We start from the raw sequence: 144,179 nt of genomic DNA on the forward strand, positions 1-144,179 counted from the left end.
CAATGTAATAGCTTGATAGCTAAGCTATAGACTTGCCAACTTACAAAAGCTATGTTGCAATCTGCCTCAAATACCTTGACCACCGTAGTGTTCTTGTAGGAACACTGGCTACCAACTTTCCTACAAGAACATAAGCGAATGAAACGTTAGACCATGATGCAGTAAATTAACTTACCTCTCCATTTGTGATGTTGATGGCCAGATATATGTCACCGAAAGATCCCGATCCAATTTTTCTGACAAGCTTGTATTTTCCACCGACTATGAATTCGGCTTTGGAGCCACTGCTGCTCGCCATAATATCCACCAAATGACAATCTCCGCCCGATTCACTTTAGGAAATTCTGTGTGGCAGTCTAGCCCAGTTGTCAGCAGAACACAAGAGTCCTGTATGTCCAGTTGGTGTTGATGAGGGTAACGTTAAGTATGGACTATCTGTTACTCCAAACAATATTATCGAACTAACGTAACAAGCAAGTTAGAAAATAGATTTCTCCTGGTGTTATTCGCTTTATTCATATGCTACCGGCTACAGTGGATCTTTGTTAAAATAAAACCTCCTCACGGAATACCGTGTCTGTATAGAAGTATATACATCAAAAACTAAATCCGAAAAAGCTTACGGCCTTCAACAAACACCTAGCTACCTCGAAGTAGCAGCTAAGTTAGTGAAATCTAACGTTGGCTAACGTTAGCATCGAGCTAACGCTGTCGCAAGAACCGCCGCGGAAAAAAAAAAATGCCCGGACGTCCTCCGTGCTGATGGGCAGAAACTGCCTTTTTAATTACACTTCCGATGGTATTGTTGCTTTTTCACTCAGTCCTTTAAGAGCGTTTTCGGTAAACTTCAAGGGTCGCAGCCGTCTGTACAAAGCGCAACCCACTCACTCCGCCATCTTGTCTTCTCTACCCTTTCTCTCAGCTGGTTTCCGTTGGAGGCGATTAGCTAAGGTTAGATATCTCATGACCCCTTCAGGTACTATCGGAAATAATGGAATCAAGACTCCTGACACATTTGAACGCCGCAACAAAATGATACATAATTGTGACTAGAAGGGAAGTCTTCTCTCTATGATGCCCACAGTGGACCCAATCAATTATGGAGGATTAAAGCTGCAATTATGATAAATAGATAAAACTGAAAAAAAATAGGAAAAAACTGTAGTAAAATATATGTGCATGTTAATTTGAAAATAAATAAATAGTCACAAAATAAAAGAATAAATAAATAATATGTATTTATTCGACAAACAATTTTGTATTCTTTTATTTTCATATTTACTTATTTCCCAAAGTACTCCCTTCTGTTTACATTTATTTCTGTTTTTTATTTATTTCCCTATTTACGTATTTGTTTCTGCTTTTATTGATATCTGTATTTCTTCACCCATATGTTAATGAGAGGGTGTTCCTTGATGGTGTGCTTAACACACACATTGGTTAATCTATGTGAGAGTTCACAGACTATTCTTCTCTTGCTCCCTACTACTAGCTAATGCACAGCCTTCCGGAAATGACAAGGAGAAGCTATATGCAACTATATGCAACTAGCAATGGATGTACAATGGCGATTACTTGCAAGAGATCTAAGAGTTTTGGGTGACATGGCTGAAAATGCTTGTCCAGACTGCTATTTTGAGTGGAGGCAAAGTCGAAAAAACCTTCACGGTTCCCAAAGTGCTTCACAGCTAAGTCTCATTCACCAATTCACTCACACACCGATGGCAACTGAGCTGCTGGTCTCCATCGGGAGCAACTTTTTAGGGTTCAGTGTCTTGCTCAAGGACACTTCGACATGACGAGGGGATTGAACCCCCAACCCGCTCCACCCTGCTCTACCACCTCTGCAACAGTGCTAACCACTGCCCCACCATGCCAGGGGTGCGCCACCATGCCGCTCTGAAACTGCAAACCGGGAGATCGACCCTATAGTTTCCGGAAACTTGAATGAAGTGTGAATCTTGAACTTGTACAAAGTTCCCATAACAGTGGAGCAGTACCCATGGGTACCACGAAGTACCCATGGATAATTATGTGTTAGCAGGCTTGACTGTCCACGACATAGCTCATCTGCTTGGAGTTGGCAAAATAATGGTCTATCGTAGAATAGGGTTAAATGTGATAGTTTGCATTTGGGGGCAAACTAAAGCTGCATCCTCTTGGTTTACCAGCGTTGGTTGTTACAACTCGAAACTACGCAAGCAAGCTTCCAGCCTGTTCACCATGAAATCTTACCCCTACGGGTGTCTGACTTGATAAATGCCACTGGCAATGACGAATTGGAGACAATGTTACTGTGAGATCCTCATCGCCATCCAAATACAGGCTACAAGATGATGCATACAGGTTCAAAGTAAACGAATATCATCATTGGTGATCTCTACCGCTACAAACGTTTTCCAGTAGTTTCAGTTTCAACCTAACCACTTCAACTGTTTGTCAAGAATGCATGCATTGTGTAGATCCACGGGGGGGGGGTTCAAGTGTGCAAACTGCAGTCTGTGAGGTGCAGAGGATATTCTGTGCCAGCTGCTCCTCCAGCAGTCTATGGCATATAGCTGGCAACCACAATCTTATAAGGAAGCTATGCAATTAATACAATACTTTAGATTACATGCAAATCAGCCCCCCTTCCTATGCCTTATTGGAGTACATGCACATCAAAATAGTGATAACATAAAGTAGAACTTTATTTATTCAGAGGGAAATTGTTTTTCAGCAGTTAATACAAAGTAGGAAAGACTGCAAATACAATAAGATTATCAAGAAGGTGCAAACCAAATGCACCCAATGCCAGCACACGTTAACGGTAAGTGTCTATAAATATAGACTAGTCGGTGGTAAGCTGCAAAACAAAATATATACACATCGCCAAAATATAAACGAGTTTATATAGTGGTCATGAATGAAATTGTATGTAATTGTCCCATTATTGCACAATTATGTCCCACGCTGAACGTCAGAAAGTTGTAAGATTGTGATCAAAGAGTGCAGACTTTGCCTTGCTTTTAGTTTGTTAGAAATTAGTGTGGACAGTGTTCACTGTGTTTTGCAGTGTTTTGACAGATGAATTGTGGTCCATGGTGGAATTGCTGGCTTTAGCCGTCTAATCGTCCACCTTTTGTGCTGCCACCAATGTTGTGCATCAGCAGTGATGGCTACCTGCAGGCAGTCCACTCCCATGGAATACCATCTTCAATCTTCAGTCCAATAAAGGAGACAGAAACGTTGCAGTAAACCGTAGGGAGAAGTACACGCAACCAGATATATTATCATTTCTTCTACAGCAAATGACAGACGATTTCCAACCCTTAAACTCCCTTGTCAGCTGCTTGGAAGAAATCAACGATTGGATGGCAACCAACTTCCTTCAGCGGAATGGGGAGAAAACTGAGATTTTGGCTGTGGGTGCTAAAGCCCAGAAACAGCTGGTCTGTGAGTACCTGGAGTCCAGAAGTCGGCGTCTCCAGCTTTCCTTCATCGACAGTCCAACAAAGACTCCTTAAAAAAACGTTGTTGAGCAATGATTGTGGGGCGGCACCGGGAGGAGTACTGGGAGGACACTCAGGTCAAACTGAGAAGACGGCCTACAGGTGTGCGACACACGGTTTTATAGATCTGAATATTTTCTTGCTTAAGTGGATTCTGAGGTCTGTGAGTATGCAATGTTTTAGGACGGATCCTATGCACTGTTTTATAAATGAGGCCCCAGGTCTCTTAAAAACAAGTGAGCAGATTAAAAACCCGGGAGTAACATGGATGGTGAACTCAGCTTTAAGGATCATATCAGGCGGCATCGCCAACGTTGCCTTTTTCCAACACACAGAAACATTTCTGGGAATCAGAGGCGACCTTACTAAAAACGGACTCGGAAACTCACGCACGGGTTTGATATGAAGGATACGAAGAGGCTAGATTATCAAGTGGGTTATTAAGATTATTATCAAGTCATCTTTTTATGGGTCTTCCAAACAAAACAATCCGTAGATTACAACTTATCCACAACTCAGCTGCGCAAAGCTCCAACCAGTACAAAAAGATCAGACCATATAACCCCAGTCCTCCAAAAACCTTCACTGGTTGCCTGCTTTTTCCAGAATACATTTCAAAATCCTCCCTTTGGTTTACAGAGCACTTGCTGGTCTGACTCCGCAGTACATCTCACACATGCTCTCAGTTTATAACCCCAGCAGAGCTCAAGAGGTGCCTGGGGCATTTAAAACTAAAGACCTTCCTTCGTTAGAGCATTCTCTTAACACGCCGTATTTGTGCAGTACGTTTGCGTGTTGGAGAAATGTATGATAATGTTTAAATCTTGTGGATGTTCCAGACTCCCATGATAATATTGGCTGAGAAACAACACTGGCCGAGAGTTACACACATTGTTGTGGCCGTGATTCCGTGTGAGCTAGGACTTACTGTACAAAGCTGAGCGGCTGTGCTGTTACTTTAAGCTTTCGGGCATCTGGCTGTGTCCATGCCGACATGCTGTACCAAAGACTTCTCTGATCAGATTGTTGTGTTAAACTTATCTAATCAAGGAAAGTGCCATTGTCGACAGGATTCCAACAGAGACGGACACTAAAAGTAAAAGAGTTATTTTCTTTTCCTTTGTCTTACCTCTTGACGGAGTAGTAGAACAGTAAGAAAATAGAAAATCTTACTAAAACTACCAATTTGTGTAAAAGGTAAACTGACAAATGTGTTTAAAACTTTGGTGAACTGCTAAGACTGTTTTGTAAGTGGTTTCGGGCACCGACAGTGACAGAGCTCTGAGAGAAAACTTCCCCTGTTTCACCTGCATTAAGGCTCAAATGCAGGAAGAGTATGCGTGTGCGATGAGGATCACCACAGTCTCAATTCAACGCTCACTAAAGCCTCTGGTTGCGCTGAATATATGGTTTGACGTGTGTGTGTGTGTGTGTGTGTGTGTGCATGTGTTGTCTTTTGTCGTTGATGCTGCCTTAATCTAACATGGTTTCAGGGGCCTAAGAAACCTGGACTACAAGCGTTGCATCTGCTCGGCGTTTTGTATTCCAATAGCCATCCATTGCGACAGATCTGTAAGTAATGAACCTCATGGGCGGCGTCCTTGAAGACAAGACACTGAACCCTAAGTTGCTCCCGATGGGAGACCAGCACCTCGCACGGCAGCTCGGTCGCCGTCGGCGTGTGCGAATGTGTGAGTGAAGCGCTTTTGGGAACCGTGAAAGTGAGACCATTTCCCCGTTCATTTTTCAACAAAATGTAACATAAGGAACAGATGCTAATTCCTGCTGGAACAGTCACCAGATTGCAACTGTGGGTATTTGTGTTGTCTTTTCTTGTTTTCTATTTTTTGTGAGGTACATTTTACAAAATAAGGGCGGGTCATTCAAACTCGCATTAACTGCATTTGGTTCCACGAGGCTTCTCTGTGTGTACGCCCGTAAGAAGTCGTCGCTGTCCTTCACTGCGCAGATTCTTTTCCTCTGTAAAAATGACACTACTCTGCCACTCTCACTCTCACAAATCATTGCTGGGTGACTGGGTGTTGATCTTAGAGGTGCACTTATTGATAATTGCTGATTAGTTTGAGGACATATATCAGCCGTCTGGATAGGCCACCCCGCACGGTTCTCTCCACCCACTGTCTCCTGCAGCTGTTTAACAGGGAGGTATTAGCCTACACATACTAAATGTAATGGGAAGGAAAAACCTAAGAACAGCGATTCGGTAATTGTATAGTATAGCACATTGCATTCAGTTCAGTTCAACACAACTTTATTAAGCATTGCAAGGGCATTGTAAGCAGCAGCTTCCCGGGCGAGCAATACATGCACAATAAGAAATAAGAAAAACAATCACAATTGCACAGTACATAACAGTGTATAGTACAGTATAATAAAGTATGGTATGTATGGTACACTAGTATAGTATTAGTATAGGGATAAAAAAGAGTATTAGAATATTTGATAAAAGTAGAAGCAGGTACATCCGACAGTGAGTGCACCATGAAGTCCTCCACGATCGGCCTCTCGGTTCAGTCTCTCTCTGCTCGTTTATTTTCATAACCCACTCAAACTCTCTTCTCACCATGCAGCTCCACAAACACTTCCTCAAACATCTTCAGCTGAATGTGCACTTTTCAAATTAACAGCCGAAAACAGCAAAAAAAAAAAAAGAAGTTGTGCACATTGTGAAGTGTAGTGATCAGTGCTCAGCCTGTAGGGGGCACTGTGAAATGACTTACCTGCTTTACTGACCCATAACACAGTAGAAGAAGTATTCAGTGAACGGTCAAGCCCACACAGTCCTTGCCCCTGCAATGTTGAATAAAGTTCCACCATGAGCATTTCAGCTAGACCTGGCGTGCACCTGCTGGTCACGCCACATTGTGTTTGATTTGGGTCACTCGCCGGATGGTGCACTAAATCACCGATTATTATTATTATTAAGGTACATTTCCTAAGCCGCCTGTTGTTGAGGAGCACTTCAACAGCAACTCAACAACAAGCCCATTTACGGTTTTATAAGTCATCAGAAGCACCTTAAACTCTGATCTGACTTGGATAGGGAGCTAAGGAGGGGGGAGATACGATAGGCCAGAGATGCCAAATTGATTTTTGGTATCAAAAGCTGCGCTGAGGTACAGTAATAAAAGCACTAAGGTGGAATCTGAATCCATGGTAAGCAGCAGATCATTTACCACTTTTGTCGGGGTAGTTTCAGTGGAGTGACAGGCCCTGGAAGCAGACTGAAAAGGTTCAAAAAGATAACTGTTAATATGCGGGTGCAAAAGTTGCTGAAACACAACTTCGTCTAGTACTTTTGAAAAGAAAGGAAAGTGAGAGACTGGAGTTTAGAGACCCTGAATCAAGGTTTCTTAGGTAGAGGTTTAACCACAGCAGTCTTAAAGCTTCGTGCTGGTCATAAGTGACAAATAAACAATATTCAGCATTGTAGGTCCCAAAACAGGGCCAGAGACCTTTAAAAGGTTTAGCTGGTAGGGGGTCAAGGAGGCAGGTGGTTGGTTTAGAGAGTAACACTAGTTTATAGAGAGATTTGTAAGAGCAGAGACTGACTGGGATTCAACATATGAATGTTGCACAGCCAATTTTACAGAAGTAGCTGACAGACATTTTTGAGTATGTTTGGCTACAGTGTCAAGAACACATATGGGATTGTTACTGATTAAGCGAGAGAAACAGGCTGCTTTGGCTGTGGATTTTTTTAAACACTCGTGCCACAAGAGATAGAAAACTTCCAGTTTTGATTTATGCCATTTATGCTCCAATCTCCTGCAGGCCTCTCTGACCGTCTCGTGTTGGTTGAAAGAGGTGCAACTGAATCCAGGAGAAGAGAAATGAGTAGGTTCATGTACAAACTGACTGAAGCCGAAAGTATCAAGGAGAGCAAAAAGGTTTTACTTAGAGGGTCCAAGGCAACAATCAGAATCTCATCAGAACGGGTAACAAGGTCTGAGATATATTCAACCAATTCTTCTAAAAAATTGGCAAATAAAGCCCAGGTGGTCTACAGAGAAGCACAAGGTGGAATCCATTTCCCCTGGACACAGCAATTCATCGCTGATGGAGATGGTTTTAATACTATATTCTCGAATGAATTAAATTGAATATCACTCTTGGAGTTTAGGTTGAAAACAGACCTATAGATGAACACCTCCATCTTGTTTAGTAGCCCGAGCAAAATGGGCATCGGTATAATCAGGCGGGGAAGTTTTATTTAACCCATGTTTCAGACTATGCTGAAGATGCCTATTCCACCTGCTCTCAGCAGGTCGGGGTGGCCCCAGAACAAAGGTCCAGTTATCAGCAAAACCAAATCCCCGCTCAGTACAGTAACGAGCCAGCCAGCTGTTCAGTGAAGTAAGCCTACTGTACATCTCAGGGGCCAGAGACAATGAATTGATTGAGCTCCAACTCCCTGGATAGGCTTTCTTTTGCGATCCCTGGCTGCTCCTGACAACTCCAAATTTTGTCAGTCGATTCAGATTTGACTGGTCAATACGAATATGTGATTATTCGTTCCTTTTCTTTTTTTCTCACATAGATTATCAAGCTATGCTTTATTGAACTGCCAGATTTTTGAACAGGGTTCAGCGGTGACAGCCCCGCTCAGTAATAGTAGTAAACAAGCCAAGTTAGCCCTCCGAGCTAAATACACCAACAGCATTTTTTTTTGCGGACGCTAGATATCAAAGAAATGCCAGAGACCATATCGTATTAAGTTGCTGTGACCTGCAGCAGCTGCCAAACCATTGTAAGTAGCTGTGGGTGCTAAGCTAATAGGCTGGGCGAGGCTTTGAGCTAAGCTAACCTGGCATTACAGCTGTCCAACACACATGTTATTGCCAGGTGTAAACAGGACCTAACTCACACACACTTAGTATAATTTAGCATAGTGCAACTAGGCTTTATATGGTCATAATTTTCTAATTCAATCTTTTGCAGTACATCATTTCTATGTAGCTCTACACTGTAAAAACTGTCTTACTACTTGCTTGCGGACCCCTTTTGCAAAATGACAGGAGTCCAGGGGCCGGTTGATGCTCAAATATTAATAGGCCTCAGGCCTTTCTGCCAGACAGCCTTCCTAACATGTGGTTAATGTTGTGAAACGGTCGCAGTTTGGTTTAGGCACCAAAACGACTTGGTTAGTTTGAGGAAAAGAGCATGGTTTGGGTTTGAATAACAGGAGCGTTGACTTTTGGCTTCACATGAGACGCAAACAGTGGTCTCCTGGATGAAAGTAAGCTGAGTGTCACCAGTGTAGGCCACGTGCTCATGCTAAAACTTAAGTTTTCTCCCCAACATTCTGCTCACTGTATTCCTAACCTGCAGCTGGAACTGGATATTTGTTTTTCCAGGCCGTTATTCGTTTGATCCAATCTTGCGGGCCAGACGATCTGGTGAGTATCACCTGGACTTTACGACGCAGCCAGTCAGAGGACAGCTACAGCCATCTCGCCAGGTTGTGTATAAAAGGAAAACACAGTGTGTGAAGCAAACACCTGTTGCCCACAGGGACACGTACGTACGCGCGTCGGAAGTCATGAAGCTGACCGTGCTGCTCTGTTCTGTTCTGCTGCTCTCTGGCTCTGGTGAGTTCATAAGCTGCATAAGGTAATGATCTTAACAAGTCATTTAGTCTCACTCGCTTAGCTTGAAGTGTAAGAATGTTCCCCTTGTTCCTGGTGTAATTTTCTGAGATGAGACACAGCATACCAAAAACCAGCCAGAATAAAGCAAGAAAATTTGTCAGTGTATTGTTCAGAGACTGTAATGTAAACGAATGATTACAACCAGTAATCACAGTGAAATGAAGGTTAACCTGCTTTTTTATGTAAAAATGCTGAACAGAATTATAAAAATATATAATAATATACCGCACATTTTCATGATCTGTCAGAGCAAACTGGTGTCATTTATGTGAGCGGAAGGGTTTCATTTGATTTTTGATTTTTGATTTTTTTTTTTATCATTTAAAAAAGACATAAAAACCGGACATTACCTTGTAAGTCCAACCATAGATACTGATAGACAATAGTGTCAGTGTCTGGTCAAGTTCTGCATTTCCCACAAAGGTTTGTCCCCTGGAGTTTTAATAGAAGAGGTTAAGTGAAGAAGTCAATACTATAAATAATATATTTTTTACAAAACGAGGACTTTTTGTTCAGTCCTCACCTCTTCAAAGGGCTGTTTAAGGGTTCAGACTAGATTTTAAGTTTCAGGTCAGAATTAAGTTTAGGGTAAGTTTAGGTTAAGAGAGGATTGGACTACACCCTCAGGAAGGAGAGTGTTTAGGGATCAGGGTAAGGGGCTGGGGAATGTTTTAAGTCAATGACGGCTCTCATAAGTGTGTGTGTGTGTGTGTGTGTGTGTGTGTGTGTGTGTAGACCTGTCCCTGGAGGATGAGACCGTGGCTCAGATTCCAGACAGCGATGACACCATGATGTCCGGGGCGCCTGAACAAGAAGCTCCGAGTGAACCCCGAAAGGTAAGACTGGGGGTGATCTGATCCTGTGTTTTTATTTCACCTGCTGATTTACAGATTGAAACAAGATAAAAAGGGTTGTTTTTCCACGATCTCTGCAAACTTTTATCACTGCTGCAGAATTTTACAGTGCCACGTCTTCAGTTCAGGAGGGTATTTACGGGAGGTCATGGCCAAACTAAACCGGTTTGACTGGAAAACTCATCTTCAACCGCTTTGTCTTCAAAGCTACGCTGGTGTTTTCACACATCCGACTATGCATTTTGAAAACGCTAGTCTGGGGTTGTAATGTGGACGAGGAAACAAAGCTTTACGAAGCTGTATGTATACCAACACGGTTATGGTCTGTTCTGTTGCCTATCAATCAGAATCAGAATCAGAAATACTTTATGGATCCCCGGGGAGAAATTATACTGTTAAAAAATATGGAGTTATGATAAAGGAATAAAGGAGAATAGTAGTAGCAATGGTAGCAGAATAGTAGTAGTAGTAGTAATAGTATAATGGGGGGGGGGGGGGGGGGGGGGGGGGGCTGCATGAAGGGCCAGTATAAGATGAATAAGGACTTATTTGAAAATGAGCATAATAGCTCCCCTTTAAACGACACTATTTACCACAGTGTGATTCCATTCATTACTGCAGACCGCTATCACACTCACCACCGTGAGTTGTATGAAAAGGTCAGAGGTCACCGCTTACATCTAGACGGCACCAGCATACCTGTGTACCTAAGTTGAAGCCGAGATGTTGAACATCCTTTATTGAGTTCAGGGCTAATAACCATGACACCAGGTCACAGGATTGGCCTACAGGTTGTTCCTTCCATAGTAACTCTGTCACTTTTCAGTCACAACAACAGTAATCAACACGAAATGCCCGTTCAACACGGACTAATGCACGAGTGCAAAATGCATTGATTCAAATCTCACTGTAAAGCTGACCTCAGTGCCTCAGTGTCTAATCAATAAGAATCACGTGACTGCCTGTGTTTGCGTCCAGCCGGACTGTGAGGAGTACGGAGAGGGAGCCTGCACCAAGCAGTATGATCCGGTATGTGGCAGTGATCGAATAACCTACAGCACGGAGTGTGTCCTCTGCCAGCAGAACAGGTATGTGACGCGCACCCGCACACACACACACACACACACACACACTGCATGTACACTTCATATGTGTGCGGAGAGTTGTGAGAGTGTGTACAAGAACTACGGAGCTGTATCGACGACAAAAGATTCGAGAGTACACATTTTCGGATTCTATACATTTAGGGATGAGTGTACACGTTCATAAATCTGAGTTCCCTCATACTTATCGAGATGCAGTTTAACAACTTTCCACACACATTTGCAAATAATATTGCCACAATAATACTGCATACGCACACACACACACACACACACACACACACACACACACACACAAGCCATTCCACAGTGCTGTAATTCCATGTACTGTTCTTTTCCTACAGACAACTGAAGAAGAATGTGAAAGTGGCGAGCAAAGGGCCGTGTCCTCTTTGAGTGACACACACACACACACACACACACACACACTTGGCTGTGTGACAGGCAGGTTGTATCCATTCCCTGCGTCTTGCCTTCTCAATAAAGTACATACTGCAACATGTCTCCTGTGTTATGTTGTATTCAGCTCGTGAAACATGATATGAATTCTGGTAAATGCACAAAGTTAATCTACACCCTGACCCTCCGTGGGTGATCTTAAATCCACTTTCATCCTTTGGCATGTAGTATTGCATGCCTATAAAGTAAAGCAGCATTGGAGAGACACCTTATTTAAACCTAAGTTATTAAACGGTTATTAGTGAGACAATTATGAAAACTGAAGCAATCGAACGATCCTCAAGATTAAATGCCAGTCAGGTAGAATATTAGCACAAGGGAATGAGATTAATAAAAGGTTTTATGAATTTTATAAATCCCTTTAGCACTCTCAAATAAACTGACCCCAGGATGTACATTCCCGACTAAGTAGTGCAATCTCCCCAGGCCAGATCCTGAAGACCAGAAGGTCTTAAACCAGAATTCTATATGAATATGTCAGTATAGTACAAAAATAAGGCACATTAGTTCATCCAGACCAGACAGGGTTGATTTTCACTTTTTTTAAAAAAATTTATGCCGTTTGTCCAGTTGTCAAGAGGGAAAACTGGAATTCTGACAGGACTATAACAATTAGATGCAGGAAAAAGCGTTCGATCGGGTAGAATGGAAATATAAATTCAACCTGATAAAACAAATCAGTCATTGATTGATTCATTTGTTATATGCAGTCCCGCTGCACTCAGACTATTAACACCACCTGGGAGAAAGAATCAAGGGGCAAGTGGCCTGGGGGCAGGAAACCTAAGGCAGATGGCCTGTGGGCAGGACAGATGGGTGAAGCCACTCTGGAGGACAGGCAGAGCCGCTCTGGAGGTTGGCAAGGTAGGTGGTAGGTAGACAGGACTGATCCGGAGGCCGCTCAGTGGGTCTGCGACGTGGACGGGACCGCTGTAGGGGCAGCCCAGAGGCTTAGGACAGCAAACTTGAGGCCAGGTGCATTGGGGGAGCAGCTCAGGAGGGCGGTCAGGGGGCTTGAGGTCAGGAGAGGCAGCTGGCAACTGATGATCTGGCTGTAGGTCAGAGCAGGGTGCAGGACAGGCAGACTGCTGCAGGACAGAGGCCAGCTGCAGGAGGTCAGGCTGGGGGTGGGCATGGATGGCTGACTGGGTTTCCGAGGAGCTGGGCAGCTGAGCGAGGCACTGATGTCGAGAGCTGTGGAGACCACGCCATCTCCTGGTGACTCCACGACACTGCCTCCTTCTTCTCTAAACTGGACGTGTTTACGCAATAGTTCTGAAGGCGGTGTATGGCAAGAGCAGTGACACCGTGAATGGAACTGGGCTGGGACATGAGCTAAGAGGCTGATGAAGGAGTGAGACGCAGGCGAGGAGCTGGGCGGGTCATCAGTGTGTCTACAATGGTAAAATAGTCGTCCCTTAAGAAAATGGTTGGGAACCTCTGTTCTACAGGATTGGGGTGGGAGTGGTTGGGTACTCGGGTTGCTTTTGTCATTGTTTTTGTGTTTTTTGTTAATTGGAATGGCAAAAATCAGAAAAAATCTAAGCAGCAGTGGCTGAAATAGTTTTAGTCCCTATTATGGGCGAAGCTCCAGTTTCCCATAATGCCACTTAATTCTGTTTTTCATTAAATGCCCTAACTTTTCAAACCCCCGGTTTATAACGGGAGACTCCTCACCGACTGCTGCAACCTGCAGCTGAGGGCCACATGACAGACAGCAATGCCAGTTTCCTGTAACCTTCCTAGCTTGTCTACATGTACTGGAGAAAAAGGTAAAAACGGTGAAGAAGCATAATACAACTGTCCATAAAAAAACTAAACTAAAACTTCCTACAGCAAAGAGAAAAATGCAGCCCAAGAGAAGCTGGCCTGTTTCTTTATTCTTTGACCTCTATTAAGTTTCAACAAATTGATTTGAACAATATAAAAACTATGTCATGAGAGAAACAGACTCCCTTCAACAGAAGTTTCTCTGAAATCTTTGGAAATATTAGCCCTGTTTAGGACTCCCACGCAGTGAGTTACGCCTAGGTCCCTTTTTGTCTTTCAATTTTTCCTTTCAGAAATGGCTATTAAAAAAAAGCAAGAAGGAAACTTTGCTTTTTAAGGGAAATAAATGTTGTTTTTGAGACTTTTTCAGATTTGTGGATTTCTGACTTCACCTTGCGCTGAAACGTGGCGGCAGCTCACGGGAGGGAGCAGCGTTTGTGACAGATATTAACCTTTACTGTCCGGTTCACCAGTGTTGACAGGCAGCCTGTAGCCTGCATAACAATCATACAGGCTGCAGTAGGCGGAGCATTGCAATGATAATGAGATAACCTAGCTTTGTGTTAAAACAGTTACGCATCACTTTGTATGTGTGTGTGTCTGCTGCCTCGCTTGTATTGCACCTCTCAAAACCAATGTTAAAAAGTGAAAAATGTGCAGTATATAAAACATAACAATATGTCAAGTATAAATAAGACATAAAGACTGATAAATGGAAGTGATATAAATGAAGGATGATGATTTACTGAGCCTGAGCCTCTCAGATCATTCCAGAGGTGGGGTGCCCTGACAGCAAAGCCTAAAACAAATGGATAATCAATGACGCTAAAGGAAGGGTGACATGTTCTCTTTTCCTGGTTTTAGTCAAAGGTCTAGCAGCTGTGTTATGTCCTAGATGGAGCCTGTTGACTTGATAAAAGGCTGCTGCAGGAGTCCAGCCAAGAGGATACAAAGGCATGTACAAAAACTTCTGCATCTTTAAAACTCAAAACTGGTCAAATCGTGGATACATATATTTTTTGATGATAAAAAAAAAACAGGACTAGACGAGTTTGCGCATATGATTGTTCAGTTTTTTCCACCACAAGCTTGGTGTTGCAACAATGCCTCCAGGATACAGCCTGATCTGTGATCAGAAGTTTCTCTGGGCCAACCATGAAAACCTGTTTTTGCAGCATTTAATTGAAGGAAATGTGCAGGTGTTCAATCTTTCACATCTGCCGGACAGAATTTTCAGTGTTCACAGCCAAGTGCACAGGATCAAAGTACTGACAGTAGTCTTCAAATGACTACGCCACATAACTGCCCCTCATAACTGACTGAAGTGGTAAAGCAGGCTCCCCCACCAGCCCATAATGGTCACACATGGTCGACAGCATTCATGCAGAATGCATTTTCCCGGTGAAATAAAGTACAGTAAACCTTCCGTAAATGTAAGCGTATTTTTAAGTCAGAGGAAGAATGTTGATAGCCTTTATTCTTCTGTTTGTGGTTTTCACTTTTAACTCTCACGGAAGCCAAAAATGTGCATTTGAAATGATGACGTACTTTATCCAGACGTGCACATCATCCATGTTCTAATCCACACTACATCGTTTTCTCAGCTCCGTCACCGCCACGCCACTGCAGACGTTGAAGGCACCTCTGATACATCAAGGTGACATCGCCTGTATTCTCATCAACGAAATCAAAATTGAAGAATATTTTCACCAGGCGCTGGCGAATGTAAACAAGTCAGTCCTCCTGTCAGTTAGCTAAGTAATCCAGTATATTATTAAAACACTCCATACATTTGCATTGCTATGCGGACGATACCCAGTTATATCTATCGATCAAGCCAGAAGAACCTCATCAGCTAGCTAAGTTCCGAGCATGCCTTAAGGACACAAAGACCTGGGTAACCTGCAATCATCTGATGTTGAACTCGGACAGAAGTTATTGTTCTTGGCCCTGAACACCTCAGAAACACAGTATCTAAAGATATTGTTACCCTAGATGGCATTGCCCTGGCCTCCAGCGCCACCGTGAGGGATCTCAGAGTTGTCTTTGATCAGGACATGTCCTTTAACTCTCACGTAAAACAAACTTCAAGGACTGCTGGGGGACTTCCCATGATGCACTGAGCTTTCCTCCTCTCCCTCTCCATCTTTACACATTCATGTCCCTCCAATGCATGTTACTATCTTCCCTGGAATTTCTCCGTGCTTTCTCGTCTCGCAGGTTCCTGTGGATCGTGGTCCTGGTACGCCTGGCTGCTGCTGCCGCCATGGGTCCACTTGACTCTCATCACTACCATCATATCATTCTACAACGACGAGACTGATTGAAGCACGAAAGCATTGTACTTGAGTGATATCACCGTAGAGTGCATTGTAACCCTCACAATACTCACACATTCCCATTCCCTTTATGTCTTATTATAAATAGCAGACTCTCAAGTTGTAGAAATATATATTAGCTAAGCTCCAGCACGTATTTTCATATATATGTCCACCCTGTCATGGACATATACATTACTGTTAAATATGTTTTCACTGCAATATATAAAATGAGAATTACAATTTCTAAAAGGTATGATGTCCCTTTCCTAAACAGGGCTATTTGTTTGCTTTCAAATTACGAATCAATAATAATAGTTTATGTAAACCATCTGTTTTTAAAGAAGCATGTGTAATGAGTTTGAGTGAGAGTGAATGAGTGGGTAAGTGAGTAAGTGTGAGTTAGTGTTTGTGTGTGTGAGTGTGTAACTGAGTTACTGAGTGAGTGAGTGAGTGAGTGAGTGAGTCAGCGTTTGAGTGAGTGCATGAATGGGTGGACGTGTGAATGACTGGGTTAGTTAGTGTGTGTGAGTGAATTTGCCTTTGAGTTAGTGAGTAAGTGTGTGAATGAGTGAGTGAGTGAGTGAGTGAATGAGGGGATAGTTGGTGTGTGTGAGTGACTAAAAGGGTGAATGTTTTTCTGAGTGACTGAGTGTTTCACTGAGTGAATGTGTGACTGAGTTAGTCTTTGAGTGACTGAGTTATTTAGGTCATGTGTGAGTTCGTGAAAGAGTGAGTGAGTGAGTTTCTGTGAGTTGTCTTACTCAGTTCGGCAGCACAGCAACATTCTTAATGGCTCCTTGAGCTGGTTAGTTTAATTAAATCCAATGTTGTTCATATATCAGAATCAGAATCAGAAATACTTTATTGATCCCTGGGGGGGAAATTGTACAGTACCGGCGCTCCCATTCAAGAGTAGAAAGTAGCATACATTTAGAACTAAAAGTATGTACAAAATATAAAAATAAGAAATAGAGAATAGAAATATACACATTTACAATATGTAAGTGAAAAAGTAAAAAATATATATTACAGCAATGTAAATGTATGTCCTTATATATATGTATTGCACTGTCATTTAAGAATAAGTAATAGTGAGGTAGTATATGTAGAAGATTTCCAGTCTGTTTCTTCTGAGTGTCTGACCCTCAGAGGGAGGAGTTGAACAGTCTGATGGCCACAGGCAGGAATGATTTCCTGTGTCGCTCTGTTGGACATTTGGGAGCAATGAGTCTGAAGGTGCTCTTGTGTCCGACCAGTACGTCATGGAGAGGATGTGAGACATTGTCCAAGATGCCCCACAGCTTGAACAGCATCCTCCTCTCTGACACCACCGTCAGAGAGTCCAGCTCCAGCTTAGTTAGTCTTGCTTTATATTTAGTTGTAGTTGGTGTCCATATTGTTTACCCCTTGCGTTTTCCTTGGTTTGGCTGAGCCACTATATATGTTCCGTTGTGGGTCATTGTGGCAGGTCAGGTTGTTCAGTTAACACCTTGTTATACTGAGTACAGTTATGTTGCGTTGACCTCTTTTATAGGCCTAATTATCAACACCTTGGTTTATAATGTGTTTGCATTTTTTGGGTAAATAAAAACCCAGTTTTTCCAACTCCTGTTTCCTTGTTGCCTTAATGCTTGGTCCCTGACACACTCACTCATTCACACACTCACTCACTGACTCAGTTACACACTCACGCACAAACACTAACTCACACACCCGTAAGAAAAAGGTTTATTAAGAATGTTGCTATGCTGCTAGACTGGTGCCCCCAGCTCCCAGCCCTCCACCCCTATCCCAGAGCTGGGCAAAGCACCCGCTGGTGTAGGACTCCAGGAGACCTCAGTATCTGATGATAGCAAAGATCATGATCCTCATCAATTTGGACACCTCAGGTGCATCTGTGGGGTACGCAGGAAGTGGGCCCGGCACTGAACTCCATATTTCATCAGTAGTTGAAAAAAACTGTTTATTTATTAGTAATAAAAGTAATACTAGAGTAAGTCTTACTATATTACTATACTATAGTAAGCAGTAATTAATGTAATAGTTTTGAATTGTTTTAATGATAGTAGTATTAATAGTTTAATAGTTTTAATAATAGTAGTATGACTCCTGTGTACACACACATTTTAATCTTTTCTAATCCGTTTCCCTCAACTTTGCAAAATGCAAAATAAAAATGTAAAGACAGATAATGATAATAGTACGTGTTTACTTTCATCTGTCTAATGGTAGATATGTTATGAACAAAATTACTTTAAAAAAATGTATTTAGAGCAAAGCACTTTATTCAGTATATGAGGCCAACTGAAAGAAACCTCTAATGGCAATATGGTTATGTATTATAGACCACATGCTGTAAATGTATTTTACAGTATGTTGTTAAGGGGATCAAAAAATGACAACACTTTAAACACTTTTTTGAATATATATTAATGTCACCCCATATTAGTGTTGTTATATTAGTATAACTCCATCAACAAGCAAGCAAGATTACTGACCAGGCAAAGAGGGCACTTGCCTCGGGGGCCCCAGACCCTCAGGGTCCCCCAAAAGTCCCAGGTTCACTGTGTGACAGTTTGTGGTAAAAATTAATAGTAACTTTGTTTGGGAGTATGGGACTATGGTACAAAAGCACAATATCACTTGATATGATAAAGACTGAAGGAGGGTTCTGCTTTATTGGGGCCCCCGTTTTGAAGAGGGACGTGGTGTTAAATCTAGCTTTAAGACCTTAATTACTGATAATGAGCTTACACCTAAATTCATTTCTGGTGAATCATATTCCAGCATAGTAATACACAATTCACAGAGACAGGGTTTTGTTTTTTTGTTTTTTTTGGAATAGATAGAAAAACGTATGTGGCCTATTCAGAAAACATAGATTGATTTAAGTATTTTGCAGTGATATTGTAAAGATATGTAAGAGACAGAGAAAAAATGAAAAAAAAACAAAACAAGGAAAAACATAAAAAAGAATAAATTAAATGAATTATTTTATAACAAATCATTGGTATCGAAGGCAACAAAAAGAAAAACAATACGTTTAAACTGATTGTTCGGGTATGTCGCATTTAGACAAATCTCTCATGCATTTTATAGCTTCTTTTGTTCCCTGATTTTTTTTTTTAATGGAGGTGAATCCATAAGAAAAAAAAAATCTCAATATTGAATTGAAGATTGGAATTGGTCAGAGAGCAGTAAAATAACAGTTTATAGCGACAGTGATATTTTATGTTTCGTTTTGTCCACACTTTCTCAGTATGTAGATAATTGATAAATTAGTATTCATAGCAGTTTCTAAAGACACATTCCTTTCTGATCTGATGTCAGTATTACTAGCCTACCCGAAAAGTACTTTGTCACAGGGGTCCCATCAGTGCTGAACAGTGAAAAAAACCCTTAGTAGTGTGTTGTTGCGGCGTTGTAAATCTTAATTTGAAAATTTGGCCGGAAGATAGTGACTTCGGTCTTGTTCGCGCTGCCTTGACGTAGCTCCGCAGCGATGCCTGCCATCACTGTACCTGGATAACACAGTCCTGCATCCAGCTGTGTTCCCGAACACCGCACCGCACCGCACCGGAGCGTGCCCAAGCGCGAGACAGGACAGTATTCACCGGCGGCTGGAGAGTTCTTGTCTCCCCGTTAACCGTGAAGGCTGGGAAAAAAAAATATACAGGTGTCCCACGAGACCCGGCTGCTGCCTACCGACGAGAGAGGGGAGGGGGGTGGGGTGGGGGGGGGCTCGCCGCATCTGTTGCCTGGGTGAATTCATTAACACGTTAGCACCCTGCTAGCTAGCTAGCTAGCTAGCTAGCGTTATATTCCTCTGTACCTAACGTAACAGGGAGGTTTAAGTTACACCGAAAATCACGAATGTCATCTCTCGTTTCGGGTGGACAGCGCTCGGCATGAGTCTTCTGTAAATACTGGGTTCGGTGACAGGGCGATATATTACGTCCGGAGGAGAAACGAACCTTAAAGGTGTCGGGATGGGTTTCATGTAAGGCTAGGGAGCTAACGGGAGCTAGCAGGCTAGCTTCATGGAAACACAGTTGTAGGCTATGCGGCTGCTGCAGAGCGTAGCTTGTAGCTACACTCCCTGCTAGTTAACATGGGCTGTTTGTTTCCCGTGAAGTCTGACGGCGTCTCAGATAGGTAAATACAATGACAATATTGCATTCGATAGTCAGCTAGAAGGCCGACGCGACAATGGAGTCTTTCCTGCAGATAGCTCCCCATTCCCTGGCTATAGTACTGTCCAGGGTCGGGGCTGTGGAGGCGGTGGGGGCGGTCGGGGTGTCAGAAAGCGACGAGCTACCGAGACACCACACCGGCTATGAGATTTTTGCCGACTTCAAAGCAGAAAACACCCAGCAACATGTGTGGAATCAGCGGATTACCGAGGCTGTGTCTGAGACCTTCTTTCTGGGGTGGATAGACGAGCATGTGCTGTTGATACAGGGGAAGGAGGACCATCTGGAGGTGCTGAGGGAGGGATGGATGCGGAGGTCCCTCAATCCGCCACGGGGATTCACCATCAAATACCTGGGTAAGGCCTTTACACCCACCCCTGTCTGCTTAGGTTTAGGCCGACTACTTTACGTGTGCTTGCTGAGTGTGTTCCCATTGACGCTGTATGACACGACTACCGAGACATCGATGCCGACCATCATCAGCATAGCCTGTTGAACTGTTCCTCTGTTGCATTCAGGCTCAATTCTAAAACTGCCGGTGTGTAGTCAGAAACTCCATTGGCATGTGCCACATTAAAGCAATTGCATAACTGAACGCGTCCATTGCCTTAAAATCATTGAGGTGGATGGGGAAAATGTAATTGCAGTGTTGTGCCGTCTGTAATTTGTACCTGATCATTAGGTTTAGTTACTGCTGTCCTGCATTTTATTTGTGCACCTTTTTTGTGCCTGCACATGTTCAGAAGGAGACTACTTGGAGGCATTAAATCAACTAATGCAAAAGTCCAAATTCATCGAACTAAATAGTAACTCAGTTGGCGGTGTTACACCAACATGCCAATGATGTAGGAGGAGGTGGTGAAAGTAGGCCTGAGATCAACTTTCTTTGCCTTTAATTTCATAAAACAGGGTTACAGACCTAACTTTGATTGCTAGGTTGAGGGGATATAATTACCACGAGCTGTACCCGCTACGAACAGGCTACGACCTACACTGAATTCTTTGATTGTCAGCAACTCGAAAAGATGCTGGCCTTAGCTGCACCCCAGTGTGCTTTGCTCAGTTCCTGTGGTCGCTCCACTCCTTCCCCTGCAGCGTTGCCGTCTTGTGTTGCCAACTGTGCATTGGCAACACAAGTCGACGTTGGTTTCAGTTCATTTAAATTAACCAATGGACAGAAACTAAACGGAAATACTTCAGGGATGAGGGTTATCAATCAATTGTCCATCAAGTCTCAACAAAAAATTGCTCTGTTGATTCATCTGCAGCATGCCACTCTCAAGCATCCATGTGGTCTCTCTCCTGTTTTGGTTGTATGCCCTCTGACAGGCTCATGTTAACACCCGCCCTCTGGCAAGCTTGGCAACCTATCAAAAATAAAAAATGACAACCTCGGACTGTCACAGTGCTAATATTGCTGATGATAAGATTTACAAGGCATCTAAAGATGAGTGCAGACAGAAAGTGAAAAAACTAATTTATTTGCGCTACAACTGGACTGGATTTGTGTGACAGCTTTGCCCCTGACTGAACTAAAATTTGACTTGTGCCAAGGGTGAAATCCTCACATCCTAGACTTTTGGGGGGGGGGGACCAAACTGAGTGACTGAGTGATGGAGGGCTGCGGGTGAGGATAATGTATCCGCTTGTGTATGGATGCAAATCATTGCCATAATAACTGGAAGTAGATTAGCAACTGGATACCACATTTTTACATTTGATTCCTAGTGAATACTTTATGTTGAAATTTAAATACCATAATATTTGCTTCCATAGTTGTGTATTAGCAGCGCTTCCAAAATTGTTGCCACAATTCCTGTGAAATGATGTTCAAAAATCCTGTGGTGGTAAATCAACCTTTGTACATCTGAGTACAGATTCAAAGCAGAAAACTGTGAAGCTCCCACTGAAGTTACAGACTTTTAGTTGTTAAAGTAAGTCCAAAATCATGCTTCTAACACGTGTAATATGTAGCATGTGTAATTTCAGTGTCACCAATAGTGTAAGACATTTGAGGCTCGGATTTGTCTCACAGTTTTTGACTTTGAATCTTAACTCATATGTTCACTTAACATCCTTTTTTCCCCCTCAATATTTAACCTCACCATTCATATATATTGTGCAAAACTATTGTAAATTATTGACAAACAGTGTGGAATGAGAGGCAGGAAGCAACTCTTAACAGTGTCAATCCTTTTATTGACGTGCAATACAGGGGGTACAAACACAGAAGTAAAACCCATCTAACTTATGGTTAATGGTCATAACCACCATACACAAAATGGGCAATTATCAACATAAACCACGATGTTCTGAACCGACACATTACAAATAATGGCATTACAAATGGCATTTCATTCATGTGACAACAGGTTGTCATTGTTTCCCTCGTGTTTTATTTAGCGATATTCGAACATATTTGGACACAGTTGTAGATGTTGAATTACGTTGAATAAAATGCTTAGTTTAGCTAATCAAATCACAACAGAAAACACAGTAACATTACGTAACGTTATGGCAAACTCCTTGCTTTCAGTGAGTGTGAGTTGACACTTAGAATTAGAGTTTAGTGGTCCCTAAGATATCTGATCCTTTTGATATGCATATACATCTTTTTGACTATGCAGTTAGCTCAAGGGTGTAACATTATTTTGAAAAGTGTGGGGGAAACAATAAAGTGGGGGTCTTAGTACAATTTCCCCCCGAGGATCAATAAAGTATTTCTGATTCTGATTCCCCCAGAAAAAAAAGAATTTGATTTTCTGTATTTCTACATGCTACATGCTTTACTGAACGAGAGTCTTTTGCGAAGGCGCGGCTTTCACTTCGTTCTTCGACTCAAGGGGTGTGTGCAGAACGAACAAGTTAACTCCGAGAGAATCGGCTAGCCGGCTAGCTAATGCTTCTATCGTATTCCCAGGTGCTTAAAAGCAACACATTATGATTAAGATGGCTGTCAATTTTAGTTTAATCATCAGCCAGAAAAGTGGTAAATATACATGAGAAAAATGGTAAACGGACTTCACTTATATAGCGCTTTTCAACCGTAACGGTTCTCAAAGCGCTTTCCAGATCAGGTCTCATTCACCCATTCACACACGGATGGCGACCACGCTGCCATGCACGGTGCCGGCCTCCATTGCGAGCAACTTAGAATGTTGAGAGATGTTGAATGTTCACATTACAAGTTACAGAATTTATGTCACAGAATATGAATGTTAATTAGTCACAGCTGATACGACCTGCCGATGTCATTTTAACTGGTGAAAGCGACGGTCAGCGTGGGCTGTGAATGAGGAGCTGCTAGCTGAACGTTCTGTACACTGCTCTTTGGTAATGAGAAGACAGAAATTGGGCGCTATTTTAATCATGCAAGCACACCAGCTAATTTGGTTAATGTGTCTGCAGCAGTGCAAAAGGATTGGTGACGTGGGATATAGATCGGAGGGTGTGGCGATTATGAACTACACCGTCAGCCAGTCATATCACGGGTCTCATCACTCTGAAGCAGCTGAGCCAATCACAGGGAAGCACGACAGCAGCTCAACAAATAGAAAGACGCTTCTTATGGAAATCATATTGTCGCCTGAAAGGTGAAGACTGGCATGACGGGAACACAGCACCACAAACCTGTCAAACAGAGGCAGATGGCGTGGATTTTATTTGATTAGTACAGTAATGATCGAGATAAATAATAAAAAATGTTGATGAAGCCGTTTATGTGACCACACTAACCTGATGCTATTTCAGTCAGAATTCCGCTGTACCTCACATCATCATCGTAAAATGCGACACAGCAGTGTTTGCACCGTGATGAATTTCAAAGTCTATATTTTGATGCATGTTTAAAACTTCATCTACTGGCTGGAGAGTGTTTTGGTTAAAATGGTTTACTGTCTGTCAGACAGAGCTGCACTCACTGTGTCAGGGATCTGTGGAAGAGCCAGAGGTGACACAGTGACACAGAACTGTGCAATACAAAGAGCAGAGGACATTCTTGGCAAGAGTTAAATCCGTAGCCAAAATATATTGACTTTTTATGTGGTCATCTGAAGACTTGTGATGGCGTGAAAGGCATAGAAAAGTGTATTTTTTGTGTGTGTGTCATTTAAGCCTTCTCTGTCTTTGCATCAAGCTTCTTGATGGATTCAGAGAATTGTGAAGTCCTGGCTGACGGTGGAACTGATTGATGCCTGGGTGACTCGTGGATGAAGGAGCATGCACTTTGTACTGTTGTATTGATAGCTGAGGGAGATGCTCGTCTCCTTTCTGTAGTGAAACCCTTGTTCCTTAGCCTGCAGTGATAGTGCTGTGTGTGTGTGTGAATGTGCAGGTTTTCTGCTCTGATTAAAGAAAAGAAAGGCAGGACTTCCATGAATAAAGGCCCTGTTCTCCCCACCACCACAGGCATGCACACACACACACACACACACACACACACACACACACACACACACACACACACATGCGCACGGCTAAAGGCTATCTCTGCCCAAAGCATTTTTGTATCTGGAGCTTTTTAGATGGTCATAACTCATCCAACTCAAGGTACAGGTATGCCTCTGTTTCTACTCATGTATTGTTCCACACCAACTTAATTTGGAACCCCCCCCCCCCCCCCCCCCACAGACACACACATATATTTATGCCAAAAGTCTATTTCAGAAATCAGAAATCAGAAACTGTTTATTGCCAAGTAACATACATTACAAGGAATTTGCTGTGGTCTGAAGGTGCTATTGTTTTGATAACAAATAAGTAGAATATAAAAGCTAAAATAAGAATGAGAATAAAAATAGAAAATAAGATAAGATAAATAACAACAGTGCAGTGACCAGAATAAAGTAAAGTGTCCAGATAAAGTGTCCAGTAGGGGGTGGGTGCGTTAATGTAACGCAGTGGGGACAGGGGTGATGTACGTTAATATAACGTATAGCTTGTGTTTGTGTTCTGGGGGGGGGGCGGGGTCAGTGAGAGTTTGTCAGGTTGACTGCAGAGGGGAAGAAACTGTTTTTGTGGCGGGAGGTTTTGGTCCTGATGGACCGCAGCCTCCTGCCAGAGGGGAGGGGGTCGAACAGATGGTGTCCGGGGTGGGAGGGGTCGGCAGCGATCTTCCCTGCTCTCCTCAGGGTCCTGGAGGAGTACAGGTCCTGAAGAGATGGGAGGTTGCAGCCGATCACCCTCTCTGCAGAGCGAATGATACGCTGCAGTCTGCGTCTGTCCTTGGTGGAGGCAGCAGCGTACCAGACGGTGATGGAGGAGGTGAGGATGGACTCTATGATGGCGGTGTAGAAGTGAACCAGCATTGTTTGTGGCAGGTTAAACTTCCTCAGCTGCCTCAGGAAGTACATCCTCTGTTGGGCTTTCTTGATGAGGGAGCTGATGTTCAGCTCCCACCGGAGGTCCTGGCTGATGATGGAGCCCAGGAAACGGAAGGACTCCACAGTGTCCACTGGAGAGTCACACAGGGTGATGGGGGCGGGTGGGGCTGCGCTCTTCCTAAAGTCAACAACCATCTCCACTGTCTTTGAAGCGTTAAGCTCCAGGTTGTTGCTGTTGCACCAGGTGGTCAATCTCCCACCTGTAGGCAGACTCATCCTCACCAGAGATGAGTCCGATGAGGGTGGTGTCGTCCGCGAACTTCAGGAGCTTGACGGACTGGTGACTGGAGGTGCAGCTGTTGGTGTACAGGGAGAAGAGTAGAGGAGAAAGAACGCAGCCTTGAGGGGAGCCGGTGCTGATCGTCCGCGAGTCTGAGGCGTGTTTCCCCAGCTTCACGTGCTGCTTCCTGTCAGACAGGAAATCTGTGATCCACCTGCAGGTGGGGTCAGGCACGTTGAGCTGGGAGAGCTTGTCCTGAAGAAGAGCCGGGACGATCGTGTTGAAGGCAGAGCTGAAGTCCACAAACAGGATCCTGGCATAGGATCCTGCGGAGTCCAGGTGCTGGAGGATGTAGTGTAGAGCCAGGTTGACGGCGTCGTCTACAGACCTGTTGGCTCTGTAGGTGAACTGCAGGGGGTCCAGCAGAGAGTCTGTGATGGATTTGAGGTGGGACAAAACCAGGCGTTCAAATGATTTCATGACCACAGAGGTCAGGGCGACGGGTCTGTAGTCATTTAATCCTGTGGGGATGGTGTCAGGACTGTCCCATTGTCTTTCAAAGCGACAGTAGAAGTTGTTGAGGCTGTTGGCGAGGTGTTGGTCGTTAGCGGAGTTGGGGGCTCTTGGCTTGTAGTTGGTGATCTGCCTGAGCCCCCTCCACACAGAAGCAGAGTCGTTGGAGGAGAACTGGTCTTGTAGTCTCTCTGAGTACAGTCATTTAGCTTCCCTCACCGCCTTGCTAAACTTGTACTTGGCTTCCTTAAACTCTGCTCTGTTGCCACTCTTAAACGCCTCTTCCTTTTCCAACCTCAGCTGTCGCAGTCTTGCTGTGAACCAGGGTTTGTCGTTGTTGTAACTCACCCTGGTCCGAGTTGGTACGCAGCAGTCCTCACAGAAGCTGATATATGAAGTCACAGCCTCTGTGTACTCATCCAGACTGTTGGTAGCAGTCCTGAAAACATCCCAGTCAGTACAGTCCAAACACACCTTCAGGTCCTCTGCAGCTTCACTGGTCCACTTCTTCGAAGTTCTCACAACAGGCTTAGAAAGTTTTAATTTCTGCCTGTATGTGGGAATCAGGTGGACCATGTCGTGGTCGGAGTGTCCCAGTGCAGCGCGGGTCACGGCGTGAAAAGCGTTACTGACTGTGGTGTAACAGTGATCCAGAGTGTTCCCCTCCCTGGTGGGGCATTTAATAAACTGTTTGTATTTTGGGAGTTCGTGTCTGAGATTACCTTTGTTAAAGTCACCGAGGACAAAAACTAAGGAGTCCGGGTTGGTCCGCTCCGTTTCCAGTATCTGGTCGGCGAGTGTGCGTCCTGCACGTTGGCCTCCGGTGGAATGTAAACACCGACCAGAATGAATGAAGCGAACTCACGGGGGGAGTAGTAGGGTTTACAGTTTATGAAAAAAGTTTCCAGGGAAGGAGAGCAATGCCGTCGCATCACTGTCACGTCGTTACACCAGCTGCTGTTGATGTAGAAAGAAATACCTCCACCCTTTGTTTTGCCGGAGAGGTGCGCGTCGCGGTCCGCTCGGAGTAGCTGGAATCCGTCCAGCTGCAGCGCCGCGTCGGGAGTTCTTTCCCCCAGCCATGTCTCCGTGAAGCACAAAACAGCAGATGAATAAAAGTCCTTGTTTCTCCTCATCAGCAGCTGGAGTTCGTCCATCTTATTCCCCAGTGAGCGCACGTTAGAGAGAAATATTCCGGGTAGCGGTGTGCGTTGTCCTCGCCGGCGAAGACGCACGAGCGCACCGGCACGTTTCCCTCTACGTCGACGTTGAGCTGCAAAGGTGAGAGCACCTTTGACCAGAATGTCCCATAAAGCAGTTAAAGGTGCAGGAAATTCGGGAAACAAATCCACTGGAGATGTTCCCCTGATGTTCATGAGCTCTTCTCTGGTGAAAGAGCTCCGTGAACCAAAACAAAAAACACTGTTTACAAACAAAACAAGGCAAAACAATGCGCTCCAACAGACCGAGGCAGCCATCCGCGGCGCCATCTTGGACACACCGCCATCTTGGACACACAGATATTTCATATCTCTTGCACACAGTCCCCATAGTCAGCCATTCAAATAACACAAATCTCTGACATTATTGTGAACTGGGGAACTAGATCTACAACAATCCATGATTGATAACCTTGACTTTAATCCTTCTTTGTTATTGGCTGTGTTCAAAAGTTTGGTGCCAATACACTAATCTGCAGGCTGTGTTCTTTTGCCTTTCTGTACAGTGATGCTGGAAGTAGTTTTACTTACAGCGAAAGCATGGAAATCTCCTGCTCTGACAGATGAAGGTAGCCTAGTGAACGTGGAAGTGATTTAGTCTTAAAGGATAAGGTTGGCAGTATTCTATTTTTTAATCTTCTAAACTGTATGTTATTGTCACCAATTCCCATGAAAAGGCCAAAACCAACAGTCTGTCTCTCAACACTTCCCTACCCGGTTTGTGGCACTCAGCCTCGAGTCCATTGGCTTCTACTGTAAATCTTTAAAAACAAACGGCTCAGTCTAATCTCAAGCCGCTCACTAGTTTTTAACAAACTTTACTCAAACAGGAAGAAATTGTGCATTTTTGGGGACTATTTTTAGCCGCGGATTAATTCACATTTGGTGCTCTGGTGAATATTTGGGGCAACAGGACGGTGTATGTGGGAGTCCGTGTGTTAATGCTGATGAAGGAAGATGTCACCCAGTGCAACAGCGAGGCTCATTTATGTGTTTTTAATAGTTTTTGGAATTAGACATATCAGGCTTTGGCTTTGCACATGACACATTGTTGACTTGTCACTCACTTTCTCCACTCCTCTCTCTGCGTGTCTGCCGCCCTGCCCTGTGCAACCTCTCTCTGGCAGGATTAATAAGAGCCTGATGTCTGTTTGGGTGTCTGTGTTTGGCTCAGGGGCACTAAAACAGCTGTGCTACAGTGAACAGTGGAGCTGCCATTAGTCAGAAGATCAAGTTACAACAACTATGTGGCTACTACACACCTTTTTTTGTGTCTGTGTCTCTGGAGACACACACTCAAATGCACACACACACGCACACGGTCGTGTACAGACAGATGAAGTGAATTTTGAAAGTAATTGAGCTGAGCCTTTCATCAGGAGGAAAATTACTTTTACCACTCACAGATCTGTGTGTAGTGTGTAGCGTGTGTGTGTGTGTGTGTGTGTGTGTGTGTGGATATAATAGGGCTGTATGTGTGTTGGGGTGCCAGCTGTGTGTGCCTGCAGGCATGGAGTTTCCTGCCCCTCTACCCTTCTCTCTCCTCTTTTGTTTGTCTGACTCTTTTTGTATAAAATGTACTGAGGAAACACTACTGTTTTAAAATGTTTAAAGAGGGGAGTAAAGAAAAGTAAAGAAAAGTCTTACACGATGATGATATACGATACTACTGTTAAATTGAAGAACACCTACAAACTAAATTGAATGAAATGTCAACATATATACATCAAACCACCGAGCCCTGATGTCCAAACCAACAATAAATACCATTTCTATAGATCTAGGATATTTGTAGCCTGTGCAAAACAACTGGTTGTCAATTATAAATATGGAAGCACCTTCCTCAGTGTAGCCTCACTGGAATTAACAACAATCCAGACAATTAAGCAAAAATCAACATCAATTAAAGAAAAAGAGCTGAGGACACCGCGGTGGGTGCAACAAGCATTAAGCCACTGATGCTATGCGCTCAGCTGTGATTTCAAAGCTAAGTTTATCATATAGGCTGCACATATTGCCTAGCTACAAGCTACCTGGTAAAACACACCTGATGTGCCTACTTGGTTGGAAATGTGTTTCCCAAGATACGGCTTTCCTTTCCGAGGTCTCGGGACAAGCGCAAACTTGTATTGTACATTTCTGAGAATTCCGACACACTCAATACAAGCTTTTCCTCCATTTATTTCCGTTCCGTGCCCGGCTGGCTGGCTGGCTGGCTGGCTGGCTGGCTGGTTGCTATTGGCCACGCGGGTATTCGTCGCAGCATGTCGAAAAGCCGCCGTGGCGCTGCGTATGCCAATGGAAATAATAGGTTTCAGGGCGCAGTGGTGCCTTGACACTTCTTGTAGGATCAGCAGCAGAATAAAACATCGCCAAAGCAGAGATACACAGCGATGCAGTGTACAAACAACACACGCATATTAAAGCAAAGGAGAGACTGCATAGTTTTTACACACCGTGTAGAGCACGCGCACACACACACACACACACACAACGCTTTATATTTTGGCAACACAGTGGTTGCTCTCTCATCTGTACAGCGAGTTGGTTATTGCACTCACCTGTCTGAACGTCATTCTGCCAGTCCTGTGCACCTGAAGTCTTCCACAGTCTGCACTAGGCTCAACGTCTCCATATAACCAGTCCACTCAGCCTTTCTGTCCCACTATAACCGGTCCTCTCGGCCTCTCTGTCCCACTATTACCAGTCCAGGTATTACTTCTACCCCTGTTTTCTGTCATAAAGATAAAACAGGCCTATCTCATAGTAGGGATACCTTTGTGTCTGTAGCACTTGCTAGTACATAGTAACTGTGTTAGTAACTAACCCTAACCCTCTTTTCACATCAGTAGGGGTGGTTACAAATGTTGGGATCTCCATTCTTGTGTAAATTGTATGTGGTTGACCATTTAGGCCTGGTTGTGTTTTTGGCAAGCTCCTACTGAATAATTTTCTATATATTTTTAATGAGCGCCTGAAGATGGCACCCTTTAAATCTTGTTTAATGCTGTAACCCTATTAGTCCACTAGAGGACAGCAGTACATAGTAAAAACGTGAACCACTGTACTTCCTCACTCGTGGATTCTGGTTCAGTCAAAAGCCGCTCTCTGTCAGCAATGATGAAATGATCAGATAGAATTACGTAAAAGTTATTTATACATATCTGTAAAACAATAATTAATCCAGCGGTTGAGTGTTGCATTGTGACATCGTGACTATTGTTTAAATAGAAGTACTCTCAACCAACAGAGTAATGTTTAGCTTGGAGGTCCAACCAACATATTGAATGCATTTCCCTACTCATGTGCCAAGGCATTTTTATTTTCTTAAATATTTTGAAACCTGTAATTATTACATCCACGTTAGCTTCGGTCTTCTTCTTGTCTGCCTTTTGCTGGCGCTTTGAAAAGGCACCGGCTACAGAAGCGTTATTCTAAATATGATTTCACAGTTAATGCGGTGGTGTATGTCACAACTCCATATAGCACCCTTTAAAAAAAACATTTTTGGCTGCAAAAGCCCAAATTTGGTGGCCTCTGGCACATTCTAATGCCACTATTCCATGATATATACTGATACTTGATCATATATATATTAGTGCAGGAAGTTTAATTACATCATATTTTATTTTTAAAACATGATTTGGACCATCTGACATTAGTTTGCATAATTGATAAATGGCCCAAAATACAAAAGCGTTCTCTACATTTTCCTCATATGACATAGGCCCGTTACTTTGGCAGCATTGCCTGTTTTAGTGTGTGTTTTCCAATGTGCCTTAGAGATGGCTTTGAAGCACAAGGTAAATAAAGACAATGAATTTGTTTATTCATTAAGCCCATAAACGTCTGTGTGGCATGGAGTGCCTTCACTGGACTTTTTAATGCCTACTGCGCAATTGTCAAGTTGATGCCACCAGTGTTTTCCGAAGTAGCCTAATGTGTACATATATGCACAGCACCTTAAATGAGTAAGACACAGTAAAATAAAACCAATACATGTCAGTATTCTGTATGTTCTGAAGATCATATAGGAGGACAGGTTTGGGGGCCGAGCCACTAGGGGGGGCGCTGCCGCGGACTCGGCTGAAGAAAGTAGATGTGGCATGATAAGATGTGGTCTGTTAGAGTTTATGTTTCCACTATGATATATGTGTGTGCGTCCATAGAAATGTAAGTAGTAATGTTCACTTACCGTATACATTGTTCTAGCTCTGTTGATTTTTAATGATGATTAGTAATTGTATGACGTGAAAGGTGTCATTTAACGACGTAACTGTACCGAACGACTTTCGTTTATGTTACCTCTGACAGTTTACTGTTGGTAACGTACGTCATTGATGTATATAGTCTAATTTATTATTTCAGTATTTGTCAACTCTTAAATTAAATAGCCCACTGTGACTGTGTTAGTTTCAAGTGAGTTGTTAGATTGTGTGTTGTAGCCATATATGTGTAAATATTTTACATGCTGTTAAGTATTTGCAGCTATTGACTGCTATTGCATGTATTTAGTATTCTGTCATTAATGGCTACTGTGTATTGTTATCTTTCAGAACCACACACACACACACACACACACACACGTGCATTAAAGTGCAGTAAAGTGAGGAGGAGGTGTCAGGGAGGGAGTGCAGTCTGAGTAGCCAGCTTGTAATAATAGAGCAATGGTTATAGCAAGCAAAATAGTAAACTTAAGTTAACACATGTTGGTTTCTTATCTCTGGAAAAGGAGCGGGTATGCAGAAGACGTGGGCTGCACCCTGGGGGAAAGTGAGATTTGGCATTTTAACCTACATTTTCTTCCATTACAAGCTATGATCAGTTCACTACCTAAATGCACGTTCACATTTTCTGTTTCATTAGCTAAATAAACCCTGACCACACTTCCCATCTTTATCTTATGTGATTAGTGGACATGTGTAACCAATTCTTAGTTCAGTTAGTTCGTTCAACTTTTATTGTACCAGCATTGAAACATGTTGTCCCAAGCTTCACATTCCTCCTAAAGGGGAAGTTAAACATCACACATGAATTAGTGTACATTAGATTTTGCATTACAGTGTCAGTTTCTTTGTTGTTGTACGAGTTCTTGATGAACTGAGTCTGCCCAAGTCCAGGAATGTCGGAGCTTTGGCAGTTTTCAGGTTGGTCCTGTCGTAAATTGTCACTTAACTTCCATTAGTGGCCTTTCTGAGGTCTGTTTTATGACCTAGATGCCATCTGAGGACAGGGTGTTTGGGGAAAGTTCATCTTTGAGTCACAACAGATCTTTTTTCGTGACCCGGAGGTGGACAACACTGCAGGGAAGGTTCATTGCTTCTCAATGAAAGATGTAGAATTATTCATCATGACCATCCTTACCGCGCTCCAATGTGTATCAACGACTTAAATTCATGAATACATTTGATTGAGAAAATTTCAGTCCCTCTCCCCAGCAATGTTTTCCACCTCCTCCTGGGGGAAGAGTTCCCAGGCCAGATGGCCTCCTACTAGTTGGACATGCTCAGAAAACCTCCAAAAGAAGGCACCCAGGAGGCATCCTGATCAGATGCCTGAACCTCCTTAACCCTATCTTTAAGGCTAAGCCCAGCTACTCTGTGGAGGACACTCAATTCGGCTGCTTGTATCCACAATCTCATTCTTTTGGTCACCACCCAAAGCTCGTGACCATAGGTGAGGGTTGGAATGCAGAACGAGGTAAAGCTTTGCTTTACGGCTCAGCTTCCTCATCACCAGGACAGTTCGATCCAACGCCTGCATTACAGAACTTCCTTGAGGAAAACTGAAAGTCCTCCTCCATAGCCTTCCTGAATGCCTGTGAAGAGGTTCTTAGATGTTACAACCGATACCCCCACCCAACGCGGATATCACATTGAGTGACGGCTGTTCTACGACCTAATCTTTAGGTTTTCGAATGGACTCCCAAAATCTACACGCAAGACCGCTTTAGCCTGCTTAGGGAGTCTGGTTACGTTCCCGGAATATCATAACACTAGGGCCTATATAGTTTACTATGTGCCAACGACCGGATATTAGCAGGAATATCTGTGTGTGATAGGTGTTTGAAGATTGGTGGTACCCCAGTAAGACCCTGAAGTAAAAGATCAATACTGGGGGAGGTCCACACTGAAGGGTGGCGGACACTCGCCTGGTTTCACACTGGGCCGCCTCAAATGCCCAAATCCCTAATTCACAATTTAGAGATAAATTTAGGAAATCCCTCCCTGTGTCCCAACTATTTAGAAACTTCAGCAGTAACCTCCAAACAATCCACAGCAGCAGCAGCAAAACATCAGACAACTGAGTTGAACCTATTCAACATGTCCCTCCATGTTAAACATCATAATATGTACATAGCAGCTTTCTTAGAATTCATCAATCAAAGCCAAATGATTATCTACTGTCAGCCTATCTCAAGGAGAGGAGTCTTCTTACCTGAGGGGGGGCTACTTAGATGATCTCGGAGAGGAGCAACACAGGACTTTGGTTGGAGTGTACAAAGTACAACCCAATTTTATTGGAGTTTTACCAAAAAGAGTAAATGGATACAAAATGTCCAAAAAGAAGAAAATAAAACAATCAAGTAACAAAGTCTCACAAACAACTAAGGCAAAAGCCCGAGCAGTCAGTCAGTCAGAGGTGGCAGGTCTTCTCAGCTCGCACACACAGCGCGCTCATGTCTTCTTCTGCATTCCCTTTTATATCTCCCCCCCCCCTCCAAGGGGTTAGGGGTTCAAAAAGGTTATTTTCTAAGAAACACATCGTTACATCACAATAAGACCATAAACCACATTTTCCAAATACCTCATCTTCCTTGCTTTGCTAAAACACTTCCTGTCCTTATCTGCTGAAGTTTGAACTTATTAACTGAGTTTGAATTGTTACTTAGAAGAGAGAGGGGGGGTGAGGGTATGACTCGGACACAACACAGGTGGAACACCCTCTCTTGGCCGAGGCAGAGCCTAAGCCCCGTCTGGCGGGAAGCGGCGGGTCAGGGTAAAAGACATAGCAGGCAGAACTTGCCCTCTCCACCACGGAGTCGTGCGAACTCATCACACCATCCCGCCTGGTCCTCCGACTGGCGGTCCCATCACAGCTACCACCGGCGTGATCGCAGTCACGGATCAAAGTACATTCAGAGAGTCGAGTCACCCCAATCCCAAAGAGCCCCTTATCAACTTAGGTAACAGCAATTAGAATTTTAAAGTGTGGGTAAAGCTTGTTTTATGCAGCTGACATCGCCCCATTTGCAGGATATCAAAATAAAAGAGAGGATCAACCTCAAAATTCACAATCAATTAAATGTATAAGAATACAAAAAGTACCAAAACTTACTAAAACAAGAATAAAAACATTGTATATTTTTATAGCACTGTTTTTCCTTATTAATTTTTTTTTTCACATGTCAAAACACAAAACCTTTAAATGAAGAATGAAATTTCAAAATATAAAAACTCTTTCCCAAGAGTAGATGCCAAGAGGTTCCGAACCTCAAAATCAACGCACCAACAATAAGCCAGGTGAAATTGCATAAAAACAACTATCAAAACAGTGATGACTTAATAGGGTAAAAAGCAATGATTAAATGGAAACCCTGAAAATATAAAACTTAAATTCAAAAATTCAATGATTGAAAAACATGAATTGATGTAAAAAAGGATGAAATGATAAAAACATCAAGTAATCAACAATCAAGGTAAAAATATGAATTGAAGTAAAAACTTAAAACTTTTAAGAACATTTTTGAGTCAAAACCAGGATAAATGTAAAATAGCAAGTCAAAAATCATAATAGCATAAAACTTTAAACAGTTAAACCTTCAAAAACCTCAATCAAGAAAGAAATACATCAGGATCAACATTCAACCATCCAGATCGGCAAGTCAGAGTTCAGTTGTCACAGCCCTGGGGAACAGCGTCAACCACTTGGGCAGGCTGACTGGAAGAGAAGGGTGCATCCGGGGGTTGACTGAATCCATCACCCCGGACCAGCTGAAGTGCAGGAGGCCTGTCGTTTCTTGGGGATAGGTTATAGAAAATTATACCGTCATCAGAAGTGAACCAACATGGGGTCAAGCTCCCACTGCCAACATACCAGTATGAGAGCCCCGCACGGACTCCAGGCAGCAGGTCAGCACTCACTTCTGTCAGCCTCCAACCATCCAGTCATGTCCTCAGTCAGAGGGCATCCCTCGTCCCAGTTGTCTTCAGGATTCACCGTGTGAACAGTTGTAGCATAGTCCATTATAACATTGTCATTTTCCAATCTGGCATGTTGAACATCACAACGTCCCACCTGCAGCAGCAGCAGCAGCGAGAGGTGGCTCCTCTGTCTTGCGGTGGCCAAACACCAAATATCAGCCTCGGCTGATGTTCCAAACAACAGTCTCTACACAGCAGCACTCTTCCCCCTTCTCTGCCCCATACCATGTTGTCTTGAGGAAGATGCATGCTGGGTCCATCAGGAAGGCGTGCAGGCTTACTACGGCGAGGGCCGTGCCACCTCACTATAGCACACGCAGTGCGACAAAGCACACAGTCACCAGGTGTATAAGACGTCCAAATTAATGGTTCCTGTTGCTCTTCTCTGAGATAGCCCTGCTTAGCCATACCCTCCCCTGACATAGCTTTCCCCACCATGTGAGACGATATGTCCTCTCCTTGAGCCAGGACCACCAATCCACAGAATGTATGAGCACGTGCAGTTAGAGGCAGGGCCATGTTTGTTCACTTTACTATTCTAATTTGCCTGAAATGAACTGGACTGAATTTCTCAAGTACAGCTATGTTGTTTTTAGTTACCTCTAAGATGGTGTCTTCCCCCTCAGTTTTGGATTTTAGGGCTTCTTTGTTAGGGTTAACCTTCCTCCTGCTCACCCAGACTTTATCACCCACCTGAAAAGGAAGAGTACTCGGGTTAGGTCGAGACTCGGTGTCCTTTTTCCTAAGTTTCGGAGCCTGAATGTGCTCGTGCATCAAAACCAAATTTTCAGGGGTATCCCAATTGTTTGGTACGTTCTTTATGATCCAATCCTTTGCAGCTCTGACAGCTCTTTCAGCAACACCATTGGTTGCAGGCATGTAAGGCACAGACCAGATCTGTCGTACACCTCTTGACTCTAAGAGTTTTGTAACAGTAGCGTTTTTAAAATGTGTACCATTAGCCATTCTCATGGATTGGATTGAGGGATATTGAATCAACAGCTCTGCTAGTTTTGTTGCCACTGTTCTGCCTGTGGCTGCTTTTAGAGGGAAGACACGCTTTTCACTTGAACCATTGTCTGCACAAATGAGGAAGTATTTATTTCCTAAAATAGAACTGGTGTGTAAAGGCCCTGCCACATCCGCACTGAAGTGTGTGTGTGGTGTGTCTGTGATGATGTGCCGCGGGTGTGTTTCCGTTTTCTTGAAACCTCCAGCTCGCGCACATTGGGGACAGCTTTTCCTTAAACTGATCACCTCCCCCTTAGCTCCAGGTATATCCACCCCTTCACTCTTTAGCCATTTCACCACTCTGTCTGCCCCGACGTGACCCAACCCCTCGTGTACCGTCTTTAACACATCTCGGCGGTTGGATTGTGGTACTTTGACTAGACTGCTCTTTCCATCTTTCCATTCGTTAGGCATGATCAATCGCAAAGAACCCAGGCCTCTAGGTCGCTGTTGAGCTAATTGATCTACCTCCCTGTTTCCGCGCGACAGGTAGTCAGTGGCTTCAGTGTGACTTTCAACTTTGATCCATTTTACTTTTAGTTTTCTTTTAGCATGAACTATTATGCTCCATTGCTCTGCATGAGTTAGAGGCTTTCCCTTCGTGGCTTCAAAGTCTCTTTGTTCCCACAGCTCTAACTCTTCTCGCCCTGCTTTAAAACAGTAGTCAGAATCAGTAACAATAGCAAGCATTTTTACATTTTTCTTTTTACAAAACAACAAAGCCTCAAGGATGGCCGTGACTTCAGCTAACTGAGCTGACCCTTGTATTCTCCCTCTTTTGCTCCACACTGTACGTTCACCCTTTTTGATTACATAAGCCCATTGAGACATCTCACCATCAGTATTTTGTTTGCTACCATCAGTGAACACATGCCATTCGGTTTCAAATTCTTTTACTGGCTTTGGATTTGCCAGTCTGGGCACAACCTGACCATCTTGTTTAAAGCTGAATTGCTTGTCAGTCAACATCAGATCCCATTTTGCCCATCTTGAGTTCAATGCTCTCGCATCCACAAGTTTAGCTTTTGAGGCCGTGCTGAGCGAGGGGAAAGATGAAAGAATGCAAACAGGTGCTTCCTGTGCAAGGTCTCTGAGTGCGTTGTAAAACCTGTAAGTTCCTGTCAGTGTCTTTTCCTGTTCTGTGTATTTCTGCTCAGCAGGTTTAAATGTGTAAGAAAACATTATACACGGAACCTCTGACCCTTGATTTTTACAGATTAATGATATTCCTTCTTGCTCAAGATGCGTATTTACAATTAGACTTTTTGACCGATCTCTTTGCTCAAGGTCGATTGCGTTTAAAATAGCCACTTTAAGTTTGCTCCAAGCCGTAACACGTTGTGCTGTGAGCTTTCGTGCCTGTATTATGGCCTGTTTTTGATCATACGGGAGTTTAGACCACTCTTCGTCAGTGTAGCGTTTTAGCTGTCCCTCCTTGGTGCTTGTTTGCTGTCCCTGTGGTGTTTCGGTTGTCCCAAATGATCTTGGCCGAGCTTTATACGTTTGGGAATTATTCTGCCTCTCAGGATAGGCTGGTCGTGAGGGATTTTGTCCTCCGCGGTCCACGTTTTGGAATCCTTCCCTGTTTGATGTCATTACATTTCTCTCCCTGAGGTTGTAATTTTGAGTTGATCGGGGACGGTCTATGTTTTGCAGTTTTGCACGCGGCATTTGGGCTCTCTCTTTTTCTTTTCTCTCATCCAGAATAGCTTTATGAGCATCATAAGTTTGAGCTTCTTGAGCTAGTTCACTGGGGCTTAAAACAGCTACTTTAGAGGCTAATTGGCTCCCCCCTGCTATGGATTTGCAAATTCTCTCTAACATGGTAGTTTGGTTTGAAAGGTTAACCTGTTCGCAGACCTGGATGAAAGCCAAATTCAAAGTTGTGGAGCCAGTTTGAAGATCATTAATGAGGCGTTTTTCTAATTGTGAGTTTGGATCTGCGGCTTGCAGAATTGTCATGCCTGAAGGGAGTGTGATTCCATGATTCGTACTCAAGTGCAAAGCGGCGTATGGGGTGTCCAAAACGTAGATTGGAACGCGCTCGAGATACTGCTGTACCGGTTCATCTCTCTCCCTGGCAGGACAGAGTCTTGCCATCATATCTAACACTTCCCTGAGTTCAACCTGTGCTTTGCTGTGAAAACCCCCCAGTTAAACTCATGTCTACCAAAGGGCCTGGTGATGTCTCTACCACAAGGTTAGACTGCAGCAGCGAGGGCCTCTGTCACCTGGCTGTGTGTGTGTGTAAGTGTTCTGCTGGCTCCATGAATCGGAAGCTGTGGGCGGTGCAGTGTCTGCGAGAGCCGCAGCCACAGCAGGGCTCGGCTGTGGCCGGGGGTCACGTGCCTGTTGTGTGTGGTGGATGTGTGTGTCAGCCATCTGCCTGGAAATAGTCTCAAGGTTACTTTTCATACAATCATAACCTGCATCAATATATCCATCCTTCCAAGTCCCTGCTAACCCTGGTGTCTGTCTGACCTGAGTACTGTAAGGGGCCTGACAATAGACATTAGCATCACCCCAGCTGAGTGTATAATTACTCTGGATAGATGAGTCTAAACCTCTCCCTTGTGGAACGTTCAGCGGTGGACCGGTGGAGATTGATTGGGTTGGGACGGCTAGGGGGGCGCCGCTGGGGGCGTATAACACTCTGTTTGTTCCCGCAAGCGGGAAGCAACTCGGATCGCAATGTTTAGTTTGGCAGGGTCTATCTCTCGGACAACGCGCTCTAGCTGTTGGGAGCGGGGGAGGAAAAGTCACTCTTTTAACAGGGAGTCTTTTTTGCGCAGGTGCTTTCTGTGGTTTCGGCTCATGTACGTGAGAGACGTAAGCCGGCGGAGGAGTTGACGGTCTAGTCGCGCTGCCTCCGTGTAGGGCGGTTAAAGGGGTGCTGTGATGCACCGGGTGTGGGGGTTGTATTATCTCTAGCTGCGGTGGAAACTCACATTGCTCCATCAAATCATCAGCTTGAAAAAGTGATTCAATTTCATCATCATTCTGTCCCTCAACATTTACGTATTCGCCGCTTGTTTGTCGTGTGGATGCAGAAATTAATTCCTCTTGTGAGGTGTCTACCAGAATGTTTATTATCTCACCGAATTGTACAGGCAATGTAGACACAGCCAACGAGACCGCTCTGGCAACCGGGAAAGTGGGAGCACTGTTGTATGCGCTGTTTTGAATGACGACAGTTATTTCGTTTAAGTTTGGTTGAGTATTTTCGCGTCTCGCCCGTAACACGGCTTCCTGGACTTCACGAGCCCAGACACGCGCAGGGTACTTATGAGATGGGATTCTGTGCGGGGGGGTAAAATCAATCTGCACCACATTAGTAAAGCGGTCTTCCAAATCACAATTTTGGTGAGAAAACGCTGATCCACTGGGAGCAGAACTTGAGAGATGAGATGACGCTCACCTCTCAAAATATTCAACTCTTCAACCGCTTCTGGCATAAGATCGTCGTCTCGGACTTCACTGTCTGGATTATTAGGTTTAGCAGGAATTATCAGCACTCCGCCAATTTTGTCTGGCGTAAACTGCTCTACTCTTTGCCTGCTGACTCTGAGTATGTGCTTTTGCTCGCCCGCTGGCCTGAAAAAAGATTCTGGCTCTCGTTCGCAAGCGTCGGGATTTTGTGCGGCATGCGCCTGCTAATGATGATGATTTACCATTTCTCCTGAACGTGGGGGAATAGGGGGAGAACTAATCTCCCTGTTACAATTTTCAGTTATAGGTCGGTAAATAGGTGGTGTCTCATTGTAAGGGGATGTGGGTAAAAAAGGTGAAATCAAGCGCTCATACAGGGGATTCATTTTCTCATAATATGGTTCTGTTTCCAATATTGTATCAACACTACATCTGTCCTCCTCATCTCCTACCTTTGAAGCCATGACTACCTCACCGCTATAGACTAACCCTTTAAGTCTATCTTTACCTTTAGGAAAAGCTAGTTCCTTTAAGCTATTTCCCTATTCCCAGCTATGGACCTTTCTCTTAACCTGCCCTTCCTTAGCCGTTGCCGTGCCACAGCGCGCTTTGTGACCGGCGTCTAGGGTGATGTAGGATTTTCTGACGGATGCTTTAGCCTGCTTAGGGAGTCTGGTTACGTTCCCGGAATATCATAACACTAGGGCCTATATAGTTTACTATGTGCCAACGACCGGATGTTAGCAGGAATATCTGTGTGTGATAGGTGTTTGAAGATTGGTGGTACCCCAGTAAGACCCTGAAGTAAAAGATCAATACTGGGGGAGGTCCACACTGAAGGGTGGCGGACACTCGCCTGGTTTCACACTGGGCCGCCTCAAATGCCCAAATCCCTAATTCACAATTTAGAGATAAATTCAGGAAATCCCTCCCTGTGTCCCAACTATTTAGAAACTTCAGCAGTAACCTCCAAACAATCCACAGCAGCAGCAGCAAAACATCAGACAACTGAGTTGAACCTATTCAACATGTCCTTCCATGTTAAACATCATAATATGTACATAGCAGCTTTCTTAGAATTCATCAATCAAAGCCAAATGATTATCTACTGTCAGCCTATCTCAAGGAGAGGAGTCTTCTTACCTGAGGGGGGGCTACTTAGATGATCTCGGAGAGGAGCAACACAGGACTTTGGTTGGAGTGTACAAAGTACAACCCAATTTTATCAAAAAGAGTAAATGGATACAAAAATGTCCAAAAAGAATTAAATAAAACAAGTAACAAAGTCTCACAAACAACTAAGGCAAAAGCCCGAGCAGTCAGTCAGTCAGAGGTGGCAGGTCTTCTCAGCTCGCACACACAGCGCGCTCATGTCTTCTTCTGCATTCCCTTTTATATCTCCCCCCCCCCCCTCCAAGGGGTTAGGGGTTCAAAAAGGTTATTTTCTAAGAAACACATCACAATAAGACCATAAACCACATTTTCTGAATACCTCATCTTCCTTGCTTAGCAAGTGTGTGGTTTCTCACCTCGTAGGGTGTCAGGCAGATGCAAAAACAAAGCTTGTATCTGTGCCTACCAGGCTCCAATTTAGCAGAATTTATAGAGGCAGGATGTCCGGAGACAGGACGTCTGGTCCAATTTCGGAGAACAGGTCGGCTCAAACACTTCCTGTCCTTATCTGCTGAACTTAGTTTGAACTTATTAACTGAGTTTGAATTGTTGCTTAGAAGAGAGGGGGGGGATGAGGGTATGACTCGGACACAACACAGGTGGAACACTCAACACCTGCCACTCCTGGGTTTTTGCTTCCGCGGCCACCAAAGATGCAGCCCTCCTGGGCTCCTGGTACCTGTTTGCCACTTCAGGAGACAGCTAGGCTAACCAAGCCTGAAAGGCCGCCCCTTGAGCCTGACGGCTTCCTTCACCACTGGTGTCCAACAGCGGGTTCTTAGGTTGCCGCCGCGGCTGTTCCTCCTGTCCCAATTTTACATACCTAACTATTCACATAGACTAGAAATAAGACAAGAATGACTGGATAAATTAAACAACAGTATCAAACTTAGAAAAGTATACTTACCTCCACTGGATGAATTCCACTTCTGGGTCCAGCCTAAGATCCTGTACAAAAATATTGACCATCTCTGTAGGGTTCATAAACTTCTGAGCAGCCCTGTATCTATACATATACAAATATTATGTTGTGTTCTATAGTATGGCTATTGCTCATACTATGGACAGTTGCTGATTACATTACATTAGAATCCCTGTTTTGATGTAAGGCTATTTATCCAACTTGGTGTCTTGATTATGGATTAAGGGAATAATGTGGTACATATAATTAAATTAATTAAGGATAGCGTTGCCTTATTGTGTGTTTTCTTATTTACAATGCTTACCATATATTTTGAGTATCGTTGTACTTACAGCACTTATTACCTTTTGCGTAAATAGTGTATAGTGTGGTGTGAATCCCTTTGTTTTTTTGCAAGCATGTTATTTATAGTGATGTTTCTTCTTATTTGGCCATGTTCTCCCTAAACGGCTTAGTTGCACCTCTAGTGGATCCTACACCTAGCCATATTATTTCATTATTATTTCATTCAATTGTAACCCTTTCACGGTATGCCTCAAGCCTAATGGACAATCTTGCCTAGTGATCTATCCCCAAACCATAACTACTACTCACACATGCCTAACGTTACCAATACATCACTTTCTTTTCCCATTGATTCCCTTCTGCCTACCTGGGTGATTTTTTTTACTAATATCCGGCTTCCCTTCTTTATGAACCAGCCTGTGCCTTTGTCTCTCTGGACCCAGCCATTGTTGCCTGAACTACCCGCCTCTACAATGACCTCTTGAGCTGGAAGTTTTTTGAAAAAGAAATTACAATTACAGTTGGATAAAAATGAGAAAATCTTCAACAGGATGTCACCTATGTTGTGTTTTAATTCTATTCTAAGGTACTTACCAGGGTGAAACACGTTTTATATGCCTTATTACGTACCTATTTGTTTATTTTGTATTTCCTACTTAGCGACTCTGGGGTCCTCCTTTCTCTATTTGATGCTCTAGGTGGGCTGTTAATCTATGGGTGATGCTGAAAACACTTTTTAACACCACCCACTGTCACTAGAGGGAGCCAAATGACATATAATTTTGGTTGACTTTCCTCTTTACTTCCCTCACTTTTATTACAGATTTTTATGGTTTTATGGTATTTGATTTTGGTATTTTCAATTGTACACTTCTCCCTAAATTTGCTTCATATGGTAGCAAACTTACAATAAGAAGATAGCCTGAGCGAGACCTGACATTATTTTGCGTGGCAGCTCGGCCGCTATCAATGTGTGAATGTGTGTGTGAATGGGTGAATGTGATCAAGCTGTAAAGTCCATTTGCTGTAGAGGTAGTTGGTAGTCCTACATCTGCAAGGCAAGGCAGCTTTATTTACATAGCACATTTCAAACACAGGCAACTCTAGGTTTACGTAGGAAAAGAAGAAAAGCATTAGACATACAAAACAATAAGCAATAACAAACAGAATCAAATCAACTAAATGAAATAAAAAGAAATACATCAAGTGAAATAAAATGCAGTTACAGTGCAGTAATAGGTTGTAAGTTGCCACAAAGGAAATAAAAGTGCAGTAGAAAACCAATCAATCAAAGGCACAGGAGACTTTGTACTTTAGAGTTGCAAGTGGCGAAAGTTTGGGCGCATTTGAGATCATCAGGAAGTTGGTTCAATCTGTGTGCAGAATAGTAGCTAAAAGCAGCCTTACCCTGTTTGGTTCTGACTTGAGGCACAACCAGCTGACTGCTTCCTAGGGCTGTACAATTAATTGAATATTATACTCGATCACGACTGCTCCGCTCAGTGGCTGAAAGCTCTGCTGCATATCAAATCAAGGGCTTCCTTACCTAACAGCCAGCCAGCCAGCCACCAGGGGGTGATCGATGTTTTGGCCTCGCTTTTGGGGTAGTCTCGCATAACCAAACCTTTCTCCACACTTCGTTTTAGCGCTGTACGTTTTGGCAAAGCCATGTAAAGAGAGTCTCTTCAAGCTTTCTTCATACTTTCCGCGTCCGTGTGTCTGTGAGGGTCCGTGAGAATCCCAAGAGCCCTATGCGGTCGTCCACGTGCAGCCCAGTATTTGTGCTCTGCAACTCGGCTAACTTGTTCAACCACCTGAAAAAACGCCACAAACTGTAGTACAATCACTGCATGAAGGCCAAAAAGAATAACGTTGCTAATGTTACCTCACTGAATCCCTTGTACTACATTTTGGTACAATTTTGTTTATATTGTGAATAAGGACTAGTCTTATTTTGATGCAAAGATTTGTACATCAGCAGGAATGTAGGACAACGTGAAAAATATAAAATAATCGTGCTTATCAATATGGCCATAGCTGTGCAGCCCTGCTGCTTTCTAAAGGTCTAAGAGCCAGACTGGGTTTATATTCTTCAGGGACATCAGAAGTGTATTTTGGCCCCAGATTATTGAGTGATTTATAAACTAGCAGCAGTACTTTAAAATCGATTTTTAAGCAACTGAAAGCCACTGTAAAGATTTAAGAATAGGAGTAGTAGATAGATAGATAAAATGCTGAACTAGTTATTGCCTTGATGTGGCTGCTGAAGCTCAGATCTGAGTCTATTAAAACACCAACAAGATTTTTAACTTGGGTTTTCATCTTTATACCACTGGAAGAAAGCTGAGCAATAACTGTAATTTGTTCCTCCTTGTTGCCAAATGCAATGATTTCTGTTTGGTCTTTATTTAAGTGAAGGAAATTGAATTGCATCCAGCTACTCTAAGCATTGATAGAGTGAGTCTAAGTGACCATAGTCGCTTCTAAATCTGTAAATCTGAGTGTCATCTGCGTAGCTGTGATAAGCAACATTATTGTCATGTATGATTTGACCAAGAGGGAGCATGTACAGGTTGAATAACAGCAGCCCAAGAATCGAAGTCTGGGGGGCTCCACATGTCATGGCGGCCTGCTCAGATTTATGATCACCAAGTGGCGACAACATAGCCTCTGCCTTCGAGATATGATCTGAACCAACTGAGGACAGTGACAGATAATCCCACCCACTTGTCCAGTCTATCAAGAAGTATTTTATGGTCCACAGTATCAAAGGCTGCACTAAGATCAAGCGGCACTAAAGCTGATGTTCTACCTGAGTCAGTATTCAGAAAAATATGATTTAACACCCTTATCAGTGCAGTCTCAGTGCTGTGATGTGGTCTGAAGCCAGACTCAAATCTGTCCAAAAGGCCATTTACATTTATAAAAAAACAAAATGGCTCTCTCAATATTTTTTTTTTTCAATAAATGGAAGATGAGAGATGGGTCCGTAATTATTCAGTATTGAAGGATCCAGGTTGTCTTTCTTTAGAAGTGGCTTAACAACTGCAGTTTTCAGTGATTTTGGAAAAATGCCTGAAAGGAGTGAACCATTGACTATTCAGCATACCTATTTTCAAGCAACTGAAAACATTTTTGAAAAAGGTGGTTGGCAGGGTGTCAAAACAGCAGGTGGATGAATTAAGATGCTTCACCATATCCACCAGAGTTCTAGTATTAATAGCACTGAATGTTGACATTCTGGCCAAAAAATGGCCACTCTAATAATTTAGATTTTTCACTAAAAAAAATATTCAAACTCATTACACTTATTGAGAGATAGAAAATTGGGGGCTAACCGTCTTGGGGGATTAGTTAGCTTCTCAGCAACACCTGGACAGACCAGGAATGGGTGACACATTTCAGAATGTGAAGTGGCAATTGTAATCTACTGTGTGACACTCTGTCTGGTACCCAGAAGCACACACCCACTTCACGAGAAATCAATAACCAGTCCATACCTCGCCAATGCGTTACAGCGCAATACATCATATGCACACAGATGGCCCAGACGCATTACAGTACCTGATATTCACCATGAGGGAATGAAACTGAAAACAAAATAAAATCTACTGCTGTGGGAAGTAGAGACGATGGGAACCCACTGCACCAGTCCAGCAGAGAGCAGAGTAGGAGAGGAGAGGGAGAGCGCACACAGTTAAAGCACCGCAAATAACAGCCACTCTGACAAAACACTCAATACAGAACAACTCATCAAAAAATGAGAGACATCCCACAGATAGAAACCAGTGAAAGAGCAGGGGGAGTTAATAGATCATTTAGAATTGTTATAGTTACAATTGGAATCAGTTCATTTTCAAATCAAACATCTTGAGATACGAGTGGAAAGTTTTGTTTTTGCAACTGCATTTTTTAAAATGATTTGACTCAAACATAGCTTAACCATGTAATGTGATAGAACAAGTATTGCTGGGACCACTACAGAAAATTGCAGACTATTTGATATGCAGGAATTCACATTATAGACACTACCACTACTACTATCTGTGTTACAGAGTGTAGCACATTGACCATACACGGTCCCAGGGGAGTGGCCATGGATTTTTGGGCCCCATGAAAAGACAATCCTGCACAATTGCTGTAACCATACCTCCAGGACCAAATCAGCCCCCACCTCCTCTTCCACTTCCCTGACAAAACTGTATCACTTCAAACTGTCCAGCATCCAACACAGACTATAGGCTGTTAGTTGTGTTTCATATGATGATCAATGTGTGGAAAAATAATGAGTGTTTGAATTATTATCATGGAAAAGGATTTGATCATTTTTGTTTCTTCATAATATTTCCTACAGATCCCCTGCAATTATGCCAACTGACATGTCATTCAACACAATGCTTCTCACCTCACCTTCTTCAGTGGGGAGTAGGGCTGGCAAAAGTAGCCTATTTCATTATGGACTTAGCTAACAGGTTTCCACCACCTTCTTTTCTTTTCATTTTTGGACGCCAGATTTTTCTTTAAGAAGCTGAGACATGATGAACCATTTCATGTAAAAACAGGGGGGTTAAGTGCTGACACTGAGGTTGGCAAAATACACAAATTTGCTAAACTACAGCGCTAATTATCGTTAGCAATGGACACAACATTCAAGTAGCAGCTTCTCATTTTCAGCCAGCACTGACCGCCACTTTTGGTAGTCACAGCACAAATGTCACTGGTGGTAGGTCGAATCAGCTGTCACTACTTAATGTCAGTTCTATGAGTAACTTGATGACGGACCAAAATAAACTTTTCTCTTGACGGGTTTTAGTTGCTCTCTGCCAGCTGGTGCCTGTACTCAGCCCAAAGGTTGTTTGTGTGGGAGGAACCTCCGCTCTATAACACCACTGTACAATCAGAGGACAGAGTGTTCCCACAACATCATTAGGGTGATACACTCTTTCCTTTAGCTGATACCTCTCGGTTAAACTTTCATTCGCATGATGTCAGTACTTTAAGCTTATAAATGTAACATCAGCACCACTTGATAAAGGTAACACCAAAAACATGTCAACGATAACGAACAAGCCTCAGAAGCTGCACCACAATTATGGAGCGTTAACACATTAATTAGTACAAAAGATGAAGTAGGGTGATTGCACTCAACTTCGGGTTATCAGAAATAATCAATATTTACACTAAATAATAAAATGTATCTTGTATTAAATTCACCTCGGGGCACCTCCCTGTACAACGGGAAATATAGCCAGTTAATTAATTCAGTCTCAATTCTGGTTTTTGACGCTACCTAATAAACACAAACCATGTAAGGATTTTTTTTGATTTCTTGGAGAAGCTTTCTCTCATGCATCAAAATCAGCACGTTAAATCAAAAGATCATAACTTTCCATATTGCTCATCACACATAGCATGTTAATTAATGTACACTAGACTTTGCATTACAAAGTCCGGTCCTTCCTTCCTTTGTCCCCTGTATGAGTTCTTCATGGCGTCCAGGAATCACCCTGAGCCTGAGATACTTGCCCTTTTAAAGGGTCAGTGCTAAGACAGCGCCATGCACAATTTTGGTCAACAATTAATCAGTTGTCACTTAACTTTCCATTAGTGTCAACCTTGAGTCCCCGCAGGGCCTGTCTCGTGACCCAGAGGTCATGTGAACAGCAAAATCAGGACAGGTTCATTCATTTCTCAATGAAAGAGGTAGGGTTGGAGTCACCATATTTGCTACATGAACTATAAGCTTATAAAAAAGATTTTTGAACCAGGTACCCAATATCAAAGGACTTGGGATAAAGGCAAAAAAAAACTTGATTTGGATTCCCTATCTAGTAGTGGGTTTTGTGTAATTTTCAAATGTCTGGGAGGAAACTGATGTGCTGATCATTAACCATCTGTTAATGGTGTTGGATGTGGGTGTGCTACATTATGGCAGGCTCTTCACTGCTTGTGCTGGAGAGTGGACTCTGGTGGTAGGCTATCTGTTGTCAGGCTGGGTGATGTAACAGCGTCTATTCTGAAACTTTTGCCTGGGTTGCTTTGTGCGTTTTAAAGAGAGGCTAATTTAGCTTGGCTAAGGTTGCTTCTGTTGCCGTGTGTGTTGCAGCATTTGGCCAGTTACAGCTCTGAACAAAGTGCAAAAGGTGAGAAAATGTTACATAAGGCTAGATATTTAAAGTATGAGTTCAGACTTGATTTGGCTGACTGCGACTGCTGACGTGGAAGGGATCACTTCACAGCCAGTATGGGCAGGAGGGAGGATTACAGCCACCATGAACTCTTTCAGTGTACAAATTAGGGCTCGCCCCAAATGCTTTAAAGCTTCTACCTTTGCCATGTAATCAACGTCCAAATATTACAAGTATTCAAATGCTGCGGTTTTTTTTTTATATTATTATATATGCATTACCCCAAAAATCCCAAATAGCTCATGAAATAGGAAATAGTAAGTTTGGCTGTTCGAAAGTTGGGGGGAAAAGGCTGAAAAAAGTTCACTGCTGCTGTTGTAAAAAGTTGCCTATGTTTCTAATTGATTTAGTCTGATTCAGACATCTATGTGATCTGTTTTTTATGTGACAATGATTGCATTAGCAAGGGGATCCACGGAATCAAACAAACACTCTTAATATTTTCGTAAGCTGCATCAACAATTGCCACCAATCGCTCACAGGAAATTGAAAATGTCCTGCAAAAAAGTACAGATTCCATCTCCTTGAAATGATAAAAATAGTCTTCATATTGCAAAGACTAAGATACAATAAATTTGAACTCGGACTCGCAAACTTATCTCAAGAAAAAGCACTGACATCAGACAGACCATTTTTATCTGCTGAATTTCAACACATATTCAAGTGTTGAATAAAATGCCTAATAATAAGGACTTGATGGATTCCCCCCACAGTTCTAGAAAGAGCTTTGGTGCCCTTCCCCATTATTTGTTGGAATGACAGAAGAAATTGTGTAACCCCCCCCCCCTTCCGGGGATCAATAAAGTATTTCAGATTCCGATTCTTTTCTTTATCATATATCATATCAAACTGAATGTCTGAATGTGAAATTATAATGGACATTTTATAAGGGTTGCAATATTCCCAGAATGAATCCCAGGTGGACACAGGAATTTATGGGAATTAACGGGAAATAACGGGCCTAAAATAGAAATATAGAATTAGATAGGTTATATGTGTATCCCCCCCCCCCCCCCAAATGAGTTCACTTTTCAAAGGTACGACTTTTATATTATTTAGAGTAACCAATTTATTAATCATTGGAAAACATTATACATATATATATATATATATATATATATATATATATATATATACTGTATTTAGTCCTCCAGTTTTTACCTCCACACCCACAGCATGGACAGGGCGACATCAGTTTGGTCACTGGCTATGTGTTGACATGAACATGTTTGGTGGCCGAGCTCACGTTGTGTAACCGTGTGTAAGGAGGTAATATTACTGAAGCTTGTTTTTTGGTGATGTTGAGCTGGTGGCTGACAGCACTCGGCAGTGCGTTAGTGTTGTTGACACTAAGCGACAGCATATTGCTAACTATAAACACTGTCTATTGCCTGTGCGTTGCAGCATTTGGTCAGTGTGTTCCTAACTAAATCAACCTCAGAGCCTCGTGCTGATTGGCTGGCTCATAGACCTCTTCTTCTATCCAACTAGAAGCACGCACACACACACAAGTCTTAACATTTCCCCGAACAGTTCCTTTCAGATACACAAATGGGCTCACTAAGTAGCATTCGGGGGGGCGGGCGGGGGGGAGGGGGGGGGGGGGGGGCGGTGTTGACTGACACGATTCCTTCCTCTCCCTCCTCTCCCTCAACTACAGAGCGAGCGACAGAGTGAGTGCAGACAGGCGAGCAGCAGGCAGAAAGTGAGAGGCAAACGGAAGAAAGAGAAGACAAAGGAGAAGCCGAGGCAGCGCTCGCTCCGCTCTGGATTAACCCTTTCTCCTGGCTAAATGTTGCTTTTTGAGGATTTCTCCCTTTGACACGTCTTTCATCATTCTTTTGCTCAGGCGCGGTACGCCGTCTCTCTCACGCACACGCGCCCTCTTTTCCCAGAGGATCAACAATTGGTGTGTGTGTGTGTGTGAACGGAGTCCTGGAGGAATAATCATGGATGGATGGAGGCAGAAGGGAGGACTGTGTCTGCTTTTCCCATGGAGATTGTGTCGTTCTTTCTCCTCCCTCTGCTGGCCGAGCAGCCTCTTTCCTCTCGCTTTCTTTTGTATTAGCGCACCCTCCCTTACTCCCTCCTTCCTTTCTTCCCTCCCTTCACTGCACAGGCTTTTGTCTATCTGACAGAGATCCAGGCTTGTCTTTTTACCGCTCTCCCCACCCAGCGACCCCCTTTGACCAGCTCAAATAGTACCGTCTCCTCATCCCTCATGCTTCTGCTAAAGCTAAGACCAGACAAATCTGACGCCGAGCAAAGGCACCAGGCTAGGCTAACAGCTAGCCACTGGAGCGGTGTAGACACCCCAGCTTGACACCGCTAAGCTTGTTTTGTGTGTGTGTGTGTGTGTGTGTGTGTGTGTGTGAGAGAGAGAGAGAGTGTATGAATTCAGACATCACAGCAGAAGCATGAGCTGAAAGATGACTAGTAGTTTCATCGTGGATTTGGTGTGACCTCAGAAGGAAGGAAGGCAACAGGAGGAAGGAGAGGTGTGTATGCAGAGTTGGGTTTAACACCCCCAACACTCTCTGCTCAATGTGCTCTCCTGAATCAATTCTGTGGACTTTTTGGTCATGTCAACAGTGACATGACCATGAGAACGTCTGGCCAATCCGGGACTGGAATTCTGTATTTCACAACATGGAGGTGGTTTGATTTTCATCAATGAATTAATTACCGCTAACGCCACAGAATGGAAATTACGTGAGGAGCTGGGAACTTGCAGCCTTGGGGTCAACCATTTGGCCCAAATATTCAGAAGTTTACTTGTGGAAAGAACAAATTTGACTCAGTCTTGTAGATAGATGAACTACCTGTCTGCTGTCTGCCACTCGGTGTGGTGAGGATGAAGAAGACAAGCAGCAGCACGCTGAGGCGGGCATGGCCCAGCTCTGACCTGATAGAGCGCCTATTGCCACCAGCAGCCTCTGTGGAGCCTCACAGGAGCCGACGCTCTTGCAGTGAAAAGGACTACAGAATCCACAAACACAGCAAGAGGAGCCGCTACCCTCCACAGTATCTGTGTCAGAGTCCACCTGCTTACATACACACAGGTACCGTACACCCGCACAGAAAGAAGCACTGCTCGGGGTTTACCGCAGGTTGTAAATGGGTTTACAGTGGTTAGACTGAGATGTGCAGTGGGAAGCTGTTCGCGTGCTGCCTGTGAGCTCTGACACTCATTGGCATTGTTTTCACAAATCCACGCTGTATTAGAGACGTCACTTTACCATTTTATATACAATATTTACATTTGAATGCACTAGAAATGCATCAGTAGAATTTGTTAAAGCACAGTACAGTGTGTGAAACAAATAAATGAAGGGTCCTCCAGTGATGTGTGTCATACTTCCATAAAGTTGGGGGACTCGCAACAGACAGATTCTTTAGAAAATGGTCACAATCTCTGCAGCAGTGTCTGAAATACTAACTTTGAGTTCCTAATATGAGTCATTGCCCCCTTTAATTTGCTTTTGATGTCAAATATGATTTATTACTATTTGCATCAGTACCATAGATTAAAAAAAAAAAATATAGCTCAGAAGTGTCCTACTTCCGTGTTCACTGCCACCTACTTAGCCAGGGGACCTGATGATGGTTGTTGCCATGGATACCATTCAGTATCCATGGCAACTCTTAACCACCACCAATTGTGGCAGTTCATTACTGATTCTGGTTACCTTGGCTGGAACGAAGGTGGTGTGTGTGGTGTGTCTTTACATTTGCTGTTAAATGAAAACAATGAGCAGGCAGCTACAAGTGTGTGTACCGTTGCATTAGCATTATGTTCCCATGTGTTATATATTGAGTAGCTCTTGGAGCATAGGGACCTGTATAATGTGCACAAAAATTAGAACTTAACATGTAGGGATGTCCCGGTCCCTTTTTTTGGCCCCAATCCTGATTGGATTCGTTTAACATGGGGTATCTGCCATGTCCAATCGGATCAATATTGACCTAAATGATTTAAATATTTACAACATAACATACCAGCTGCAGACTATTACATTTGACACAACTTATTTCCCTGCGGCCATGGCGGTAGCCCACTCTGTCGCTTGGGTTGCTCTGGCAAACCAGTCATTGCTGGTTGATGTAAAACGCATCACTACTGGCACACCAGCACGGGAATGTCACCGCAGACACCAGATTTAAAAAAAAAACTCTGTATGCTGAGAAATACGGAGAGATTTACCTGGCGGCGACGTGAGGGGTTAACCAGCATTGTGTGAAGTCGTTTGGCAGCGGCTTGAATGTAACAGACATTCATTTGTATGTAAAAGTCCTGCACTCCAGCCTTAAACGGTGAGAAGTGACGGATGGTTAACTCTACACACAGTAGAGTTCAGTAAAGAAACAGTAGAATCAAGTCAGGAAACGTAGTAGAGTACACTGGTAAACTGGTACCAAAGTGGTCAATAGTACAAAACTATATTGACCAACATAAGATATTCATATTTACAGATGGCTCAAAAGAACCAGAGGCTGGGGTGCTTCTTCATCCGTCATTGTGAGATGGCAGTAAAAAAGAGAGTATCAGACCATCTTTCAGTGCACAGCTGAATTACTTGGAATGTTGTTAGCATTACAGTGGGTGGAAGGAAATAACCAACCCAGTCGCTTCTGATAGCTTATCAGCGCTGGACATTTGTCATGCAAACAGGGTATCATGTATAAAATTCATATGCTACTCAGACTACATGATAGGGGATTGGATATCTCCTTCCTTTGGTGTTCCTGCTCACGTAGGGGTGGAAGGAAATGAGGAGGTTGACATATTGGCCAAACAATCTTTAAAACGACAGTTAATTGACATACAAGTACCGTTAAGTAAAGCAGAGGATAAAACTATCAGAAGGGATTGTGTACGTAAAACCTGGCAGGAACACTGGGACTTAAGTGACACAGGAAGACACCTGTACAGCATTGGGGGAATACGAAGCGGGGGCTCCAAAGGAAGAGATGGTCATTACCCGCCTGAGAATAGAACATACAGCTTTAATCGAATCCACTGTCTTTTCTAGCCCTGCCTCCAAAGTCTCAAAAGTCAACGAGCGGGTGTGTTGAGCAGTTGCGAGCGCTCGTATCGGGTGCATGCGCCCGGTTGATATGTGTGCGGGTTTTGAGACTAATTAAACGGCATATACAACAAAGAACATAGCAGATAGAGTGCAGTAAAGAAACACAGTAGAATTAAGTAGAAACCACAGTAGGGTCTAGTAAAGAAACACAGAAGAGTACGGTAAAGAAACGTAGTAGAGTACAATAAAGAAATGCAGCAGAGTACGGTAAAGAAACACAATAGAAATACAGAAATTTTACTTTTAGAATCTGTCATTATCCTGGAAACCTTCTCCTAAAACAAAGCAAAAGGGCTGCATATTCTTGCATATAAATCTTGTTATCAGTGACGGCCCTTTCGTGAGCTTCTTGCTCCTGAGGATGAGTGTGGTGAAAAGCAGGGAGCCCAAACGAGGTTGACTTTGTTCCACTGGTTCCTGGTGCCTCCGCTGCCTCACTGGGGTGGCAAGCTAGCAGCTGAGTGCTCAGCTTGGTTGTTGACAGCCTTTGCTGGAGTGCTTGGAGTGATGTCTGTATTTATATGTCAATGATATGCCATACATAGAGCTCGATTGAGTCTGGCAGTAAGCCTGACTTCACTGTTCAAACTTCAAACCCAGATATGTAGTTGTCGTTGGCTGAGAGGGAGACAGTGGGCTGAAAAGAGCTGGTGGGGGTTGCCTTTTAGTTTTGAATGGGATATTTCCATTGTATCAGATTGCGTTTACAAATGCAGCATATTCTCAGAGCTTCCTCTGGTCTCATAGCAACCTCAGAAAGGCTAGTTGGAATAGAACCATCGACTCTCAGCCGGAGACTCTGTGCTTCCTGAAGCTGCTGGGTCTCATTCATCCACACTCAACACTACTCGAACCTCTGTTTGGACGGGGACAGTTGATAACTCCCTTGGTCTTCCGTCTTGTCCTCTGTTAGTAAATCTGCATGCAGGAGTTAAAGTCAAAAATCCGTGACATTTTAACACCTGTTTCAGAAACCTGGTAATATTACCAACCAGGACACAGAGCAACGGTAATGTGAACTCTAAACGTGACGTGCCTGATGTGTGGTGGGGTTATGTATAGTCTGGTTCAGTCATGGTGGAGTCCAGGTGAAGTATTGCGTGGTGTTTCCCCCCCTGCCTTGTTAGGACGTAGGACTTGCGGTTCTCAGACTGTGACAATATTGTGTATTGTGCAGAGACAAACAGGAAAGCTCTACCCTGTTCACATAAATCTATTGACAGTTTTCAGTTGTCAGCCAACCACCACTGCAATGCTGATTGATTAGTAACTATTTTGAAAATTGAACAGTCGTAATTTTCCAAGCAAAGATGTCAAACACTTCTCAAATGCATGTGCTGCCTCTCTCGATTTGATATGATTGTGAATGAAATATCTCAGGGTTTTTGACTGCTAGCTGTGCAAAGAAAGCTATTTGAAGAAACCAACTTGGGCAGTAGGAAACTGATGGCATTGCTGACCATTTGTTTTACAGACTGATTGATTAAACGAAAAAATGATTGGCCAATTAATTGATAATGAAAAGAATCATTCATTGTAGCTCTACATTAAAAGGAATTGAATCATGACTATAACTCAACTATTTATGATCTCACCATCAAAAGAGTCAACACTTTTATCAACAACTGTCCATTTTTGTTAACATTTATTCAATTCACCTGTCTCCATTTAGCTTCTGCAATTCAACATAATTGATATATTTGTACATTATATTGTATTATAACATTAATAAGAAAATGCAGCTAGTGTCATGATCTGTCTGCTCCCCATCTCTCCCCTGTATGTGACTTGAGGCTACATTAACCCCTTTCTGCAGTGCACTCTGGTCCACACACCAGAGATTATGTGATTGATTATGTGTCAATGAAGTTGCTCATTAACCAAACAAAGGTTTATATCCAGGTCAATTTGTGGAATTTGAACAAAGGGGATGGTGGCCTGTGCAGGTTATTGGCCTGTAGCAGCTGAGTGCGGTGGCTTGCGGTTTCATTTCCTCACATTACCTGCTCCATTCCCAGGTTGCATCAAACATCTGTAGTAAAAACTGTATCTGTAGTCATGTCACTCCTAAATTATTGTGTTACAAAGGTGGCTTGGTCTGCGGGTGTATTTTTGGACGTAATTTCCGTTTGCAAGGACCAAATATGTTGTTGTTTTTAACCTGAATTTGATGATTTGATTTACTGTTTTATCAGACCACAAATGAGACAAGAATTAGGTTGGAAAAACAATAGATGCCGCTGGAGCGGAGTTTTTCTGGTGGCCTCACTGATTACTGTACAAAAACCCACTTTTATAACCTTATTCAATGATTTTGGTGAAACTGCAGCATATTTTATGGAGAAAATATTTTCTGGTTTTCCCTCTGATGTCCTCCGGCTGCTCTGCCTCGACTCTCGGTGATTTGCGGAGTTTCCTGATGGACAGATAGCTGATATTTGTCGTTAAATTAACAGCGAACTGAAGCTGCTGACAGCGTGTTTGGTGTGTACTTCATCCATGAGAATCCATTTTAGTCTGTCGTGGCGTCTTCTTGTATTGTTTCGCACTTTAATGAGCGAGTGAGTCCGTACTTTCCGCTTACGCAGAGGACGTCAGTTGAGTAGGCGGCCCTTCAATGTGCCCCAGGACGCATTGGCGTACACACTGCTAAAGAGAATGTGGCCACCTCCGAATGTGGTCTGAGCTCTTGGATCTCAGTGCGTCCTCGATGCGTCTTGGGTGCGTCCACACCTGGTATTAAAACTGTCCATCTTGTGATCAGATCACCCAGGACAGATGTTAACACCAGGAGTAAACAGGGCCTTTGATCACGAAGGTGACACTAATATAGTATAGACTTGAGTATTTATAGTATAGAGTTTAGAGAATATTATAGATCCAAGATGAAACTGACAAGGAAAAAGGCACAATTACAAATCCGTCTGCCACTTCAGCACCACGGACAGTGCCACAGATTCATCAATACACAGCATAGTTAGGCCACTGATATGTCAGAGCCGTGGTCGGGGCCATAGATTCTAACTTGTACAAACCTCAGTCAGATAAAGGATCAATGAGTCAGGCAGACTAGACTAGCATATTCAACTTAACAACCCCTCTCTCTGCTACTAGGGGATGGAGAGGGGGGATGGCAGGTTATCAAGGGGGGTACATTTTGCTAACAAGGGCGATGTCTAGTAGCGAGGCCAGAAAGAGAGGTTAGCAAGGTACACACAGCTGAGTTATTAGTGATTTCGAGCCGCGTTTTTTTCTAATATTTTCTAGCTTTGTTTTCACCACAAACCAGGCCAAAGTAAAGTTTGTCTCGGCTGGAGGTACTGGAGGAGATTTGAGGTGTAAGTAATCATGTTTCTAATGCTTTTATTTTCTGTTTGTTATGTGATTTCAGTTGAAATGAAGTGTAATGTACGGTTTTTGCTCTTGCCTTTTCCCTGTTCTCATTGTTTGTGTGTCGTAAATTGTAGTGAATACTGTGTGTTGCAGCTGTAAGCTAGCTGTTAGCATTGTCAGCATTTAGATTTGTGCACTTTGCCGTCAAAAGGCAAGGCATTTATGTATAGCACAATCTGTAAAGGCAGTCACAGTGAAAACATGGAGTGCTTGTATTTAGAAGGACTCATTTTATTTAATATCACTGGCGTTTGCCAGTGTGATTTCTTGTGTTGGTTACGATGCTGCAATGTGGCTGAATTTGCTGTGTTGTGAAAAGAAGCCTGATGGATGTTTCCTTGTGTCTGTAACTTGTGGAGCTCCCCAGATCATTGGGACGAGGCAATAATAACCCAGACATACTGTGTTCTCTGTCTTGCCCATGAAGAAGAAAAACTGAAGAATCTTCAAGTTCAGGTCTTGTTATCCTCCTCTGTGTATAATCCCAGACTCTACTTCATAGAGTACCATAACCTGCCGTGGGCCGGAGGACTGGAGAACTGAGTTCCATGCATGCCAGGCAGATGATGTTAATAGTTCTAAATAACTGTAAAATCAACTAAAGAAACAAATCCATACGCTACAAATGGACGATACTGCTTCCTATTGTTGTTTAGAGAGGTTTGGATACATTTCAGATGCATAGACGCATAAATATCTACCCCTCCATTTTCTATACCGAGTTGCAATTTCCTCCTTTTGTGGTTGTTAGTACTTGTAAATATGTGTGTCATTAACTCCAAGAGGTTCTGTTCGATGTGCAAAAAATATATTTCTTGAAATATTGGAAAACACATTGAAGCCATTTTGGAGAGGTTTTGGATAGGTTCGGCACACAAAAGGACGCCTAGGTACATTGCTTACTAAGTGCTGTGTAAAACCATAGAACTTTTACATATCAACCTGAAATTTAAAAAAGTGTAGGAAACAGGAAGGTAAACTATATATATATATATATAAAGAGTTTTGTCATTTGTATTTTAGTAGTTTCACTGTAAAACAAAAAAGAATGTGTGCATTTTTTCTTCTCAAAACAAAATGTGTATTTAAGGTCCTATATTTTTATGGATATAAATAAATGAAGTAAGTTGTTCTTACACATTGAATGGTACAAGTGTCTTCTTCAATTGCTGCTGGAGACCAAAGCAATAAGCGATACAACCGTGAAACCAAAACAATAAGCGAAAAGAGGCTAAAACAGCAAAAATATAATCAGGATCAGAAAAAAAAGATCAGATCAGATCTCAGCCTGGCGTAAATGACATCTGTATTGTGACCAACAAGTTCAAAAGGCGCCAAGCCTCCACCTCTTCCTGCTGTCCTAGAGCTGCCTGTCAAAACGCGTTGCAGATGAGGCCTTCCTCTGCAGAGGAGCAATGTGGAAAGCATGGAGATAACATGTATTAGTACCAAAGCCCATTTTCTGATGTCTTTCCAGATACACATCACGTGAACATGTGAACAATGCTTATTGTAGTTATAGCTGCTGTCTGCTGTCTTCCTGTGTGTATGACTGAGTTTTCTTGTGGGCGGAGCTTAGGTGGAATAATTTCCTGAATATGTTAGCTAACAGTAGCTGTTTTTTTTAACAATGGACGATCTGACAGGTTAGTTTTATTTATGTAGCGCCAAATCACATCAAAAGTCATCTCATGACAGTTTACAAATAGAGCAGGTCTAGACCGACTCTCTATAATGTTATTACAGAGACCCAACAGTTCCCACCATCAGCAAGCACTTTGGCGACAGTGGCAAGGAAGAACTTCCTTTTAAGAGGCAGAAACCTCGAGCAGAACCAGACTCTAGGTGGGGGGTCATCTGCTTTGACCGGTTGGGTTGGAGGGAGAGAGAGAGAGAGAGATAGACATAGAGACACAGACAGACAGGCAGAGATGTATGGCAGCACTAGCAGTAGAAATAGCAGCTATAATTATAATAATAATGGAAATATGACTGATAATAGTAGTTAAAGCTGTAATAATAACTGAGATTAATAATAGCAGTAACAGCTTATAGTAACAGCACTATGACTAATAATAATAACTGTAGTGATGAGAGTCAGCAGGCCCATAGCAGCAGCAGCAGCACCCAGGCGTACCAGGACCACGATCCACAGGAACCTGCGAGACGACAAAGCACAAAGAAACTCCGGGAAGATATAAAGTTAGTAACATGCATTGGAGGGACATGAATGTGTAAAGATGGAGAGGGAGACCCCCAGCAGTCTAAGGCCTATAGCAGCATAACTAGGGGCTGGCTCAGGCCTGCCTGGACTATAAGCATTATCCAAAAGCAAAGTTTTAAGCCTACTCTTAAAAGTAGAGAGTGTGTCTGCCTCCTGGACCCAAACTGGGAGCCGATTCCACAGGAGAGGAGCTTGATAGCTGAAGGCTCTGGCTCCTGTTCTGCTTTTGGAGACTCTAGGAACCACAAGCAACCCTGCATTCTGGGAGCGCGGTTATCTAGTGGGGTAATAGGGTACTATGAGCTCTTTAAGATATGATGGTGCCTGACCAGTGAGAGCTTTGTAGGTCAGGAGAAGGATTTTAAACTCTATTCTGGATTTTACAGGGAGCCAGTGCAGAGAAGCTAATACAGGAGAAATATGATCTCTTTTCCTGGTTCCTGTCAGTACACGTACCGCAGCATTCTGGATCAGCTGGAGAGTCCTCAGGGATTTATTGGGACAGCCTGATAATAAGGAATTGCAATAATCCAGCCTAGACGTGACAAATGCATGGACTAGTTTTTCTGCATCTGTTTGAGACAGGATCTTCCTGATTTTTGCAATGTTACGGAGGTGAAAGAAGGCAGTCCTTGAAGTTTGTTTTACGTGGGAGTGAAAGGACATGTCCTGGTCAAAGACAACTCTGAGATCCCTCACGGTGGCGCTGGAGGCCAGGGCAATGCCATCTAGGGTAACAATATCTTTAGATACTGTGTTTCTGAGGTGTTCAGGGCCAAGAACAATAACTTCTGTCTCATCAGATGATTGCAGGTCATCCAGGTCTTTTTGTCCTTAAGGCATGCTTGGAGCTTGGCTAACTGATGAGGTTCTTTTGGCTTGATTGATAAATATAGCTGGGTATCATCCGCATAGCAATGAAAATGTATGGAGTGTTTTCTAATAATATCTCCCTAAGGGAAGCATATGTAAGGTGAATAGTATTGGTCCAAGCACAGAACCTTGTGAAACTCCATGACTGACTTTGGCGTACATGGAGGATTCATCGTTAACATGTACAAACTGAGATCCATCTGATAAATACGACTTAAACCAGCTTAGTGCGGTTCCTTTGATGCCAATTAAATGTTCCAGTCTCTGTAATAGGATGTGATGGTCAATGGTGTCGAATGCAGCACTAAGATCTAACAAAAGAAGTGCAGAGACAAGTCCTTTGTCTGATGCTTTGTCTCTGTGCTATGATGAGCTCTGAAACCTGACTGAAAGTCCTCAAGCAACTCATTTGTCATGTAGAAAATCACACAGCTGGTTGGCGACTGCTTTCTCAAGAATCTTGGAGAGAAAGGGAAGGTTAGATGAAGAGATGGTTTTAGTAATTTGGTGAAGGTCAATGGGAGAAAAGCAATCTAAATATACATCAGGTTTTACAGCTGTTTCTGAGAGTCCTGTGTTTGAAGGTAAGGTACCACCTGAAGATAGGAGGTGATCAATTCTGTCTCTAATAGTTAGAATTGTATCATTAAAGAAGCTCATGAAGTCGTTACTGCTGAGGGTTATAGGAATACATGGCTCCATAGAGCTGTGACTCTCTGTCAGCCTGGCTACAGTGCTGAAGAGAAACCTGGGGTTGTTCTTGTTCTCTTCTATTAATGTTGAGTAATAGGCTGCTCTGGCTTTACAGAGGGCCTTCCTATAAGTTCTAAGACTGTCTTGTGGTTAAAACAGTGAGTGGGTTTCTGTACCCTCTGACAGAAGCCGATCGAATCCAATAAAGAGATAAGTCCCAATGCTATCCTTATCAACGTCCACATGAATATTAAAATCCCCTACGATAATGACTTTGTCTGTTTTAAGGACTAAACCTGATAAAAACTCAGATAAGAATTCAGAGTACGGACCTGGAGCGCGATAGACTATAACGAATAAAACTGGCTTCAGTGTTTTCCAGGCTGGGAGTGAGAGACTCAGAACGAGGCTTTCGAATGAGTTATAATCCAGTTTAGGTCTAGAGTTCATCAACAGGCTTGAGTCAAAGATGGCTGCAACTCCACCTCCTTGGCCGGTGCCTCGAGGGATGTGAGTATTAGTATGACTGGGCGGAGTGGATTCATTCAGGCTGACATACTCTTCATGACGCAGCCAGGTTTCTGTCAGACACAGTAGATCAATATGATTATCTGATATTAGCTTGTTTACTAATACAGCTTTAGACGACAGAGATCTGATGTTTAACAGTCCACACTTCATTTCCCTATTGTTTTGGCCTATAGCAGTGGTGGTCTTCATTTTCATAAAGTTTTTATTAATGACTCCTCTCCTGTTTATTTTTGGTTGAATTAATTTAAGTGGGGGGGGGGGGGGCAGACCCAGTCATTATGTCTTTACATGCCTATAAGTACGTCCTGAAAGGTCATGTAGGCCTATAAGACTTGAAATGCAGAGATTTAACTGATGAGTTTATTCTCTGGCCGCACAACTAGCTAACAGAGTGAGCTAATACGCCAAAAGAGTTAGCGTAACGAGAGAAGTCACCTATTCCTTTTTTTGACTGGGGTTGGCAGCTCATATGGGATAAAATTTCAATTTGGAGCCATTACTCCTTCGATTCTGGCACCCAACTACACAGCGAGAAGATATATTTCTGGGAGGTTATGAAGCCTGATACTCTTATAGTCCTTTGTTTTGCTTCCAGCTAACACTGTGATGTAATCATGATATCTACACTAAAAGGGTCTATATTAAGTGTATAAATTCAGTTTGTACTTGTTTAATAAGTTCCCCATACTACCACACTGTAAGTAATATATGGAAGTATAAGAGAACTATACAAAATGTTATGAAATCCTCAATTTTATACAGCATTGCAATACATTTTGTATATATACTATATATGTATATATATGTACAATATACTGATACCATTTCTCAGGTGGCTACTTACTGAAAGCAAGAAATACTCCCGCTGTATATTCTTTATTTTGTATTGCAGTTGATAATTCCACCAATGGCAGTGAAGTAGCTTTACCAGTTCATGATGACGTCTCGACGGTCTGCTGAATTCTTATATTTAGTTTTTTTTACAGTGTCACTGATTTCATTTTCATCTGTTCCTCTTCTGAACATGGAATTTGTATGTCTATGAGTAATGTCGCTTGCCGCCATCTTTACTGCCAGGCTCAATTATCTCCTCAGCTATTGAGGTCCAACATTAACTAACAAATCACTACATTTCTCTGCCACCAAATTCCTGTCTTTAATAGCTGAAACTAGGTTGGGTAACCTGCTTTTCCATTTTTAATCATTTAATTTTATACACTCTTATGTCATTTTAATATTGTTCCTATTGTCCTCCAACAATTTTCTATAAATCATTTTTGGTGCCTCTCATAATACTTCATTTTTATCTTATATTTCCATTCGGCATACTTTGTTCCATTCTGTAACCGTCCCTTTCGCATGTATTTTGTATACCTTTACCCAACAAAGACTGATCAACACATTTCTTTAGTAAAAATCTCTCATAAGCTTCATCTACATCATCAACACATACTTTTCTTTCTTTTTCTTTATCTTTTTCAGGTCCTCCTTAAGAGAATTGATGGCACTTTGTGTTTATGTTTTATAAGTTTGCACTATTTTTTTGTTGTCTTAATACAGCCCTGAAGGGTTACAAAGCCAGATAAATGCTCCCTGACATCATCATATCGTCATCAGCATCATAGATCGTTTAGGAATAGTAGTCCATTGTGTAGTTTTGTCACAATGTGTTTTTTTTTTTTTTTTTTAGCAAATCAATGCTAAAATCCCCACTTGCAAACACAACTTACTAATTAATGATCTTGTCATACAACACAACCACCTTGTCCAAAAATGCATCAATATTACTGACACACTGTTCACAAGTTTACATGTTTAAGCTTTCTCAATAAGCAAACTCCGCTGGTCCTTTTTGGTCCTATTTTATCCTATGAATAAAAACACATGTAACAATTTTACTAATGTTGAACTGTGACAGACAGTTCCTTTGTTTTCCTCTCATCTCCCCCCTCGCTTCTATTTCTACACCTCCCTCCAATGCTCTGGAAGCATGTAAAGCTACAATTTTGCCTGCTGAAATTGTGAACTCATTAACCCTCACTGAGCTGCAGCCACTGGCAGCCGGACGCATCATATGCACGCACACACACACACACACACACACACACACACAGAAGCTGATGTAATGGGTGCTCCTCTCCTGTAATGCGATCGTAGCTCCTCCTTTTCTTCTCTGTCTGCTGAGTTATGCTCAGGGCGGCTACACACACACACACACACACACACACACACACACACACACACACACACACACACACACAAGCTCAAAATGTTTTTTTTCTCTCCATCTTGCCCTGTTTTCTCTCTCTCTCTCTCTCTCACTCACACACACACACACACACACACACACACACACACACACACTCTCACAATTGACATCCTCTCTCTTTTCAGAGACACATGGCATTTTGACCAATCAGATCGTCCAAAGCCCTGGCCTGGTTTAGAAGGGCCGGCCCCCTGCAGTCCTGGGACTGCAGCGGCTGGGGCTATTTCTGTCCACTCTCTCTGCCTGTTACACACACACACACACACACACACAGTAGTAACAGATTGCATATAACTGAGTTATAAGTCTGACTGTGAATGCACAAACAAATATAAAGGAAATTGTATTCACAGATCCACTCTGATGTTGAAAATTTCTCCCGATCTGTTGATATTTTGAAAGTCAACATAGCGGCGCGACAGCAGGATACTGCTGATCTACTACATGCTCTACTACATGCTCTATCAGGGTTTCCCGCAGCAATTTATAGTGGAGGCATCCAGGCCTGAAACAAAGAGCGCATCCGCTAACGTCAGAAGAAATGATTACGTTTTAATGAAATATAATATTTATAGCTCGTGAAGCTTCATGGGAAATGGGCAGTGGTGCTACATCACAGGCAAAGGCCATACATTAATGAGTGGGGTGATAGTTTAAACTGTCACCTAGTAACTAATGAGATAAGATGTGTGAAATTAAGTAATAATAGGAGCATGTCGCAATGTCTGGGGGGAAAAGTTGAACGGAGATATATTGGAAAATACATAGATCCAACCCAAGTTTGGCGTGAAATCCAGTAAAAGTCGAAACGGCAAGTAATGTGTATGTGTGTGTCTTTCTTGTTTTCAAAACATGCGCTGGTATGGGAACATCTGCCAGCGGTACCTCAGACCTCGCCGCTCATTTCACGAGGCGACCTGTGCGCCGAGGCAGGACCATTGATGTGCTGCAAAGTCACGCTTGCTGTGCACGATGGAGAGATGGCTCAACTGCAGAGCAAGGATTGAGGAGAGTTCATGTACACACCCAGCTGTTGAGACCTGACCTTCAGCTTTTCAGATTACTGCTGGACAGCCTGTCCCCAATGCTCTGTCTCTCTCTCTTTACTCACACACACACACACACACACACACACACACACACACACACACGCGTAGAACTGTTACACCTCCTGCCTTTAATACATACATGTCCGGAACCGTGTACGCAGTTGCATTCAGTCTCTTGTCCGTGGATTAGGTTGAGACTTGTTCATGTTGACCAATCAGCTGTCAGCCTGACTCAACAGATGTGGACTGCTGAGAGAAAAGCCTCTTTTATGATGTGAATTTGCAACATAGCTTGCCTTCATCTGTTTAGTGGTGGTCTTTCGACATTCAAACATGCAGTATGCGTGTTCAAACATGACAGGACTGTTCGGGCTTTTGTGGATATTTGGTCTAGTGCAAGATGAAGATCAAAAGGCCTTGGTATGCTTCAAAGAAACTGGATTGTGTGATGTGTTACTGTTAGCAGTGTGGTTCAGGGGATGGTCAATCAGTTGGAGATACCTCTGCAACTACTGGATGGGATTTTCATGGCCCCCAGCAGCCCCCCTTCTGTTAAGTTTACCTATGCTCTCCCGCTCTTCAGATCGACTGCTTTTAACCAATTTTATTGACTCTTGATTATTTATTGTGTCCGATCCCGCTTCTGAGTTTGCAGCTATTGACTGACTGCAGCTTTGACAGCTTGCTAGCTTAGTTGGCTAAGCTTGGTTGGCTAAGCTAGCCAGTTTTTAAGCCTGGCTCCACTTACTCCGCCACCTGACTGTCTAAACTGCAACCGGCACTGTCAAGAGATCTCCGAGCTCCAGGAGAGAATCTCGATTCTGCACCAGATCCGAGTGGGAGAGACATTTGGCCCAGCACTGGCTGCCAGTAGTGGAGACCTGGATCTGTGTGCCAAGCCGATCTCCCAGCTCCACCTTACCACCACCGGAGATACTCAGATAGGAGTAAAACCAAAGACCTCTTTGTTCCATGCCGTCCCATAGCCAGCCTTATATACGGTCGGCAAGGGTGGCCCGCGGCCATCGGATCTCCCTCCACCTCTGCAAAAAGCTGCTGTTTTAAATGTGAAATGAGCTCAGATTAAAATGCATACAGTAGTCACCACCTTGTGCCAACATGAATAAATAAAAAGCATACTATTGCTGTTACAAGGAGAAGTGGGCAATAATGAATGTAATATTTCTACTTAATTGATGCAGTTCTGGAAATAACTGCAGTTGAAAACATCCTTTATTTTATCCCCAGATTTAGCCGTATTGAGCTTGCTTCCTTGGTGACGGTGAGCTGACTACTTTTTAGTGTGGAGGGGGGGACCCGCTGTGGTCCACCAATGTTTGCGTGCTCTAAAGTACTGGTGATGCTTCTCCTCGTCAATGCTTCTCATCTCTTGCACCGATGCACTGCATTCCCCGTCCCTGGTCCCATTCTCGTCAAGCGGTCACACATTGTATTTTCTCTTTTTGCCTTTTCCTTCTTGTTCAGCCAAAAACAACAGACACACTCTCCTCTTCTTGGTTTTTATGGCAGTTGGCAAACAACTTTATGGTGCATTACTGCCACACACTGGAAGGGAGTGTGGATCGGGGAATGCGCATGCATGGAACGCCAGACCCTCATTTGTAGCATGACTGGAAGCACGTAGAAGTCAACAGCTGTCCGCGGACACGGAAGACGGGAAGCATATCCGAGGCTGTAGCCATCGTAAGTCATAGCCCCCCCCGGCTGCATCCCGCTACCTCCCCAATCTCGCCAACAACTCTGCTTTTTGCACGTCTTTGTAGTCTCAAGGCAATAAATCTTACAAATCGGGATAACAGACTCGCGCTTCCACACAATCTCTCATCAAAGTCATTAATTGGTGTTACATTAGGTTGTGCACAAAAAAGTGTTATTATATAACCTTTATTTAATCATGTCATCTCATTGAAAGATAGTTAAAGATCTATTTTGCAAGACAGACCTGAGTGCAACAGAGAGAAAGAAAAAATATATAATAAAATATAAACATATCCAGACAAACAAAAGCACAAACAGCATCAGAGACCACCACAGACATCATTAAATAGGCATCATTAAACAGTATTTACCCGAAAGGTAACTAGGGTTAAACAGGCCCGAGATCTGCTCGGGTGAGCAGCGGATTTAAATTAGAGAAGTGACGTACCGAGGCAGCTACTGAGCCAAACTGATGAAATGTAGATCTGTTCTTGTTGCTACTGAGGACCAGCGTACTGTTTCATATCGTTCACAGCGATGAGGATGATAAACGCAAAGCACAATGATGAACTGCATCAAGTTATTTTAAGGTCGAGCGAGCAGCATGAGAATCAAGGATACCTCTAATAATCAACTAAGAAAGAAACCGATTTTTAGTTTTAGTTTCTGTGCCGGTTGCCCCACTGTTTAAAAGTTCACCTGCTGCCAAATTCCCAGGTATTTATAAGATTGGACAATTTCAATTTCAGCACCATTTAGTGTTGGTAAGCCCTGGTGCTGGTGCTAGGGATGGGCCTCCCAGCAATCCTCCTGCGGGACCCCCTGAAGATCTTGGTGATGGACTGGTAGAGTCACCAACGTGGGATCGTCCATCTAAATGCTTCTTCCATTTTCGACTCTTTTCGATGATTTTAACTACGTACAGTCGGTTGTGAATGGATAGCTTTTGCATTTCGCTAGACGAGCCAGTGCCACCCTGAAATAAATTTGCCATGAAGTAGATAAAAGAGGCCTTTGTGGGAGAATATAAATAAATCAATAAATAAAACGCAGTCAAATAAATAAAAAAGCCTCAAATAGATACTGTGTAAAAAGAATAGTTAGAGTTTTATAATGATAGACCTATTTATTTCAGTGGATACTGATTTATTTATTTATATTTCACTGCTTATTTATTTATTTCATCTAATTTCGTTTAAGGAGGGGTATTTATGTTTCTCATTTGATTCAATTCAATTCATTTCTTATTAACGTATTCAATCATATGCATGTATTTCATTGTCAATTTATCAATTGATTGTTTTGTTTAATTGTCTATTTTATTAATATAATTATGACCCTTCAAGTCTTATATGTATATTACATATTTATATTCCTACGCTCATATTTTGTTGACTCTCTTTAAGTAGGTGTAATATATATAATATACAAATATATTCTGTGTTTGTAAAGTACTGCGATTCCCAGCCCAAACGTCCTATCTCCCTTTGCATTTTCAAACATGTACGAAGCTACATGCTAATGGTGGAAGACTGATGAAAATGTGATGTTGTATAAAGCAGGAACATGTCCACATAACCAGAGCAGTAACTCAAGAGCTAAATACGGCATGGGGGGGGTGCAGCAAAGGGCTCAGGCCGGCACGCACTCCACCTCCACACAACTTTCCAACTTTCACTGATTTTGGTGAAACTTGATCGTGTTTTATGAAAAAAAAAAAAATTCATCTCTGTGATAGCATTACTTGTTGCGGCACGGCGGCGCAGTGGTTAGCACTGTCGCACGGGAGGTAAAGCTGGTTAGAGTGGGTTGGGGGTTCGATCCCTGTCGAACTATCCTTGAGCAAGACACTGAACCCTAAGTTGCTCCCGATGGGGACCACCACCTTGCACGGCAGCTCGGTCGCCATCGGTGAGTGAATGTGTGAGTGAATGAGACTTTGGGAACCGTGAAGGTTGAAAAGCGCTATATAAGTGAGGTCATTTAAAGTAACCTCACTGTTGCTGGCGTTAGCTAATTAGCTCAGTTAGTCGTGCAGCTAGCGGTCTATTAGCTTCAAAGCTTAAATATAAGTTTATTAAACCAGCTGCACAGTAGACTAACTAACAGCAGCTCCAGTTAGCTCTTACATTAACAACAAGCACAGCCATCTGTCAATCGTAGAGAGTTGAGGCAGAGCAGCTGGAGGACATCAGACGGCGCGTTTCGTGTGCACTCCATCCACAAGCATCTGCCTGTTGTTGTGACGCCTTCCTGTTGTCTCTCACTTGAGTGAGTGAGTGCATACGTCCACTTCCACAGAGGACCTCAGTTGAGCAAGCGGCCCTTCAATGTGGCCCAGAACGCGTTCGCGTATACACTGCAAAAAAGAATGTGGCCCACACCAAGTCCGAATGTGGTCTGAGCTATCTGGTTTCAATGCATCCTCTATGCGTCTCGGGTGCATTCACACCTGGTATAAGACCTTTCCACTTGTGATGGGATCACCCATGACGGATGTTAATATCAGGTCTGAACAGGGCTGTTGACAGTGTTGACATGCTCCCTTGCTGCACTGTGTAAATGTTTGTGGATTAGAACTGTCTGGCTGCCTGTTACAGCATGATATGGGAGTTGTGGGAGGTGCAAATCAGGGGCCCCTGAGAAGAAAGGGGGAGTCCCTCCTCTCCTCACTCGACTCTTTTTTTTCTTTCTTCAGTTTAACCCCTGCAGTTCACCCCAGTTCAACAAGCCCCAACCAGCCTGATACTCAAAGCTGTCTTTTCACATGCTAATCTCACTCACATTACAACAGACATGTCTGTCTGCCTGCACTCAATACACCACTAATGTCTTTCTACCGGCCCGCTGTATTTACCTCAGGTTTTCTATCATTTTACTCTTCTTCTGTCCCTCAGTCCTTCTCTACCTTTTGTATTCACATGCAGATTTCGAGATGCACTTTCTGTTTATGTTATAGTTCCCAAATGACCCTCACAAAGCCTTTATGATGAGATCTGGCGGTGCAGCAGAGCAATGCAACAAAATCTGACTGTGTATGTAAAAAAAACACATGTCAAACATTTTTGGGAAATATGCTTATTTGTGAGTTGTTCAGATTGATATCAGCCTGATGTCTGTGTGTTAATTGCAGGGCTGGAGTTAGCATATGGTTAGCTTAGCAAAAAGTCTGGAAGCAGGGGCAAACAACTACCCTGGCTCTTTACATAGTTAAAAACAATGATCTGAAGAAATCTATGGTGTTATCGTCAGCTAGCATACTACATAGCTCTGTGTTTCTATCATGAAATATTTCAGGAGCAACGATGCTGAACTCAGTGTGACCTTCATCAAGACCAGTTAACTTAACTGCCAGTTGTGCTTCATATTGCAGTTCAGTAGACTAAAAACACGGCTGAATGGTTTGGCACCCAGTTCACTGGCGCAAGCTCCTGAAAATAGTGCATAAAATTGAATCAAATCATGAGATTCCAAAGGATTCTCATCCCTGAAGCATGTTATTGAGCTCTTAATATTATTTTCTGCGTTGACAGTCCTTCTGAAATGGCGTGTTAAACCCCGTATCTAGGTGCCACTTGTTTGGGGAAGTTTAAGGAGCCAAAAATCAAACGTTATTAATGTGTGTTGCATTGATGGTTTGGTCGACGAATCCCCAGTGTGCACACTTTTTGGATGAGGAATTGTTGTATGAACACTTCTTGAATGGTCATACTCTCATTCTCATGTTCTTTCCTCTCTGGCAGTCCGTAAGGTGGGGTCAAGCAGCCCAAATCCACCAACACAACAAGACAGGAAACATAAAGACAAAATGTGACAGAGGAGTGCGTTCTTGTTGCTGGGAAACATAAAACTATAACCACTCAGATATACTGCTTTACTGTTCTCTAACTACACTACAATCAGTATATGACTGAATACTATACTTGTAGTATTATCAGTATCTACTATCATAACAGTACCATCAATGCATAACTGTAGAGCGAACATTATGTGGTAATAATCATAATACAAATTTCAATACTACTTCCTTGTAATGATAATATACTGTAACCGTTAAATTGCTATAAGCAATCATTCCATAGTTCTGGAATGTTCTGTTGGCTGTGTGTGTGTGTGTGTGTGTGTGTGTGTGTGTGTGTGTGTGTGTGTGTGTGTGTGTCCTACATCCAGCATTAGTGTTCTAACTGGGTCACACCAGAACCCAGCTGCAGTACTGCAACACCGGCTAAGAGAGCATGTGCAGACTCGCACATGCACACACACACACACACACACACACAGTGTAGCAGAGATGTATGTAGCAGGCAGAACAGAGACATGCTACATAGATCCTAAAAGGGAAAAGACTGTGGAGCCTGTGTGCGTGTGTGTGTGTGTGTGTGTGTGTGTGTGTGTGTGAATGTACGAGTGATAGCAACAAAGAGCAACTGGGGATGCGTTGTCATGACAACCCTCTCGGCAGCCCGCCCACAAGCTTGTATGTCGGTGGGCATTACACAGTGAGGGAGGGAAAAAAAAACACGGGTGCAGAGTGAGGCAGTGTGTGATTGGTCACACCCCCTTGTCTTTGTGTGGCGCAAGGGATTGTGGGTAGCCCTTGACTGAATGCTCATTTGTGTGTGTGAGTGGGAAAAGAGTGAGGGGGGGGTGTGAGAACAGAGGAGGACGACGCCTGTGTGTGTGTGTGTGTGTGTGTGAGAGAGGGGAGGGGGAGGAGCAGCAGAGTGTGTGTGTGTGTGTGTGTGTGTGTGTGTGTGTGTGTGTGTGAGAGAGGAGGATGAGCTAGTGTGTGAGAAAGACAGAGAGAGCTGCGCTACCATCAGAAGCTCTACTGGGCTTTTTAACTGCAATCTATTTCTTATTAAAGGAGTGGATTACTACCAGCCAAGGTACGAGTCTGCCTGTCACACTGTCTGTCTGTCTGTCTGTCTGTCCGTTCTCTGTCTGTCTCACTCTTTCATTAGCTAGCCTGTTAGCAGCAGCAGCAGCTGCTAGTTAGCATTAGCAGCATAGCGTCACAGCTCTACAGACAGAGGGAGAGACAGACAGAGAGAGAGGCGAGTGATAAAGGGATAGATGAAGGCACACTGTAGGGTAGAGAGATAATGAAGGTTTATAGAAAGCCAGAGAAATGGAGGGATGAGGGAGAGAGAAGGAGCGGGTGAGAGAGGAAGGGAGGAGGGAGCACATGACAAAAGGAGGGGGTGTGGTTTAGTGCTTTGGACAAAGGAGGCTGGCTGATTGTTTACTACCACTGCAGTGAGAGAGACATGGACGATCAATGCTCCATCATTCTCCCTCTATTACTCTCTCTCTCTCTCTTTTTATTCTCTCACCACTCTGCTTCACACAGCTGCTCCCCTCTGTCGTCCTTTCCCCTGCATCACAGTTTTTTTTTTTATCTCTCTCTCCCTACATAATTTCTCCTCCTCCTCTCCTGACTAGCTACTGTGTGTTTTTTTTTTTTACAGTGTTGTAGTAATTGAGTGAGCAGGGCTGTCGGCTAACGACTGCTGCTACAAAATGGCTATTCTTTGCCTCCAACCCAGTGATTTTTATAGCCAGGACTGGGTCAGAAATAGATTCTGACAGTCAACAGTAAAACTCAACAGTTGAGACTGATGACATGTGTTTGCGATGACGTACTTATGTTCTGTCTGCGTATATGTGAGCTAGCTGCCTGCTATGTGACTTTGGTCAGTCTGTTCATTCTTCACCGGCAGCGAGAGAAGAAATGAAGCAGTAGTAGGTATGGTAAAAAGCACTGGTAGTGATATACGGTAGCAGAATTAGTTAAACCGCAACTAGCAACAACAAGAAAATGTGGCAGTACTCGTGACAAGGACTTGAGGTGAGCGCTACTTGGTTAGCCTGTGAAAATGGTTACTAAAATTACTATAATGTCCTGATTCCTCCCTAGAGAGGACATTTGTCCAGAACCCTTATTGTGCGATCACTCCGATTAATGATGATTTATGACTGGGCATAATTGTCCTCAAGCAGTTTGACCCATACTAGGGACAAAACATAAGGATATCTCTGGTTCTTCAGTGTTGTACATTCTTTTTTTTTTTTTTTTGATTTTTAGATTTTTGTTATATCAACCGGTCTGACTGCTCGTCTTTCTTTACGTGTCCGACTTCTTTTTAGCGACGTCACCGTGGTACCAGATCTCAGTAATTAACGCTACAAAAATAAAACCGAGGTTGGAATAAACCAGAAAGATCCTTAACAACAGTGGTAATATGAGGGACAGCAGTAGCAGAGGTAGTAAAACTATTAGTAGTACCAGCTTTGTGAGCAGTGGTAGTAGTAGTAGATAGGAATAGCCTTGCTTGTTACAAAGTATAGTAGCAGTACAAATATCTGTAGAAGATGCAGCAGTGGTAGTTGTACTAACAGCTATAGCTGAAGTTGTACTAACAGTAGTGGTACCGGCACTGCAGATGTAGTTGTACTAACTGTTAATGGCAGTATCAATAATTGTAACAGCAATAGTAACAGAATGAATATTAGTAGCAGTAACAGCAGTAGTAATGGTGGTAATAATGGTAGTAGACAGAGAAGATATGGCAGTAAACGGCACATCAATGTTTTGTGGCAGACCTTCAACCTCTTAGTTCACCAAACTCTTTATATAGGATGTTGATATCCTTGGTCAAGCAGGTATAAATCATTACTAGCCAGCCACGAGTCCAAGTGGCCAACACATTTGTCGACAAGCTAACCCTAACCCGTTCAGATGGAGGGAGCTCATGGGACAGAAACAGAATCATGGAGGGCAGTGTTTGGGCCAGGTACGCTCGATCAGAACTAGAACTAGAACTAGAACTAACTTCTGAATGGCCACACTGAAAGGTGGGGAGATGTGGTGTTGTTTCGAGGTGGAGGTAACGGAGCACATGTTCAGACGGTCTCTCCTGGAAGACATTCATCGTGTTGACCTGAGTTGACATGACAAGTGACAGAAATAGTTGTGTAACAAATGGAGAAAAAAAAAAGAGAGAGAGAGCTACGGAGAGTTCAAACCCTAACCCCCCCCCCCCCACACACACACACACAGCTGGACAGTCACTGCGTAAAGTGGGTGTGTCAGATCGTCGGTTTCAGATAGTTAGATAGAAATGGTCTGACGCAGCCCCCCTAAATCTGATGTCGCAAAGGTGTGGGGTATTCGTGGGTAGAAGCTATTCGACCATCTGACAAACAGTTCTGATGGACTTTACTGGCCCCTTTAGTGTAGAAACGCCAGAAGAAGCAACAGCAAATGGCCTCTCACTCAGCTGTTCTTTGACACCCCCCCCACCCCCCGTCACTTTGTGTATGTGTGTGTAGGGTTTTGGGTTTGTCCTGTGATCACTTTCCATGTTGATGCCTGCAGCTGTCAGTGTATGGAGGTGGCAGGGTGGTGGTCAGTGTTCCCAGCAGAGCCTCTGCAGCTGTGCTCTGTCCACGGCCTGGTTTGTTGTCCATTTCTTTAATCTGTTCCTGTATATTCACTACTTTTGCTGGAAACAGCAAAAAACAACAACTATTTGCTACCAAACCTTTAGAAAGTTGAGCAGCCCTTGGCAAGTGCGCCTAAAACCCTAAAAATCAGATACTGTGTACGAGACTGCAGAAATAAGCATGGTGTAACAACCAGTCACCAGGTCTTGGCAATGTACCCAGTTTTAACCTTTGGTGTGTTCTGGTATCATTTGTACGTTTATTACTCAAAAATAAGCAATAGGCACCAGGAGCTGTGTATTTTGGGGACTCACGTTTACTTTTTTTTGGTGATTTCTGGTTGCGTTTGAGAAGAGAAATACTATTAAAGAGTATTTGACTTGTATTTGAGTGCCGATGTTCATTCTGGACCTTGAAAACAGTACGTGTGACCAAATAGTAATAGCCTTTTCCGAGCTTTTAGCTGTACCTCGAGGCTTTCATTTGCGAATTGAGCCGCTCAGTGTTAACAGGGTCATAGACTGTAAAGTTCACCTCACTCACCTCCAGCTCTCTCCGCCATTTCACCCCAAATATCGGTTCTTTGCTTTACCAAAATTGCAAATTGACGACAAGTTGTTTCAATTTGCGTTGTCTTCATTGACGATTTGGTTCCATCACACTTGGCAATGCTTGTTCTTTCAGGATTTGATGTTTTATTAATCTATTAATCTGCTCTAGTATGTGGTCCTCTGTATTTATGTAGTGTCTTTAGTAACTTCTGCCTTCTGACTGCAGGACTAAAGGTGGGCGTCTGTTATTGTGTGTGGGTGCCTTTGCTTGGTAGATTTCAACCAGTAAGGGATGTTCCCAGCCTGAAGCAACAGGTGGTCTCCTACCTTTTCCCTCTGGGTTTAACTTCAGATGCTGTTGAGCTGGATGAACCTGTGTGGCGGTTGTTTCACTGAACTTTATAACTTTTGGACTTGACAAACATCTTGCTATTCCACCGCTAAAAGTGTCCAGATACATTTTTCTAACCGAATGTGTTGGATTAAACAACAGGCCAGAGCTAGGGACAACAATTTATTGGGACTTGTTAGAAGGGAATCATTTGTGCACTTCAACCCCATTTCCATCTGGTATTAACATCCGAACCCTGACCCATCTGGATAAGGAAAAAGAGACACTAACGCAGTTGTAAATGCAGCAGGACACATTGTGATTGGAATGAGATTAGATCGGCCAGACCAAAGTAACCGCAGTGTGTGCAGTGGGCCACATTCTCAAGAGAGAATTCCACCCAACAGGTTGAAAGGTCACTGAACTCCGCCTCTCCGTTGCTATCTCAAGCTGTTGTCTAAAAAACGATTACAAACACATTAATGGTCCATACTGCTGCCTTTTGAAACCGTGTTTTCATGAAAAATATAGAGTAATACCAGGCTTATTTTTTAAGGTAAAATCCTATTATGTCTCTGTGAGAAGTATACATCACTGTGTGTGTGTCAGAGTTAAATCCAGTGCATAAGTTATCACTGCATGGTGTTGATTACCTGTATGGTGTCGTATGTGGCATATGGTTCATTTTGAAGCTCCCTCTTGGTGTAAATAATTGAATGATATTACACTTGATCATATTGGCATAATTCACATTTAAATCTCTGTGTTGGAGATTTGTGTTAGGAGCTGTAATAAGTCTCTCTTATTAGGGTCCGGGCAAACTGTAATACTCAATTAAACCTATGGCCTTCCACGTTTTTTTGTTTGAAGATGCAGTGTAGTTTGGTGTCAATTGAACAGACTATCCTGCACAAACGAAACGTAGCAGTCATGGAAATAGAGCATCTTTAAATGTCAGTTTATAGCTTATCGAGCAATGTAAAAAAGAATGTGTAAAAAATAAATTACAGACATCCCTATGTTGTCTAGGTGAAGGACACAAAACTGAATTTTTGGCACTAGTTTGAAATTTACGAGCATCGACAGCGGTTATTGCAACCCTGGTGGTTAGCGTGAAGCCCCCTCAGATTTTCCCATTTTCTGGGTAGCTCAACATGATCACTGAAGTTGTGAGTTCAAGACCTGGGTGATGCAGAATGAGCATCTTAGATTTACTCTGGCATTGTGCTGTGTGAGTGACAGACACATGACTTCAAGGTTTTGCTGATGGACCCTCTTGTCTATCTCATTTGTCTTCCTCCTCCTTCTTCTTCCTGCTGAAAATGCCTGGCATTCCTGGTGATCGCCAGAATCATAGTGTGAAGCCATCCGTACTTCTCAACTGGCAGATAGCTCAACGACATCATGACCTGTCCTTGGTGACTAGAGTTGTGAGTTAAAGACCCAGTTCATGCAAAATGAAGATTATACCAGAAAAGCCCCGGCCCTGACTCAGTGCTGCGCGGCAGCTATAATTACATATTTTGCATTAGTTTCAGGGTGTAACAATGTTTATATATATATATATATATATTTGTATATTTAAATGTCCTGGCAGGTAAAATAGACAACAAACATTATTCAGCACTTGAACTTGTGTGTGGGATTTTGCTTCTTTTTTTTTTTTTATGAATGTTTTGGGTATTTTATGCCTTTATTGGATTGCCAACTGTTAGAGATATGACAGGTAATGAGGGAAGAGGGAGAATGATAAAGGTCCCCAGCCAGACACCCAGGACAGCCAGGGTGGCTCTGAGACATGAGACAGCTCGGTGTTCATATTGTCCTACAGGTGCTGGTTATGGCAGATTTGAACCAGTATCGCTCAAAATGACTGATTTCTGTCTTTTCGCAGGTGATGTGTCACCCATCAGCATGTCCCCCATCAGCCAGTCGCAGTTCATCCCTTTGGGAGAGGTATTGCTATTGGCAATCTCTGCTATGAACTCCGCCCATAAGCCTGTCACTCAGGAGGCCCTAACTGAACACCTGCAGACATGTTTTCCAGGTAACACCAGCCTACACACCAACATCAGTCAACAGCCTCCGCCTGCTGCTACACAGTTGTTGTTTTTTTTGGATAAATATTGTACTCAATTAAATGTATTGATTTATTATCACCCTATAATATATACAAGGGCTCACAGTACATTTTATGAAGCGCTGTACATTCCTGTTTCTTCCTGTATCTTTTCTGTTGGATTTCATTTTTTGTTTTGTGAGACTGTACTTGAGTGCATTTCAAAGATTATTATCGTAATTTAATTATTGATTGCTGTTGTTACTAAATACGTTGCAGATTAAGTCTCTCATGTGTAAACATATTGGACAAAACATGAGGTGGTGATTATTTTTAAATCGCCAACACACTTCGATTCGAATATGTTGGACTTGGTGTAGAAGGGCCTTTAGACAAATGAACCTGGACCACCCACAACATTCAGACACCGCTGGCCATATCAATACATCAATAATTTAACGCTAATATTTCTTACTTGAATAGCATTTTGTTGAAAAATGTGCTGTCGACCTGGGAAGCCTTCCTTTTACCCGGCTGTGTGAGGAGCTTCACCAGGTGGGCATAATGTGCGCAGAGTGAGGGACGTGAGGAGGCACGTTAGCTGAACGGAAAGCACCCCAAGCAGGAGAGCTGCTAGTTCAGACCCTTCAAGGATAAGCAAATATGGCTAATGGATGGTTGGAGGATGGAACCCTAATGTACTGCAACTTTTTTTCATTTCCAGTGGCTTAATTTTGAAAGGAAGGAGCATTTAGAAGGTTAGTTTTTAGTCCTAACACAGCGAGCAGCGGCAGGTCACTGCCTGTGTTTGTTTCAGATCAACCTTGTCACACTTATGCACACTTAGGTAGACTGCGAACCGGATATTGTCGTTGTGGATGAGAGCAGGACAGTAAAATAAGGTGATGCCAGAAGGGAATACCAGTAACGGTACATGGCTTTGCTGTCCACAGTAATAACAAACTAACTAATTAACTCTAAACATTTTTATCTCTTAACTTTGCCGTCCTCCCGCGACGGAATTTACAACCGGATGTCACAAAGCTCCCTCACACAAGGAGAAGACATGGCCTGTCTGGGCAACGAGAAGCTTCTTTTTCAGACAAACATCACACACATTACACAAGATAATGAACACGAAATGATTTTATTTGATATATTTTATTCCAGTCTTTGTAAACACCATTGCGACATATCGTCATACGTGTTTTGTTTTTCCACCCTGCCATTCCGTCTGACTTTTGTTTTCCCCGTCATTGCTTTTAAATCGTATGCTTGATCTCTTATATGTCAATTTGACTTGCCAATTTTAATGTGTAAATAATACAGCCAAGAAGTATTTATATGTAGATGAATAGTAAATTGGAGACAATAGTAAAACTGCCTACCTAAAGGAGTTTAACTGTTGATATTTTGTCCCCTTCCCCAGGCAGCACCGTCCTGAACCTCGTCATATCGTAGTATGATGTAGCATTCCTGTCTAAAACGAGCGCTGAACACGGCCGCGCTTTTCGTTGCAGATTCGGGGGCTTCTCGATGTTCTGGCGAGCTCAAGTTTGTGCACAAACACAATAATTCACCACAATGAAAAATGGTGAAATGCAATGTAGACCCACTAACTCATAACCTCTCAGACTCACCACCACCTACTACCGCATGCTGAGCTGAGGTGAAGTCAGGGAAACCGACTCCGCTATGTCGCGTAATTTGACGCCATGTGTAAAAAAAAAAAATTCAATTCAAATCCAAATCACAACAAAATTTATCTAATGGCACTTTACATATAGAGCAGGTGTAGAGCGTTCTCTTGATATGTAGGCCTATATAACATAATGTAATATTATATAAAGACATAATATGATCATTACCAGGAAATGTTTAAGTGGACTGAACCTACTAAAGATGACACTCTGCCAGGCAACCAGGGGAGACACTGTACAGAAGTACTGGAGTACCCCCCCCCCCCCCCCACTTCCAGTCTTAATGTTAAGCTAGGCTAATCACTCCAGCTCTGTACTACGCACAGACATGAGGCTGAACATCTCACTCTCAGAGAGAAATATGTTTTCCTTCAGCCAATAGAATGAGCCAGATCAGTTCATAGGATAGAAAGCCGAGTGGAGACATAGTTGGAGGTTAAGACCGACTATATACACACACACACACACACACACACACACACACACAAACATTTAGTCTGCTGTCTGTGTGTGTCAGTCAATTCTGGGTTTCCCTCTTCAGAGAACTTGCGTCATGTCACCAAAGCAACTGCACTTGTATGATGTAATGACAAGCAACAGAGACACACACACACACACACACACACACACACACACACACACACACACACACACACTCTGTCCAGTTACTGTGCAGTTTATCAATGAGTTTATAATAATTTGAGGGACAATTTCTCTCATTTATCAAAATCATTTGCACTGATGAGATCATTCTGACACTGTTGACATTAAATAAAGCTTGCCTGCATGCAAGCATCGTTTCTGTAAACCAGGCAGCTTTATGCTTCAATCCAATATTTTCTTAATTACTCAATTCCAGCAAGATATTCAGAGGGTTGTGGCAGTTTTCGGGGGAGTTGCTTGCCGAAACAATTTCTTGACACAGGTGCATCCACACTTAGCCTTATTATTAATATTTGCATGATTTCTAGTTTTTCTAAAGCTTCTTGTTATGTGATAGTTATGTGATTATATTGTTTACATTTCACTTTGTTGAATATCACTTTTAATTGTCACTATAGCCGATCTCTCCCTCGGGTACCATCACCCGACCGTTTTATCCCACCTCAAGACTTCATTCCTGGTCCTGATTGTGTGGCTTGTAACGTAACTTTACGCCAGCAACCCGCCTCTTCCGCTCACAGCTGGAAACCCCCAGTTTCCCCAGTGGAAACCCCAGAGACCGGTAACAACCAGATGCTGGTTATCCAGGATCACCAATGATAGTTTTAGTGAAGCAATAGTAGTGATATGGAGGTTGGCTGCTAGCCAAGTTCTACGAACTTTTTTTCTGACATGATGAACTTCAATACAGCGTGTAACAAGCTGCCAACAATATTGTTACGGGAGTGTTGTTGTATGAGTAATTCTTGGTGCTCACCTCGAGCCCGCATCTTATCAGCTGACTGACTGAGGCGTTGTCTCTCTTGCTTCACTTTTTTTTTACTCTCTTCTTTTACTTTCGGAAGTTAGGTGCACACACACACACACACACACACACACACACACACACACACACACATACATAATGCGCGTGTGGAGTATCTTCTTCTTTTGTTTATTTTGTGGTACACCCCTACATTTAGTACAATGAATGCTGCTTCCACCCGGGCAAGTGTAATTAAACACAGAAAAGCATGAGCTTAAACCATGCCATGGACTGTATGGCTTGAAGCTGTATAGATGGATTACAAATGGGGGGCACGTTCCCCGGTCCCCTGTGGCAATTGCACGCATGCTGTCAATCAATCTAAACCAATCTTCTTAATGTTAATAGCAAATTACCAACGTCAGAGTCACTTTCAATTGTTCAATAAATCTTTACTCTTCTGAAATTTTAAATAAAAGCGTATCATTGCCCAGATCAGTAGTCGGCTTCAGCAAGGATAGAGCCTCCACCGGCTTCTCAGCAGTCTTTATTTTGTCCCTTATCTTGCGCCATACAGTGTGACCGTCTGCCTATTACACAACTGACATTACTGTTTTATAAAACATGGTTTAAATTGAAGCCATTTGATTGGCTGTATGGAAACAAGTTCTCCATCTAGGTACACACTCTCCATTGTTTACCATTATTTCTACCATATTTTTATATGAAATAACAAGTGTATGCTTATCAATTCCACATACGTTTTTTTTTTTTTTTTTTTGAGAAAATCAATTGCGTAGTCAAGACTAAATGAAAAAAATGTTTTTTGTCAACTTCTGTAGGTGCAAAAGTTTGTGAACCCTGAGCTGCATTGCTTAAAACGAGCAGGTTAATACAATCAGGTGGGACAAAATTGGTGATTAAATCAACCTATGAAATGGACCAATGAAATGAGAGATATTTTAGGGATGAAACTGGGCAGCGCTGATATGAAACAGAGATGAAACCAAGTCAGTTTAGTCTTACCAAAGTGAACCCACACAGGCGAATCGTGCCGAGAGGAAAATAAATGGGATCCTCAGGAAGAAGGCAGGGACAGCATATTTAAATCACTCTAAAATAATTTGAGCTCCATCGGTTCACCATGAGGCCGATCATCTACAAATGGAGAGCACTGAAAATGACGGCAACTCTGCCTAAAAGTGGACGGCCACCTACAATATCTGCACGGGCCGCAAGAAAGGTGATAATTCAGGTTCCACAATAAGAATAGAACTCAATCATCATGGCTTTCATGGGAGGGTTGCAAGGGTGAGCGAAGCCGCCTACTTGAACTTGAAATTGAACTGTTTGGTCACAACCAAAACCCCCACGTTTGTCAAAAATTCAACACTGCATACCACCAAAAGAACTTTCTCCCAGCAGTGAAGCGTGGTGGTGGGGAACGATAAGATAAGGACCCGCAAAATGAGTCAAGAAAACAAAGGAGATCAGTGGAAGGATTCTCCAAGTTGTCCGTTATGAACATCCCTCACAGTTTTACGCGCCTACTTCCTGCTTCCACTTTGACCCGCTGTTGAGATAAGATGCGAGATTATTAGCAACATTTCAGGTGCGCTTCACTTTCAGTTATACAGGCATATAAAATCAATAGCTGTACAGCACACCGACTATATGTACAAACCAGTCTGGAACTTATCTTGTGTTTTTTGTCATTCACACTCATAATTAGTCGAAGACGGCTGCTACGAGTTTTCCCCTGATGCCAGTACATTGAGAGCAGAGAGTAATCAGCTTCATGTTGTTCCTCTACCATACATTTGGTGTGAGCGTGTTGATAGTCAGGATTAGCCCGTCCTGAATCCAGAACAGCAGCTTTCAGACACAGCCTGCTTCTGTCTCCACCTCCTTCCCTCTGCTCAGCCTTCTTATCAACAAGATGGAAAAGGGACGGACAAACAGTGTGTGTGTGTGTGTGTGTGTGTGTGTGTGTGTGTGTGTGTGTAGAGTCTGTCTGTCTGCGTGATATTGCATCATTCTGGCTGGGCTGAAAGGCTGCTATGATGTAACTGGCAGTAATACCTCCAGACTGACAGAGGGAGAGAGAGCAGGCGATACTGAAGAGAGAGAGAGAGAGAGAGAGAGCAAGAAAATAGAGAAGAAGCAGAGAGGATAAGAGATGAGAAGAAAAGGAAGAGGTTTAAAGCAGAATGGCTGTCTGGACATTTGTAGACTGATGTGAATGCACACAACCTCACCTGATGATTTCTGTTTTATAGCTGCTTTTAGTTTGCTGATAGTGGACAAATAAAATGTGTGATATTTCATATCATATACGTGAGGTAGAGCAGGAGCTAAGAGGAGAATGCAGGGAATTGGTTCCAAAAAGAACTGGCTGCAACACATCTCTCAATCAGAATATTAGTTGTTCATTAAGTTCATTTAAGTTTGTTAGTTCATTTAACTGTTCCTTGCACGTTCTCAACGGGTCTTCTCAGTACACGTCGAAACGATGCAGTTTGTACAATGTCTAAAGGCAATCGTGTAATGAACTCGAAGTCTGTGTTAATCCTCTTCGACCAATACCTGCCTCACAAGAGAAATGTTGATGAACTTGCCTCATACTTTATATGTAAAGTTTCCAACATTAGGAATAATGTTACGGCTTCCTCTGCTGGTGGGTGCGGCCTCTCTTCTTCCACTCGGTGACACGTTGCCAACGCTCTGTCCAACCTCGACCCTTATTCAACATGAAGTGAACTGCAAGAAGTGGTGCTCTTGACCCAGTGCCTACGAAGTTGTTCAAAGATGTTTTCAGCTGTTTTGTAGATGACGTCCTTGAGATTAGTAATGCCTCCCTACCCTCTGGAAGCTTCCCCAGCAGTCTCAAACATGCCATTATAACACCATTGTTGAAAAAGACTAATCTTGATCCATTTGTTTTCGAGAGACAACAATCTCAAACCTTCCATTCTTGGGGGAAAAAATCTTGAAATTATTGTATACCAACAATTACATATGTATCTGTCATATAACATAGCGGGAAATTAAAAGTTCAAGTTGAAATGAAATGCGTGTTTCTTAATAACACTATTATCGTTATTATTTAACTGTTTTTGGAGGGGGAAAAAGAGAATCTTATATTATATTATTATTATTATTAGAAGTGTACACCATTTCTTACCATTGGCACAGCTTGTAATGCGTCATCTTCTGTTATAGAGCACCTTTGACTGCTGTTTAATTTGTATGTGTTCCCACTTGGGTCCATCATTCAGCAATACAACATTTCATATCACTCCATATCACTCCATGCTGATGACACACAGTTATACATATTTGTTTCTGCTAACTACTTTAGCCCACTGAATGACCTCCTCCAATGCATTGCTGATATCATATATTGGATGGAATTTTTTTTTTTACAGCTAAATGAGGACAAAAAACAGAGATTTAGTAGGTCCCAAGGCTTTAGCGCACCAGATTCACTCTTTGTTACCTCCCCTGTCGGTAAAACTTTGTGAGCATGCCAAACTTGGGTGTGATTTTGGATGTCATATCATATCTCCAAGACTGCCTTTCATCATCTTAGAAATATATCTAATGTTAGATGCTTCCTGTCTCAGTCTGGTTCATGTATTTATTTCCAGTAGACTAAATTACTGTAATGCACTTTTTTTCTGGATTGACAAAGCAGGCGTTAAATAAACTCCAGTTTATTCAGAACGCTGCAGCCAGAATATTAACTAAAACCAAAAGATGTATTTTAACTTCTTTGCTGGCGCCGGATAAAATAAAGAATTGATTTTAAAAGACGCCTTAGTGTTTTTAAATCTGTGAATGGCCCTCTTACTACGTCGTTGACATGCTCACTGAATACTTACCGGACAGATCTCTTAGATCGTCAAGTAAAGGTCTCCTCACTATACCTAGAATACATTTTAAAGCAGCCTGTGCTGCCTTCAGTCATTATGGTCCTACTTTCTGGAATTCTCTACCACATGAACTATGGTCTGCTACTACAGTGTCTTCTTTTTAAAACAGACTAAAAACACATCTTTTTTTGGCAAGCTTTTAGTTTAAAGTGTGTGATGGGTATTTTAGGATCAGTATACAACAATCAGTAATCCTTTTTAGTACCTATAATAATATTAATAATAATACCTTCTTATCTTATTCCCTTTTTATTGTAATACCCTCTTATCTTATATGTTCTTGTGTTTTTGTCATGTATGATCTTTGCCTATTTTTTATTTTATTTTGAAGCACATTGAGGCTACGCCTGTCGTATGTGCTATACAAATAAACTTGACTTGACTTCTGTTTACACCTGCATTTTTAGACAATTTCTTCTGTTCTCGGTCAGTAGTTGAATGTATAGGTACCACAAAGCTTTTGGAAGAGCGAAATAATAATAATAATAAGAATAATCAAATGTGGACTTGTGTGAAATGTCCCTGCTCTAAAGTGCGTCTTGTCTTTAATTTTGTTCAGGTGTTCCCACGCCAACGGAGGAGGTTCTGCACCACACGCTAAGCATGCTGGTCCGTGAGCGAAAGATCTACCCAACACCTGAAGGATATTTTATTGTAACACCTCAGACTTACTTCATCACTCCGAGCCTAATCCGAACCAGCTCCAAGTGGTACCACTTAGAGGAGCGATCCACTGACCGGCACCAACAGCAGCAACATCAGAACCAACAGCAGCATCAGCAGACGCAGTGCACCTCCCCTCTCTCTGGCACCATCACCCCGTCCACCTCGGGAGTCGTGCGAGATCGAACACACCCAAAGTCCAGCCAAAATCACAGTGGGGGAGGCGGAGGGGGTGGGGATTCCTTTTACAATAACAGTTACCGTGGGGAAGACCCCCCTATCCACCACACCACCCTGCAGCGCAGATCCCCCAAAGACCACCGGGAGGCGTACTCGTCTCCGCACTCCCCACAAACACCTCCTCAGCAAGCAGGAGGCAACACAGAAAAGAGTCGCAGCACCCTCGGGTTCCCCTTCAAGACGGACACGCTCACCAAGCACCGAGGAGGGGGAGGGGGAGGAGGAACTGGAGAGATAGAGAAACAAACAGGTGGAGGAAGTGGTACAGGAAGTCGGAAATTTGGTTTGAAGCTGTTCCGTCTGAGCTTTAAGAAGGACAAGGCCAAGCAGCTGGCCACCTTCTCTGCACAGTTCCCCCCTGAGGAGTGGCCGCTCCGTGATGAAGAGATACCCAGCCAGCTGCCACGCCATGTAGAGATGGAGATCATCCGCAGAATCAACCCTGACCTCACTGTGGAGAACCTCGCCCGGCACACAGCGGTCATGAAGCGTCTTGAAGAAGAGCGTGCCCAGAGGAGCAAAGCATCGTCAGCCAATCAGAGCTCCAGGAGTAGGAGAAGTGGGGGTAGACACAGAAAGCAGTCTCAGACCAAACTCAGCCGCTCACATAGCAAGACGAGGGCGTCTCGCGGTGAGCCCAGCGACGGTTCCCATCTGGAGCTGGCCGACAGGGACTACAGAGCCTACTCGTCCTCACTGGCTCGGTCACCGAGGGAACATGCCCTGGCCATGGAGCGGCAGCGGGCTCGGCTTCATCTCGCACACAGCAACCCCAACATCCTTGACTCATCCCACCTGCCTGTCACGCCAGAGTGGGATGTGTCCGGAGAGCTCGCCAAGCGACGCACAGAAATGCCTTTCCCCGAGCCAAGCCACGGCCCATCAGCCCACCATTCCAAAGTCCACCGCTCACACTCCCACACCCAGGAGAGGAAGTCCAGGAACGAACGCAGCGACAAGGCCAAGGAACGTTCCAGATCCATGGACAATTCTAAAGGACCACTTGGAGCTGGGTCCATTGGACCACCTGATTATTATGACGACCGGAGCCGTTACTATACTGATGATGGCACCTTGCGAGCCAATCAGATCTCTTCTCACTACTCTCGTGCCACACCCCCCTCAGCTAAGCTGCCTGTGGATTCTCTGGGGTTGGATGGTAGCAGGAGCTTAGAGAAGAGTAAGAGCAGGGACAGCCTGCCAGCATACTCACCCAAACCACTACCCACCCCTGTCCCGCCTGATGATTACTTTCAATGCGCCAGTTCCTCTGAGGCAGTTCTCACAGCAACAAACCCACTGGGAACTCTGGGCAAAAGCAGTCATGACGGATTAAAACTAGGCAGCACGGACAGGCAAACGGACAGACAGACACCCCATCCCCTGGAAAATAAGGAGGACCTGTCAAAGGTGGGACCTAAGGGTGGCAGCCTGCCTCCAATACCTCTCTCTATCCCTGACCCCCCCCTTCCTAATGGACGACCTCCCAACAGTGCCTCCTCTGGTCAGGAGAAACGTAAGGAGATCTTTAGTAAAGATACCCTCTTCAAACCTCCTCCTAGCCTCCCTTTGCCCGGCTACAGCTCCCTAAGAAAACCCCCAGCCCTCGCCTCCTCTACTCTGTCATCATCATGCGATGCACTTGATTCCCAGGAGGCCTTTGATGCTCCCAAACCTCTGGTGGCCACACCATCTGCTCCCCCACTAGGGATTGAACCCTCATCCAGTGCTGCAGAGGCCTCATTTGACTACTACAACGTCTCAGATGACGATGAACTCGAGGAGGGGGGGGCTAAAAGTCGAGGAGAGGACGAAAAGGCTGGAGGAGGCGTCGTTGGGATGGGAGGAGGTGGGGCAGGGACCATGCAGTGGCTATTGGAGAGAGAGAAGGAGAGGGATCTACAGAGGCGATTTGAAAGAACCCTCACCTTCCCTGGTGCTAAAGAGAACCTTCCAGAGCCCAGTCAAAACCAGCAGTCAGCCCACTCAGCTAGACTGGACAGTATGGACTCCAGCTCCGTCACTGTTGACAGTGGATTCAACTCACCGCGGTGAGAACATGTATATACACACAGCATGCATACACACTATTATACCTAATAGTTTCCCGTACCCGGTACTATACAGGCACCACCTCCCATTTATTAAATGCAACCGATTGCATTGTGGGATTGATAGCAAAAAGTAGTGTTTTGTCCGCGTAAGCTTGAATTAATTAATTCCCCGTTAGCTTAGTTTCAAAGTACGGTGATGATGTTTTAGCCCCACGCAAAAGTATCAACTACTAGTACTACTATAAAGTACTATATCAACCGCTAAAGTACAATACTAACTGTTAAAGTACAATATCAACCGCAAAAGTACAAATATCAACCACTTAAGTACGTTTAACAAAAATAATAACAATATTTATTGTCAGTTTTCACATCGAACTGGAGGGATTATAAAAAATAATAATATATGTTGGGTTTTTTTTTCTCAATCCAAGTCAAATAAGGGCTGTATTTAAAAAATAAAATACATAACAGAGAGCTTTTGAGGAATGTGCATCTTTAAATGAAGTGCTTAATTTTAGAAAAATGAAACAAAAAGTAATAAAATAAATAAAATAATAAGTGCAGCTTGAGTTCCCCTAGTTCTTCTTTTTGTTAACTCCGTGTCGGCTGTCTGTTTTTCTCTTTTGAGAGTATGTCATGAGAAATGACTTTTCTCTGCCTCACTTATTGTCTGCCGTGTGTGTGTGTGTGTGTGTGTGTGTGTGCGTGTGTGCGCGTGTGCGTGTGCGTATCTCACTTACCGACTCGAGTCGCAATGCTTATCAGAATGCACAGATTCGATTGGCTGAGTAGCACTACGTGAGATGAACACATGCTACGAGTTCAAACTGTAAGCATTCTCAAGTTTCTGTTTTGGTGCCCCCTCCGGCACTCGGTGCCCCACGCACAGCGCGTGATGCGTGTGCCACTGGATTCAGCGCTGACATATAAAATGAGATGATCACAGAGAAAGTTAGAGGCCACAGAAATTCCTCCTCAACTCCACTGCCACACAGCCCCAACCCTCACTGGGGAGGGTTACATCACTGTTTACCCCATGCACACTGAAACACTAAACTTGGCGTTTTAAGATGAACACTCTGGATGACGTTTTGGAAAAGCTGGCTTTGGTAACTGGCTTTACGTGAACGCGCTCTCAGTGTTAAGGACACGCAATCACGTCAAACCTTTTTTTTTTATTCAGGAAAGCAAATTGCACGAGCTTAAAAATCTTTTCTCACTTTTATATTCAAATATTACACACAGTCTCTCTCTCCAATACAGTCTCTGCCCAAAGTTAGACATCATTATAGAACATAGAAATCAATCAAATCAAATAATATGCAATAAAATAGTCATGGTATTAAATTAAACAAAATCAAAAATTTGAATCATTAAGTGTATGATCAAGTATAAATATTCAATAATAAGAACTGGACCAAGCATTCGGTGATGGACAGCAGTGTTGAGGCTGTAGAGAAGTGAGTGTTCTGATCCAAGTGGTCTTTAAATATGTATTTCTCTGATGTGACAAACGAAAATCTGAATGTCTGTCACACAAGGAATGTAGTTCTGGTGTTGTGGATGAATACATTTTCATTCTCATTGTGTGTGTGTCTCTCTGCAGAACAAGGGAGAGCCTAGCATCTAACACCTCTTCCATAGTGGAGAGTAACCGTCGACAGAACCTGGCACTGAGCCCCGGCCACCTTGGCATCACCACCGGCAACGGTCCCCCCTTCACCTTCCGCGCCATTCCAGAACCTGCCGGCACACAACCGGAGAAACTCCAGAAGCCCAGCGCCTGCCTTGCGTCAATCACCAGCGTCTAGGTCTAGGTGTGGAACTACGGGCTGGGTGGAGTGCCGAGAGCCAACAGACAGGGGCCAGAAAAGAAGTCCCACCCCCAAGGACTGTTACACCTTTAGACTGACAGACTGTCTGAATCAGTGGAGCTGCCACAGGCCCACTGTGGAACTATAGCTGTTAAGACACAGAGACACACACACACACACACACTCTGACAGATACAAGCAGAGGAATTTAGACCACCAGGAAACTGCTCTCTCTCTCTCACACACACACACACACACACACACACACACACACACACACGTACACACCAGGCCACTGGGCAGACTCTGACCATGTCATTCTACAGCCTCTAGTTTACACACTGCTGTTGTGTTGTTTCACTTACGTGGGTTCTAGTTGTGTGTGTGTGCGTGTGTGTGCGTGCGTGCGCGCGTGTGTGTGTGTGGGCGCGTGTGCAGGTGGGGAGGGGTGGGGGTGGGGAGGGGGTTGTATAATTTGTAATCTCAGGTCATGTTATTTCCACTCCCATTCCAGCTGCTCAAAGATCAGTGCATCTCACTCTAGTGGTGCCTCCTGGTACTGCCCACTGAAGAGATGAAGCTCTGCTGACTACTGTTACTGATGGTACACACACACACACACACACACACACACACACTCTCACTGATCCAGCTCCTACTCACTGCTCTCTGTTAGCTCTTCTTTCAAATTCACCACTGGCGGACACCCTGCGAGGTGCAGCGCTACAGGAAATGACAATGACACTTAATACCGTTGACCATCAGTCCAAAGTGCAACAACAATGTGAGGTGGTCAGACAGTCAATTGAATAAGCAGGACTGTTTTTTTTTTTTTTACTATAGCACCATCTGTAGAATGAAGCTGAGCAGTTATCTGTTGGATACCATGATGCCCACGTGAACTGCCTGAACACTGTTGCCAGTTTTTAACCAGCTTTTAACTATCCCCTCCAACTGTTATCAGATGTACGGGCAAGCCTGAGCTGTAGCTCCAGGGATGAGATTTTTTTATTGTTTTTTTTTTTTATTACAGACTGTTTAGAGTTTCATGGAGACAGACCTTCTTCCACTTTATTCTCTCTTTTTATGTTACCCCTTATTCCCACGGGATGCATCTGCTCCATGTTTCAGCGCCATCGCGGCCGCCAGAAACAATCCGCCTCATTCCAGCCAGTGTACCAGCATCCACTGGACACGTGCTCTTTTCTCCACTCCACTGTCATAACAGAGCGGGTGTGTTTTTCCCCCAAAAAAGACGAGATTGATCTTTGACGGGCAATGCAGTTGTAACAGTACAGAAAAAGACTGAGTGGTGAGGAAACATATAGAAAACTATTTGAAAGAGGAAAGAAGAAAATAGAATATTAAAGAAATTAGAGAGAAAAGGTGGTCAGAGGGTGGAAACCACCCCCGTACAATGACTCATTCATTTGGGAAACTATGAATTAGCCATTGTTTATGGAGCTGGCCCTCAGTACGGCACTCGGTGCTGGATGGCACCGTCACAGCAGGACCTTAATAAACACTGAGATCATTTTTATATGGACAATTTTCACTATTTATTGCTTATATATCCCTTTGAATTGACAGGAGGATTGGGAGTGGGTAGAGAGAGAGAGAGAGAGAGAGAGAGAGATAAAAATGCAGAAAACGTTGGCTAAACAACCAGGAAACATTTGAAGCAGGAAAAAACAAGTAACAACTGAACCAAACAACAGTAATGTGGGAAGATGGGACTGCTTGAGGACGTGACGCGGCTGCATCCAGTGGACATAAGGGGCCACAGTCACATCCCTGTCGAGTTTCATAGCTAAGCTGTTTAAAAAAAAAAAAAAAAAAAGTGAGTAGCTGCAGATTTCTTTCTAAGATATGGGAGATTTGAAGCAGAGAAATCGGCGGTCATTTTCACGACATGGGCGGTGAATTTGAAATCAAATGCTGATCAATCCTGGCGTCAGAGAAAGTGCACAACCATTAGCAGCAGCTGTACTGGCACTTGGAAGTGGCTGAGTGTCCAACAGAGAATATGAGATGTGATACAGAGGAAAAAAAACTCATCCAGACCAGTGTTATACACAACAAGCAGGGATGTGACTGAATCTTTTGGTTTCAGTAGTTCTTTATTTATAGTCCACTTCACCATTCATTGACATTTCTATCAAGTTCGTGACTGCTTGAGTTTTTCCTTTTGAGTTTTAATCAAATCCCTTAGCCACTCTCACTCCTGGTGCTAAGATGTATCATGGTCAGTGACGGCCATGATAATAGTCATAATAAAAAGAGTGATTATATAGTTGGAATATAGTATTAAATGGCTGCTTACTCTTGGGTTTGTTTGTTTTTTTGGTTAGCTTTCACCTGCGTACTTTTGGCAATGGCCATGTCGTCCCTTCTATGAAGCATTTGGGTGAACAGGACTGGGATTACACGGTGACCAAGCAGACGGACGGGGCGACCACTGACTATGGCACAGGGAGATGTGAAATAAGACCTACGTTTAAAACATGTCGGTCCCATTATAAAACCAGACCTAAGCTGAGCTGGATTTTGCCTATCTCGAAAACTTGTGCGGCCCTATAGGTTAATCATTTCCCATCCTCCTATAGGTTCAGGGAGCTGTCAGTCATCCCAGTGTTGTTGTCGTCTAAAAGGCTCCTCTACAACTACCTCCACAGCAGCAAAAACACAGCCCGTCCTTTCTGCTATCACAATGTCATCAGCCTCCAGCCTGTGAATGTCTACACACACACACACATGCATACACACACACACACACACACACACACATATATATATATATATATATATATATACACTAACACTCTACACATCAAAGTGCTGGACTCCGTCTCCCTTTCTTCACTAACAAGGTTTCTTCTAATGGTACATGATAGCATTATGGTTCAGATGCATTACCCCCCCACCCCCCCCCACCCCACACACACGCACACTCCTCATCATCATAACGGCCTAGTACATGACTTCCCCTGCAGATTGAACCTGAAGGGGACTTCAACCCAAAACACGAGATCCTGACACACGGCAATGCAAGCCATCCAGCTGTGGCGAGGCACAATGTAAAGTAAATATCAAACTCGGTGAGGGTACGCACACTGGAAGACCCCAGGTGAACCAGTTTCTCGTGGGCACACATTTTGCCCGTGGACGAACTGCAGTTGAAATTGGTTGGACCTGATAGTTTAAAAAAAAAAAAAAAAAAAATCTATTTATTTTCATAGATTTCCTCATTTTCTCTCAATGTAGGGGTGCTCAGTTCCCTCTGCCCTGCAGTCTTTGTCTAACTATGGTATCTATACTGTTGGTTTGGGCAGTGCAGGTACTAGGACCAACCAGTAGGAGTCACTAGTACACTCACTGCAGTGGCAGACTGGAACTGTACCCCTTCCCCGCCGCGTGCTCAGAACAAATGTAACAAACACTTGTGTCATGAAAACGACCCTGATCCGTTTAAAGAACCGGTGAAGTGGCTCCGGTTATGATGTATGATGACGTTTGTCCTCACCACTGGAGCAGGATCCTTCTCTCTGACCTACTGTTGGGTTTTAGTTCTCATTCGGCCACCATTGGGTTCTACTCTGCATCATCACCACTACATTAAAAGGTTCTAATACTACTGGACCGTGTTAATCCTTCTTCTGTCAATATTCTAGAGTTATGCTGTACATCCTTTCTGTATCTGTAATAGGGCAATAGCCCCCGCTCAAACCCAACAGTAGGCTTCTAATCCATTACAAAGCCCTCAGCCCACTACACCATTACTTTCTGTGATTCTAGTCCCGATTATACCTCTGCAGAGGGTTGTAGTGCCAGTAGTTACGCCTTATCCCTTATTCGATGACTAAAGAAAGACACAAAGACAGGGATCCAGAGTCCAGATGGTCTCTGTTCCACTTTTACCATTTAGAGGGTGCCCTGTCCCTACAAATACAATACTTTCAGTCTCTTTTGTACCACTAATCTTGGGTTTACCACTACAGTTGAGTTCCTGTTCAGTGGAGTTGAATCCCTATTGTACCACTGTTCAGGGGTTTTAGCTCCTGTTCCACAGCCACAGTGGGGTTCTTGTCTCTGTTAAACTAGTAAAATAGGGCTGTAGTCCCCTGCCTGGTGGAGGTCATGGGCTCCATCCCTCATGTCTGATGTTTGCACTGCCCCCTACCCCAATCCTCCTGGCCCAGTGGCCCTCCATCAACCCCTAGTCCCCTCCAGCCACAGTCCTGTAACCTTCCATCCCTTTTCTACACTGACGGTCCATGAAATGTCTTCCCTTAACATCGGCGGTGGTTTATAAAAATGGAGGTTCAACAATAACATTGTTTCTAATGGTGACGGTATGTCATACCTGTAAATGATGTTTATCTGTCATGCCTAGTCAAATAATTTAAACAATAAAAAGAGGGATTTTTTAAATGTCTATAATATCTGAAAGTCCCTTTGATGTGTAGTACTGGTGTTACCGTTGTTGTAGTGTATGTGATACCCTATGGGGATTGTGTTACTTTTTATGATAATAAAATAACAATGTTTGGTTACACTACTGTTGTGTGTGTGTTTTCATGTGATCAACATGTCTGCCGGATGAGAAAGCAATGCTGCACGTTCCAGTTTTTGAAAACTGATAATTATAGTCAATTCAGTTGTTATTTATATGGCGCCAAATCACAACAAAAGTCATCTCATGACACTTTACATATAGAGCAGGTCTCGAACGACTCTTTATAATGTTATTTACAGAGACCCAACAGTTCCCACCATGAGCAAGCACGAGAGTGGCAAGGAAGAACTTCCCTTTAACAGGCAGAAACCAGACTCTAGGTGGGCGGTCATCTGCCTTGACCGGTTTATTGCCAATCATATGTTCAATCAGTCAATGCTGATCATTTTCTATACTGCTTTGGTAATATAGATCTGTCATGCCAATAAAGCTCGTTTGAATTTAAATTTGAGAGAGACGCACAGCAACAACAGTAATAACAGCAATAATAGCAATAGACATATGACTAATAATAGCAATATCAACTTAAATGATAACAGAAATGTGACTAATAATAATAATTGTAGCAGTGGGAGTCAAGCAAGCCCACGGCTGCAGGCGGTCCGCAACAACAAACCATGGAGGCCTGCGAAACCGCACCAAGGCGCGCCGCGACCCCGATCCACAGGAGCCTCCGGGGGAAGATGTAAAGTCAGGAACATGCATTGGTGGGACACGAATGTGTAAAGGTGGAGAGGGAGAGGGCGGCTAATGTCATCTAGAGTAACTATATCTTTCGATAATGTGTTTCGGAGGTGTTCGGGGGGCCAAGTACAATAACTTCAGTTTAATATCAGAGTACATCAGCACACTCGAAACGGGTTATTACACCCTTATATACCAATAGCCTGACGGGCTTTGTGATGACAGGTGTGATTTTCCATCCAACCCTCCCAGGGTGATATTCAAGTGGTATACACTCGTGCAATGGTTCAGTATCAGTAGTATACATCAACTCTTCCTCTACTCTAGAAAGGTCAAGCATGAACTTTCAATCTCAGCTTTAAAGTCAAGATCCCACATTGTCACAGACTCGGTGGTTCGATCCCCAACTCTTCCTGTCACCAGTGTGAGTGTGTGTGTGTGTGTGTGCGTGAATGAAAGGCGCTAAATAAAAGTGCTATATAAATGCAGCCATTTACCGTTAAGAAAAGAACTTGAACAGTTTTAGAAAATGTTTTAACACACTACATCCATGACACCCGAGCAATTCCATCTGCTCCAGAATAACATGTATGACCAAAAGTTCCAGAACAGTTACTAAAGGGCTGATTACTCCAATAGGGCTCTTTTGGTGCTATGGTTACATATGAAACCAGGCTGGAACACATCCAATACATGGATGGATGGAAAGGGTAATATCCAGGTCTGCAACTAACCATTATTTTCATTATCCATTAATCAATAGATTTTCTCTGAATGTCCATCACAATTTCCCAAACCCTAAGATAACATCTTCAAATGTCTTGTTTTGTCCAACTAACGGTGCCAAATCCAAAGATAAAGGGTTTACAATCATGGAAGACTGCAGAAACCAGAATCACATTCGAGAAGCTGGAATCAGAGAATTTGGGCATTTTTCAGCAACGTGTAAATGTTCTGTTACACCGTCATGGTGTCTCCTCGAGGCGTTGTTGCCAAATAAACAAAAGAACGCAGGGCAGATTTGAATAAGGAATACGGATTAGTTTGGTGTCACTGATGATTACCATCGACAGTGTACTGTAATGGCCTTGAATTTTGTGAACCCTAGAAAGGTACAATAGGCTGTAATAAAAAAAAAACTTAAGTAGTGACTGGATTGGGAAAGACAGATCATTTTAGTTGGACCTGCACTATCATACTTTCTTTTCAGCATTTTAGTTCTGGACAATAGGATTTCTAGCCTTGTGTCCTGTTAGTACATAATGGTGAAGAACACTGATTACTAGTGTACCGTCTCCGACACAGTAATGCAGTGACAATTTAGTGTTCGCAGTTCACAATGGTGGAGTATTCAGAGCCTTTACTTTGGTGAAGGAGAAATACCACAGTGTAAAAAATACTCCATTACAAGTGAATGCATTTGAAGTTGCACTGTAATAAAAGTACATTAGCAACGCATATTTAAAAAAAAAGTAGTCATTAATGGACCCTTTCAGACTATTATTTTATCATTTATTATCAAGTATACACTGTATATACAGTTGGTATGGAATTGGGACATGTAATATCTCCATAATAAGATGGAAGGAGACTGAACTGGCACGCTGCAGGTGCAGCAAGAGCTATTATCAGACTCAGTACCGACATACCCCAGTAGGCGGTGCTGTTGCACTACAATACATTACATACACATAAGAAGGCACAATGTGTAAGATCAGTGTCCAAATAGGATTTACTCAAGTTCTGTCAAGTCCAGATTTACGGTACTTGTATTTGAATATTTGAGTATTTCCACCTGCTCATAAAAACATTGTACTTTGTACTCCACCGCGTGTATTTGACTGTGTGAAGTCAGGGTGTTGCGGGGGGGGGGGGGGGGGGGGGGGGGGCAATCAGCTTCTGTTTGGGCTCGTCGGTTATTACCAAGTCAGGCCTCCCTACGCGTGCAGCTGCGTTATGTCTGCACACACACTGGACTGCAACCTCACACTAGTGATGGGAATTCAGGCTCTTTTTAGTGAGCCGGATCATTTGGCTCAGCTCACCAAGAAGAGCCGGCTCTTTATTTTACCACTTATACCTTTTTATAATCCAGCCAAATTTAGCACTGTTTTGACTTACGATTTGTACGCGTACACACATATCACTTAAATTATTCAATACATCCTTTGTACTGAAGTATTCAAAAATAAAAATTACATTTTCTAATATTGTAGGAAAGCTCCGCTGGTTAGGAAATTTGCGAACAATATGGGGGTGTCTTGTCAGGACACGGGGGGGGGGGGGGGGGGGCAGGGATATGCTTTAAATGGTTTATTTCTGAAGCAGGCACTTTAAAGGCAGAACCCCCCGGCTCGGTCGCGGACGGGAGTCGGCTCCCATCGTTCACTTCAAAGAGCCGGCTCTTTGAACCGGCTCGTTCGCGACCGACACGTCACTACCTCACACCCCGCCGCCCCGCTCATTTTCCAGCGCGAGCCATCGCCCGTTCGGGTCGCCACTGCCCGTGACCTCGGCGCAGCGCGAGGCGACACCACCATGCTCCCGAGGAAGACACCCGCGTGCTCTTTGCGTCTCCTAGTCCCGCCGCCGCCGCCGCCGCCGCTGCTGCTGCTGCTGCTGCTGCTGTTCGGAGCGGGACAGCGGTGTCTCGCTGCCCGCCCCCTGCTCGTGTTCCTCATCGACGGGTTCCGCTATGACTACATGGATGACCTGCAAGCGCTGCCCGGGTTTCGCGAGCTCGTCGGAAACGGGGTGAAGGTGGACTACATGACTCCGGACTTCCCGAGTTTATCATACCCCAATTACTACTCATTAATGACAGGTAATCAATCAATCTGTCTGTCTGTCTGTCTGTCTGTCTGACTGTCTGTCATAGCCTACTGCACTAACACAGAACAACAACAGTTTCACCGCCGTGGACATGAGCTTCTACATTCTTCTGTGTGGAGCTTCAAGGCATTCATAGACCGGACCCAACACACTTTATTTTTAGAATACTAAAAAATAAACACCCCCCCCCCCCCCAAAAAAAAGTGGGTGGCCTTCAAACAGGTTGCAACACACGAGTTCTTATACAGAGGGTTAGTCGTCACTGAAAATGTGCATCTAGGCTACTAGCTGACCGTGTAGGTGACTGACTTCGGTCGCCATGTTTGATTTGAGAATTTTAGGAAGGATGCGGATTTAATGGCATCCAAACAGATTTCAAGTATATACACAAGAGCCTGACTGATTTTCCAGCACCTTGCATGGCAGCTCGGTGAGTGGGGTGAATGAAACCCTAACTGTAAAGCGCTTTGGGGGACCTTTTTTTTTTTTAGGGTTGGAAAGATAGTGTAGCGGGGAAAATGACCCTGCGTGAGACGGCTCTGACCTGCACTGTCACGCTGCTGTGCCTCCTGCGTAAATGCGCATTGAGTGTCTCTCAAATGGGAGAAGCACTCATCGCTTCTGCTGCTGCTGCTGCTGTGGTGGGATGGCAGTATTTAGTAAACTCACACACACACACACACAAAGAAAAAAAACCCACATTCACAGCCAGATGTGTGTGTAAGGAAAATCAAGGTGCTTCTCGTGGAAGTGGTGTAGCTTTCTGGGTGGAATAGAGTGTGAGGACACAGTGCTGATTTGTTTCCTGTGAGGGGACACTTGTTGTCTATGCTGTTGTGTGCATCCTTTACGGACCGATGCTCCTGTTGGATAGGCAGTGTTATTGCTGTTATCGCGGGGTTTTTTTCTGCCTGCGCCACTGACACCAGGTCTGAACAGGGCCTCAGCCAGACTCTGTGTGCTGAAAGAGGGTATTAAACAAGCAAATAAGTGCCTACGCATGAATACTTAGCAGGGACGATATCTGTTGACTTGACTTATTTATATAGTCCAATATCAAAAATCACAAATTTGCTTTACAGTCTGCACAGCATACGGCACCCTCTGTCCTTAGACCCTCTGACTTCCTTTTTGAACTCTTTTGACACACAGGAGCCCAGTATTCAGAGAGCGGAGAGCATGGGAGGATGGGATATAGGGTTTTAGGAGATCAGACGGGTATAAAGGGGTGAGCTCCTTAAAATCTGATCTGACGTCGATAGGGAGCCAGTGAAGGGAACCTAAAGCTGGTGTGATGTGATCAAATGTTCTGGCTTCAGTTAAGATTCTAGCTGCAGCGTTCTGAACCATTTGAATCCTGTACTTGCACGTGGCAGACCTGACAACAAAACCTTACAGGCACCAAATTGATTTTCCAGTTGCAGTATACAATAAGCTGCACTGAGGTCCAGTAATAGAAGTGCTGAGGTGGAATCTGAGTGCATGGTGAGCAGAAGATCATTTACCACTTTGGTCAGTGCAGTTTCAGTGGAGTGCCAGTAGACACACAACTTTATTCACTGATTTTGGTGAAACTCCATCATTTGATGGAGAAAATGTTTCCTGGTTTTCCCTCTGATGTCCTCCGGCTGCTCTGCCTCAACTCTCGGTGGTTTTCCTGATGGACAGAAAGCTTTTTAAAGTGACTGCTAACTGCTGCTAACTGTAGCTGCCGTTAGCTCAGTTAGCTCGGAGCACCAGGGGGAGTGTTGGTGTTTACGCTGCCAGCACAGGAGCTTTGGACCGCCGGGAGGAGGTTTTCAGTCCCGGGCTCCCAGAGTCAGATGGTTAGAGTCAGCTAACTAAGAGCATAGATATATCTATCTATATATAACTTCGTGGGTGTGCTTTTTTTCTTTTTTCTTCTCCTTCGTGGGCATGCTGTCACTGCTGTGCCCTGAGCAGATGACCATCTGAGGAAATCTGGGATGTATTTATGTATTACCTCTCGGAAGTAGACACAAAAAGCAAACAGAGCGTTCAGAGCAGTTTGAAGATGGAGCTTTCGGCTCACGGGATTACTTTTACATACGTTTTCCTCATTATTTGGCAACTTTGGTAACGTTTAATAGGAATATCCAACATTGTAACACTAAGTATATGACAGAAAATAAGGAAAAGCATAATAGGTCCTCTTCAAGTAGAGGTTTTAACCACCAGCTGGTAGGGGGTGTGCACGGTGTTGGGATACATTTTGATTACCTTTTGATATTTTGTTTTGTAGGATTTTATCAGGTGCTTTATGGGACACTTCAGCACTGCCAGTGATAGGGATGATAATTTGATGCCAACTCTAACATCCTGGTTAGGCTTTCTTTTGTGATATCTGACTGCTTCATCCTTTACATTATTGGTGCTGACATGGATTACGATGTAGCTAAAGCTAGTAGTGCTGTGTGCCTGGGTCTTCTGCTTTTCCCAGTGTGACGCCAGCCCCCTCTATGTCGGAAGTTCTGCCCCCAGGTAGAACGCACGCAGTGGCTGGTGATGCCCATCTAACATTGCAGTCCTCCATTAGGGGACTGCAATGGAGTCCCCTATTACTAGTGTGCATTGTTTAACCCTGCTGGTGGAGGCTGAAGAGGCAGGCGGGCCAGCAGGACTTCCAATGGGGATGGTGAGGGTCGAAAGAGAGGTGAGCGACAAAGCAGGCCACATGGTTGCATGCTCTCGCAAACCTTCCCACACCTACCAATTTGTGTCTCTGTGCACTTTGCACGTTTGTAGACTCTGCAGATGGCCATTTTTTAAAATGGGGTGTATAACCCTAACCCATATTATTGTATATTTATTGCTAATTGTATGTTCAATCAATCAATCAATGCTGATCATTTTCTGTACTGCTTTGGCAATATTGACTTTCCGATCTGTCATGCCACTATAAGCTCATTTGAATTTGGGAGTAAGAGAAAATGAATGAGGCATAAAGACAGTCTTCCTGACTGAACTTCATTACTTCCACACATGACTCTTATGATCTCTGTCAGTATTGTTTGACGTAGTGGCTGAGGTAAACAGCTGCACATCTGTTGTTATTTGGGCGCACCTGAGCTGTTTGTGGAGGTTTCACTTCACAGTCACTTTACAATGCTGAAAAAGTTCCATTTAGACGTTGTCTGCTGAGCAGTTGGGTACTGTCCTCGCACATCCTTTCCACACATTCCCGGTTTAAAATGATTAACACCCAACAGTTAACACTTAACTGCAAACTTGTTGCACTCCAGTATTATATGAGTATTGTAGACAGAATTGGTCATAAACAGGATCATAAACTCTGACTGTGAAAGAAGACCGCACACTAAAGTTCAGTTCGTGAATTTTACCCATTGTTTGAAAGCCTTAAGACCGAAACGTTGCAAATGAAGTACAAGTGATGAATATTGTGGAGGATTTTGTCGGCTCTTTCACAGCTATTAACATCCAAAAGAAAACAAAACGTGAAAACATGGTCGAGATGAATGTAAGAGACGCAGACATTGCGCTGCATTTAAAGTCATTTTCTGCCAATTGTCTTGAACTTCTAACATCCAACCGGCTTTTGCTTGTGGCGTTTGTAGTGTATTTGATTTTATTTATTAAGTTTGATAAAAATCCAAGGTAATCATCGTGTGAGGTCATTTTACCATATTTTTGCACTAACAGTATTTTAGAAAAGTTTGATTATTGTTGCCCAAAATATCACAATAAACTGTATTATCATGATAATCATCAAAGTATGACAATTGTATTCCCGGCACAACATGACAGCCATTGTCAGAGTCCTCAATATAGTTAATATAGGACGTAAACGAGAGGGATCAGTCATTTAGATGTAATATGTTTATGTTTCAGAACAGCCAAGCCTTGGACGATAGACAGGCTTGTTAAATGGGTGTCCTCGTGAGTCGTGCAGTACATGGCTTGCCCACAAAAAACCAAACCCACCATGCCATTCCAGTTAAGACTGAGGTACATAGTGAGTTGTAACAGATTTCAGTTAAGCACAACAGAGGCTGTGAGAGAATATATCGTTTCAATGAGTGAGGACTTCTTTCCCTGCTTGTTTTTTTTTTTTAGTAATGTTTAGCTCCTCAGTATGGAAACTTGTAGAACAGTCCGGTGCTTTCTGAATAGCTAATTGACTGCTTAGTTTACTGCTCCAGTTGTCTACAGGTGTGTTGAAGACAGCAGGCCTGGTGATTGGTGATAAATAAGTGCTGGGCCTCTGCTGTCCACGTCAAAGGTCGAGCATGAAGTAGCTGATTTGGAATCCACCACCTGCAACATGCGGTCACACCATTGTGACAAACACTGTGAATTGGTTTTGATCCTGGAGAGACTCCATGAGGATGTGGCGTGAGTGGACACAGACCGTGTCCACCGGTTGTTGAAACAGCTATGCCTTTGTGCAGCAAAGCCCAGTGAACTTGTGAGGCAGAACATTTAGCAGGGTCACTGTGTCACCTCAAAGCCGTGTCGTGGCAGTTTCGCAATCCCACTCGTGACAGCGAGGAACAAGACAAAAATCTTTCACAGTATTGTGTGTATATTCTTATCTTATAGTCTTGGTTCTCATCCCACTTCACAATTTGCAAGCCTCTCTGTTCTCAAGACAGAGGGCTTGCCCGGTAACATCCCCGTGAGTGGTCTCTCACTTCCAGTCTTTTCTCCTGACCAGTAGCTGTGCGTTCTAGCAGTAGTAATCACTTTAATCAGATCATCTTCATCATGCTGTGGTGGAAGCTGGTCCGATGTCAGGCATAGATCTCATAATATGTTAAGTCAATATGTTAACCTAGGGTAATTCTCCCATCTCTGGTCGTCTTCTCCCTGATATGTGCCAACCTTTGCCATTCAATACGTTTTTTTTAAACCACAGAGAGAGATGTAAATTATTTTGTAGCCATGCCATGCCGTTAACCAGCCTTCCCTTCGTTTGTGGGCGGAGCAGGACTCTCTGCCTGGGCCTCTGTCTCTGCCCGGCGGCACCTTCCTGCAGTGACTGGCATGTGTTCAGCTGGTTTCTCTCTTCCACCTTAACCACCGTAGGTTTGATGAGGAGCACTTGGTATTCCTCCGCCGGCTGTGGGAGTGCTGCCTTCACCTGTGTGTGTGTGTGTGTGTGTGTGTGTGTGTAAAGATAAACAATTGGGTTAGGCTCACACTGTAATTAAGCATTACATCTTCCAGGTTGTCTGAGCGAAGGACTCAATTTTCTCTGGGGAGGGCCATTCTTGTGGTCATAGGTCTGCCTGTGAGTACAAGTACAAATGGTGACAGATCTGTTCTGGCCCTTCCCCTTCCTCTCATGGCCATTAGCACTGCTGCTTCAGATGTATGCCTGAAAAAATGTTGAAGGTTGGTTAATGGCATGGTTACAAAATAAGTTCCGTTATTACTGCTGATCTTTTGTCCCATCTGGGAATGATTTCTCTTACTAATACCTCCGTCACCGCAGAGGTGTCTCCTTACCTGTGGGGAAAACTTCAACAGCCACAGACAATATGTCTTTCCCTCAGACGGTGTCCAGTGAAACCCATTTGCAAGTGATCAGGGGGAGGATGGCGCTTCTGTCTGCGCCCACCCTTTGACACATGGTCTTTGCCTCTTGTACAGAGGGATGTCCTGGAAGGAGTGCACTTTCAATAATGTCATGAACCCCCCCCTTTTCATCTACAGTCTTCAAATGATCCCGATCCCTCGATGTTTGATAGAGTGCTCAGTGTTACATAGTACAGTACAGTACAGTACACAAAGCACAAAGTCCCTGAGAGTCACAAAGATTTCCAACCATAATATGACAAACTGTACTTATGAGACACAAAAGACCTTTTACTGTGAAAACCACAAGCAACGTACACAAGGGGGGGCTTCCAGTGAAGACTGATTTGTGTTGCTTTACCAGCGCAAGACTAAAAGTGTCATGCAAATGCTAAATTAAATAGCATAAGGAAAAGCGTAGAGAAGAGAAAAAAAAATCCCTTTCAAATGCCCAATTAAAACCTGAACTCTTAATTCAATTTGTGAATTCAGTTATTAATTTTTCTTTCATTTGAAATGCCAGTTAACAGGGTTACTTGTTAAACCAAAACACAGTCTAGGATAGGGGTATTCAACTAAAGTTCGAAGAGGTCCAGTTACAGAAAATGTCCTCCAGCAAAGGTCCGGAACGTCATAATGTCTAACGTGCGTTGTGATTTAGTGTGATATATATTGAAGTAGCCCAGTAGTTGTATCAACGTCTGCATGTCATCAACAACTGACTGTCAAATCAAATAAAGAAAGTACCATTCAAAAACATTTTGACAATATTTATTGTCACTTAACATTGAACTCTACAGATATATAATACTGTAGATGTGTATAATGTCCTTCTCTCATTAAGTAAAAGTAGGGCTGCATTTAAAAATGAAATAGAGAAAATAAATAAAGTAGCTTTTGAAAAATTCTTAAAATAAAGTGTAGCAGCAGCTTAAGTTTCCCTTTTTCTTTGTTAACTGTTTCACATCTTGACTTAACAGTCGCAACCAATTTCACAATAAATGATGTGTCTTCTCTCCCTGTATCGTTCACTCGTCTTGTCATCTGTCACTCGCCTCTCACCTCTCGTCTGTCTGTAGTCAAAGTCGCAATGTTTATCGCCGGGAATACACAGATTTGATTGGCTGAGTAGCATCACCTGGGCTGGCGTAACTCGTATGCAACTGGTCTGTGAGTTTCCTGAGCCGCTAAACCAGTACGGCTCTGGTTTAGCGGCTCAAGAAACTCAAGTAGAAAAGCTGCGCCGGTTAAAATAGAAGCGCCCCGTCAAAATTTAAAATCCCTTAACAATTTAGTGATTATAGGTCCAGGTCCGTATAGGACGGCGTCTGGGTCTGGGCTCGGACCGCGTCCCGCCTGTTAGTGACCCATGGTCTAGGCCTAGAGCAGCATAACTAAGGGATGGTTCAGGGCTCACCTGAGCAGGCCCTAACTAAGCTTTTTTCCCCCTTTATTTATTTTCTCTTATTTTGTCTTTTTTATTTTAGTTTGTTACCTTTTTAAACTTGTCTGTACACCATGGACACTAAACTTGTTGAGTTTGCTCTGGTGGTTTTGCTGGTTTTTGCATTGTCCTGGCTCCCAGAGAAAGCACCAGGACTTTCTACCCCTGAGAAATACGCGTCTTGTCAAGACAACTAAGTAACAACCAGATGTGAAGACACAACATGACTTTTATGACTGTTTCAGTTGAAGATTACGCACACGCAACACGTTCTCTCGGTCTCTCTCACCTCTGATCTGGTCTGAGATTCCTAAGGAAGTAACACTGTTATATTTTTCAGCCTAAGCCTGAATCAAGGTTAGAACAAGAGGTTTGTTGTTGAAATCAGTAACGTAGCTAACATTACTACAGCATATGTTCCACTGGGAAATAGTGCAACTCCGATCTCTGTACAATGTAAGACGACTGCATAATTATTATTTCATGGTTTAATACATTGTGGACCATGAGGCCACAGTGCCATCTACTGACCGTAGAGAATGAGCCTCTATTTACTAAGGATGCAATTGTGTGTAAATTGGTAGTTTATTATACTGTATTGTGGAATCAAATTAAGTATTAAGTTTCTTTTCACCTATTAGCAATATTGGGTTTATTGTTATTGTTGACTGTTTTATGTTTTTTTTTATCAACCCCATTTTATTGTCTAATTAGATATATAGTAATGAAATGCTTTATAATTATTACCATGACAATTGTTGCTCAGCATTGTATCTGCTTTGCCAGAATAAGACAAGACGAGCTATTGAATGGCAGACATAAATGTGAAGACCAGGCATCAAAAGCGGCAGTTAGTTTGTGGTCGGTCAGTTAGACTATGCAATGATATGGCACTGATTTTGTTGGACGATACTCTCCTCCATGTGACCAATCATGCAGAATGCTGACAATGCATAATAACACAGAAACAGCACCCACAATGCACAAGGCCTGTCTGAATCAGAAGTGGAGGCGCCAGGAAATTGTTGACGAATTCTACATTCAGGCTTCCTGAATATAGAATACAGGGCACAGACACCCAATGTCAGTATGCTAGATCTATGGACATTTTCAACATTTACTATCAATTTGTGAAATTTAAAAATCAGCACAGACAACGCAGAAGCATGGTACTCAGAGTCTCCAGGCAAAACACAACACATACGGTTAACGACTTTTAAGACTGAAGATGGTGACTTGGTGAGGTGGATTATTTGAGATGTTCACTGGCTTTATGTGTGTGTGTGTGTGTGTGTGTGTAATACATGCCTGTGTGTTGTGCAGTCCCTTATCTTACTAAGCCCTAAAAACAACAGCCGATGCTGGCCAATGTTAGCTTTGGAGCCTGCCCCTGATGATGTGCTGATGTGTGTGTTTTGATGAGGCACATTCTCCTGTTGAAAGAATCACTGGCCAGAGAGACACACACACATGCACAGGCACATGCACGCATCCAGTTCATCGACACCTCCTATTATCCCTGTGCCCGAATTTACTGAATTTGCTTTCGACCAAAACCAACAATGTTTTGGTCCGTCTCTAATACTTTCTGACTTCCCTGTCCTGTCTGTCTCAGCTCCAAGCCTGTTGGTTCCAACTGAAGACGCAAACCTTTTAAAAATAGCTCACATACATTTATAGTTTCATTTCAAATAAAGGCTCAGTAATTTCCTAAAAAGGAGGAACATGTCACCCAGTGCAACGGTGTGGATCAGTGATTTAGTCTTAATAGTTTTTGGACAACATTGGAGCTACCTGGCACAGAGGAATAAGATATATCAGACATTGGATACTCAGACTATGCTATGTTTTCACGTTGATGATTTTTTTTTTTCCCAGGCCGTCACTGTGACGTTCATCAGATGACTGGTAACTACATGTGGGATGAAGCCTCCAAGACGGAATTTCTGATTGGGACCAATCCTGACAGCCGGTTGCCTCTTTGGTGGGATGGATCAGAGCCATTATGGGTCACCCTGCAGAAGCTGGGAAAGAAGGTTTTCATGTACTACTGGCCTGGTGAGCACACACATTGTGAGCATGGCATTTTGCAAACAGCAGGTTCGGTGACAGGTCACTTGACAGCTTGCGTTGTACTTGTGCCATACTTTTTTTTCTCCTGTTGAATGCATGTAACTAGAGTGACTTTTAACTTTTGGCAAAAGAAGACAGATTGTTTCAAAGTTGAATGAAGGTGACGCAAATAAATAACTCGTAAAAAAAAAGAAGAAAAGATTCAAAATATGTAGGTGGCAACGTTACATACAATACCGAAAACAAGTTCAACTGTATCTGTAAAAACAAACAACCATAAACCTGTAATTGAGTCTATTTAAAGGGTGCACAGAAAGAGAATAAAGTGCTCAGTGTGCATAGAGGATGGTTATTGTAAGAGAATAGTACACGTAAGAAGGAAGGTTATCGAACCGCAGTTTGTAGTTGATTGTAAGGCAGTAATGTTCTCCACGTGGTTCAAGTCAACTCAAGTCAACTCTCTCAACACTTATATGGGCCGATGTTATCACCAGTAATAAAGCTGAGTGCACTCAGATCATTCGTATCTGCCAAAAGTTAACTGTTACAATTTAATTTTGCATTTGTCTGAAGTGGGTTTAAAGGTGCACGTTCTAGTCCTACAGTGGCCATGAACTTAATGTTGTGATGCAATGCAGTACACGGTGAATGATCTCACTTATATAGCGCTTTTCAACCTTGGCGAACCCACTGTGCCACCATGCTGCCGGCTAGCTCCATGACTGTAGCTGTGTGGCTGTAGAGGGATCTGTAGTAGAACCACAATCTACTAGAATACCAAACAATCAATCCTTCAAACCCATTAGTGATGGTTTAAGAGTCCTGCCTGATGAAGGCAGAGCTGTAACATCTGTGCCTTTTTTTGCTCTGCTTTGTTTGAAATAGATGCTGAATTTAGAGAAGCAGAAATAAATATATCAAATTACATGCAAACTCTTTCTGAACTTGCTGAATTATGACATTAGTTACTGTATACACCCAGCTCTCTTTTTGTGCTGATAGGCTGAAAATCAATGCAGACATTCATGGTCTAGTACAGTGGCTTGCAAAAGTATTCAGCCCCCTTGAACTTTTCCACATTTTGTCACGTTACGACCACAAATCTAAATATATTTTATTGGAATTTTATGTGAAAGACCAACACAAAGTGGCACACAATTGTGAAGTAGAAAGAAAATTATATGTGATTTAAAAAAAAATTTACAAATAAAAAACTGAAAAGTACGGTGTGCAAAAGTATTCAGCCCCCTTTTCTCTGAGTGTAACCAATTGCCTTCAGATGTTGCCTGATGATTGCTGAATGATCGAATGTTGACCTAATGACTAAATAGAGTCCACCTGTGTGTAATCTAATCTGAGTACAAATACAGCTGTTCTGTGACGGCCTCAGAGGTTTGTTAAGAGAATATTGGGGAGCAAACAGCATCATGATGTCCAAGGAACACACCAGACAGGTCAGGGATAAAGTTGTGGAGAAGGTTAAAGCAGGGTTAGGCTATAAAAAGATTTCCCAAGCTTTGAACATCTCACGGAGCGCTGTTCAATCCATCATCCGGAAATGGAAATTGTATGGCACAACTGCAAACCTACCAAGACACGGCCGTCCACCTAAACTTACAGGCCGAACAAGGAGAGCACTGATCAGAGATGCAGCCAAGAGGCCCATGGTGACTCTCGACGAACTGCAGAGATCCACAGCTCAGGTGGGGGAATCTGTCCACAGGACAACTATTAGTCGTGCGCTGCACAAATCTGGCCTTTATGGAAGAGTGGCAAGAAGAAAGCCATTGTTAAAAGAAAACCATAAGAAGTCCCGTTTGCAGTTTGCCAGAAGCCATATGGGAGACACAGCAAACATATGGAAGAAGGTGCTCTGGTCAGATGAGACCAAAATTGAACTTTTTGGCCTAAATGCAAAACGCTATGTGTGGCGGAAAACTAACACTGCACATCACTCTAAACACACCATCCCCACTGTCAAACATGGTGGTGGCAGCATCATGCTCTGGGGGTGCTTCTCTTCAGCAGGGACAGGGAAGATGGTCAGAGTTGATGGGAAGATGGATGGAGCCAAATACAGGGCAATCTTGGAAGAAAACCTGTTGGAGTCTGCAAAAGACTTGAGACTGGGGCGGAGGTTCACCTTCCAGCAGGACAACGACCCTAAACATAAAGCCAGGGCTACAATGGAATGGTTTAAAACAAAACATATTCATGTGTTAGAATGGCCCAGTCAAAGTCCAGACCCAAATCCAATCGAGAATCTGTGGCAAGATCTGAAAACTGCCGTTCACAAACGCTCTCCATCTAATCTGACTGAGCTTGAGCTGTTTTGCAAGGAAGAATGGGCAAAAATTTCAGTCTCTCGATGTGCAAAGCTGGTAGAGACATACCCCAAAAGACTTGCAGCTGTAATTGCAGCAAAAGGCGGTTCCACAAAGTATTGACTCAGGGGGGCTGAATACTTTTGCACACCGTACTTTTCAGTTTTTTATTTGTAAATTTTTTTTTTAATCATGTATAATTTTCTTTCTACTTCACAATTGTGTGCCACTTTGTGTTGGTCTTTCACATAAAATTCCAATAAAATATATTTCTGTTTGTGGTCGTAACGTGACAAAATGTGGAAAAGTTCAAGGGGGCTGAATACTTTTGCAAGCCACTGTATATGTAATGTAACCGGTAACTTTGGAATCTGCCGCAGCAGTCACTTAGCAGTTGGCACAAGTTATTTTTATTTCATCCTCGCCTTTCTAACCCCCATCGTTTTTCTTTCCCATGCTTTCATTCCTGTAGTTGGAGATGATCTATGGGATGAAAGTTGGTCATGAATGTAGGACACTATTCTTCTCTAACCACTTTATAATGGCATATTCCTTACATCCACCATGTCCACAGGATCTGACTCTGTCGTGGGTGCCAGGGGTGTTCCGCCACCATTCTAATTGGTGTGTGCGCGCGTGCGTGTGTGTGTGTGTGTGTGTGTGTGTGTTTGTGTGTGTGTCCACTTGCTCTGTGCTCGGGCATCTCACTTTTGGCTGGCATGCCTCACGCTGTTATCTTCACTCGCCAAATCCGATTTTGGTAGAGCAGCTTGCGTCTCTGAAGTGTTAAATTCACTTGTATATGATTAATATACATGAATGCCTTTATTTATTGGCAGTTGACTTTATATGTTCTATATGGAGTTAATGGAGCAGAAAGTCCATTAATAATGGTGGCTGTTAAGTGCTCTCTGTGATCACCAGCACTGTATTGTAATGGAGCTATAATTGTCCCCATTTACATATTACATGTTGACCAGCAGTCATTACCCAAGCTGCTGTGAGCTACTGATAAAAATCATTATTCAACAATCACACCATCGTCAGACAAAACAAATAAAATTACAGATTTATGAAAGATGATTGGCTATGCTGACATTTAACATGAGTGATGACAAAGAAAGTTAGGACAGCCACATAGCATCTAAATGAGCTGGAAATGTGTATTTATGCCTGTAAGAAAACAACTATTTTTAAAACTGTGGTGCTAAGAGACAGATACTGTGCTTCTGAAATGTTTCCAACGTACATTGGAACAGCGATGGACCGCCGACTGAGCCGAAAAACAACTGAAACGTGACACAGCTGGATCCTGTGTACATTTGGCATTATTAATAGAATGCATGTGGGACCAAGCATTCGTAGAATTGTATGGTAGGAATAGCAGTGAGTAGAAAGTCCACTAGTTTACAAGGTGCAATTGCATGTTGTTCTATTTGTTTCCAAGAAGAAGATTTATTAGCATTGAACACCAGTCAGCCTCCTGAGCACAAGTGCTCAATGATAAAGTTTAAAGTTGGAGTGAGAATTGCCTTCAAGGCCTGTGTGCTACTATTTGCGCTGATAATTATCTCAAGAATGGTCTGTAAATGATCCAGTATTTCGTGTGTGTGTGTTCAGGCTGCGAGGTGGAGATTCTGGGAGTCCGTCCATCATTCTGTGAGGAATATGTCTACGACCCATCAGAAAAAAACCTCACAGACTCGATAGCCAATGCTCTCAACGTCCTGAGGTAACAACGCAACCTGCACCTGCACCTGTCATGTACCCTGTGATGTCCCCCTGTTCCATGGTTTACTTTGAGCAATTACATTGAAAAAAAAAGCAAGCAGCATAAGGCAGTCCTTTTAATTATTGAACCTACAGAGAGCTGGGTTCTCATTCAAGTTTATTTATATAGCACAAAATCATTCATTTATTTCTCATTCAATCCGGCTTCCATTCTAAAGCTCATTGACATTTGTAATACGCTGATAACTACAAATCCAGCCTTGGAACAGAGCCTTTTTTCACTCTTGAAAAAAAGTCCAGATTGGCTACTGATTCTTATAGCCTTGGAATGCCAGGCACATTTACTATTATTATATTAACAAAATACATGAAAACAAATATCATTTTTTTGCTCTTCACAAAAATCCAAATGGATCACTTTAAGGCCTAGGGGGGAAAAAAGACACTTGAGATGCATTCCATTTTGCTTTTAATTGTGTCCTCTCCTTCATGAGGACTGGAGTCAAGGAAAGACTGGGTGAGTGAAAGCAAGCAAAGTAGTATTGCTACCGTGTTGCATTTAACTACACAGTCTTCAGTCCTTCTACTTGAAGGAACGTTTACGTTTGGCAATAACGAGCATGGGGTACTCCGCTCTGTCGAGGACGAGGTGCTCGCCAGCTGCGCTTCATCGTCCTAATGTTGTTGACTCAGTGGATCTAGCTATGTTTCCAACCGAGCCGCTCCGCTGTAACTGTAGTTTAAAAAACATCTTAAAAGATTCCCTGATGCTTAGGCCCAACGGGCCACCGGGCTTGGAATACCCTGGCAGAAACCCTGGCAGTTTTTTTGATGTCGTTGTTTGTTTGATATTTATATTTTAGCTGCCTTTTAACGAACACCATTTCCTATAAGCCCTAGATGTTCGCAGGCTAATGGTCTTTAGAAAAGAGCATTGGTGAATTTTATGCATATGGACAAAACCAAATTACGATAACGTAAGTAAATATAATGCAATAATGGAATGATTTAGATCATGCCAATAATGGTAGCAGCAGATATCTAAAGGAGTTTGTGTGTGTGTGTGTGTGTGTGTGTGTGTGTGTGTGTAGGTCTGGCGAAGCAGGCATGGCAGCAATATATTATGAGAAAATAGATGTGGAGGGCCATCACTTCGGTCCAGACTCTCATCAGGTCAGAACAGCCGTGCGACAACTGGATCTCGCCATACAGACACTCAACAGTAAAATCAAAGTTAGTAACATCACTACTATTGTTATTACAATTATACCTTCTACTGCTTTTCTTGTCTTGTTGTTTATTTTTCATCTGTTTCTGTTGCTTGTGATATTCTTGCAGGAGAAGAACATGGTCAACATGGTGAACATTGTACTATTTTCAGACCACGGTATGACGAAGATCCAGTGGATGGAGAAGGTCATAGAGCTGGACAAGTATATCAACATGTCGGACATTGTCAAGATGATGGACAGAGGACCAGTGGTCAGCCTGTGGCCCAGAGATAACAAGTACCAAGCGGTGAGACCAGAATTTGTGTTTTCTGCTCCTCCGTGATGCCCTTGTGATTAACAAAAGTCTGACCAATTATAAAATGATTCAAAATTTGACGAGGTCCTTTCTCCTTCTCAAATCTGATAAACCAGCTAATCTAACCCAAATCATCGTATGTGTCTCTGGCACTTTTTTTAATCAATGAAGTGTCACTGTTCTGATATGAAATTGAATGTCACAAAAGGTGTTACAGTTTGGGGCCTCTGCAGGAGTAAAAGGGAGAGCTAAGGATTGGCTTTGTTCATGGATGAGAAGCTGGAAAGTGCTCATGTACTTATTACTGCTCTGGTGAATGGTTGGCCAGGGTAAATGGTAAATGGTAAATGATCTCACTTATATAGCGCCTTTCAACCTTCACGGTTCCCAAAGCGCTTTACAGCTAAGTCTCATTCACCCATTCACTCACACATTCTCACACACACATTCACACACCAATGCTGGTCTCCATCTGGAGCAACTTAGGGTTCAGTGTCTTGCTCAAGGACACTTCGACATGACGGGGAACCCGCTCTAACCAGCTTTACCTCCCGTGTGACAGTGCTAACCACTGCGCCACCATGCCGCCCAGGGTGCCTGCGTGGATGGTGGGGGAGAGTGTGAACCCCTCGGTCTTGCACGCTCCCACTGAAAGTCATTGCTAGCAGGCGATAAGAATAAGAGTAATAAGAATGGCCTGTCAGCTGTGGATGCATTTGAAAGCCCTATTTACAGGTTAGGCCAGAGTTAAAGGTCCCTACTAGGTCCCTCGTATAAGCTCCCTACTCATGCTGCAACAGCTGCATGGAATCAGTTCTCACAGTTCAGTAAAATGCAGTGGTAAACAAATATCAGAGCCTTGGAAAAGATCCACAAACTGTTTCTTGTCCAGTGACTGCATGATATGATTTAGTACTATGGAACTGTAGTGCAGTAATTGCACGATGTTGTGCTCTAAAACCTGAGAGCCGAGGACTTGCAGTTTTTTTTTTTATTCTGTGGGTCTAGAGCTGAGTATATACTTGGTATACAGTGACAGCCTTTGGGAATTATACATGCTGAACCATGGGTGAGCCCATCAAGAGGCAGAAAGGAGGGCCGGGTGACGTGGGTGCTTTCAGCTCTGCAGGTGTCAGGTCTGCTGCTCTGGTTACCACAGATCGTGTAGATGGCTTTGCTTCATGCTCATCAGTGGACAGTGGCCAGACAGTGAAGTGAGCCGTGGTCCGGGGAGGGGCCGTGCATGTGCAATGGGCTGGACTGGCCATCTGGCAGACCGGGCACTTTCCTAGTGGGTCTGAAGCTGTCACAACTTCGGCTGACTATTCTAACATTCACTCAGTTAGTGAATAAGTATTTTTATTTCTTCCCATTATCTTCTGGTAAATCAGCATTTTGCCTTGAAATAATGGTAACAAGGATGTTTTCAGTGTTGTTTTCTCCGCGTTAAGCTAGCTATGTGTTAACACAGAGACGCAATTATGCAGTAACATCTCATTCCTCATGCCTAACCTAACCAACCAAACCAACTAACACTAGCCAATCAGAGGCAGAGTAGGGTGAGTCTTTGCGGAATGCCGGTGGGGAAAAAAATGTAAGAGTGTTTACTTGAGTATGGATATTGTGTACTCCACAGCCACCTCTGATCACCAGGGAGTCAGTCAAGAGTGACTGAGTACACTTGTCCACAGCACTTTGGGGGAATAGTACAGCATGCATATTTAAGGGGACTGCAAGGATGGTGTACTGGTGGTGTTGGACCCATTGTGGGAGGGGGCGCTCTGGGCCAAAAATGCCAGGGCCGATTTTTTGTACATACTACCTACCTACTTTCCTTCACAACAGAAAAAGGACTTTCTGTGAGACATACTGAACAACCTGAGTAGCAGTGAAGAGTAATCCTGAGCAGAGCAGCCGAATAACTCCGTCAGAGTGGGTGGATGAGCGCGTCCCTCTACTTTGTGGGTGTGCTTTTTTTTTTCTTCTTCTTCTTCGTGGGTGTGCTGTCACTGCTGTGCCCTGAGCAGATGACCATCTGAGGAAATCCTGTCTTATGTAAGACAGACACGGAAATAGTTACAGAGAAGGAAACCGAGCGTTCAGAGCAGTCTGAAGACTGAGCTTTCGGCTCACAGGGGATTACTTTTACATACGTTTTCCTCATTATTTGGCAACTTTGGTAACGTTTAATATGAATAACCAACACTGTAACACTATGTATATGACAGAAAATAAGGAAAAGCATAATAGGTCCTCTTTAAGAAGTAATTTGTAACCTTCAGAAAAGCTGTTTCAGTGCTATGTAGTTTGCGAAATTCAGATTGAAAGTCCAGAAGTTTGAAAGTCCAATTTGGCTGATTTTGTTCTAAAACCAGTATCTCAAGAATATTAGAAATGTAGGACAATTTTGAGATTGGTCTAAAAACTGATGGATCAAGGCCAGGCCTTTTTAGCAGTGGCTGAATACAGGCTTTTTAAAAAAATAGTCTGGGACACATCCAGAGGGTTTCCCCCTTCATTTCTCTGAACAATTTGGCTGGATTTATATCCAGATGACTTGATGAGGGTTTCACGTGGGACACAGTGTTGATGAGTTTCCGTATCAATTGGCCATAAGCTATCTAGCAAATGAGGACATGGACAAGGAAGAATCATGAGAGAAGTTGGAAAGGCAATGTTTGCTCAAATCTGGTGAATTTTGTTGAGGAAAAAGGAGAGACAAAGGGACTAATGGTGGGAGGTTTGACAAGCTGATTAATGGTTGTAAATAAAAAAAAACTGGAATATTGCTGATTGGTGGTCATTAACTCAGAGAAGTATTGGTCTCTTGCCTCTTTTACTTTTTGATCATTTTTAGGTAGTGGACATTTGGTTCTGTTCTCCTTCATGCTTAAGGTTTCACATGTCCGCATTGATCCATGGGAAAGAATTGACAACATTTTTGGTTTTATTTTAGTTGCAAGTGGGGTGACAGTCTCCGGTGTTGTCCTAGCAGCTTGTTTATATCTCTTTGTTAAAAGACAACTTGTTTTTTTGTTTTTCCTTGTTGAAAAGGAAACAGAATTCATCAGCTGTTTGTTCATGACTACCCGAAACAGAGTGGTGCGTTTACTGTCCACAGTCGTATAAACATATAAACACCTGGCAAAGTACTCCTTTGACCTTTGTAACCTTCTGTGTGGTAGTTCAGCTACAGGAGGTGTCTCCAGGACCGCATTTTGCCCTAATGACGCACACAGACACACAAGGTGAAAACAATACCAACCAATACATGCTGTCGCTAATGCTTTAGGTTGGCACATTAACTCTGTGTGCAGCTGGTAAAATTTGTATTCAGCTCATTAAAAAAGGGCTCATTGCGAGGTTTAGGTAGAGGCCATAGTCAGTCCAAGTAACCTCATACTCAGAGTTTAGAGTAAGGCACACCGTCAGTACGGTTAGCATTAGCATCAGGCGCAGGACGCCAGTGTACACTAAGAAAGGACAGCGTTTTGAATTTAATATGAGGGAGCAATCAATGATTGGTTGTGGTTCAAATTTGATAGTGACTTCCACCTAGCACTAAAGCATGTGGCTGTTTCAGTGTTCGTATGTAAGCAAGTGTAAATTTAAGACCTGCGGGTGTTTGTGTCTTGGTATAGGCTAGTTTGTGCAGTGTGTGTGTTTGGTGGCTTTGGATAGGGCCCGCGACAAGGAATTTGCCCAAATTGAAATGGCTACATTTAGAGCAATGAGGTGGCAAACTGAATCAGCTTTTGTTATTAAGCAGGCACACACTGTACCACCACCTTTCGTTGAAAATTCTGTTGACATTTTTTTTTTTTAAATGTTTGCAAAAATAGCAACAGCAGGTACTCAGATTTTCAAACCCTCAATGAACATGCTACAAACATCTGTTGAAGTTAAAAAGAAAAGAAGGTTCTATTCAGCATATCAAATATATCGATATCTGATATTAAGATTTTCACAAGTGAGGACCTTTGAACCTGTTTGTGACTCCAAGAGATACGAAATCCCACAGAAGACTGAGTGTTGAAGGAGAGATCCAGACTTTTAACTCTGGCCCTGAACTGGACTTCTTGTCTTCGCCGCATCACACGCCCAGAAACGGTCAAACTCTGTGCAAAGGTGCAAGATGTTTCCCAGTAATAGTTTACGATATGTCTGCACACTCTGACCTGAAGACATATATACGAACTCTGTCAGCATGACTGCACTTCTTCGGCTATCTTCCGGTGTTGCTACAGCAACGCATCTCCCCTTATCTGAATGGCTCCTGTCTTTCCCAAACACCACAGGCGGCTGCTGTTGTTGCTGTTGTTGCTGTTGTTGCTCAGACAGTGGCTCTTCCACTGAAACCTAATGCTGACCTCAAAGTTCACTTCCTGCCTTAGTCACCCTTAATTCTGACCCAAAGCGGATAGGGAGATGAAGATAGAAAACGCCATAACAATGCCTTTTAAGAAAAGAAATACAAATTCACAAAACATGATGCTGAGCGAGCAGATGATTTATGAGGTGGCTCATAAGTGGTAGGCCTAGTGAAGTGGTTGGGAAAAGGAAGCCAGATGAATGAAAGAAATGTCGAGAACAGAGCCTGAAGCCCGCCAATCCTAGCAATGCACTTTAGGTCGCCAAAACAAACAGCATATGAACAAAGCAGCACATACTGCTTTTTTTTTTTTTGCTACCAAATGACACATGTTGCACATTACACATATTGCACATATTACACAACCAATGATAAGAACACTATGAATATATAGCACAACCCCCTGCAGCCTCAAGCAACGTTGAGGTAGGCACAAATTCCTTTTTAAAACGATTGAGTTTACATTGAGGGCACTCTTTATCATCTGCTAGAGGGTAATTCAATTCGATTCAATGACATCCCATACCTGACTATGCTCTCTAATCCAGCTTGGTAGAATAAAAACATAATCCTGCGATCGGCCCCCGCTGGGTCATGAAACAAGCCGTGCAAAGACTCTTTGAGGACGTCAAAGAAGGGTAAGTGACAAATGGCCGGTTTAGTACAGGATGGAATTTCACTAATATGACGAACTGTCTGACATTGATCTATTGTTAATATAATGATATAATAAACATTATTCTGTTAACACTGTTTGTGTGTGTGCCTGTGTGTGTTTGTGTTATGCCAGGTGTATGCTGCATTGTACCAGGTCCCTAACATGCGTGTCTATGCCAGACAGGAGATTCCTGAGCGTTTCCATTTCAGAGGAGGGAAGTTTGTCTCCCCCCTGACGCTGGTGGCCGAGCCAGGCTGGTTTATCGCTGAGGTAACGGATAATATTTCACTTGCGTTCACACAGCCACTTGGACAAAGTGTACCTCTCTTCAGCTGCTGATTTCCTTAGTTGGAGCAACTGCGTTTGACGTTTAAGCTAAGATATGAGTGGACACGGACGGATTTGCTCAGGGTGACAAAGATATGGCTGCACACGTTGAAAAACTTTCACCTTGAGCAGGAACAAATGTGTGCTTATTCCAAGGCTATATGGCGGCGTTCATCCGTGTTGAGTTGAAAGTTAAAGGTTGCTTTTCTATGGGTGTGCCCATTTTGTTCATCTCCTGCACCCACATGAGGACGCACTCGCACACCGGTAGTGTGATACACAATTCTGCCAATGGTTTCACGCGATTCCACTGACCTACGGGCGGCGGTAGCGCACCAAGATACGTAGCAATGTGCCAGCAAAGACAGGGAAGAAGAAAACTGTGCGCAAGTAACATGGGGTGCATCTCAAGTCTCTGAAATTGCGTCCAAGTTTCCCTCATTGCATCCTTTTTTAGGAAACCAAGCGAGGAAGAGAGAGAGAGAGCAACAAGGTAATGTGTTTTAAGTGTAATGAGACACTGTTTCCTCTGAAGCGTCACGCGAAGCTGGGTCTGCTGGGTCTGCTGGGTCGGCCAGCTTCCATTATGTGGCAGGCAGGTGAATGCTTGTAGCGTTATTACCAGGGGTCTAGTCAAAAAGATAGCCTCACTGGGATCAGGCCAGTACCACAAGCGCAAACACGCACCCACATATGCCCCATATGCGCCCCAATAGCACCGCACAGTATACCTGACATTCCCCATGACGGGATGAAGGCTGGGAACAAAATAAAGCCTACTGCTGTAAGAAGAGGAGACGGAGGTTACGCACTGTGACAGTAACGGAGCAGAGGAGGGAAGAGAGGCGGCTCTCCATGTGTCGACAGGCAGGAGAGAGAGCGCATAAACCCATCAGCTGATATCAGCCGTTCACAACTTCATATCACCTCGTTCTCTACAGCTACGAAGAAAACCAGTTTTATTGTTTTCATTATTAAGACAGAGAGAAGTGGAAAAAATATATACATCGTTGAAGATGGGCTGAGCCCTGGACAGCCCTGGCCCAATTTAAGAGTTTCTAACACATGAGATCCATTCAACATACAATAGATGATATAAATAATATATAATTGCAAAGAAGACAATAACACGTTTTAGTGTTTCTCTGCCATCTCGTTCCGATGTGTCAGATGAAGGGGGCGGAGGATTTCAGCTGAAAGTCTTCTGGGGAGGCAGCTCTCGCGTGTCCTCGCTCCCGGATCCTCCCTCTGTTCTGAATTAAGAGCTCTGGGATGGCCTGCAAGACGGCGGACCGGAACGACTTCCGGTTCAGTCGAGGAGCAATGAAATGACAAATAAGAGATTTGGGATGCACCCGTGGATGTGCGCAATGCTACATTTGAAATGTAAAAAAAAAAAAAATGTTTTATGAGGAAGGAAATGTTTGTTAGAGATCAAGGATATACACAATGCATTAAGTTAACACAAGAAAACTCCACAGGGCACCTTTAAACTTGTTAGTGCTGACAAAAGAATCTCACTTCAAGGCCCATTAGAGGCTTTTCCAGAGTATGTAACTGTATGACGTGTGGATTGGTATTGTTGCAGCCATCAAAAATCCATAAAACCTTGCCACACTTTGTTCTATCTTTTGTTAAAATCTCTTGTGTGTGTGTGTGTGTGTGTGTGTGTGTTCACTCCAGAACAAGGCAAGACTCCCATACTGGAAAAACGACTCTGGGGAGCCCTCAGCCTGGCAAAATGGCTGGCACGGTTACGACAACGAGTTCCTCGACATGAGAGGGTTTTTCTTGGCAACGGGACCCGGTAACAAACAAATCATATTTTGACAGTACAATCTGGGCATTTCTTTACACCTGTGATCTGTCAGGCCAGCAACACGCCTGCTTCACTTGTCCTTAAGCAACAACACTCTCTTCCTGTTGTCCACTGCGTTTCACTGTGTGACTTCACTGTACTTATTTTCACGCAGACTTCAAGCGGAATGTCCGTGCAGCTCCAATTCGAGCGGTGGACATCTATAACCTGATGTGCTGGACGTTGGGAGTGGAACCTTTGCCCAATAATGGGTCCTGGTCTCGGGTAGAGTACCTCCTGAATGGCTCTGATTGTCCATCCCAGCCCACGACCCTCTGGACCTACTGTATGGGCTTTTTAGGAATACTGCTGGCACTGTGGGACAAAAACATTTAACAGTTCCGAATTTATGGCGTGATGTAGCTAGAAATGATCTGCTAGAGAGCGTGAGAACATTAAACTGTGCATACATCTAAAAGGAAGGGGAAACAAATTAAACAGGTTGGAAAATTTGACCTCAAGATGTTTAGAACATTCTTAAGGACCAAGAACCTGAAGCCTTAAAGAACCTGGAGAGTTTGCCAGGTTTGCAATCCCAACTTCCTAAATGTGCTGGGGGGAAAACAAAAAGATTCTCCTACATGCCCACAACCACTTAGATGGGACCATTCTGGATCCTTAAGAGCCTTCAACTCACTTCTTTCTCTTCCTACTGATCTGTTGATGTCTGAGGTGGCACATCCCTTAAATGTCCAGCCAAAATCTAACAGGCTGTTCATTTTGTTTTTGTTTGCCTAAGCATTTCCACCGTTTTGGCTGCGTTCATGTTTTCTTCTGCGATTTCTTTTGATAACCATTTTATTGTCAGTGACAGAGATACAACATGTCAGCTGTGATACATGGATTCAGGGTTTATGGTGCTTTACAGTTTATGATAGAGTTTCCTGGAAAGAGCTATGTCATTTGAAAGTAATCGCATGGAAAATAGGAATTTCCTTGAAAAAAAGGGCCCCATTTAAACCCAGCATATTCAAAAAAAATGTATCAATGATAAACATTGATCTCCATATATGTATATGTACAGTGCTTAACAAATGTATTAGACCACCACCCAGTGTAAGGTGTTTGCCACCGCTGCCCTAAATGAACAGTATTGCTGATTACCAAAATATTTGATGTTTCTGTAATGGTTAATCCACCAGTATGTGCAAGCCAAGCTCTTTAATCAAAATGATATCTTTAATGCTAAAATATAATTATTGCCGTTATCCATGAATTCTCAAATTTACTGTTTGACAAAAAAGCAGAAAAAAATAGTAAATTATTATTTTGTGATTGAGATGCCAAATTACAGTTATTTACTTGCATTCCTGAACAGAAAAATTTGTTTTAGTGGTTGTATGTTACTCTTGATTAATTTCTGACTCAAATTTGGGTATAAAAACCGTGAATTCAGTTTGAGATTCCTCACTCCTGTTCAAAATGGGGAAGCGTAGGGAACTCACTGAGAAGGAAAGAGTTCGAATTAAAGCACTTCACGATGCTGGATGGTCTTTGAGACAAACAGGGCAAGACATAAAGTGTTCTCACAGTGTGGTCAAGTATGCCTTGGACTCGATTGCAGAGACCGGTACTTACAAACTGCGTCAAGGAAGAGGCCGAAAACAAAAGCTAACTGAAGCAGATGTCAGGCACCTCAAGATTTTAAGCACTAGAGACAGAAGGAAGACCACTGCTGATCTTCAGGCAGAGATTAATGCTTCTAGATCAGAATCTGAGAAAGTCTCCAGAATGACCATCAGCAGACGACTGAAGGAACAAGGCTTAAAGGGAAGAATAGCTGCTAAGAAGCCATTATTGAGGCCTGCAAACATCCAAAAACGCCTAAAATTTGCCAGGGAGCACAAACACTGGACTGTAGATGACTGGAAGAAGGTACTCTGGACGGACGTTTTGATGCTAGATGCATTGCACCCACAGTGAAACACGGTGGAGATTCCATTATGGTATGGGGTTCCATTTGTGGAAACGGCATGGGCAAATTAGTTCAAATCGACGGTATCATGAACAAGAAGGTCTACCACAACATCTTGGTGCATCATGGAATCCCTTCTGGATTGAACCTGATTGGTCGTGGGTTCATATACCAAGAAGACAATGACCCCAAGCATACTGCAAAGCTGTGCAGAGACTACTTGACCAAGGAAAAGGAATCTGGAGTACTGGAACTGATGGACTGGCCAAGTCAAAGTCCAGACTTGAATCCTATTGAACAGATCTGGGATTTATTGAATTCAAAAATAGATCGCACAAATGTTTCATCCAAAGCAAGTCTCTGGGAACAGCTAGAAACGATTTGAAACTCAATAACAAAAGACACTGTCGAAAAGTACATAATAACAATGCCAGCAAGAATGCAAGCTGTTATCGGGGCCAAAGGAGGTCGTACAAAATATTAAGATTTTTGGTTAATATATGTGAATAAGGACTATTTAGTTGTTCCACATTGTTATTTGCCTAATAAATAACAATCCAGTTTTTAGTTCGAAACAAGTTTTTGACAGATTTCTAAAATATTTGTGTTTTCTCGTTTTTATGACAGGTGGTCTAATAAATTTGTTTAGCACTGTATATAAATTTCACATTTTTGCATTTTCAGCTGACCTGCTGCTCTCTAACTAAGAAACTGTGTAGGTTACACGACCAATTCATATCAATTAATTGAACAGTTTAACACAATTTTACCTGTAAGTATTTCCAAATTACAGGTCTTTCCAGGAAACGCTGTACGAAATTGAGCAGAACATTATGCAAACCCGTAAAATAAAGCATTACTGATTTCTGGGTATTTGTTACCTTGAAGCTGCTGAATGTAACCCTCCTCTCTCTTTGTGTTCCAAGATCTCATTTTCTCCAGAAAACACTGATGCAAAAAAAAACAACAACCTGCGTATCTAGTATCAGAAGAGCACTTTTGAATTTATAGACTTTGTACATTATGCTAATGTTGCCTTCTTTTTATATGTGTAACCGCTAGAATATATATTAGGGGGGAATCATGTAAGCTCTACATTTTTAAGTACAAATACATGTAGGAGATGTTTTGAAACCCTAATCTTTTCAGACACACTTCTTATTTTTTTTAATGCTTAGGTTCTTTTAAATTCTGTATGGTGGATGATTAAAACCGAGGCGCTTGTGTCGATCTGGTTTTTAATTCAGCTATTCGTGTATTTGTGTTGGATCTGCAAGACCCTGTATGACATTTTGTGAAAAGTGCTCCATGAATAAATTTGCCTTGATTGGGAAAAACATGATTCTTTCCATCATGTTTAAATCAATGTGCTTCACGGCTTCTTTTGGGCAAACACTTGTGAAGTCCACGTACCGTTTACCCCTATGTCTTGAAAAGGGTTAAATACTTACTCACCAGGAAGTAACCATCAGAATTATGCGGCTCTATACCGTGATAGCTTGCACCACTCATCTCTTTTCTTCTTGGCCGAGCTTCAATAAATGAGTCTGCGGTAGACATCCAAGTCAAGACCGTACTCTTTATAATATTATTTACAGAGACCCGGCAGCAGAACCAGGCTCTGGGTGGGAGGTTATCTGTCTCGATCGGTTGGGTTGAGAGGGAGAGAGGGGGTTAGGGCTCTGGCTCTGGTTTTCTACTTATTGTCAGTTTGCTACCATATGAAGTAGATTCAGGGAGAAGTGCACGACAGAAAAGACCAAAATTCAAATAAAGAAGGAGAAGAGCAGCAGAAGTAAATCAACCTAAACCATAAAAAACATTTTGTTTAATAAGGAAACCAGTTATACTGATCTGGGCCAGTAATTTGACTCCATCTCGTGACCAATGTTTAAACATGCGTTCATCTGCATCGCCAATGGATTGTCATCCCACTTAGAACATCAAATAGATCAAGGAGAACAACCAAACCAGTGAGTAACGTATCAAGTTTTCATACAGGTATTATGTAAGGGTGTAACACAACCCCATCACAATGTGACCTGGGAGGGGGAGGACGGGGGATAATAACCACTCTGAGGCTAGATATTTTCTAATAACTTTTTTGTGAAGTAGTAAGAGGTTCCAAATGAAATCCTAGGGGGGAGGGTTTGGGGGGGACGCCGGATTGTAGCCCTGAGCTCGTAGGCGTCAGACACATCAGTGGATAGAGGTTGCTCAGTTGTCATGGAGACGACTCAGTTGTCCTTGTTTGACCTAATGATGGAACTTAAAGCGTGTGGGGTTTTTTCCACATAAATGAACGTCCGTTACATTCAATCCTTTGCCAAACGACGTCACCTAATGCTGCTTAGGCCTATCACCGCCTGGTAAATCTCTCTGGAACAGTGTGACAGAGTTTTTAAAGCAGAGACACTTATATATCAGGTTGTTGATGCAACTCTCTCTACATGGCTCTGGGCCACAGAAAAACCTACAGGCATGCACCAGAAGGGGGAGACAAAGGGACCATTTTAGCATCCTCCCACTTTGGTTTTATGGCCCACAACTTTACTTGCTTTGGATCACTCTCATCAGCATCAATTCCAGCAACAGGCAGCTGTTTCCTGCGAGAAAGCTCAGATAAAGCCATGGTTTCGATACATGATCGATACAGTGAGCATATTGGAGCATTTAGCAGCTAAAAAGCCAGATACTTCCCCTCAAGAGCTGGTGGAGGGATAAAAAAATCCTGATATCATGATATGTCTGTGTTGTTGTTTGTTTACAGCTTGCTGCGCTGCCTGGTCTCCAAGTGGCCAAAAGAAGATTCTTTTGTCAAACTACAAGGTCGAAAATGATTGGAGCCATTATAGTGTGCGAAGGCGTATGACTAACAAGTCCCAAAGGGGGGAAATGTTGCAGTAAACTTTCATTAAAATGCTCTGTTTTCAAAAGTGTGTGTGTGTGAAAAGAAAATACCAAGTCTATGGGAGAGAAAATAAGTCCAGACTATGAATGAGACGCGTAACTTGACAGTTTAATTACATTTTCCATAGATAAGAATGATAGCGATGGCAGGTTGCTGAGATCTAAAAGCAGCTGAGCAGTGTGTCTGTGTCTCCATATCTGTGCCAGCTAGGAAAGCACCTGTTTTCAGTTTGGGTGGGTTTATCTATAAAAAAATAAACTCCATTGCATTGAACTCCTCCTCCTCATGATTTTTTGGACCTGTTTCGACTCCAGTGTTATTCACTCATGCTGTAGTTACGTCTTGGGGAAGAAGTCAAGACTCATACTCTTCTTTTTTTTTTTTACAATAATACAATCACTTGAATCAGCTCAGGAATTAAGTTATCACTCAAATAATTGGGAAGAGTCAAGTTATCACCCAAATCAGCTCCAAAGTGAAAGTATTACTCAAAAAGATGGGGAAAACTCAAATATGTATGGAAAACTCAAGATGTCGCTTAAAACAGCTCCAGACTGACTGACTGGTATAACTCAAGTTAGTGGGAAAACGCAATTTATCAGTCAAATCTGCTCAAAGCTGAAGTTTTCACCCAAATCTGCTCAAAGCTGAAGTTTTCACTCAAATGAGTTGGAAAACTTAAGTTATCACTGAAATTGGTTCCAAAGTGGAGTTTTCACCCAAATAAGTGGGAAAGCCTCTCTCTCCCACTGTAACCAGTCCAGTCAGCCACTCTGTCCCTTTGTAACCAGTCCCCTCTGTCCCACTGTATGCTGTCCACTAAGCCTATCTGTCCGACTGTAACGCTTCAACTCTGTCCCACTCTAACCAGTCCACTCAGCCTCTACGCCCCACTGTAACAAGTTCTCTCTGTCCGACTGTAACAAGTCCACTCAGCCACTCTGTCACACTATAACCAGTCCTCTCAGCCTCTCTGTCCACTGTAGCCTGTCCACCCAGTCCCTCTGTCCCACTGTAACCAGTCCAATCTGCCTCTATGTCCCGGTGTAAACAGTGCTCTCTCCCCCATTGTAACCAGACCACTAAGCCTCTCTTTCCCACTGTAACCAGTCTTCTCAGCCTCTTTGTCCCATTGTAACCACTCCAATCAGACTCTCTGTCCCACTGTAACCAGTCTATTCAGCCATTTTTTCCCACTGCAACCAGTGCACTATGCCTCTCTGTCCCACTGTAACCATTCCACTCAGTTTCTCTGTCCCTCTATAACCAGTCCACAAATCCTCTCACGTATACAGGTTCCCTCCTTTGTGTATGGAGCATTTATTGTTTCTTTCAGGGGGACCTGGGACCTGCTGCCAGTGTTTGTCCCAGAGGCCCACAGGTATACGTTTGGATTGGTTATATATATGCTGCAGTTACTCAACTTGCCGGAAATGTTCAGACACTGTGTTTGGCATAAAACGTGTTACCTTACTTTTCTTTCTACCAGGGGCCTCCGGGTTTAGAGGGACAGATGGGACCTCCAGGACTCAGAAGACCCCAAGTCAGAATCAGAATCAGAAGAGAATCAGAAATATTTTATTGATCCCCGAGGGGAAATTATAATATAGCGAGTACAGTTCAAGGCGAGACGGCTAATGGAGACTTTTGACTCATAGGGCTGCTGCTTCCTTCACGTCCCAGCCGGTGAAGAACAGGAGGTTGAAGTCAATCTGTGCATTTTAACAGGGACATCCAGGACTGATCGGTGCTCCTGGACCTAAAGGAGATTCTCTGTATGTAACCAGTGCATCTCGTCCCACTGTAAGCTGTCCCCTCCGTCCAACCTTAACAATTCCACTCAGCCTCTCTGTCCCATTGTATCTAGTCCTCTCCGTCCCACTGTAACCAGTCCACTCTGTCCCACTGTAACCAGTGCACTTAGCCTCTCTCTCCTACTTTAATGAGTCCACTCAGCCTCTCTGGGGGTCTTCATGATGTGGGAGGTCAGGGTCACGGGTCTGTAGTCCTTGGAGCCACTGGGACTCTGCATCTTCGGTACAGGAACGAGGCAGGATGTCTTCCACAGCACGGGGACCCTCTGAAGACTCAGGCTCATGTTGAAGACGTGGTGAAGTACTCCACATGGCTGGCAGATTCAGTTCGTTGGCCCGGTCCACACTGCCTTCAGCTCCTCTGCTGCTGGTTGGCCTGTAACCCGTGATGGTCCTCATTCCACCCCAGACCTCCAGCTTCCTCCTGTACTTCTCCTTGGCCTCCCTGATCTTCACCTTCGGTTCCCCCTGGATCGTTCTCACCTCGTTTCTGTTGCCAGCTCTGAAGGCCCTCTTCTTTTTGTTCAGTATGGCCTTGATGTCCTTTGTCACCCATGGCTTGTTGTTAGAATAACAATGGACAGTCCTTGCTGGGACAGTGGAGTCCACACAGAAGTTGATGTAGTCCGTGATGCACTCTGTGAGCCCATCAGTGTCCTCTCCATGCGGTTCACAAAGCGCCTGCCAGTCAGTCACCTCAAAACATCCCTGAAGTGTCTCATAAGCCTCCTCTGACCATCTCCTCACTGTCCTCGTGGTTGCAGGCTGGCTCTTGACTAGAGGCACATAACTGGGGTTGAGGTGCACTAGGTTGTGGTCTGACCTACCCAGAGGGGGAGGGGAGAGGAGCTGTATGCATCCTTCACGTTAGCATACAGCTAAGCTACTGAGTGAAGGTGGGAAGTGTCTTAGCCATGGTGATGTGGTTGAAGTCACCCGAGATAGCAATGAATGCATTCGGGTGTTGAGTAGACGGGCTATGGCGGAGTGTATGACGTTACACGCCGACCTCGGGTTGGCAGAGGGGGGGATGTAAACAGTCACAACCGATGTTCTGGTCTCCAAGTCTACATGTCGGAGTCATGCGCCCGCAGTCCCTCAGACTTGTAAGCATTGCTTTGCGTTATTTTGCCACGGTAACCTGTGTGTATGCTGTGGGCGATGCTAGGAACCTGATTAAAAACACAGTTAGCGATGCGATCCACAAGGTGGCAGTGTTTTCAAAGTCCCCGTCGCTGCGTGAAACAACAAGATCGAGAGCCTCCGAGCTAGCAGCCTCCACGCTGAAAATGGCACGTTTTCACAAAGATGTCTGTGGTTTTTTATTTACGGGTCCAAGTATAGGTAGGCTTCACCTCTAGGACACTGATGATCAAGTTATCAAGTTAGTTTCTTTCTTTCTTTTTTTTTTTTTAACAGTAAACGTTGTAAAATCACAGTCTACATGTCACAGTTTGCTTCCTATGTGTGTTCAGTTCAGTCATTTGTTTCATGTTTCCTGTTTTATTTTGTTACTTACCTCTCCTCTTGTTTTGGACTCCTTCACTTCCTGCCTGTGTGATTGTCTGCATCTTTCACCTGCCCCCTCATTACTTTTTTGATTGTTTATTGGACCCTGATTCTTGCCCCCCTCCCTGTCTGTTCTGTTTGCCTCTTTGGACCGCTTTCCCAGTTTTGACTCCTGCCTGCATCACCACCCCCTGCTGTCAAAAACAGGGCTGCTGATGAGTAGCTCAAAGAGTTTACACACAGGTCTGTATGAAAATGAAAACAGCCCTGCTGATAAACAAGTGAATGAAAGGTTACTTCCACGCTAACTAGCGGCTCAACATTAGCATCCCAAAAACCACTGTCACAAAGTACAACTTTTTTTTCTCCTTTTGACTGATGTCATCAAAACAATCATTCGTGTCACTGTTGGCCTAATGTTCTCCTCTTGGCTGTCACTGGCCTCTGTCTGCCCCGCTGGACTGGGTGGGCTGCTGGGAGGACTGCGACTGCCCACTGTAAACAGTCTTTAAGCCTTTCCTGTGGTCCTCCTCCTGTTTTCTAATTCCTTCTTTTGATCATTGATTTCTTAGCGTCTTGTGCCATGTTTTTATGTCAAACACATAAATATCTTATATACACTTCACAGCGATCTTCTGCCGCTGAGTGTCACTGTTGAATTCATAATTTTTTCTCTTCTGTGAAATGTCTTATTTCACCCATAATGCATTGTGTGACAGTCACTTGCGTGGAGGAAGGTCTGATAGGGAGGCTTTATGCGACAGGTAAATGTAAGGGTCGTGTCGAGATGGTAACCCTAGATTTGTGAAACTCTCGCACGCAGTTTTGTTGAGATTTAGAAACAAACCTACTTTTGTTAGGATTAGGAGAAAGCCATGGTTTGGGTTAAAATGATGAGTGAAAGTTGACTTTGTTTGTTTGTCTCGCAAGAGTTTTGCAAATGTAGGGTTACTATCACTATACACGACCTGACTTAAAGTTATATTGAAGTCAAAGGGTGGGTCTATTTTTATGCAGCTGGCCCCAGTAGCCAAGATACTACTTTGAGGTAATGTGTCCTCTCAGAAAAGAAACACAGTGAACACAGTCTGTTACAGTAGCATTCAACAAATGCAGAAACACAGTCACGGCAGCAGGCTCACCATGACATTTATCTGGCAGATACCGGTGTTGTCATGAAAAATCAAAAGCATCACTGGTGAAATGAAAGCAGACTTTTGGAAAAGGACATTTTAAATGGAAATTGCCATAGTTTGAATAGGCATTCGGCTATTGCCGCCACATTTAGGCTGATGTTGGTCGATGTGCATTGTCCCTGTAGAAATAAATACAATGACACTCCGATAAAATGTTATGAGAAAAATAAGAATGGCTGAAAAAGTTCATAATCAAAGAGATACTTTATTTCAATATAACTACAACTTATAGAATGTGTTGTGCTGTGTATTTTGGCAGCCGTTCTAAAAGTTGCCATCTATCGTAAATAAGAGCTCATTGGTGAATCGGTTTTTTGCGCCGAGTTTCCAAGTCGAAACCTCCAATAAAAAAAATAAATAAAAAAAATCCTAATACATGTTTGGCGGGTTGAGAAAAGCAAGACAATAATAAAATCGCTGGTTTTGTGTATGGAATATGGTTTTTGGCGATATCCCAGCATACAAAAAAACGGCACAAAACAAACAACATATACACGAATATAAGTAAGTGCAGTGACTCGTGTTTGACATCGACTCCCTCACGCACATAGACTGGTCATAGGCTGACACCTGGTGGTGAGTTTGTGAAATTGCATTGACTGTTTTCTTTGTTTTTTGAATTATCAAAAAACAGGAAGTAGGGGAAGTCATACGAAATAGGGAAAATAGAGAATCGTTTAATAATTTCAATAAAACATCAGTTCTGTCCCGTCTCTCTCTCTCTGTGTCCTCTGGGGAGGAATACAGGCGGAGGAGCTGTGAGTAAATCTTTCGTTCTCACGCCTTCAGCGCACCAATCCTGGCTGCGTGACGTAAAGGCTCATTTGCATAGAGTTCCCATCAGCCCCTAAGCTCCGCAGCAGGGCAGACGGGACCCAGACGTGGTCAGACTGGGTCCGATCGGGTCTTGGCGGGTCACATTAAGTATAAGACTCACAGCACAACACCCCTGTCTAGATTGAAGCCATTTTGAGACAGTTTACTCCCTGCCAGCCTCTGTGTCAGCCTGCACCATAAGACAGGATGCTTCTGGGACAGGACCCTGTATATAGCACACCGGGACAGTATCTTATTGTGTTACTCCGGTAGCACATATACTAAAATTGGAACGATACAGAGAAGATTAGCATGGCCCCTGCGCAAGGATGACACGCAAATTCGTGAAGCGTTCCTCATTTTCTCGTAATATATGAATAGATTTTTTTAAACAATTTCTTATGATTCTTTTTAATATTTGGGTGCAGTAGCGCCTCAGCGCCACCAGCCACGGGGGGGCGCTACAGCAGTGCAGAGGCGAGAAACAGCAGAGACTCCGTCACTCTGTTTTGACTTAGACTTAGACTTTATTAATCCCACAGTGGGGAAATTTACAAGTTACAGCAGCAAAGACAGAACGGTGCAGAAACACACAGCACACAGCACTGTGTCAATAAGCCTTAGAAGTATTTTTTTAAAAAGAAAAAACAATATACAAATAATAAATACAGATCTAAAAAATATGGGGGACAAAAATAAACATACACACGGAAAAATATAAAGTATGTACAAATTGTGCAGATTCATGTGCAGTTAAACAGTCTTATAGCTGTAGGAATGAACGACCCGCGGTAGCGCTCCTTCTTACACCGTGGGTGTAACAGTCTGCTGCTGAAGGAGCTGCTCAGGGCCCCCACAGTCTCGTGCAGGGGGTGGGAGGTGTTGTCCATGATGGATGTCAGCTTGGCTAACATCCTCCTCTGCCCCACCTCCTCAATGGAGTCCAGCAGGCAGTCCAGAACAGAGCCGGCTCGCCTAATCAGTCTATTGAGCCTCCTCCTGTCTCTGTCTGTGCTGCCCCCCCAACCCCCCAGCAGACCACAGCATAGAAGATAGCGAAGCTACCACAGTGTCATAAAAAGTCCGGAGCAGTTTCCTGCACACACCGAAGGACTTCAGCCTCCTCAGCAGGTGGAGGCGGCTTTGACCCTGCTCGTACAGGGCCTGAGTGTGGTCAGACCAGTCCAGTTTACTGTTCAGGAGAACACCCAGGAATTTGTACTTCTCCACCACCTCAATGTCCAAACCCTGGATGTTCACCGGTGTGATTCTGGATGACTTCCTCCTGAAATCGATCATCATCTCCTTCGTCTTGCTGTCATTGATGTGAAGCTGGTTGAGCTCACACCAGACGACAAAGTCGCTGATGACCTCCCTGTATTCCAGGTCTTTCCCCTCAGACACACATCCAACAATGGCAGTGTCGTCAGAGAACTTCTGGATGTGGCAACTGACAGTGTTGTGTCTGAAGTCCGAGGTGTAGAGGGTGAAGAGGAATGGAGAGAGAACCGTACCCTGGGGGGCCCCCGTGCTGCAGACCACCACATCAGACACACAGTCCCGGAGCCTCACATACTGTGGTCTGTTGGTGAGGTAGTCGATTGTCCATGAAGCCAGGAGACGGTCCACTCCCCCTCCCTCCAACTTCACCTTCAGCAGTGCTGGCTGGATGGTGTTGATGGCACTGGAGAAGTCAAAGAACATGATCCTCACAGTGCTTCCAGTGTTTTCCAGGTGGGAAAGGGATGTGTAGTAGATAGATGACAGCGTTATCTACCCCAATTCCGGGACGTAACCAAACTGGAGGGGGTCCAGCATTTTGCTCACCAGGGGTCGAAGGTGTTTGAGGATGATCCTCTCCATGGTCTTCATAAGGTGAGAGGTCAGGGCGACAGGCCTGTAGTGGTTGAGTTCCCTGGGGTGCGCCGTTTTTGGTACCGGGACCACGCAGGCAGTCTTCCACAGGGCCGGGACTTTCTCCAGACTGAGGCTCATGTTGAACATGTGCATGACCACCCCACAGAGCTGGTCTGCACAATCCTTGAGCAGTCTGGGGCTGATTCCGTCCGGCCCCGAGGCCTTACTCACCTTGATGGATCTCAGCTGCCTTCTCACCTGATCCGCTGTTAAGGAGAGGGGTGACAGGGGGGGTGGGGTGGGGTGGGGGGAGTTGTGGACTGGTGACAGTCTGGTGTTATTAAGGAAGGTGACGAGCAGGGGGGTGGAGTGGAGGGCAGCTCGGGGAGGTGTGAAGAGGGGGCAGGATAGGTGGGGGAGGGAGACTGGGCAGAATCGAATCTGTTGAAAAACAGGTTCAGTTGGTTAGCCCAGTCCCTGTCTCCACTGTCCTGGTGTCTCCCCTCACCTTTTCCATGTCCAGAGATCTTCTTAAGTCCTCTCCAGACATCCCTGGTGTTATTCTGACCCAGATGTTCCTCCAGTTTCCTCCTGTAGCTCTCCTTGCCCTTCCTTATTTGTTGCCGGAGCCGCTTCTGGATGCGCTGCAGCTGCTCTTTGTCGCCCGACCTAAAGGCCCTCTTCTTTTAAAACTCTTCCTCTCTGGAAAACCAGCTCCAAATCTCCACCTCTGTGACTTTCTGACAGAGGAAGGAGCCAGGAGGAGGACGTGGACTTTTTCAGAGGTAAAAGTTATTTTTCAGGTCTGAAACTTCACTTAAACTTGACATGTCCGCCGTAATATGGTTCTCAGGGGGAGACATTCATTGGTTTCACACTAAAATGATATGTACTCGGACATCTCCAGTGTGTGGTGTTGAGGACGTCTGCTTTCTGAAGATTGGGTAGTAATCCTAACCCAATCCTTACCGGAGACCACAAACCCAATCAGATGCTCCATTTGTCTCAATTTAGAGAATCCAGACTTTTGGCATCCAATAGGAGAGCCGGATTTGTCTCCGTGTCTCTCAGTGATTCTAGTTCCTGACAGCGCTCAGTCCACCGTCTCAACAGACAGCGTCAAGTTCCAAAGTCAATCATCAATTCGTTTCCACTATTATGTATATTTCAAATACAAAAAGATGTCAGAATATCTGTGATAATGAAATTGCTCTGATAAAAAGGGTTTTATGCTTTTATTGATATCCACCACATAAAGATCTGAGTACAGACGATCACTGTAACTGTGTTGTCCCCTCTGTCATGTTGAAGATGCTACTTTCAAAAGTACCACATGTCATTTCTCCATCATCATTAGCATTTTATATTCGTACCCGTTATCCCAAAGCTTGTGCTGGTCCTCTGCCGAAGAAATGTTGATCCTCAGGGTCCTCCTTCTCCTCCTGATCCTCCTCCTCCTCAGGGTCGAGTCCTGCATAAACACATCATGTTGAGCTGAGGAGCTCAACTATGCTATGCTCATTTGCATAGAATTCCCATCAGCCCCTGAGCTCCTCAGCAGGGCAGACGGGACCCGGACGTGGTCAGACTGGGTCTGATCGGGTCTTGGCGGGTCATATTAGGTATAGGACTCACAGCAAAACACCCCAGACCTCTGCACACTGCTGGGCTCTGTCTAGATTGAAGCCATTTTGAGACAGTTTACTCCCTGCCAGCCTCTGTGTGAGCCCCCACCATAAGACAGGGTGCTTCAGGGAGAGAACCCTGTATATAGCACACCGGGACAGGGTCCAGATGTGTTACTCCGGTAGCACATATACTAAAATTGGAACGATACAGAGAAGATTAGCATGGCCCCTGCGCAAGGATGACACGCAAATTCGTGAAGCGTTCCTCATTTTCCGTAAAATATGAATAGATTTTTTAACAATTTCGTATGATTCTTTTCAAAATTTGGGTGCAGTAGCGCCTCAACACCACGGGGGGTGCTACAGCAGCGCGGCGGCGAGAAACAGCAGAGACTCCGTCACTCTGTTTAAAACTCTTCCTCTCTGGAAAACCACAACAAAACCAGCTCCAAATCTCCACCTCTGTGACTTTCTGACGGAGGAAAGAGCCGGGAGGAGGATGTGGACTTTTTCAGAGGTAAAAGTTATTTTTCGGGTCTGAAACTTCACTTAAACTTGACATGTCCGCCGTAATATGGTTCTTGGTTTCGCACTAAAATGCCAAACATATCTGTTCTTCTGGTTATTTACTAAAACCAAGTCTAGAAAAACGTCTTTACTGCTTTTTTTGTCAGAATTTTGGCAGAAATTTGTGTGTAACACGTGTTCTTCTCTGTGCCAATTGTGGGCCAATGGCTGTCCGCGGCTATGTCCCGCCTTACAATCTCTGAACAGTGATTGCTCCGTACCCGGAGACCACAAACCCAATCAGATGCTCCATTTGTCTCAACTTAGAGAATCCAAACTTTTGGCATCCAATAGGAGAGCCGGATTTGTCTCCGTGTCTCTCAGTGATTCTGGTTCCTGACAGCGCTCAGTCCACCGTCTCAACAGACAGCGTCAAGTTCCAAAGTCAATCATCAATTCGTTTCTTCTTTCTTGAATAATTGCCTGAAATACTGTAAAATATCACATTTCTGTCTGACATTAGTCACACTGAGGTAACCGAGGTGTTTTTACGGCTCAACTATTTGAGTGTTGCGGTAACGTTAAGTTATAGCCGGAGCTTTATTTAGCAGCTGGTGGCAAAGCACCACACAGGGCAAAGAAGCCTGAGGAGGGTTATTAGGGTGGCGTCCTGAGTCGCTGGAAGGCCTAGTTTGGTCGGCACCAGGGCAAGACCTTCTACTGGCTCCTGGAGAACGACGTGGGCTACGTCATCAACCTGGTCACCTCCCACCACAAGGAGCGAGAGAGGACAAGGTCTCACGCCCCATTGGTGGCCAACAAGGTGGAGTCCTTCAGTCTGATTTATACAGTGCAATTAAAGGAGCGATGACAGTTTGAACCTCTCTTTGTGAACTTACAGGACGCCTTCACCCATTGTGATGACATTTGGATTATAATATAGTTGCTGTTGATTTTAAGAATCATGTGAAGAAATGCGTGATTTGCAGAGACAGACAGAGAGCTGCTGCTGTGTCCACCACCACGGCCTCTGTCTCGGCTGCAAACCAGAGAGCATCACAGTACATGTTTCATTTCAAAGCTGTCTGTGTTTGATGCACCTGAATGACCTCTCTGAAGAAATGTTGATCCTCAGGGTCCTCCTTCTGATCCTCCTCCTCCTCAGGGTCGAGTCCTTCATAAACGCATCATGTTGAGCTGAGGAGCTCAACTATGCTATGCTCATTTGCATAGAATTCCCATCAGCCCCTGAGCTCCTCAGCAGGGCAGACGGGACCCGGACGTGGTCAGACTGGGTCCGATCGGGTCTTGGTGGGTCACATTAGGTATAGGACTCACAGCACAACACCCCAGCCCTCTGCACACTGCTGGGCTCTGTCTAGATTGAAGCCATTCTGAGACAGTTTACTCCCTGCCAGCCTCTGTGTGAGCCCGCACCATAAGACAGGGTGCTTCAGGGACAGAACCCTGTATATAGCACACCGGGACAGGATTTTGTTGTGTTACTCCGGTAGCACATATACTAAAATTGGAACGATACAGAGAAGATTAGCATGGCCCCTGCGCAAGGATGACACGCAAATTCGTGAAGCGTTCCTCATTTTTTCGTAAAATATGAACAGATTTATTTAAACAATTTCTTATGATTCTTTTTAATATGTGGGTGCAGTAGCGCCTCAGCGCCACCAGCCACGGGGGGCGCTACAGCAGTGCAGAGGCGAGAAACAGCAGAGACTCCGTCACTCTGTTTTGACTTAGACTTAGACTTTATTAATCCCACAGTGGGGAAATTTACAAGTTACAGCAGCAAAGACAGAACGGTGCAGAAACACACAGCACACAGCACTGTGTCAATAAGCCTTAGAAGTATTTTTTTAAAAAGAAAAAACAATATACAAATAATAAATACAGATCTAAAAAATATGGGGGACAAAAATAAACATACACACGGAAAAATATAAAGTATGTACAAATTGTGCAGATTCATGTGCAGTTAAACAGTCTTATAGCTGTAGGAATGAACGACCCGCGGTAGCGCTCCTTCTTACACCGTGGGTGTAACAGTCTGCTGCTGAAGGAGCTGCTCAGGGCCCCCACAGTCTCGTGCAGGGGGTGGGAGGTGTTGTCCATGACGGATGTCGGGCAGCTCGGGGAGGTGTGAAGAGGGGGCAGAGTAGGTGGGGGGGGGGAGACTGGGCAGAATCGAATCTGTTGAAAAACAGGTTCAGTTGGTTAGCCCAGTCCCTGTCTCCACTGTCCTGGTGTCTCCCCACACCTTTTCCATGTCCAGAGATCTTCTTCAGAATCAGAAACTGTTTATTGCCAAGTAACATACATTACAAGGAATTTGCTGTGGTCTGAAGGTGCTATTGTTTTGATAACAAATAAGTAGAATATAAAAGCTAAAATAAGAATAAGAATAAAAATAAAAATAAGATAAGATAAATAACAACAGTGGAGTGACCAGAATGAAGTAAAGTGTCCAGGTAAAGTGTCCAGTAGGGGGTGGGTGCGTTAATATAACGCAGGGGGGACAGGGGTGATGTAACGTATAAGTAGTGTTTGTGTTCGGGGGGGGGGGGTTGACTGCAGAGGGGAAGAAACTGTTTTTGTGGCGGGAGGTTTTGGTCCTGATGGACCGCAGCCTCCTGCCAGAGGGGAGGGGGTCAAACAGATGGTGTCCGGGGTGGGAGGGGTCGGCAGCGATCTTCCCTGCTCTCCTCAGGGTCCTGGAGGAGTACAGGTCCTGAAGAGATGGGAGGTTGCAGCCGATCACCCTCTCTGCAGAGCGGATGATACGCTGCAGTCTGCGTCTGTCCTTGGTGGAGGCAGCAGCGTACCAGACGGTGATGGAGGAGGTGAGGATGGACTCTATGATGGCAGTGTAGAAGTGAACCAGCATTGTTTGTGGCAGGTTAAACTTCCTCAGCTGCCTCAGGAAGTACATCCTCTGTTGGGCTTTCTTGATGAGGGAGCTGATGTTCAGCTCCCACCGGAGGTCCTGGCTGATGATGGAGCCCAGGAAATGGAAGGACTCCACAGTGTCCACTGGAGAGTCACACAGGGTGATGGGGGCGGGTGGGGCTGCGCTCTTCCTAAAGTCAACAACCATCTCCACTGTCTTTGAAGCGTTAAGCTCCAGGTTGTTGCTGTTGCACCAGGTCACCAGATGGTCAATCTCCCACCTGTAGGCAGACTCATCCTCTCCAGAGATGAGTCCGATGAGGGTGGTGTCGTCCGCGAACTTCAGGAGCTTGACGGACTGGTGACTGGAGGTGCAGCTGTTGGTGTACAGGGAGAAGAGTAGAGGAGAAAGAACGCAGCCTTGAGGGGAGCCGGTGCTGATCGTCCGCAAGTCTGAGACGTGTTTCCCCAGCTTCACGTGCTGCTTCCTGTCAGACAGGAAATCTGTGATCCACCTGCAGGTGGGGTCAGGCACGTTAAGCTGGGAGAGCTTGTGTTGAAGGCAGAGCTAAAGTCCACCAACAGGATCCTGGCGTAGGATCCTGTGGAGTCCAGGTGCTGGAGGATGAAGTGTAGGACCAAGTTGCTGGCGTCGTCTACAGACCTGTTGGCTCTGTAGGTGAACTGCAGGGGGTCCAGCAGAGGGTCAGTGATGGATTTGAGGTGGGAAACCAGGCGTTCAAATGATTTCATGACCACAGAGGTCAGGGCGACGGGTCTGTAGTCATTTAATCCTGTGGGCCCTGGTTTTTTGGGGACAGGGATGATGGTGGAGGCCTTGAAGCAGGCTGGCACGTGGCATGTCTCCAGTGAGGTGTTGAAGATGTCTGTGAACACCGGAGACAGCTGATCGGCGCAGCACTTCAGGCAGGATGGGGAGATGGAGTCTGGTCCAGCAGCTTTCCGGGGGTTTTGTCTCTTGAAGAGCCTGTTCACATGTCTTTCAAGGACAGACAGAGGTGTCGATGTTGGAGGGGGGGGGGCACTGTGAGCGGCAGCTGTGGTGGTAGTTGGGGCTGTTAGGCTGGAGCTGGTGGGTGATGGTGTGGGAGATGGTGTCAGGACTGACCCATGCTCTTTCATAGCGACAGTAGAAGTTGTTGAGGTTGTAGGCGAGGCGTCAGTCGTTAGCAGAGTTGGGGGCTCTTGGCTTGTAGTTGGTGATCTGCCTGAGCCCCCTCCACACAGAAGCAGAGTCGTTGGAGGAGAACTGGTCTTGTAGTCTCTCTGAGTACAGTCATTTAGCTTCCCTCACCGCCTTGCTAAACCTGTACTTGGCTTGCTTAAACTCAGCTCTGTTGCCACTCTTAAACGCCTCTTCCTTTTCCAGCCTCAGCTGTCGCAGTCTTGCTGTGAACCAGGGTTTGTCATTGTTATAACTCACCCTGGTCCGAGTTGGTACGCAGCAGTCCTCACGAAAGCTGATATATGACGTCACAGCCTCTGTGTACTCATCCAGACTGTTAGTAGCAGTCCTGAAAACATCCCAGTCAGTACAGTCCAAACACGCCTTCAGGTCCTCTACAGCTTCACTGGTCCACTTCTTCGACGTTCTCGCAACAGGCTTAGAAAGTTTTAATTTCTGCCTGTATGACGTACTGGTCAGACACAAGAGCACCTTCAGTGGGACACTCATTCCTCCCAAATGTACAACGGAGCACCATCAAACTGTTCAGCTCCTCCCTCTGAGTGTCAGACACTCAGAAGAAACAGACTCTAAATATTAAACCACCCCCCCGGGGATCAATAAAGTATTCCTGATTCGGATTCTGATGATTGACAAAATCATCATATGGTGAAGAAGCATATTTTTCATCAGTCAAGTCTCTTTGAAGTCAACATACCAATATCTGGTAATTAGAAACAAACAGTTATGACAACATAAAGTAATAAAGACTTGCCAATATTTTATTTTTAAATATATGATTTTAGGTTATAACAACAAAAAACAGGTTGGATCCCTGTCTGCACAGATGATCGTACAATGATGATTGTACAATTTCCCCCTGGGGATCAATAAAGTATTTCTGATTCTGATTCTGATTCTGATCACCTCAGGTAAATATTATTCACAATATTAATACTGAGCAATTTGTCACTAGTAACCAATCATTATTTTCTTAAAATAAAGGACCCATGGGGGAAGCAGTGTGCCAGGAGTGGCTGTCAGACAAGGGGTGTTTGGAGAAGACGAGGAGTGAAGGTGAAGAAGGACAATCGAGAGAAGCAAAGATACAGGAGGAGCCCTCAAAGAAAAGGAAAGGCAAACAAAGAGAAATGGGAGAAGCAAAGATCCAGGAAGGGCCTTCAAAGAAAAGGAGAAGTGGAAGAAAGGAGAAGGCAGTAGAGGTCCTTGGAGAATAAGAAGTACGGACTTGAGAAAGACTGCACAAAGAATGCAATAGTTAATTGAAATGTTTATTTGGTAGGTACCAGAAAGAATTAATTCTGGGTCTGGGGTTTGAGGAGGAAGAGGAAGTTTGGCTCACCAGAACCCCTAGAGTTACTGGTGAGTTTTTTCTTTTGGCCAACGGGGACAAGTGGAGAACAAGTGCCCTTTATTACCTCAGTAAACACACTCTTCAGCTTGCATGCTCCGGAGTCGCTCTGAAGCCGAGAGGCGGGCCTGGCCCAGCCGCATGGGCTCTTCCTCTGGGAAAGAGAGAGTGTGTGGGGCTGAATTGACACAGGGAGCAGGGAAAGGGGTGGAGCTAGGACTAGCGGGAGACTGAGAGGAGGGAGGAGGGGAGTGGAGCAGGTGTGAAAAACTGACGACTGGCTCTCTCCCCACGTTTTTCACGAAGGCGATAGTCCAATTGAATGGCTAGGGAAATTACAGCATCGAGGTTAGCTGGGTAATCTTTAGCTGCTAGATCATCCTTGATCTATTCACTAAGCCCCTTTAAAAATACCACCTGTAGTGCCTCTTTATATAGCCTGACTCAGCTGTCACAGTTCTAAACTCAGCTGAAAACTCAGCTAATGCTATGGAGACCCTGTCGGAGTGAGAGGAGACATTTAACTGCATCCTTTCCCTGAACAGAATGGTCAAAAGCTTTCTCCACATCTGAAATAAATTAACTGCATGATTCATACAATCACCACTGAAGCTCAGTTTAAAGCACTCCCTTTAAGCAACTCCACAATAAACACTATCTTAGCTCTATCAGAACTGTAAGTGTGAGGCTGCTGTTCAAACACTAAAGAACACTGGAGAAGGAAGGCCTTACAGCTATTCACCTGAATAGCTCCCTGGTGAGGGAATGCAGGGTTCACTGAGCTGTCTTATTAATTTATTTAACCTTTGTTTATACAGGTAATCTGAGTGACACACAGGGTCTCATTCTCAAGAGAGACCTGGTCAAGACAACTGCAGCAATACCAGACAAAGTTACAGACAGACAGGACATTCAATACAAAGACAAAGACGCAAATCATAAAAGTGATAAGTGCACAAGTGCCAAAGTCATAGTCAGATTTTTTAAAATGATATACAAGAGCAGACCCCCACAGATGCTCTCTCCAGATTTCTTAAAAGAAGATTAAAATTCCTCAGAGGAATCGTGCTGGACAGCTTCAGTTCCTGCTGCAGCGTGTTCCAGGCTGTTGATGTAGAATAAGAGAAGGCCTTTTTACCAAATTCTGTATGGACTTAGGGGATGTAGAGAGCGACGAAGCCCTGGGAGCATAGGCTAGGATGGATTTATGAATGAAGTTATTCCAATCAGGAGAGGCTTTGTTGAAGTGAACAATATTTTCATTGTGTACAATAGATTGGTATAATAGACTTGGAGGTGACTTGGGTAGAGGAGGGTCGTCTATTTTCGTACTGCAATGACAGCTGACAGTAGCAGAGAGGAGAGCGGTTTTGAATTTGGCAGCAGCGAGATGATTGGTTCAGGGAGATTGTGTCAGAATTTGCTTGGTTAAAGAGGATGCCATTTCCTGGCATTAAAGGAAAAACTGGATTTGTTCCTAAGAAAAGAAAAAAGAGGCGGCTGAGAGGGAGGGGGAGCAGTGGCCAGGGGGTTTGGCAGCATCGTGGGCTGTGGAGTGGAGGTGAGCTCCACCTGGGCTCTGATCCGCTGACCACTGGTTGAAAGGGTTAGTGTCCAAAACTCCCGGAGAATCCGATCATGCTGCCCCTCGAGGATACTGTGGCTGGTGAGCGTGTGGCAGAGCTCATGGTAAGCAGAGCTGAAAACCAGGAGATTGAGGGAGGAAGACCGTACCCACGCCAGCACAGACAACACAGAACACAAGAAAGAGACAAACAGGATTATGTAAAAAACATGGAGGGGGAAAACACTAGGAAGCACTAGGGAAAAATACAAGAGTACGGAATGGCCGAAAAAAGGTCTCAAAATATCAGAATTTCCAATGTACGTATTCAGGAACTCATATGACTTCTAGTATCAATTTGTCAAATTATACATTTTATAAAGCATGATGACTTCATATGAACATTTTTGAGAATTTGTATATTAACTAAACAACAGCACTTATTCTGCTACTGATGTGCTGCTTTCATGACAAACTGTCCTGAAAAGACATGATCTCAAAATATCAGAATTTCACATATATGCAATTAGGAACTCATATGACTTTTAGTCAGTAATCTTATCCAACATAATGTCATGACTTCATATGAACATATTCAGGAATTTACAACAGCACTTATTCTGCTCCTTATGTGCTGCGTTCATGGCACAGCCAGCACTGAAAAGACATGATCTCAAAATATCAGAATTTCATGTGTACATAATCAGGAACTTGGTGTGTTGTGTGCCTCTACCGGCACCGACTTTGGACCCCGTTACTCCAACATTGAACCACTGTGCAGTAACCTACATGGACTATACTGGTGAGTGATAAGAGACTTTTCTTCATCTTCCGTTTTTTGCTTTGCTGAAACTTGGCGATGTGGATCAATACCGGACTCTGCGCTGCAATTGGCAGCCAAATAAAGACAACTTATTAAATGCCCAACCAGAGAGTAGAACACTTAGGATCACTGTTACATCACAGTAAACAGTGCTTATCACACTTATTGTGCTGCACTGGGACACTGATCACATCATGGTCTACCTGATTCCTGCACACTGGCAGAAATTAAAGCTCATTAAACCTGCTGTGAGGATTTAAAAAAGTGGTCCAGTGAAGCTGTGGAGGATCTTCGTGCATATTTGGACCTAACTGACTGGGATGTTTTCAGAACTTCTACCAACAGTCTGGATGAATACACAGAGGCTGTGATATCATACATCTGCTTCTGTGAGGACTGCTGTGTACCATCACACACCAGGGTGAGTTATAACAATGACAAACCCGGGTCCACAGTCAAGCTCAAGGTTGGAAAAGGTGGAAGTGTTCAGAAGTGGGGAAAAGGACCAGTTTACAGAATGTAAATACAGGTTTAGCAAGGCATTGAGAGATGCTTAACAACTGTATTCTGAGAATCTCCAACAGCAGATCTCATCGAGCAACTCTGCCTCTGTTCAACTGTCAAAGAGACAGTCATGACACTATCCCCCGTGACTCCATCCTCCAGATCCTCCTCCCCCAACTCAGCAGGAGCCTGGGTCTTTCCACAACTGCCTACCTGAGAGGACCCCTCCTCCCCTAGCACAACGACAATTCTCCATCCTGGAGTGGGACAGAACCCTGCAAAGCAGCCGGACCTGACGCTGTCTTTCCATCCACCCTGAAGCACTGTGCTGTTGTCAACTGTTCAGACATCTTCAACACCTCACTGAAGACATGCTGTCGTCGGAATTTTAGGAAAAACAGAAGACTGGCAACAAGGGAGTAGTTCTTGTGGTTTTAGTCACATCTGCACACGTACGGCCCTGACAGCAACTCAATTGCTCCTGCCCGGCTGACCATACTGCATCTTAGAGTGGTCTGCTTTATACCGCATGTACAGCAAAGAATGTGAATACTAGTAAGACATTTGTCACTCTTTGACAGTCATCACCTTGTAGGGAACAAGGCCACGATTAAAAAAAAAAAGAAAAAAGAAAGTGATTATAGACAGCAGAAAATACACAACTGAGAACATGTGGATAAGGCTATGGTCCTTTGCCTTTGCTAGGGTCCAAGGGCACCACAGCAAATACCTGTGACCTAAAATAAACTCTTCCGGGTGAGGAAGGGATGGGTTGTATTTTCCCACTACACATGCCACATACCTGTAACAGGTCGGTATGGGACCCAATTGCAGCGCAGATACAGGCAGGTATGGTTGGTAATGACTTATTTTTAGTATGTGCAGGGAATAGTGCAGACAGGTAAAACAATGCAGGTCTTGCTTCTGGTTGTTAGCCCACAGAGGCTCCGCAGCACGCCATGAGCTTGGCTCAGTGGAGCTGAACCGGGGTGGAGGTGAGTACAGGGCAGGTAGACAGTTCTGGTACTCAAAGTTCTGAGGGGAGCGGAGGAGCCAACAGGCAAGTATGCGCACACGGTGGCGTGTGTGGCGATACTGTGAGAGTCTCTGATCCACTGAAAGCCACCAGGGAGAAGATGACTGAACTCACGCTGTGCAGAGAATCACCAAACAGCCCAGGGGAGAGGCAGACAGAAACCAGGAACGGAGAGGCGAAGCTCGTGGTCGGGGACGGAAGGCTTAAATGATGTCCGGGGCAGCGACAAGGCAGGATGGTCAGAGGCACGCAGGGTCGAAACCGGGAGATCAGTCCGAGAAACGCTGGAAAGTGTTGCATGAGGAACAAAGAACAATCGGGCAACAGGTGAGGGGAGAGGGGCAGTCTAAATACCTGGCTGGTTGCCTGATGACAAGCAGCTGCAGGAGCAGGTAGCTGAGAGGTGGGTGTGGCTGGCAATCAGGTGAAGCAGAGGAGAGGTGAGTGGAAAATGATTGAGGTGACAGAGGTGAGGAGGCAGAATGTGACAGTACCACCCTGCTTCAAGACCTCTAACATCATCCCTATCCCCCAAAAAGTCAAGGACCATAGGACTTAATGACCACAGACCCTCACTGACCCACTTCTGGACCACCTGCAGCTCGCCGACAGAGCCAACAGGTCTTTAGAAGATGCAGTAAACATGGTTCATTTTGTTATAATTTACCATTGCTATTAGACGGTTGCATCACTTTCTATCCCAGGTTTGTTTGTGTTTGTGTATTATTTTCACATCAAAGCATATGAGTAGGTTAAAGCAAACACACAGTTAGACAGACTTAGTTGTAATTACATTTATTATGTTGCAGGTTGAACATTGTTTAATTGTTTGTTTCTTTGTTCAAACCCACCATGCAGGAGTCATTTTGTGATGTAGATGAGCTTGTAAAGGAGTCCAACAGTTGTCATTGTTATTTGATTTCCTTGTATTAAGGTTAGTGTGTAGGTCAACCTTGTGGTACTGGCTGAGGCAGTCTAGGTGGGAATTGAACACTGTATCCAGTCAGTTGAATTCTTGCTCCTAAGAAGGAGAGGTGAGGCTGTGCTGCCATAAACACATGCCTTTTGTTTTAGTTACTATGGGTTAATTTTCTGAATTATTCTCCTTGTCTGTTTTGTTTTTGTTTGCCTAAGTTACACATGTAATGGAGAGCGCTGTCAATAAACATTCACCTCTGGTAACTCAGGGTGTCTGTTGAGTCTGCCTACCTACCACCTTCCTTGACATTGGAGCCAGGCTACTCTACACTGGGTCCTTTCCTCTCTGCTCTTCTCCCTGTACACACACAGATGCTCCAATCTGCCATCCCTCCATGACCTCGAGGACCTGTAAGCTTCCAGGACCCCCTGTATTTTATATTATGTTGCAGTACTTGCTTTCTATTATTTTATTTTCTCTTACTGTGTTTATTGGTATACTCAAAACACCTAGACAAATATGTGAAAACCTGTTTCTAATTTCTGATAATCATGTGAAATTCGAGGTTGAATGCACACAATTACGATTCATACATCTTTTCATTATATGTATCTTTTTGCATTTTTGCCTTCATTTGAAAGTGACAGGGTACAGGTAAGTTAACAGTCACTTGCCTGACATTGTGTAGTTGTGACAATTGGAACGATGACAGCGAAGATTCCAATATTATGTTGCATCTGTCATCGTCGTGGTAACAGCTCTAAACTCCATGGCGACAGCAGCTAGTCTGCTACTACTCCTGTTTGTCTCCACCATAACTCTCCTGCTGATGAGACAGACGCGTCAAAATTATGTCACAGACACACATACAAGGAGGGAGGAAGTGGGAGAGTTTTTATTGGTAAGGGAGATTAGGCTTACGGACCTAAAGTGCTTTGTAAGCTATACAAGCCTGCTGTCCTGCATCCCTTCCAACATCCGCAGTAAACAAACACACAGATACCCAATCACAGTGCAACAATGTTTAACTGTCACCTTAATGTAACCATAGTAACAGGTAATGTTAGTAGCCTATCATAGTATAACTAGTATAGGCAGATAGGCATATGGCATATTATGGGCCTTGACGACAGTCATTTTTTTCTTTCAGAATATAAGTATTCATGATAGTGTAGATTACCCATGGATTTGTGGGTGCCTTTACTATTCTCATTTCTTGATTTCATATTCTCATGTTCAGCATCTAAACATCCTTTTAGTAAGTAAAGAAGTTTCACCTGCCTTACAAATCACAATGCCATTAATCATGATTTCATATTTCTAAGACCAGAGGATTGTGAAAGTGCATACTAAAGG

The 144,179-nt window shown here is 43.6% G+C and overlaps 4 protein-coding genes and 3 non-coding genes across 8 annotated transcripts in view; 6 read left to right on the plus strand and 1 right to left on the minus strand.

The window, feature by feature from the left end:
* csnk1a1 (casein kinase 1, alpha 1) overlaps positions 1-916 on the minus strand; it is a 24,758-nt gene extending 23,842 nt beyond the window's left edge. For both annotated transcript variants that reach the window (XM_070912870.1, XM_070912869.1), the window contains exon 1: positions 176-916. In XM_070912870.1, the coding sequence (XP_070768971.1) occupies positions 176-298 (123 nt within the window). In that variant the 5' untranslated portion in view covers positions 299-916. The remainder of the gene's footprint in view (positions 1-175) is intronic.
* An 8,138-nt stretch (positions 917-9,054) lies between these two features.
* On the plus strand, positions 9,055-11,587 carry LOC139291839 (serine protease inhibitor Kazal-type 1-like). Its single transcript, XM_070913944.1, has 4 exons — positions 9,055-9,103; positions 9,899-9,999; positions 10,996-11,105; positions 11,465-11,587. The coding sequence occupies exons 1-4, from the start codon at positions 9,055-9,057 to the stop codon at positions 11,514-11,516; spliced, it is 312 nt and encodes a 103-aa protein (XP_070770045.1). The 3' UTR covers positions 11,517-11,587.
* Positions 11,588-19,879: 8,292 nt separating this feature from the next.
* On the plus strand, positions 19,880-88,454 carry LOC139291414 (storkhead-box protein 2-like). The gene is made up of 4 exons (XM_070913431.1): positions 19,880-20,219; positions 76,476-76,628; positions 84,243-86,637; positions 88,250-88,454. Exons 1-4 carry the CDS (start codon positions 19,880-19,882, stop codon positions 88,452-88,454), a joined length of 3,093 nt encoding a protein of 1,030 aa, XP_070769532.1.
* A 4,777-nt stretch (positions 88,455-93,231) lies between these two features.
* enpp6 (ectonucleotide pyrophosphatase/phosphodiesterase 6) lies at positions 93,232-118,698 on the plus strand. The gene is given in 10 exon segments (XM_070913777.1): positions 93,232-93,293; positions 96,130-96,178; positions 96,181-96,481; positions 105,371-105,550; positions 109,510-109,621; positions 110,712-110,853; positions 110,959-111,138; positions 116,310-116,447; positions 118,188-118,311; positions 118,478-118,698. Coding segments are annotated over 10 exon segments (1,509 nt in total).
* Positions 118,699-128,781: 10,083 nt separating this feature from the next.
* On the plus strand, positions 128,782-128,887 carry LOC139291908 (U6 spliceosomal RNA). Its single transcript, XR_011597605.1, has one exon. It is a non-coding gene; the product is annotated as a U6 spliceosomal RNA (small nuclear RNA).
* A 3,289-nt stretch (positions 128,888-132,176) lies between these two features.
* On the plus strand, positions 132,177-132,282 carry LOC139291909 (U6 spliceosomal RNA). Its single transcript, XR_011597606.1, has one exon. It is a non-coding gene; the product is annotated as a U6 spliceosomal RNA (small nuclear RNA).
* Positions 132,283-134,014: 1,732 nt separating this feature from the next.
* Positions 134,015-134,120, plus strand: LOC139291902 (U6 spliceosomal RNA). Its single transcript, XR_011597599.1, has one exon. It is a non-coding gene; the product is annotated as a U6 spliceosomal RNA (small nuclear RNA).
* The last annotated feature ends 10,059 nt before the right edge of the window (positions 134,121-144,179 follow it).

The sequence above is a fragment of the Enoplosus armatus genome, chromosome 10 (genome assembly GCF_043641665.1).
Source record: "Enoplosus armatus isolate fEnoArm2 chromosome 10, fEnoArm2.hap1, whole genome shotgun sequence".
Lineage (NCBI taxonomy): Eukaryota > Metazoa > Chordata > Actinopteri > Centrarchiformes > Enoplosidae > Enoplosus > Enoplosus armatus.

Coding starts and splice junctions, on each gene's coding strand:
- LOC139291414 (XM_070913431.1), top strand. CDS start 19,880: ATGGAGTCTTTCCTGCAGATAGCTCCCCATTCCCTGGCTATAGTACTG. Junction 20,220..76,475: donor ATTCACCATCAAATACCTGG/GTAAGGCCTTTA, acceptor GTCTTTTCGCAG/GTGATGTGTCACCCATCAGC. Junction 86,638..88,249: donor AGTGGATTCAACTCACCGCG/GTGAGAACATGT, acceptor GTCTCTCTGCAG/AACAAGGGAGAGCCTAGCAT.
- LOC139291839 (XM_070913944.1), top strand. CDS start 9,055: ATGAAGCTGACCGTGCTGCTCTGTTCTGTTCTGCTGCTCTCTGGCTCT. Junction 9,104..9,898: donor TCTGCTGCTCTCTGGCTCTG/GTGAGTTCATAA, acceptor GTGTGTGTGTAG/ACCTGTCCCTGGAGGATGAG. Junction 11,106..11,464: donor GTCCTCTGCCAGCAGAACAG/GTATGTGACGCG, acceptor CTTTTCCTACAG/ACAACTGAAGAAGAATGTGA.